Here is a 144179-nt window from a genome sequence, read left to right on the forward strand (position 1 = left end):
AATAAGAGGTTTGCAATATGACATGCATCATCTGTTGGGTTTAATAGTGCCAAAGTTCAAGAGGGGGGTGAATTGACCTTTTAAAACTTTCTCGCAGAAACAGTGTTTAACACAGTTTTACAAAAAATAAATCGATTTATGTGAAAATGAACAGATTTATTTCAGCACTGTTTTTGTTTGAAAAGCTTTTAATTCAGCAAGGTTAATCACAAGATTATGCAGATAGAATTTCCAGATGCACACACACAGATATCAGATTGAAAAACAGTGTAACACAAAAACAGCAAACCTTAATTCCAATTCGTGTGATTTAGGTTCAGTTAAGGGCTTGACACTTAGTGAGACAATCTATTACACACAACCTGTTTTATTAGCCTTTAACAGATTATCAGTGTTCTTATTGAAACCAAACAGTTTTTCAGAAGTCAAGAACAATGAATCACAGAACAGCAAGCTTCAACTTTAAGCAATTGTTTAAGGTCCAATTGATAGCTTTAACAACTTCTTGAGCAACCTATCACAGCCAATCTGTTTCAGTGGCTTTTAGCAGTTTTTATATGTTCTTATCAGATTAAAACAACTTTTTCAGAAATCAAGAACAGTATGCACAGTGCCCAGAAAGAACAGATTTATTTTCAATTGAACAGATTTATTTCTTTGCTGTTTTATCAATTATGCAGAAACGAAATTGCAGAGAGTGAGAGAGAATGAACACAAGCAATTATACTGGTTCACTCAACTGAGCTACATCCAGTCTTCACCAACAACAGGTGGAAATCACTAACACACAGTACAACCAAGTACAATTCCCACTGTTCTTGAAACCTACAAGAACTTAGGTACTCTTGCTGAAAAAACCTATTTCAGCATACACACACACCCACTCTTCAAGAACACCTATCAAGAAGAGTGTTCAACCAAACTATTACAAGAAATGAGATGTGAAACGACTACACCTGATTGAGGATACACAGATCTGCCTTAAACCAGTAGGCAAGATTGCTAGAACAGTAGCAGCACCTCACACCAAGCTTTTGTAACCAAACCAAGAACAAGCACTTTGTGATTTTTGAAATTTTTTAAGAACAAATGCTAATCCTTTGAAAACACTTAACTCTCTGCTGTCAAAACTTGTTTTTGCAAATGTATGAATTGTTTGAATTGTTATTAAACTCAGAAACAAGTTTGCATTTTATAGAAAGCCAGCTTATAACAGAATTTTGAAAAACAGTTAAAGCTGTTATAAAATGAACAGATTGAAAATAAAATGAACTGATTTATTTTCAAAAGCAGTTATAGAATTTGTTAAGTGAGGAGACTTAGTCAACCATTCTGGTGCAGAGATAAAACTGAAAACGTTTAAGCTTGACATGACACCAGAGACAAAAAGAATCTATTCATTTACAGATGAACAGATTTATTTTTCAAAATGAAAACAGAGAAAGTTTAACAATTTAAGACTCAGTCGTTTTGAAAAGAAGAAGACTTAGTCAAAATACCTGATGCACAAAATCTAATTTTTACAAGACTTTAGCCAAGGCATCAGTGAAGAAAATGAATCTGTTTATTTAGAAAAGAACAGATTTATTTTTATGCAGTAAACGTGTTTTTGTGAAAAACATGTGAAAAACAGTTTAAGAAAACTTATGCTTGTTCTTATCACATGGCCAGTGGTTATGAGGTGAGTTACTCAGCAAAAAGCCCACTCTTAGACAACCTCTAAGCACTAACTAAGACATACTTAAAGCAAAGCAAAAATACACATGAAATGTACATAAAAGTCTTCATCAAACACTACATATAAGTCTTCGTCAAACACAATCTTGAAGGGGCAGCAACCATCTTCAACATCATCCACTTTGTGGCAAGGAATAAAGTGAGCCATCTTTGAAAAACGATCCACTACCACAAAAATGGAATCCTTTCCCTTTGATGTCTTGGGTAATCCTAAGATGAAATCCATAGAAATGTCAACCCAAGGCATTGAAGGGATAGGAAGAGGAGTATATAAACCATGGGGTTGCAATCTAGATTTAGTTTTACGGCAAGCTATGCATTTTTCACACAAACTATGAACATGTTTATGCTTATGAGGCCAAAAGAAATGTTCATGCAACACATCCAAAGTTTTTGCAACCCCAAAGTGACCCATTAATCCTCCCTCATGTGCTTCTCTAACAAGAAATAATCTAATGGAGCATTGAGGAACACAAAGACGTTTTCCTTTAAAAAGAAAGCCATCTTGAATAAAAATATCTCTGTGTCCTCCTTTGATACACTCTTGATAGATAAGAGAAAAATCAAAGTCATCATGATAAAGATCCTTAATGTGATCAAAGCCAAGAAATTGAGAACCCAAAAGATACAACAAAGCATAGCGTCTAGAAAGTGCATCGGCCACAACATTATTTTTGCCTTGCTTATGCTTGATCACATAAGAAAATTGCTCAAGGAATTCCACCCACTTAGAATGCCTCTTGTTAAGTTTGTTTTGGCTTTTCAAATATTTAAGAGATTCATGATCACTATGAATCACAAACTCTTTTGGAAAAAGATAATTGTTCCTGCCGGTTGACCAGGGTACGTCTTTCTGTGCGACCTTGCCCGTCTGCTATGGACACCCTATTTTGGTAATCTGCGAACACCTGCAAAGAAGTGAACAAATGGGCGCCCTAGCGGCCGTTTGCACTCCGACGCTCAAGTCAGCTAACAAGAAACACAAAAACTCTGCACCTTCGTATCGGAGCACCGTGAAAGACGCTCTGAAGGTGGTAATGAACTATATATTGTGTACTGTTTCTGGTTTAGGCAAACAATCCTTCTCTAGTCCCTTGTGCGTAACCTCAGGGCTCGAGCAAGCAACTAGAGTGGGTTCTGGGGAAGATTTGCCAAAAGTTCGATCCTTGCTTCGAACGTTCAAAAACCCTTTTAACGCCACCCTGCATTAAACACGTCTTAAAGTGCATTTAAGGCGCTTTAAGGGCATTTAACACGTTTCCTTAAAACCTTTAATGGAGGCATTTAAAGCTCTTTAAAGCGTTTAAAGCGTTAACTGGAATAAAAACATACCTGATGAGGAAACATAATGTTTCCTCATTTACTATCTCTGCTAACTTCTCGTTGACTCACTATCTTTTCTCTGACTTGATTACTATCACACGTGGAGGGCCTCATGGCGCCGTATCCCAATCTTAAGGACATTCTGTCGCGTGAGTTTCCTCCTTCTCGAAGTGCCGCTGGCACAGGGGGTGACATTCTGGGTGCCAACTCATGCTCCCCAGATTTCAGCCACTCACACTGGGAGTGTATCTACCTTCCTCTCGCTCCACGCACCTGGTTCATCCCTGGGCATGACCCTCTCTTGGGTCGTAACTATCCCAGGGATCACCCTGAAGTGGCGTGGACTTCACGAGCCAAGATACTCCCCACTGGTATTGGAACTATGGCCCTGAAGCCACCTCTATTGGTATTATAATTAGGCCTATAAATAGGGCTATAAATAACATCACAATTAAGTATAGGCATCCCATACCTAGGCTTGATGATTTGTTAGATGAATTGCATGGTTCAAATTTTTTTACAAAGATTGATCTTAACAGTGGCTACAATCAAATCCGTATAAAACCGGGTGATGAATGGAAGACGGCTTTTAAGACCAACTTTGGTTTATATGAGTGGTTGGTTATGCCCTTTGGCTTAACTAATGCTCCTAGTACTTTCATGTGCCTCATGCATCATGTTTTAAGACCATTCATTGGCAAGTTTGTTGTTGTTTATTTTGATGATATACTCATTTATAGCATGTCTTTGTATGACCATAGGATGCATGTTAGACAAGTCTTGGAAACCCTTAAGAAGGAACATTTGTATGCTAACCTTGCTAAATGTATGTTTGCACTTGATCATATAGAATTCCTAGGGTTTGTTGTGAGTATCAAAGGGGTCCATGTGGATCAAGCTAAGGTTGTGGCCATTCAAAATTGGCCTACGCCTACAAATGTGAATGAGGTTCGAAGTTTTCATGGTCTTGCTTCTTTTTATAGAAGATTTGTACCCAACTTCGGTACCATAGCTGCACCTCTCAATGATATAGTGAAAAAGGATGTGGTTTTTAAATGGGGAGAAGCACAACAAAATGCTTTTAATGTTTTGAAAGAAAAATTGACTAATGCTCCCATCTTAGCCCTTCCTAATTTGAGATTGAGTGTGATGCTTCAAATATAGGCATTGGGGTTGTTCTCCTTCAAGAAGGCCACCCCATAGCTTATTTTAGTGAAAAATTGAAAGGAAGTCATCTCAACTATTCCACTTATGATAAGGAATTGTATGCACTTGTTAGAGCTTTGTTTACTTGGCAACATTATTGTACCGTCCCGTCCCCGGGCGTTGACTAAAGTCAAAGTCAAAGATACGGTGGGACCCATTGAGGGGCCCGAGGAAGGAGGATGAGGCGTCGCCAAGAAGAAGAGGCGTCGCCAAGATGAGGCGTCGCCAGTAGAGGGAGTCGCCGGTATAAGGCGCTGATGGCGTCGCCAACATAAGGCGCTGATGGCGTCGCCCCCTGATACCCACGGGTAGGAAAGACTATGGAGGGGACGAAATCGCCAGAGGCCAAGTTAGAGAGAGGAGAAAGATGGCTTTAAGATCGCAGTTATAATACCAATAGAGGTGGCTTCAGGGCCATAGTTCCAATACCAGTGGGGAGTATCCTGGCTCGTGAAGTCCACGCCACTTCAGGGTGATCCCTGGGATAGTTACGACCCAAGAGAGGGTCATGCCCAGGGATGAACCAGGTGCGTGGTGCGAGAGGAAGGTAGATACACTCCTAGGGTGAGTGGCTGAAACCTGGGGAGCATGAGTTGGCACCCAGAATGTCACCCCCTACGCCAGCGGCACTTCGAGAAGGAGGAAACTCACGCGACAGAATGTCCTTAAGATTGGGATACGGCGCCATGAGGCCCTCCACGTGTGATAGTAATCAAGTCAGAGAAAAGATAGTGAGTCAACGAGAAGTTAGCAGAGATAGTAAATGAGGAAACATTAAATGTTTCCTCATCAGGTATGTTTTTATTCCAGTTAACGCTTTAAAGCGCTTTAAACGCCTCCATTAAAGGTTTTAAGGAAACGTGTTAAATGCGCCTTAAAGCGCCTTAAATGCACTTTAAGACGTGTTTAATGCAGGGTGGCGTTAAAAGGGTTTTTGAACGTTCGAAGCAAGGATCGGACTTTTGGCAAATCTTCCCCAGAACCCACTCTAGTTGCTTGCTCGAGCCCTGAGGTTACGCACAAGGGACTAGAGAAGGATTGTTTGCCAGAACTAGAAACAATACACAATATACAATTCATTACCACCTTCAGAGCGTCTTTCACGGTGCTCTGATACGAAGGTGCAGAGTTTTGGTGTTTCTTGTTAGCAGACTTGAGCATCGGAGTGCAAACGGCCGCTAGGGCGCCCATTTGTTCACTTCTTTGCAGGTGTTCGCAGATTACCAAAAAAGGGTGTCCATAGCAGACGGGCAAGGTCGCACAGAAAGACGTACCCAGGTCAACCGACAGGAACATTTGGCGCCCACCGTGGGGCCGATTTAAAACATCAGTCCCATCACAGGTTTCAGACCGACAGTTCCAGAGAGTTTGTCAAAGCCACCGTAACAACAAGCATGAGGGCCACGAGACAAGGTTCCGCGCGCGCTACAAGTGAGGAAATGACCATGCAGCAGGTCATGGACATGATGCAGGGGCTGCAGGAGGAAATGGCGGAATCAAGGGCGGAGCAAGAACGTATGCAGGCGGATCTCGCGGCCTCCCAGGCGAGAAACGAAGAGCTCCATCGTACGAATGAGGAGTTGCGCCGTGGTTTGGGCAATAACCACGGGCGACGTGACCCGGATGAGACCGCCCATTTCATATGATCTGTTCGACGTGAAACAGTATCAGGGTGAGACTTTGAACGAGTACATCAACCGTTTCGGGGCCCAAGTAGTAAAGGTTGGTACTACGGAAGAGCCCATGATCGTGTACGCGTTCAGGAAAGGCGTGTGTCCTGGCTCCTTTTGCGAATCCATCATTCGCAATCTTCCCAGGACCTTCGCTGAAATAAGGTGTCGCGCGGTGGAGCATATTGCCTCTGAGGGAGAGGTGTGTGAGAAGCGCACGAGCGTCGCACCCTCACGCCCGAGGGCACAGACACGGGCTCAACCCGTCAGGGTCAACGAGACCACGACGGGAAGGAAGTAGCAGGAAGGGAGACGCCCCTACGAGGCAAGAAAACCCCAACCCAGGGGTCAAGCGGGAGGAAATCGTCCGGTCAAAGAAAGGGCCAGACCAGCGAGGTACGACTTTGTGGTGGAATTGAAGGACCTAATCGCCGTGCCTAATATAGCTGAAAGGTTGAGGCGACCGGTGAAGACTGACAAGGTGCTAGGGCCTCGCAAGGACTCTTGGTGTGAGTTCCACGAAGCTTTCGGTCACCACATCAACAACTGCATGTCGCTGGGGTACCAGTTGGACGAGTTACTAAAAAGCGGGTTCTTAAAGGATTATCTCGCTGAACCCACCACGACTGTGGCCCTTCCAGAACCAGCGGAGGATCAAGCGCATGAGATGCCGGTCCATGGCGAAGTCCACACCATTTCTGGTGGTTTTTCGGGAGGGGGACCCACAGCATCCCAACGCAAGAAATATGCGAGGGGAGTAAATTCGATTGACGAAAAGATCTCAGGCGACCCGTGGGAGTCAGACCTCGTGTTCACGAGGGCGGACCTGCGAGATGTCGTTCCACACGACAATGACCCCGTGGTCATTTCGGTTGTCACAGCAGGAAGAAAGGTGCACAGGGTGCTAGTCGACCAGGGAAGTTCTGCAGATGTTATGTTCTGGTCGACCTTCAACAAGCTACGGTTGTCTCTCGACCTTTTGAGGCCCTACATCGGGTGCTTGTACAGGTTTGCTGACAATCAGGTAGAAGTACGTGGCTACTTGGAGTTGAGGACGACATTCACAGATGGGGCGGCCTCCCGTACTGAAAGCATTCGGTACTTAGTTGTAAACGCCAATTCAGCTTACAACATCCTGTTGGGGAGACCGGCATTAAATAGGCTGAGAGCAGTAGCCTCCACGTGCCACATGAAGATGAAGCTGCCAGATCTCAGTGGCAGGGTGATTGTCATCAAGTCAGATCAGGAAGAAGCGCGAAAATGCTACGAAAACAGTTTAAAGACAAAGAGAGGTGTGTTCATGGTGTTCGAACGTCCACCGAGTTCAAACACTGTGATCGAAGTAGAGCCCTTGAATGAGGCGACGCCTACGGAGTCAACGCCTGGCGAGGCCGCACCCGTAAGGGCGACGCCTAAAGCAGACGCGCGCACAGAGGAGAGGCATGACGACGCTTCGCCCGTGGAAGAGGTGTCGCCTAGAGAGCACTATAATTGATGGAAGAGGCCCAAGCCCATGATAGAAAAAGCCCAAGCCCAAGCCCAAATACAAGTTCAATCTTCAACTTAAGCCCAATAAATAGAAGATATGGGCAAACTAAGCATCATTGGGTGTCTTTCTTTTGTAATTACTTTTGAGTATTTTTAGTAGAACATAAAGGGAGGTGTAGATATAAATATAAGAGGTGCAAATGTATAAAGCTAAGTCACACCTTCCATGTGACACAAAAGAAGGTGTAGGTATAGATTTAGGAGGTGCCAAAAACAGAAACCAAGTCACACTTCCCTTGTGACTAGGAATTGGCTCCAAATTCAAATGCTTCTCATTTGAATTTCCCTCCACTTTCTTTTTAATTTCCAGCCCCCTAAACACTATAAATAAGAGGGTTTGGCTCATGTATTTGCAAGATTAATGAGAGTAAAGTTATGCAGCCAACATTGTGCCATACTTTGCTTTTCCCTAGTTTCTAGGATCTAATCTTCACCTTCATCACCTACCATAGGGCTGGCCGAACCTCCCTCTTTCCATACACATCATGCACCTTCAAGATCACCATAGCTCCTAGGAGGATCTTGCACATTTACATCCATAGCTTCCGCGCCATTTTTCACATGATTCCGAGAAGAGCTCCATGAATTTGCCATCATTTGGTATCATGAGCATAGGTTCTTTAAAGATGAGTAGTTCTTGGTTATTTTCATTTTGAGTTCTTCTTTATTTCATGTTGTTCATCTTGTTTCCATAATTGTCTTGCTGTTTTTTTAATTTTGCTTTGATTTGGTGTGCTATTTGGAGATTCCAATCGGTGCACTTTGTTCAATTGATCTTGAACAATCCTTGTGCAATTTGTGATAGGATTCCATACACCTTTGAGTTGCTGTTTTTCTGTTAGGTATTTGAGTCTTTATTGCAATTTTATTTGGTTCATTTTATGCTCTTTGAGTCTTTTAATTTCTGAATCCATATATGTTTTGTCAAGTCATGTTCATCCACAATGTCATCAAATCATAGTAGTCCTTTGTTTGGCTTGATTGTTTCTTGATTTTGGGTATTTTTGCTTGTTTTGAAACTGCTGTGATTTTGATCTTTTGGTGCCTTTTATTTTTAGCTTGAGTTCATATTTGTGTTTAGATCTTACACAAATTCCTTTTCATCAATTCCATTGTGTTTATCTTTTGGTCTCTTGCTGTTTTTTTTTCAGTTTTTACAGAATCCCCTGTTTTACATACTCTGTGCTGGCTGTTTTGTTTCAGAAAATTATTTCCCTACATAGGAAATTTTTGATTCTCTGGATTATGCAAGATTGAGGTGTTATACAAAAGACAAAAAAAGAATCAGTTCAAAAGAGTCAATAGAAAAAAATGATAAATATTTTAAAAACAGTGTGCAAATCTGGGCGCGACAGTTGGCGTAACTGAACACTGAATTTGAAAACTTTATTAAAACAAATGGCTCATGCGTTTGGAGTGAAACCAACGCCAGATTTTAGTTAAGATCTTGAATATTTTGCATATAAATTTTCAGAGGCAAATCTTAAAAGGGCAGCTCAGCATAAATTTGGGAAAATCACGTTCTCTGCCCACAACAATTTTCCAGTGGTGCTGTTTTTTTATTTTGAAATCTATTCTAGTGTTATTCTTAGGATTCATTTTGTGTGCCTACCTTTATTTGCTTGTCTAATATTTCTTGGAACTCTTTCTAGTTGTCACAATCTAACTCCATTTGTGTGGTACTGTTTTTCCAATTAAATTGTTTCTTGCTTTAATTCTTTGGCCTCTAAATTTGGTGCTGGATTCATTCTCAATTGGTGCTTATTTGAGTGGAAATTTGACTTGAGTGAGGTCTAGTTTGCTTGATAGGTGCTGGATTGGAGAATTAAGTCCCTAATTCTAAGAGGAACAAAGGCAAGGGCAGAAACAATTACTTACCAAAAAACACCACAAACACTTGGAGGGCCCAACAAAGAAAAGACAACCAAGGAAGTGCCAATAGCAAAAAAAAAAGATCAACAAAGGGAGTTTTCTTTATTCTTTGCAACTTAACTTTTGTTAATTACTTCTTTAATTACGTGATTAGACGGTGAGTGTGTCTTCAAGGGCTCCAAGTGTCCAAGAAGCCTCACCTAGGGCCGACTAGTGTAGAATTATCTAGTTTAGCAATTGTTAATTGTTTTGTTAATTGCCTTTGTTTAGTCTTGTTTAAAGCTTTGATTATTTGTTTTGTTTGTTAAATAGTTTGCATTGTTTTCTTGCATTCAAAATTTGATTTCTACATCCGCATTGTGTTTCAAGTGATTTACCTAAAGAAAGATTTGTGTGAAGGTCTTGAGGGATAGTTTTTGGCTAAGGCAAAGACTTGGTATTTAAGTAGTCCATTGTAACTCACCTCTCTTACCTGGAAAACTACCTTCATTAGCTTCCCTCCTCTTTCTTAAAAGTAAAACATTTCTAAACACAAAGCTTTAGTCATGTCTTCTCACTCCTCTAAATCTCTTAAAAGTGAGGTGAAATCCTTGAAATCTCTTTTGAAACAACTTTCCAAGGATATGCAATCAATTTCATCTAAACAATTGGAGAATGAGGCTAAAACTAATGAATTGACTAAAGCAAAGGATGAGAAGTCTCACATTTTAAAAAAATTACCTTCTCATGCATATATCTCTAAAGATCATGATTCTTTTGGGGAGGGAAGCCTTAGAATAAATGATTATTATCAAGCACCCCCTAGAAGACATAGAAGAGATAGAAAAGAACAAGAAAACCCAAGAGAGGTTAGGGTAGACCAACCCCATTTCCATGGAAAAGAAAATATAAAAGCTCGCCTAGATTGGGAAATGAGGGTAAAAAAATTGTTTGCTTCCCATAAGGAAAGAAAGGAAAGAAAAATACAAAAGAAAAGAGAGGAAGTCGAAAGGGAAGCTAAACAAAAAAGAAAAAGAAAAAGAAAAGCATGAGAAGACCCTTGAGAAACAAAAGGCGTGGGAGAAAAGTGTTCCTTCCCACAAGGTCATTCAACAAGACAAAAGATTTAAAAATACCTTTGAAAATATGTGTCTTGTTGAACAACCTCAAAGCCTTACCTTTTGTAAAGGAACACTTGCAAGCATAAGCAAAAAAGAAGAGTCTTTAAAAGAAGCTTGCATAGATAAAGATAAAGTAGATTATTTCTCATATGTGCTAGGATATCACCAATTGAATGTCAAGTTATCTATAAGCATCTACAAAAACAAATTTTTATGTAAGGTAGTGCCTAAAGAAACTTGTCATGTCTTATTGAGACAACCATTGCCAAGTGTACAAATTCTCATAAACAATGGTTGTAACAACGAGACTATCTTTACACATAAGAGAGAAAGTCTTCATGAAGGAGAACTCATGGGTCAAATTAGAGTTGATAAAACTCTAGCACTTTTAAAAGGAAAACTTTTGTCCCCAATGAGAAAAGAGGTTCAAAGACATTACCTTAGGTACAATTCTTGTTTTCAAACTACACCTAAGGCAATGTCTCAAGAACTCTATATTCCTTCACCTTTTGCAAATGATCCTTGGGAAGACACAAATTTCATATTAGAGCTTCCTAGGACAACAAAAGGTTTTGATTCCATTTTCATGGATATGGATAAACTCTTCTCTAGAGAAGTGATACATCCTCATGGTTTATCCTTAAGCATAGTGTTGGATAGAGCTCCAAATTTCGCAAACCATGATTTGAGGATTCTCTTGGGAAAACTTGCAACTAAGTTGTACACTTTAAATTCTTATCATCCTCAAAAGCATGGTCAAAATACATTTGAAAATCTAGCTCTTTCTACTATGCCTAGAATAATCATAAAGGACAAACACAACTCTAGAGATGAGCATACATACCATAGTGTAGTTCACAAAACTACCAATATTTTCCCATTTGAAGTTGTATATGGACTTAATCCTCTTTCTCCTTTTGATTTATTACCCCTTCCTAATCCACATACCTTTGTGCATAAGGAAGGAGTTACAAAAGATGATTTTGTTAAGAAAATGCATGAGAGGATTCAAGAACAAATACAACAACAAATAGAGAAATATTATGAGAAGTTGCCAAAAACAATAGAAAAACAAAAGGAATGACAACTTCCTAAAATTAATGTTTACACAACTGCTCAAACTAACACATTTGATTTGTTTGATGAGTCACATAGATGGACATTTGATCCTGGAGGACGAGCCTAGTTTTCAAAATAGGAATAAGGTTGTTGTTCAAGATCAAACCTGTAGATCTGAGGACAGATCCTCTTAAGAAGGAGGGGATGATGGAAACCATCCAGCCACATACATCCACATAATGATGATGAAGAAGAAGCATTGGATTTGAGGACAAATCCTTTTCAAGAGGGAGGGGATGATGGAAGAGGCCCAAGCCCATGATAGAAAAAGCCCAAGCCCAAGCCCAAATACAAGTTTAAGCTTCAACTTAAGCCCAACAAATAGAAGATATGGGCAAACTAAGCATCATTGGATGTCTTTCTTTTGTAATTACTTTTGAGTATTTTTAGTAGAACATAAAGGGAGGTGTAGATATAAATATAAGAGGTGCAAATGTATAAAGCTAAGTCACACCTTCCATGTGACACAAAAGAAGGTGTAGGTATAGATTTAGGAGGTGCCAAAAATAGAAACCAAGTCACACTTCCCTTGTGACTAGGAATTGGCTCCAAATTCAAATGCTTCTCATTTGAATTTCCCTCCACTTTCTTTTTAATTTCCAGCCCCCTAAACACTATAAATAAGAGGGCTTGGCTCATGTATTTGCAAGATTAATGAGAGTAAAGTTATGCTGCCAACATTGTGCCATACTTTGTTTTCCCTAGTTTCTAGGATCTAATCTTCACCTTCATCACCTACCATAGGGCTGGCCGAACCTCCCTCTTTCCATACACATCATGCACCTTCAAGATCACCATAGCTCCTAGGAGGATCTTGCACATTTACATCCATAGCTTCCCAAATGCCTATATTTGAAGCATCACACTCAATCTCAAATTAGGAAGGGCTAAGATGGGAGCATTAGTCAATTTTTCTTTCAAAACATTAAAAGCATTTTGTTGTGCTTCTCCCCATTTAAAAACCACATCCTTTTTCACTATATCATTGAGAGGTGCAGCTATGGTACCGAAGTTGGGTACAAATCTTCTATAAAAAGAAGCAAGACCATGAAAACTTCGGACCTCATTCACATTTGTAGGCGTAGGCCAATTTTGAATGGCCACAACCTTAGCTTGATCCACATGGACCCCTTTGATACTCACAACAAACCCTAGGAATTCTATATGATCAAGTGCAAACATACATTTAGCAAGGTTAGCATACAAATGTTCCTTCTTAAGGGTTTCCAAGACTTGTCTAACATGCATCCTATGGTCATACAAAGACATGCTATAAATGAGTATATCATCAAAATAAACAACAACAAACTTGCCAATGAATGGTCTTAAAACATGATGCATGAGGCACATGAAAGTACTAGGAGCATTAGTTAAGCCAAAGGGCATAACCAACCACTCATATAAACCAAAGTTGGTCTTAAAAGCCGTCTTCCATTCATCACCCGGTTTTATACGGATTTGATTGTAGCCACTTTTAAGATCAATCTTTGTAAAAAAATTTGAACCATGCAATTCATCTAACAAATCATCAAGCCTAGGTATGGGATGCCTATACTTAATTGTGATGTTATTTATAGCCCTACAATCCGAACACATCCTCCATGTGCCATCTTTTTTAGGGACAAGGATGATAGGCATAGCACAAGGGCTCATGCTATCTTGAACCCAACCTTTAGCAATTAAATCCTCAACTTGCTGGCGAATTTCCTTAGTCTCACTTGGATTGGTCCTATAGGCCGAACAATTAGGTAAAGAAGATCCCGGAATTAAATCAATTTGGTGCTCAATCCCTCTCAAAGGTGGAAGGCCTTTTGGAGGATCTTGAAACACATCTTGAAACTCCTTTACCAAATTATCCAAACAATGAGGACTATCAACAAGTGGTTCTATCTTAAGAGGTCTAGGAATAGCTAAAAAGATAGGATTGTGAGCTACTATTTCCCTTTGGACCTCATGCCTAGAAATGAAGAGCGAATGCTTATGACTCTTTTCTTTTTCACTTTCCCTCTTTTTCTTCATAAGAATTTGGTCCTCATGAACTTCTCTTGGAGAGAGAGATTTCAAAATGACCTTGTGACCATGGAAATCAAAAGAGAGTTTATTGGTAAAGCCATCATGAAAAACTTTTCTATCATATTGCCAAGGCCTTCCCAAGAGAACATGTGTTGCTTCCATGGGCACAACATCACATAATACCTCATCCTTGTATTTTCCAATAGAGAAATGAATGACGACTTGCTTATTCACAATGATTTCGCCTACTTCACTAAGCCATTGCAATTTGTAGGGCTTTGTATGAGAGATAGTAGGCAATCCAAGCTTATCTACTACTCTTGTACTAGCCACATTAGCAAACTACCCCCATCCACTATTAAAGAACAAATGTTGTTTTGAATAAGACATCTTGTATGAAAAATATTTTCCCTTTGACTTTCATCAAAAGGTTGTAAAACTTGTCCAAGAAGTCTTCTCACAACCAACAAATCTCCTTCAAGTTGACTCTCACTCTCATGCTCACTAGATGATCTAGAATGTGAAGAATGCCTAGGTGAATCCAAATCATGCTCACTCATCACAATGCCATTATGCACAAACATATTCCTTTTAGAAGGACAATTAGCCACAATGTGACCATAACCCATACACTTAAAGCATTTCTTACTAGACGATTTAATTGGAGATTTAGGAATAGAAGTAGAAGGCTTAGATTCCTTAGGTTTGAAAGAAGAATATTTAGAAGGAAATTTTGAAAAAGACTTTTTATTTTTCCAAGAATTGTTGTAGTAACCATCATTGGGAGCATTTTTAAAAGCATTTTTCTTAGCAAGTTGGGCTTCCACCTTCATTGTAGGATGAACCAAAGAACCCAATGATGAATACTCTTGAAGTTCAACAATATCTTGAATATCCTTCCTTAGACCACTCACAAACCTAGCTATCATAGCTTCCTTACTCTCATGCATATCTACCTTAAGCAAAAGCGTTTCTAACTCTTTGAAATAAGCATCCACACTTAGCGTGCCTTGTTGAAACCGTTGGAGCTTCAACATTAGGTCTTTCCTAAAGTGTGGTGGCACAAATCTAAGGTGCATGCGTTCCTTTAGAGTGTCCCAAGAGTCCACAGGAGGACCCTTGTTATAGATAATGTCCTTTACAACACTATGCCACCATTTCATGGCATAATCAATGAATTCTTTGACATTTTATGAGAATTTGTACATTTTGCAATGGTTGTCTCAATAAGACATGACAAGTTTCTTTAGGCACTAGCTCACATAAAAATTTGTCTTTGTAGATGCCTATAGATAACTTGACCTTCACTTGGTGATATCTTAGCACATATGAGAAATAATCTACTTCATCTTTATCTATGCAAGCCTCTTTCAAGGATTCTTCTTTTGTGACTATGCTTGCAAGTGTTCCTTCACAAAAGGTAAGGCTAGGTTTTTCAACAAGAAGCATATTTTCAAAGGTATTTTCAAATTTTCTTTCTTGTTGAAGGACCTTGTGGGAAGGAACACTCTTTTCCCACGCCTTATGTTTCTCAAGGGTTTTATCATGATTTTATATTTTTAATATGCTTGTAAGGGGTGTTATAAGATATTCCTCATTCTTTCTAGATTCACACCACCCCCTCACTTGGCTTTTCTTTTTCTTTTTCTTTAGCTTCCCTTTCGTCTTCCTCTCTTTTCTTTTGTATCTTTCTTTCCTTCTTTACTTTATGGGAAGCAAACAATTTTTCTACCATCATTTCCCAATCTAAGCAAGCTTCTACATTTTCTTTTCCATGGAAATGGGGTAGGTCTACCCTAACCTCTCTTGGGCTTTCTTGTTCTCTTCTATGTCTTCTAGGGGGTGCTTGATAATAATCATTTATTCTAAGGCTTTCCTCCCCAAAAGAATCATGATTTTTAGAGATAGATGCATGAGAAGGTAATTTTTTTTAAATGTGAGACTTCTCATCCTTTGCTTTAGTCAATTCATTAGTTTTGCTCTCATTCTCCAATTGTTTAGATGAAATTGATTGAATATCCTTGGAAAGTTGTTTTAAAAGAGATTTCAAGGATTTCACATCACTTTTAAGAGATTTTGAGGAGTGAGAAGACATGACTAAAGCTTTGTGTATAGAAATGTTTTACTTTAAGAAAGATGAATAAAGTAAATGAAGGTAGTTTTCCAGGTAAGAGAGGTGAGTCACAATGGCCTACTTAAATACCAAGTCTTTGCCTTAGCCAAAAACTATCCCTCAAGATCTTCACACAAATCTTTCTTTAGGTAAATCACTTAACACACAATGAGGACGTAGAAATCAAATTTTATGCAACAAAAACAATGCAAACTATCTAGCAACTAAAGCAAATTATCAAAGCTTAAACAAGACAAAAGAAAAAGCAATTAAGCGTAGCTAACTAAATGCAAATGACGTAATTAAAGCAATTAACAAATGCTAAGCTAGATAGTTTAAGCTAGTCGGCCCTAGGTGAGGCTTCTTGGACACTTGAAGCCCTTGAAGACACACTCACCGTCTAATTGCGTGATTAACAAGTAATTAACAAGAGTTAAATTGCAAAGAAATTAAATGACACTCCCTTTGTTTTTTTTCCAATTGCACTCCCTTTGTTGTTTCTTCTTTGTTGGGCCTTCCAAGGTGTGTGGTGTATTTAGTATGTGTTTGTTGCTGCCCCTTGCCTTTGATCCTCTTGGGATTAGGTAATTAAATTCTTCAATCCAGCACCTATTAAGCAAAACTAGACTCCCCTCAAGTCAATTCCCACTCAACAAGTACCAATTGATATTTAATCCACCACAAAGCTTAGAGGTCAAAGAAATAAAGCAAGAAACAAATTAATTTGAAAATACAGTACCACACAAATGGAATTAAATGTGACACAACTTAGAAAGAGTTCAAATGAAATTAGACAAGAAAATAAAAAGGCACTCAAATAAATGGATGGCACACAAAAAGGAACCTATGGAATAGCACTAGATTTGATTTAAAAACCAAAAACAACACCACTGAAACAAAATGTTGTGGTCCAGAATGCGTGACTTTTACAGATTTATGTTGAGCTGACTCTTTGATATTTGCTTCTGAAAATTGATACTCAAACAAATTAAGATCTTATCAAATTTTTGGCATTGGTTTCACTCCAAACGCATGCACCAATTAATTTTAATAACTTTTTTAAAATTAGTGCTCAGAACCGCCAGATGTAGCGTCAGGATTGCACACTTTTTTTGTCAGATTTATCTTTTTTTTCTATTTCTTTTTTTCAAGTGATTCTCTTTTTGTTCTTTTGCTAACACCTCAATCTAGTGAAATCCAGAGGCTCGGAATTTTCTTATGATGTATTTAATTTTCATAAAGCAAAACAGCCAAAACAGAGAAATTACCATTTGGTCCCACATCTTCGTATGTCGTGTAAAGCCAGGGGAACCCGTTTGCGTAGACGAAAGGGCCACTAGGGGAAGTCCTTTCTTCTTCATCTACCAAATGGTATTCAAACAAGTGGGCATGCGCCTTCCCTTTACTCCTTTCGAAAGGGAGTTACTCCACATGCCCAACTTCACCCCAACAGCTGGGCGTTCGTAAGGGGCTTCCAAATTCTCTGTGGGTATTTGGGCATTCCCCCTTCCGTGGACGTCTTCCTTCACTTCTTCGAGGTGAAGAAGCAGGGCAAGAGTCTATGGATGAACTTCTCTAGATACCAAATGATAGCATTCCTTTGAGCTCTTCTTTGCGTTTTGGTGATGAACTTGCGGAAGCTTGTGGAGGAGATGAAGCAAGGCCTTCCTAGGAAGTATGGGTGCCTTGAAGGTGCATGAGAGTGGGGAATTGGGGAGTTTCGGCCAGCCCCTTTGAAGGTGATGAAGTGAAGATTAAAACCTAGATGCTAGGCAAAGAGTAGTGTATGACACAAATTTGGCAGCATAACAATACTCTATTCAATCTTACAAAATGTGAGTCAAGCACCTCCTTATATAGGATTGGAGGGCTGGAATTTGAAGAGCCAAATACAAATGAAATGTAATCTAAATGACATGCAAATGAAGGAGCTCATGGAGGCACATGGAGCACATGGCTCAGGGGTGCACATGGCATATGCTATTTACACCACAAATAAAACTAAGCTACACTTTGTTTGGCCTTCTTGGACGTCACCCTTCTTGGACGTCACCCTTCTTGGATGTCAACTCTTTTAGACGCTCCTTGTGCAGCCTAGACGCTTCTTGTGGGTGCCCTCTATGCAAGGTTGGTCCTAGACGCTCTCTTGGTTGCCTTTCATGCAAGGTTGGTGCTAGACGCTCTTTTGGGTGCTAGGGCCTCTTCCATCACAAAGACCCGGGGAAGAAGTTGTGGGTTAGCCTCAATGGCGTGGCTGGGAGAGTACTCTTGACACTCTTTCAGCAATCGTACAAGGGGTTTAAAAAGAACTTTTTTAAAGTTCGCTGCAACTGGAGGGACCCCTCTCTTTTAGATGGGTTCCCCTTGTACTGGACAAAGAAGCTAAACCTACGGAGGGTCCGGGGTCCTGAGGATCTTTATACTCAGGACCGAGGTGTATGTGAGCTTTTGTCAGAGTTCTCTGCCCCTCTGAGCACTTTGGAGCTGCTCAAGCGTGAGTATAGCCCCGAGGATCTCGAAAGCTACATTGGTACTCTTTTGTTCCTGTGCTTTTCATTTTGTTTCAGTCTTGCTTGTATTCTAGTCTTGTTCGCTTGTTCCATATTGACCTGTTTCTTTTACACATATATGCTTCTCAGCAAAGAAAAGAAGAAGAAATTGGCATATCTCTTGGCCAAGCAAAGGGTGGCTGCCACTGGGGCGAGCCTTTCGATACCCTTGGCCCCTTCGACATCTATTGCCCCTGCTTCACAACCTACTAATCCACCCCTACCGTCGTTGAACTCAGAGGGGTATTGGCGGTAGAGTCGGACGACGAAGATACTTGTACTGGTCTGGTCTTCAAGCGACCGAGGGTGGGCGTGACTGCGGCGCCCTCTGCTTCTGTCTCGGCTGGCGCCCTGACCTTCCTAGACCATCCTCCCAGCGCCTCCTCCCCCCTTCCAGTTGTTGCTCTCGAGGGTGGGGGAGAGAGTGCCCCCGAAGGCCAAGAGACGGATTCCTTCCCGCCCCTCCCTTCGCTGCTAAAAAAGGCGCTTAGTCGTTTCCAAAGCCGCGAGGTGGAGGGTTTAGACGACAATATTCTTCGGGAGCGTGTGGCTGAGGTTCTGGAGGATCTCTTGTTTGCCTCCAACCTGGAACTTAGCAAGACCCAAGAGTTCAAGGACCTCGAGGTCAAGAAGGCGAAGCTCGAGGAGGATTTTGCCGCCAGCGCCAAAGTCTTTGCCAATCGTGAAACCGCCCTGTTCCAGGAGATGACAAGCCTTCGTCAGTCCGAGAAACACGCCAAAAAGGCCCTTCAAGACAAGAGCCTGGAGGCGGTCGAACTAGAAGCAAAGATCCTGCATCTACGTACTCGCACAGTTGAGCTAGACGACATCGTGGCCGAACTGAAGGAAAAGGTGGCTAATATGGAGAGCAGGAGCACGCAGCGTGAGATCCTCTTGGGACAGGTTGAAGGCAAATTGGTCGAGAAAACCGAGTCCTTGGCCCGGGCAATTGAATCCCTCAGAAGGACGGAGGAGGAACTCACTAATGATGGTGTCGCGGCCTATGGTGAGGGGTTTCAAGATGCCATAACTCAGTTTGCTTGAGCATATCCTGAGGTAGACCCCTCCCTTTTCGACGAGTCCAAATGTGTTGTTGATGGAGATCAAGTAAGAGAGGATTTCACTAATAGAGGAAGAGGCCATCCACCCAAGCATTTAAAGTTCTTCCTTCTTTTCTTCTAAAAAATTAAAGAAGAATTAAATTAAGAGAGGACCAAGCCTAAAGCCAACAAGAAAACTACAAGCATTCAAGAATGGGCTCCAATTAATATCTCTCTTTATAGTTTCTTTTGTATAAATTTGTAAATAATATAGAATAGCTTTAGGATGTGCTAAAGAGGGAAACCTTCAAGACACCTCCATTGTATAGCACTTTAGGTGTTAGTTTTAGGAAAAATCTAGAAAGGTGTCTCTTCACACTCCTTTAGGCGCTAGAATAGAAGGAGTTAAAAGGCAACCTTTCAAGCTTCTCTTGTAAGCTTCTCTTGTACATTTGTGACCAACCCTCTCTATTATAAAAGGGGTGCTTAGGTCTTTGAAATAATAAGATTGATTTTGTGAGTATAGAACATCTACCAAATTGGTGAGTGATTGAGAAAGACTTGTGTCTTCTTCTCTTCTAGTCTTATCTTGAGTGAATTCTTGGGCTCTCAAGTGGCGGCAACAACACTCATCTTGAAGCCAACCATCCTTCAAGTGGCGTGCACATTCCAAGAGCTTCATCCACATAAGTCCATTTTCCCTTCATTCCAAATTACCCATTTTTGTTCTACTTGTTTGTTTTCACTTTCAATCGGTGCAATCTCTTCCTTATGATGTCCTCTTTCATTTGTTGCACTTATATTCAATTTAATCGATGCAAATTGGTTGTTCTTGCTGTTTTGGTCACGTCCTCCATGGGTATAAATGCTATATGTTGTGTTCTTGAGTTTCTATCCATGGGTTTGTTGTTCAAAATGGATTTCTATGTGAGTTTGGCTTGATTTTTGTGTTTTTGTGAGTTCTTGAATGATAAGAACATTGATCCAATTCTTAAAAAGTGCCTAATCATATTCCAACTCTTGTTGAATCCATAACATGTTCATATCATATCTCTATCATGTTATTGGAATCACATCAGTTGTGGACGACCAGATCGTGCCGCGGGAATGACTCTCTTTGTAATCTTATTTCGTTGTCAACCAAACCTCTTTGTATGCACACTTTATAACTATTTGTTCTTTCTAGTTGTTACCTCTATTCGTCTTGCGTGTTTGTCCTTGGAGTTTAATACATGAGAGGGGGCGTACGCCTTCCTTTTTTTCGATGTTGGCTACCCCAAGTGGGCAATTACTTTCTCAATTTCACCCTTGTTGTATAGAGTCTGGGTATAGCTGAGAATCTGATACTCGTACTACACTTTCTTTCGCCTTGGTGTATTTACGCAAGAGGGGTTTACCTAGGGAGGCCAAACTTCCTCTGTTTTCTGCATAATATCTCAGGGAAAGAGGTTCCTTTAGTTTTATCGAACCATATTCTTTTTCGCCTAGGTGAACTTGCACCAGAAGGGCTTATTGGGAAAACCAAACGACCTCTACTTCTCTAGGCATCACTTTGAGGGAAGAGGTTCTTTTATCTTAGTGAATCATACCATTCTCGAACTGGGTGAACTTTCGCAAGAGGGAGGTCCCCTTGGGGAACCATACTACTTTCGCTCTTGACTAATCACCACAAGGGAGAGGTTCGTTTATTTCTATGAACCGTACTATTCTCGTGGTTGGTGAACTTACGCAAGAGGGTTGCCCACTTGGGGAACCATACTACTTCTGCTCTTGACTTTATCACCAAAAGGGAGAGATTCGTTTATTTGCAATGTACTTTTAACTGAATAACTTTTATTCGGGTGACCTCGTTAAAAAACCCTTTTAAGGGAAAAAGAGTGTCCCCATAAACGTGTACAAGTGCAAGATTTAACTAAAATAAAACTTCAGGTTGGTCGCATTCCAAGTATGAGGAATCGCGCCACCTTCTAATGTCTCGAGTCTACATGCTCCATTCCCAAGGGCCTCCGTTATTCTGAAAGGACCAGTGCACTTGGGAGATAGCTTATTTTGTAACTGGTACGGGTGGGCCTTCATCATCACCAGATCGGTGACCTGGAAATGTCGAGGTCTTAGCTTGGAGTTGTACTTGTACTCTACCCTCCTTTTCAAGGCTTCTGCTTTAATCCTTGCTTCTTCCCTCACTTCATCCAGTAGGTCCAAGTTCACCTTTTTTTCCTCGTTTGACTCTTCAACCACGAAGTTCTGAAAATGTGGTGAGTTCTCCTGGATTTCTACCGGGATCATAGCGTCCGAACCATATACCAAGCAAAATGACGTTTCCTTGGTTGTGGACTGAGGGGTGGTGTGGTAGGCCCACACGATCCTAGGAACTTCTTCTACCCAGGTCCCTTTGGCTTTGTCCAAGCTTCTTTTCAGGCCTCTAAGCAGAACTCGGTTGGCCGACTCGACTTTTCCGTTTGTTTGGGGGTGTTCCACTGACGCACATACTTGCTTTATCCCCAATTCTGCACATAGCTTGCCTAATTGCTAGCTTGCAAACTGGGTACCATTATCGGATACTAGCCTCTTCGGGATTCCGAAGCGGCATACTATGTTTCTCCACACGAAGTGCTGGACCTTGTGGGCCGTGACTACTTGCCTCGTATTTCTCATATTGCGGGTAAAGACTCCTTATGTAACTGTGAGTGGGACCTTGTTTTAACGGACCCCACGGTGGGCGTCAAATGTTCTTGCTGGTTCACTCGCCTCGCCGGTTGAGAAACGTGCTATCCTTGCTTGAGAAACGTGCCTTCTTCGTCAAGAAACTTCTCACCTGCAAACACAAAAGAGGCGCCCTAGCGACTGTTTGTACTCCGACGCTGAAGTCAGTATTAGGCAAAGAACACCAAATGTATAGAATAGCTTCAGTCTTAAAAAATGCGTACCTTACTAAGGTTTTGGGCACCCTTTATATAGGTTGAAACTAGGGTTTACCTTTGTGTTACCTTTGATTAGGGTTCCTTGGAGAATGTCTTTGTACCGCTATTCATAGGATCTTAGCGTATCTGGCACATGAACTTCCCTTAACTGGAGTACAAAAAATAACAGAGTGGCCGCCTGGGTACCAACTTGTGCACCTAATCTCCCGCGCCATCTGTTTGTGGGTGCCCTAAGTGTCCACGTGCCATGCATGAAACTTCCCTGGAAACCCTAATTCTAATGGGCCTTAACGCCTCCCAGGATTATCCATACGTGTTGCGCCTCTATGCGTCATACACACCAAGTGCATGGATCTCTCATGACTTAGGCTTCCCACAAATCTCTTGTCTTTAACTGTTATCTTAACAAAACTCTAGGGTCCACCTTACGTGGCCTTCTACTACATCTTGACGGCCGATGTTCGATCTTCTCCCTCTACTGACGAGGTCTGATGTCGATCTCCAACATCGGGCTTAGAATAGCAATACCAAAGACTAACCAATCCCCTGGTAGGTGCGTTTGGGGCCCACTTCACGTGACCCCCTTCCATTACCAAGCATCGATGCGCGATGTCTAAGGTTAGCCTCTGAGTCGATGACCGAGGACTGGTCGGGATAGTACCAACAAAACATAAAATAAAATGTAAGATTTATAGAGAAAGGAAAAAATTTCAAATAAAATAGTGTACATTTATTGTTATGATATGCATAATAATTTTATTTTTATTAGTCTTATTATACTTTAAAAGTAAAAAAAAAAACTATAACACTAAAATTAACTTTGAATACATCTTTAAAATATAATACATTATAAATAATATATATATATATATGAGATTAGTTATAAGATCTAAAAAATTTAAATTAAATACTTATTTTGACAATCGTATAATCAAAATATTTAATAAAGATATATTTTGGAATAAAAAGTTGTGAAGATAAATAAAGATTGTAAGAAATTTGATAACATTAGTGAATGTGATGTATTGTTTTGATGATAATTAACTAATGTAAAATTTTGTAATGATTTTGTGGAAAACTGATATTAAAAAAATATATATATATAATAAAAAAATATGAAAAAAAGAGAATAAATTGATAGTATATTTTTCATATTTTATTAATAGTTATAAATTTTCAATTTTTATTGTGTTGTAATGTGAGTTTTTTTATAGACAAAAACAGTCTTATGAAATCCGTTAAAGAGAGTCTTCTAAAATGTTATCATTTACATTTAAAATTAATCCATTTCATATTTCGGGTGTTTTCTCTCTTTTTCTTAAATTTTATGATAAAGAAATATCACATAAGTTCCTTGTACATAAAATTAATATTGTTAACAAATATGAAATTTACTTGAAATTAATATATCAATACCCTTCTTTGTTTATTTTATTATTTACTAACCTAGTTTTCTTTACTGTAATTTTATCACAAAATAGTATTAAAAAATTATACCATCTTATTTTAAACAAATGATTTAGTACTTTAAAATTTTCTAATTATAAGTAACTATAAATATGTAATTTTTATAATTTTTTAATGTTTATTATTTTTCCACATTTTAATAGATTACATAACAAAATGGAAAATATAAGTAATAAAAGATCGACATAAGAACAACAAACACAAACTTGAAGACTAAATGTTAGAAATAGAAAATGAAAAATGACCATTGAACAAAGGACAAATGAATACATGAAGAAAAACTTATAGAGAAAGGAGAAACAACACTATTTATATCACAAATATTGTTTCAGAAATGAGATTGACGTCTATTTGTTATGTTTGACTTGATCAATAAAAAAATGCAGGTAACAAAAATGTTATAATTTTACTTAACATTTGTTAACTTACCATATATAATTACTCTATTTATTATGTTTCGATAACAATTCATTATCATGTGTATTATCCATATTTATTAGAATCAATTATAAATTTATACGGATAATACAAATGTACAAAAAATAACATCATTTATTTAAATTTTAATATTAAACATAATTATATGTAAATGATAAAAATAAAAAATGCGGATAAACAAGCGCGAGAGTATTTGTGTTTCCACTAGTTACTAATAACAAGAAAACGTAAAATTATATATAATAAAGTATATGAAAGTACTTTGAAGACAAAATAAAGTTATAAATATAAATAAAAAAATTATGTGTTACCACCAAAATTCTCAATACATTTTGTATATGACAAAATGGGAGAGAAAGATACATTTTTTTTTTAGTAAAAGGACAAACATATAGCAATGGTTTGTATACAACACTTTTTTTTGAGTAATATCTTATGTAGATAGATTTTCTTTAGACACATACTTATTTGCATTAGATTCAAGAAGAGTATTACATGTTTTAATTTTCATATATTATAAATAAACATCTATACACATTATCTACATGCTTGTTTTGATTCATTTCTTTGATATTGTTTCTTCTTCATCTTTTTGTTAAGATATATTGCTTTGATGTTATTTGATGACTTTCTCCTTGGCTTCAATGCTTGAAATCGTGGAGGAAAAGGTCCTTTGATGGAGGCAGAAGGGTGTGAAGATGTTAGGAGTTAGAGGAAGTAATTTGTTGTGGAAATTCTATCTGAATTCAAAAGGGGTTAGGCCAACTCTTGAAGAGGTTCTAGGCTAACTTCTATAAGAAGAGATAACCTAAAGAAAGCTAAGAATAAGTGAGTTATGCATAAATATTGGCAGTAATTCTTTATTCAATTTAAAGCTAAAAATTCATGTACATGAGTGCCTTATTTATATGAGAATGAAGCTTGCAGCCCAAGCTTCTCAAACCCTAAACCTAACCCTAACTTAGAGAGTAAGCTTCTTAAAGAAATAGTTTGCAACCCAAGCTTCAAGGCAAACAAAAACTTGACACCCAATCTAGGTTATTTACCCCAGTTTGGCACCATTTTTTCTCCTAGGGTTGGGTTTATTTACCCTAAACTATTTATGGTCTAAATACAAGACCCAAATAATATTTTACTCTACTTGGTCTAAATACAAGGCCCAAATAATATTTTACTCTACTTGGTCCAAATACAAGGTCCAAAATAAATCCTACACTATGTTGACCTAGAATACAAGGCCCAATAAACTCCTACACTAATCTGTACATTTATTTTCAAGGTTAAGAAGAAGAAAAAGAATATTCAATCTCTTCATTAGACCTCATCCTCTTCAATTATCTTAGCCAATGGTTTTGAGTCTGGATGGGTTGTCATCATTCCTTCCTGCTTGAAAAGGATTTGTTTTCAGATCTGAACGATGCCTAATGACAACAACCTTTGTTATTTGATTTTGTACTGCCCAGACCTCGGACATCAGTTGAAGAAGAGGCCGACATCGGACATTGACATCGGACCTCGGTGGTCTGACAGTAATAATGGGCCATGTAAGTTGGGCCCCACGAACAGTATGAGTTAATGTGAGTCAACACCCAGATACTAGAAAGACCTAAATCACGAGAGGATCATGCATGGGGTGTGTATAGTACATTCGGGTACGACACAAACAAGTGTTCTTTGGAGGTGCTAAGGCCCATAAGGGTTACGGTTTCCAGTGAAAGACTGCATGCATGACACGTGAATAATTAAGGCACCACAGAACAGATGGCGCAGCAGTGCTAGTACATGAGTTGGTACCCTGGCGACCATGTTGTTAGAAAGATTGCACTCTAGAAGAGGCAAGTCTTGTGTCGCGGTTGTGCTAAGCTTGTGCAGCGCGTCACAAGATGCCTCACCATTAAACCCTAATTCCACTTAAGGAAAGATCCTTGAGGGATAGGGAAGTTGACCTAATTACAGCCTATATAAAGGGTGGTAAGAACCCTAGAGAGGTATGTCGTTTTTAAGACTGAAACTGCTTTGCACACTTATTGTTTCTTAGCTCAGTACTAACTTGATCGTCGGAGTGCAATCAACAGGTAGGGCCCCATCCATTTCAACGGAGCCACTCTCAACTACCCGAGGAGAGAGCGTAAACCACCAGGAGATAGGAGGAGCCACCATCTACCTTTGAAGTCAACGACGACTGAGTCAACCGGCATGACCAAATTTATTATTTTCCTCTAGTGTCAAATATCAACCTACAGTAAACATCAAACAATAAAACAAATTATATATATACATAGAAAATAAGAATAAAAATATGGTAAAAGACCTTTCTTCTGAATCCAAGAAAGTTTAGGAAATTGGGAATGGGCATTTATGTTGAGTTTCAACATTTTAACCAAATACTATTAAAGTTATAACATGATCTACTATCCATAATGAGAGAATTTTTAAAGGTTTGACACTTTGTTTGAAAAATAATTTCTCTATGGATAGTGCTAGAGCAAGAGTAAGTGAAAACAACATGTGAAGTTAGGGTCTAGATTCTTTTTTTCTATCTCCAAAACATCATCTTTAATGGATGAGGATGTAGTTTAAAAATTTCACTTTTAAATTCCTTTAAAAGCAAACTACAAGTTCAGGGGAACTTGGGAGAGTAATGCCTTTGATACTTTATTATGGGTTCTTTTTCATATTTTTCAATATCTTTTTCTTTTTTTCTTTGAATCCTATTTTATGGATTTGGAGGGGTAACCCTCCCCCTTAGACTCTTTCCTGGAATCAACTAAACTATGGTAGTGTTCCTTCTTTTGGAGAATACGATTTTCTATAAGAATCTTCTTTCCTACCATACCATTCCCAATGTTTTCTCCTATATTTATCTGGAATATCCAAATATCTAGAAAACATATCTTTGAGTTGAGATAATTCATTTTTTTTTTGTGATGGAAGAGGCCCAAACACCAACTCAAATGCAAGCCCACCAAAGTGTAGAATTGGGCCAACCACTAAAGTCATGGCAAAGAAGCTTCAAGAAGATTGGAATACTGCTACTGATGGCAGAGAAACCTTTTTATACATGTTCAAGATGCCATGAATTCTAGTGTAGAGTAGAATTTAAATTCTTGTCAAATTAGCATAGAAAATTTCATTTGTAATTTTTGTTAAAATGAAAATTGGTACCTAAATACCAACCTAGGTTAAAATTAGGGTTTCTTAAAAATCCTAATTTAACCTAGGTCGGTCCTAGGCAAGCCTATTAGGAGTGCGTTCCAAGTCATTGAACATGTTTTCCATGTGTTTGAGTTAGGCGCCACTAAACCCTAAACCCTCAATCTAATAGTGAATTGCTGCCAATTTTGTGCCAATCTTCTCCTACCTCTTTAGGATAGACAATTGATCTTTAAACTTTCATTCTACCAAAGTGAGATGGCCTCACCACTCACATTTCATACCTAACCTGCACCTCCAAGGCAGCCACATCTCCTAGGAGAGCCTTGACCGTGAGCATCCATTAAGCTTCCGCAAATTCCACCAACAATTCTCCAAAGGATTATGACACTCTTGCATCATTTGGTATCAGAGTTATGGTTTTCAAGAGATAAGTGCCTTATCTTGATTTTCATTTTGTGATCTTCTTAATTCCTTGTTGTTCCTCACTTCCATATTGTCTAGCTGTTTTTTAATTTTCGTTTTGAATTGGTGTGCTGTTTGGAAATTCCAATCGGTGCATCTTGTTCAATTGTTCTAGAGCAATCCTTGTGCAATTTTGTGTAGGATTCCATATAGTTTTGTGTTGCTGTTATGTTTTTGGTTTATTTGAATCTTTATTGCAATTTTAATCAGTTCATATTGTGTTGATTTGAGTCATTTTGATTTTTGAATCCAATTATGTTTTTTCAAGTCATGTTTCTCCTAAATTGTCATCAATTCCATGTAGTGCTGTTTTTTATAATTTTGGTTGCTTGATTTTAAATTTGAGTCCAAATTTATAATTCTGGGTTTGATACTTTGGTGCATTTTAATTTTTAAATTTGAGTTCATGCTTGAGTTCTAGATCCATACAAGTTCTTATACATCTCTTCTATTGTGTTTTTGAAGTTTCTTAAAACTGTTTTTAATTCCAGAATTAAGATTCCTCTATTTTAATTCTGTGCTGACTGTTTTTTTTCTTATAAAATTAAAATTCGTTGGATAAATATTATAAAATTATGGATCTAAACAGTTTGATGTGTTATAAAAAAATAATAAAAAAGTGAGTCAAAATTCAAAATAGAAAAAAAAATGATAAATCAAATACAAAACTTGTGCATTCTGGCGTGAACAGAAACGGTGATTTGGCAACAGATTTGAAAAAATTATCACAATTAATTGGTGTATTTTTTTGGTGTGATTCCAGCGCCAAATTTTTGCTAAGATATTTCACTGCTTGTGATTTAATGTTCAAATTCAAATTCAAAATATAAACCTCAGCATAAATTTTGTAAGTCATGCATTTTGTATTTCAAATTCCAATAGTATTGTTTTGGTTTTCTTAATCCAATTCTAGTGCCAATCTTTAGGATTCAATTTGTGTCACCTTTGGTTGAGTTACCTTATTTTCTTGCTTGTCAAATTACTCAATTACTCTTTCAAGTTGTCATAATATTACTCCATTTGTTGTTATCCAAATTTCAAATTGAATTGTTTCTTTACTTTAAATTTGTTGACTTCTATTGTTGGTGAAAGTTTTCAAAAGTGGTGCTTGGTTAAGTTTGGAGTTAACCTTTGTGGTGAGTCCATTTTTACTTAGTAGGTGCTGTTTTGAAGACTTAATTTGAATATCCTTGAGAGGTTGAACAAGAGTGATGCAGCAAGTGAGAGTACAAAAAATACACAAAGAGTGGGTGCCAATAGCAAGGGCCACACTAAGAAGGAGTACCAAAAAGCAAAAGAAGTGCATAGAATAGGAATTCTAAAAAAAAAAATTTGTAATTCAATTTCCATTGTATTTCTTTTGAATTGTAATTGCATTAAACCTTGATTAATTAGTGGATTAATTACGCATTAGACGGTGAGTGTGTCTTCAATGGCTCTAAGTGTCTAGATGCCTCACCTTAGGATACGTCTAGCTTTAAAGCTTTCTAGTTAGTAAACTTTAATTGTGTTTTAGTTAATTGCTTTGCATTGTTTACTTGCTTTGTTTTGTTTAATTGCTTTGCATTCTTCTTGAATAAAATTGTGTTTTCATTCTTGATTGTGATATAAGTGAATTACTTAGAGAAAGTTTTGTGAAAGTCTTGAAGGATAGATTTTAGCTAGGAAAGGTTTGGTACTTAAGTGATCATAGTGATTCACCTCCCTTTACTGGGAATCTACCTTGATTACTACACCTATCTTTCTTGAGGTAAATTACATTTAACACAAAACTTTAATCATGTCAGCTCATTCTTCTAAATCTAGTGAAAGTGATCTAAAGTCCATTAAAACTCTTTTAAATCAATTATCAAAGGACTTTCAATCACTCTCATATAGATATTTGGAACATGAGGAATAAATTAAAGAGCTGAAAATGGCTAAAGAAAGGGATGAAAACTCTTATAAATCTAAAAAAAGTTCACATGCATCTAGTTCTAAATATCATGAATCTTTTGGGGAAGAAAGTCCTAGGATAAATGAACATTATCAACCACCCCCTAGGCGAACTAGAAGAGAAAGACAAGAAAAAGAAAGCCTAAAAGAGGTTAGGGTAGATCTACCTCATTTCCATGGAAAAGAAAATGTAGAAGTTTATCTAGATTGGGAGATGAAGGTAGAACAATTGTTTGCTTGCCATAGAGTGAGTGAAGAAAGAAAAGTACCCTTAGCCACTTTAAGTTTTCAAGGCAATGTTATGTATTGGTGGAAGACCCTTGAGAGAGATAGGTGTCTTCATAAGGATCCTCCCATAGATTATTGGAATGATCTTAGGGAAGCCTTAAGACGCCGCCATATTCCCTCCTACTATAATAGGGAGTTAATGGACAAGCTCCAAAGACTCCAACAAAAGACCATGAGTGTAGAGGAATATAGGCAGAAAATGGAATTATACATGATGAGAGCCTCAATTAAGGAGTCTGAACTCATCACCATAGCAAGATTCTTAAATGGGCTTAACCTTGAGATTAGAGATAAAGTTGAACTCTTACCCTACCAAGACTTGAATAATTTAATTCAATTGTGTATCAAGTTTGAACAACAAAATTTGAGGAAAACCTCAAGTCGTAGGGAAGTGATGGAGATCAAGTAGAAGAAGAAAGTGAGGCCCAAGCTTAAGAACCTCAAGGAAGGATTACAAGGAGCAAGGCTAAAGTTTTGGGTAAAGAGCATCAAATGCTTTGTCTTTTTGTAATTACCCTTGTATAAATTTGTAAATAATATAGGAGTAGCCTTTAGGAGAATGCCAAAAGAGGAAAACCAAAAGACACCTCTCATGTAAGGCATCTTAGGCGCTAGTTTTAGGAAAAGGCTAGAAGCAGTGTCTCTTTCTATTCCTTTCCCTCTTAGGCGCTAGATTAGAGAATGAACTAGAAGAGTGACTCTTCCAACTCCCTTGTCTTGTATAAATAGAGGTACATGGTGCCTTGTATCATAAGTTGAAATTGAATTTTTGAGTAAAGAAACTATACCAAATTGGTGAGAGAGTTGTGTGAGACTTGTTCTCTACTCTTCTTCCTAGTCTTATCTTGGGAGGTTCTTGGGACTCTCAAGTGGCGGCATCCACTCATCTTGAAGCTTCTCCACCCTTCAAGTGGCGTGAAACACTTCGAGGATCATCAACCACATAAGTCCATCTCCTTTCATCTTCCATAATTACCCATTGTTATTTTCTTGTAGTTTTCCAATTTCAATCGGTTCAATTCTTTCCTTTCATTTGTTGCACTTGTTCTTCACTTTGTAAGGTTCCTTTCCTTTGTATATGCTGTTCTTGTTTCGTTTTCCATAGAAACCCATTTCTATATTGAATTCTTTAGTTTCAATTTGTGGGTTTTGTTCTTTATTGTGTTTCAACCGGTAGTTTTAATTCTTGTTGTGTTCTTGTTTCAAATCTTGTGTTCTTTTGTGTTCTTGATGAGTTCTTGAAGGGTTTAGAATCTTAATCCAATTCTTGAAAGTGTCTTTTCATATACCAACTCATATCTAGAAGGTTCATACTCTAACTCTTATCCAAAAAGAGAGTATAAAAGGGAGGAAAGTGTACCTAAAGAAAAACAAAGAGAAACTCCCAAGAGTGTAGGAAAAGATGTGCTCACTCCACCCATCCGCACTAGGGATGTCAAATGCTTTAAATGTTATGGTAGAGGTCATGTTCAAGCTCAATGTCCAAACCAAAGAACGTTGTTTTTAAAAGGGGTATATGAGTATAATAGCTATGATGATGAACCTAGAGGGAAAGAGGAGGAGAACAATGAGAGAGTATATCCATGTGAGGGGGAATTAATGATGATTAGAAGAACCCTCAACAACCAATCTAGCGTGAACCTAGAGACACAAAGAGAGAACATTTTTCACACAAGATGCAAAGTTTTAGAAAACGTTTGTTCTCTCATTGTGGATTGTGGCTCTTGCTGCAATTGTTGTAGCGATAGAATGGTTGAAAAGCTAAATCTACAATTAGTCTCTCATCCTAAACCTTACAAACTTCAATGGATCAATGAAGATGGGGAACTAACTGTAGATAAGCAAGTGAAAGTCGAGATTTCTGTGGGCAACTACAAAGATAACGTTTTGTGTGATGTAGTTCCCATGGAAGCTTGTCACATCTTGTTGGGTAGACCTTAGCAATTTGACAAGAAAACTAAGGTGATGAAGTGAAGATTAAAACCTAGATGCTAGGCAAGGAGTAGTGTATGGCACAAAATTGGCAGCATAACAATACTCTATTCAATCTTGAAAATACATGATGTTGGCTCCCCCTTTTATAGGCTAAGGAGGACCATAAAGGTTAACCTAATGATAAGCAAATGCAATCTAAATGAAATGTAAATGACATCACAAGGAACTCATGGCACATGGCCGATCCTAATGAAAGAATCCTTCTCGAAACGTAGCAAATCTAGGTCAAATTCTCATGGAATCAAGTTTGTGCTATTTACACTACAACTAATACTAAGCTACTCTTAATGGGCCTTCATGTAGCATATACAAATAGCTCTCTCTTCCATCCGTAGCTTGGTCCAAGTCTTCATGGATTCGCTTGGCCATGGACCTAGTAATTGGTCCTAGACGCTCTTCCCTTTGAATTAGACGCTCTTGACTTGGCTCTAGACGCTCTTGGCTTGGCTCTTGTCTTTCATGGGAGGTTGAGCTTGGCCCTCTTCCATCATAGTCACACTTACCATGTGAGCTACAATTAGGCGCCAATATTCAAACCTTTAGGTTTTGAATTTCCCACCATTTGCCTTGGCCATTTCCGGTCCTCCTTGACTATAAAAGGAGGAGCCTACCTCATGTATTTTCAAGATTAATTCATTAGTGAAATGCTACCAATTTTGTGTCATTCTCACTCTTTGCTTAAAACCTCTTAGGATTAAGCTCCTAATCTTCCTAAACCGTCACCTTCCAAGTGAGATGGCCTCACCACTCACTCTTCATACTTAGCATGCACCTTCAAGGAATCCAGCTCTCTACGTGAGATCCTTGTTCCACCTTCAATCCATGGAGCTTCCGCAAATCACCTCAAAAACTTCAAAGAAGACACAAATCCATCATTTGGTATCATGAGCTATGGTTCTACAAGAGCTAAGTGTCTTCTTTCATTTTTATGTTTGTGTTCTTCTTGTTTTCGTGTTGTTCTTCAATTCTTCATGTTTTCTTGCTGTCTTTTTGCATTTTAATTTGATTTAGGTGTTGTTTGAAGAAATTAAATCAGTGCATTGTGTTCAAATTGTTCTTGAGCTTCTAATTTTCACATTTGTGTAGGAATCTATATAAAATTGTGTTGTTGTTTTGTTTTTAGTTTGTTTGAGTCTTGTTACAATTCCATTCGGTTCATTATGTGTCTTGAGTCATTTTAATTTCTGAATCCAATTATGTTTTATAGAAGTTATGTTTCTCCTAATTTATCATGAATTCCATGGAGTACTGACTTTGTTGATAATTTTGGTTCTTGATTTGAGTCCAGATTTATAATTCTGTGTTTGTTGATCATTTGGTGCATTTTTCTTTTAGTTTGAGTTCATATTTGTATGTTAGATCCATACAAATTCATATACATTCACTCCATTGTGTTTTTGAAGTTCTTCATTCTGTTTTTTAAATTCCAGAATTAGAATTACTCTATTTTTCAAATTCTGTGCTGGCTGTTTTTCGTTATGAATTTCAAATACGTTGAAGAAAAATTATGAAAATTTGGATCTATACAGTTTGATGTGTTAGAAAATCAATAAAAAAATCAGAACAAAAGACAAAATAGAGAAAAAATGATAAATAAAACAAAAAAAGTGTGCATCCTAGCGCTAAAATATACGGTAGTTGGACAATACTTTTGAAAGATTTATCACAATTATTTGGTGCATGATTTTGGTGTGATTCCAGCACCAAAAGTTTGCCAAGACCTTGAATCGTTTGTGGTTAAAATTTCAAATTCAATTTCAAAATAGCCAGCTCAGCATAAACATTTTAAGTCACGCTTTGTGGACCTAAATTTTCCACTAGTGCTGTTTTGGTTTTTCTAATCAATTCTAGTGTCTTTCTTTAGGTTCCATTTGTGTGTCATCCTTTATTGAGTGCCTATTTTTATTGCATGTCCAATATTATTCAAAACTCTTTCTAAGTTGTGTCATATAATTCAAATCCATTTGTTGTTGTCCTCTTTTAAAATTTGAATTGTTTCTTGCTTTCATTTCTTGACCTCTAAATTGTTGGTAGATAAAATTCAATTGGTGCTTATTAAGTGGAATTGACATTGTGGTGAGTCTATCCCTACTTAGTAAGTACTGTTTTGAAGATTTTAATTGACTAACCATAAGAGGTTAAGGCAAGGAGCTGCAGGTAATACAAATACAAATACAAACACATACACTTTCTACAACACAACAAGGAAGATCAATCACAAGCTAAGGAGTGCATAGTACAGGAAATTTGAATTTTATTTTGTGTAATTCAATTTCTTTGTATTTCTTTGAGTTGTAATTACATTTAACCTTGATTAATTAGTGGATTAATCACGTGTAGACAGTGAGTGTGTCTTCAATGGCTCTAAGTGTCTAAAAGCCTCACCTTAGGAATCGTCTAGTTTAAAGTTTTGTAGTTAGCAATCTTTAATTTGTGCTTAGCTAATTTCTTTACATTAATTACTTGATTTGCATTGATTAATTGCTTTGCATTATTTTCCTTTGCATAAAAATTGATTTTTCATTCCTAATTGTGATCTAAGTATTTAGAAAAAGAATTGTATGAAGTCTTGAGGGATAGGTTTTGGCAAGGAAAGACTTGGTACTTAAGAAGTCCTAGTGACTCACCTCTCTTTCCTGGAAAGCTACCTTCATTACTTTCCTTTTCTGTCTTGAGGTAAATTACTTTTAAACACAAAGCTTTACTCAACTCACTCTTCTAAATCTAGTGAAAGTGATATAAAGTCCATTCAATCTCTTATAAAACAATTAGCCAAGGACTTTCAATCACTCTCATATAGACAATTATAGCATGAGGCACAAATCAAAGAGTTGAAAATGGCTAAAGAAAAGGATGAAAGCTCTCAAAAATCTAAAAAAAATACGTTTACATGCATCTAGTTCTCAAAATCATGATTCTTTTGGGGAGGAAAGTCTTAAGATAAATGAATTTTATCAACCACCCCCTAGGAGAACTAGAAGAGATAGAAAAGAACAAGAGAACCCAAGAGAGGTTATGGTAGATCTACCTCATTTCCATGGAAAAGAAAACGTAGAAGTCTATTTAGATTGGGAAATAAAGGTAGAATAATTATTTGTTTGCCATAGAGTAAGTGAAGAGAGGAAAGTACCCTTAGCCACTCTTAGTTTCCAATGGAATGTTATGTATTGGTGGACGGCTTTAGAAAGAGATAGGCGTCTTCATAGAGAACCTCCCATAGAATATTGGAATGATCTTAGGGGAGGCCTAAGACGCCGCCATATTCCATCCTATTATAATAGGGACTTAATGGACAAGTTCCAAAGACTCCAACAAAGAACCATGAGTGTAGAGGAGTATAGGCAAAAGATGAAACTATATATGATGAGAGCCTCCATTAGGGAGAATGAGTCCACCACCATAGCTAGATTCTTAAGTGGGCTAAATCTTGAGATAAGAGATAGAGTTGAACTCTTACCTTATCAAGACTTGAATGATTTAGTTCAACTATGTATCAAAGTTGAACAACAAAATTTAAGGAAAACTTTAAGTCGTAAGGAAGGTTCATACTCTAACTCCTATCTAAAAAGAGATTTTAAGAGGGAGAGTACATCCAAAGAAAAACCAAAAAGAGAGTCTCAAACCCATAGGAAAAGATATGCTCACTCCACCCATTCGCACTAGGAATGTTAAATGCTTTAAATGCTTTGGAAGAGGACATGTGCAAGCTCAATGTCCAAACCAAAGAACCTTGTTTTTGAAAGGAATATATGAGTATACTAGTTGTGAAGAACCTAGTGAGAAAGAAGGGAGAGAAGATGAAAGAGTGTATCCTTTAGAGGGGGAATTATTGATGATTAGAAGGACTCTCAACAACCAAACTAGTGTAACCATAGAAACACAAAGAGAAAACATTTTTCACACAAGATGCAAAGTTTTAGAAAACATATGTTCTCTCATTATGGATAGTGATTCATGTTGCAATTGTTGTAGCACTAGGTTGGTTGAAAAGTTAAATCTACAAGTAGTCCCTCATCCTAAACCTTACAAGCTTCAATGGATAAATGAAGATAGGGAACTAACTATAGATAAACAAGTGAAAGTCGAGTTTTCTATAGGTAACTACAAAGACAGTTTTATGTGATGTAGTTCATATGGAAGCTTGTCAGATCTTAATGGGTAGACCTTGGTAATTTGACAAGAAAACCATACACAATGGTCTAACCAACGAGATTATCTTCACCCACAAGGAAAAGAAGTTTATACTTAATCCTTTACCACATTCCCAAGTGGTAAGAGATCAAGTACAAATGAAACAAAAGAGGGATGAAGAGAAAAAAAAAACAAAATTAGAAAAAGAGCAAACCCTTATGGAACAAAAGGCGTGGGAGAAGAGTGTTCCTTCCCACAAGGTCAGTCAACAAGACAAAGTAATTGAAAATACCTTTGAAAATATGCGTCTTGTTGAACAACCTAGCCTTATCTTTTGTAAAGGAACACTTACATGCACTACCACAAATTGAGACTATGACTCTACCTCCTCAAGTCAAAGATCTTTTAAAAGAATTTGATGATATATTCTCTAAAGAGGGACCCATAGGACTTCCTCCTTTTAGAGGTATAGAACATCAAATTGATTTGGTTCTGGGGGTTAGTCTACCAAATAGTTCAGTCTATAGAACTAATCCTAAGGAAACAAAGGAGATAGAATCTCAAGTATAAGATTTGTTGGAGAAGGGTTGGGTGCAAAAGAGCCTAAGCCCTTACCTGTCTTGTTGGTGCCCAAAAAGGATGGCAACTGAAGAATGTGTTGTGATTGTAGAGCCATCAACAACATCACCATCAAGTATAGGCATCAAATCCCAAGACTAGATGATATGCATGATGAACTACATTGGTCAATCATATTTTCCAAAATTGATCTTAAAAGTGGGTATCACCAAATTAGAATCAAGGAGGGTGATGAGTGGAAAACCACTTTTAAAACCAAATTTGGACTATATGAATGGTTGGTGATGCCCTTTGGTCTCACTAATGCACCTAGTACTTTCATAAGGCTCGTGAATCATGTCTTGAGAGATTGCATAGATAAATATGTAGTAATTTATTTTGATGATATCTTAGTTTATAGTCAAAGCCTAGATGATCACCTAAGACACCTTAGGGAAGTTTTCCTAGTGCTTAGAAATAATAGTTTGTTTGCTAATAGTGATAAGTGTACTTTTTGTGTTGATAGCATAGTTTTTCTAGGGTTTGTAGTGAAAAAAAAGGGATACATGTTGACCCCAAAAAAATCAAAGTCATCCAAGAATGGCCAACTCCACAAAATGTAAGAGATGTTAGGAGTTTTCATGGTTTGGCTAGTTTTTATAAACGCTTTGTGCCTAACTTCTCAAGTCTAGCTTCACCACTCAATGAGTTAGTGAAGAAAGACACTACATTTTGTTGGAATGAAAAGCATGAACAAGTCTTCAAGAGGCTAAAAGCTCAACTAACTAATGCACCCATTCTAGCTTTACCAAATTTTGCTAAAACTTTTGAGCTAGAGTGTGGTATCGGGGGTTGGCATAGGTGCGGTTTTGTTACAAGAAGGGCATCTAATTGCTTATTTTAGTGAAAAACTTCAAGGAGTCACCCTTAACTACCCCACCTATGACAAAGAGCTCTATGCACTTGTGAGGGCCTTAAAGACTTGGAAATACTATCTTGTTTCTAAAGAATTTGTTATACATAGTGACCATGTCTTTGAAATATTTGAAAGGTCAACACAAGCTCAATAAATGTCATGCAAAATGGATAGAATTTCTTGAACAATTTCCTTATGTCATCAAATACAAGAAGGGAAGCACAAATATAGTAGCGGATGCTCTTTCAAGGAGACATGGGCTCTTTTCAAAACTTGGTGCTCAAATTCTTGGATTTGACAACATAAGAGAACTTTATCAAGAAGACCAAGACTTTGCATTCATCTTTGCTAAATGTGAACGTAGAGCACAAGAAGGTTACTATGTATCTGAGGGGTATCTTTTTAAAGAAAGCAAACTTTGTATACCCCAAGACACACATAGAAAACTTCTTGTAAAGGAATCACATGAAGGGGGTCTCATGGGCCATTTTGGAGTTGACAAAACTCTTGATCTTTTAAAAGAAAAATTCTTTTGGTCACACATGAGAAGAGATGTCCAAAGACATTGTTTTAGGTGTATTTCATGTTTAAAAGCTAAAGCTAAAACAATGTCTCATGGACTCTATACCCCTCTACCGATTGCAAATGCTCCATGGAAAGATATTAGCATGGATTTCATCTTAGAACTTCCTAGTACTGCAAGAGGTTATGACTTCATCTTTGTGGTTGTGGATCGTTTTAGTAAAATGACACATTTTATTCTTTGCCACAAAGTGGATGATGCTCAAAATATTTCTAAACTCTTCTTTAGAGAAGTGGTAAGACTTCATGGTTTACCAAGGAGTATAGTATCGGATAGAGATACAAAGTTTATAAGCCATTTTTGAAAAACTCTTTGGGAAAAACTTGGCACTAGACTACAATTTTCCACATCATGTCATCCTCAAACGGATGGACAAACCGAGGTAGTCAATAGATCTCTTGGTACTATGCTTAGGGCAATCATGAAGGGTAGCCACAAATCTTGGGATGCGTACCTTCCCCATATTGAATTTGCCTACAATATAGTTCACAAAACTACTAATGCTTCTCATTTTGAAGTTGTATATGGTTTTAACCCTCTTACTCCTTTAGATTTGCTACCCCTTCCTAATCCACGAGATTTTGTGCATAAGGAAGGAGCTATCAAAACTGAATTTGTTAAAAAAATGTATGAGAAGGTTAAAACTCAAATACAACAACGAACTGAGAAATAGGTCAAATACAACAATAAGAGGAAGAGAGAAATCATTTTTTAGGAAGGGGACTTAGTTTGGCTTCATCTTAGGAAGGATAGATTTTCAACTAAGAGAAAGTCCAAACTTAGTCCCCGTGGTGATGGACCCTTCCAAATCCTCAAGAAAGTCAATAATAATGCTTACAAATTAGATTTACCTGTCGAATATGGAGTACATGATACTTTTAATGTCATTGACTTGTCTCTTTTCGTAGGTACCAATGAAGAAAATGACGCCTTGGATTTAAGGACAAATTATTTCCAAGGGGAGGGGATGATGGAAGAGGGCCAAGCACCAACCCAAAGGAGAGTCAAACATCAAGACATATTGGGCCAACTACAAGGGTCATGGCTAAGAGGCTTGAAGAGGATTGGAACACTGCTACTGATGGCAGAGAAATTTACCTCTACATGTTCCAAGATATCCAAATTCAAACGTAGTATAGTCTTTAAATTCTTGTCAAAAGTAGCATAAGAATTTTCTTTTGTAAATTTGTTTAATTGTAATTAGGTTGAATGTAGGCATCTAAAAATCAACCTAAGTTAGATTAGGGTTTTTAGAAACACCTAATCTAACTAAGGTCGGTCATTTAGACCTAATTGAAGCACATGGAGCACACCTAGTCACACTTATCATGTGAGCTACAATTAGGCGCCAATACTCAAACCTTTAGGTTTTGAATTTCCCACCATTTGCCTTGGCCATTTCCGATCCTCCTTGGCTATAAAAGGAGGAGTCTACCTCATGTATTTTCAAGATTAATTCATTAGTGAAATGCTGTCAATTGTGTCATTCTCACTCTTTGCATAAAACCTCTTAGGATTAGGCTCTTAATCTTCCTAAACCGTCACCTTCCAAGTGAGATGGCCTCACCACTCACTCTTCATACTTAGCATGCACCTTCAAGGAATCTAGCTCTTTACGTGAGATCCTTGTTCCACCTTCAATCCATGGAGCATCCGCAAATCATCTCAAAAACCGCAAAGAAGAAGACACAAATCCATCATTAGCAAATTATGAAACTTTAAAAGTCTATTCATAAAGATAAAATTTCCAAACCAAAAAAAAAGAACATATGATAAACTCTTAACCCCTCACAATTTTGAATGCATCTAATGCAGCTCCTGTGTTTGAAAGAATTAATAATCCTCCCAACTCAAGAAATGTCTGCAAAACAATGAATCTTTTTCAAGGACAAACCAAAAGCTAGATCAAGAATGTTAGTCTGATTATCAATTTCACTTTTAGCAACACTAAAGGAATCAATTCAGAATCTATTGAATTTTAATTAATGAAATCATATACCAAGAAATGAAGAATCACATCAGAAAAAGGAAGAGCTAACAACAATATTAATTGAAAAAAAAACAAAGGAGACAGAGCAAATGAAAATTTTTATTCAAATATATCTAGTCTCATATTTAGAAAAAAAATACTAAATACCTACAATCAAAATAAACAATATAACTAGTTCAACAACCAAATAATTTTAATCCTTAATTTAATAGAGTTAAATATTAACAAATCCAAAAATATATCTTAAATTAACTTTAATTACATCATAGAGTCTTTTTCAAAGGGATTATCTTTTAAGAAAAAAGTTTAAAACAAAGACACCTAGATATAAAAAAAAATTAAACCATTTGAAAACAAACAAAGAAAAGAGGACTTAGATTTTAAATAAAACATAAAACGTATTGATAAAAGAACTTGTTTAATTATTATAATTCTCCTTTTCATGACTTCAAAAAAGAAGCAAATCGTGCATGGACCTCAAACCAGCCCATTTTGAAACCTTCAAGCAATTTCTGTTAACCAAAATGTGATTGTTAGCCGGATAATAGACATGCCTTACAAAAAAAAAAACACACAAACAACCTGTCCGCGTGCATAATAAGCTAAGCTACTTCAATTCCATCCAACAGTCCATTTTCCTCAAAAACTAACTTATGCAATCACTAATCCCTTGAGAATAATACGTTGGATTAACAAAATGATTATCATCAGCAACGAGTGATATAACAATACAATCTGATAAATACATATAAATGAAAGGGTGTAGGTATTAACATTAACTCTTACTAGATTTCGAATTTGATGCTTTCTGGGGGAGTTCAACTTTACTTACAGTGTGACCTAGTAATAACAGTTTATTAGAATTAAGCCGGAAAAAAAAATATTTAGTTCAAAACAGTTCACCCACAACCATATTATCCTAACTACATCAAGAGTGACAAATGATAAAGGTAGAGATACAAACTTCTTTTTCATCTTCAACAAATTTTTCTTCTCGGGTAGAACAGCCACAAAAGCATTCTTATAAGTATTTGAACGGCTCATCCTTTTTGACGACCTTAATAACATAGTTGGAGGCATATGAGTTTAGAGAGAGAGAGATAGAAGAACACATAACAATTATCAAAGAAACTATCAATTCATGGAATCTATGAGTTTGAGACCATAACTACATAAACCACCGGCTAGATGAAAAATATCAGCAATTTTTTTGCAAGATATATAGGACAAATTTAATAGATATGAATACCAACTTTGTTCTCTTCTTCCTGTGTTTCTTAATTTGTGAAGAGACAGACAAATCGAAAGTACTGGATGGGTTGGAGAGCAACACTGGTCTAGGGGACCTGAAACATTGTTATAAAATGGTAAAACTAAAATTAGAGAGGGAGCAGGAGAAGGGATAGAAGACAAGTTGTTGAACCTTCCAGATGGCTTCCATTTTCAACATTTTGAACCTAACCCGGACTTCCATTCAACTGTCACATTATGTCATTTCATATGATTAAATTACTAGCCGTAGCTTAGTAAAATAAATGGCAAAATTAAGTTATTACAGTTGTCTTCAAACTTTAAGTTGAAAATTTCTCTTGTACAAAAGCAATTAGTTTATGTTCCCAAGTCATGCCCATTTTGTGTTCAGTGGCCTACACTAACATGAGAAAAAATCAAATACTGAATGCAGGAATGATATATGCACTGATTCCTGGTGAAGTAATTCAATTTAGAAGTAGTTCCTTTTTTGTTCTTCTTTTTAAATTAAAATTTTCTTCTTCTTTTATATGTAGTTTCTTTTTTGTGATTTTGAGTTATAATCTATTTATGTTGAATTAGGAAAAAGAATGCAAGGTAAATTATTCATGTCCAATAATCAATATAAAAAGTTGGGGTAAGATATATGGGTGAACTCGAACCATGTGTTATAAGTATGTATAAGATGTATGAGGCATTTAATCTCATTAGCTTGCAGAAGTCCACCTCATCTGGCGATCTGTATTAATTCCAAACCCAACTATGATGATAACATAGTTTCTCTCAATATAGGTATTGCATAAACCCATAGGTCATAAGCATGAAACTACATGTTATGTTAGAGCCAAGATGGCTTAGCTTCCTCCTATTGTGTTTTTCTATTATTTTTTCTCACTGCAGCATCAAAAGGCCTAATGTAGATGAGGCTATAGTATGCTTACATAGAAATTGGCAATAGAGGAGTGCAGAGATATAAATAGGTCACGCAATCCAACCAAAAATATATGGGAAGAAGGGCTTATCTTATCTATCGAATCAGACACTTATGATTCACTCACCACCATCATAGCGCATATGCATAATTGAAATTAGAGCACTAAACATGCGCAATCTCACAAACCCAATACAAATCCAGATCTTATAAAGAAAACTCCAAAATGAAAATAAAAACTCAAAATTGAGACAAATAAAATACTGTCCAAGTGAAAAGTTTCCATTTGATAAAAGGGAAATTGAAATAAGTAAAAAAGAATAACTTTTGCAAGGATGGGTAGGTGAAATTGGAGTACCTTGTTCATTGCGAGTGATAGTAGCTCTGATGTTATGGGCATAGGAAGATCGCGGTTTGCCACGACGGTGTCGGAGGACAAGACCTTAGCCACCAACGTGTGACGGTTGGTTCCAGGTTTGAGCTGATCCACTTTGGTGTAGACGGGTTTTCTCTTGACAGGTTTGTTGACATCTTACTGAGTGGAATTGGATGATGGCATTGGAATAGAATACTCACTCACTCTACTCTGTGAGACTCTTGTACCAAACACAAGCCCTACAATAATACCAACCAGTTTTAGGAATTTCTTTTGCACCTTCCATTGCACTTCCCTTCTAAATCAAGGGAAACGTCGTTTCCACTCCAATCTTCCAAACCTCACGTGACTTCTGTTTCCCATTCTTTTATATAATATACTTTTATTTACTTTCTATACATTACAATTATAATCTTGCTTTTCACATTTTTTATAATTCTCAATTTCGCTCATTTTATCGAACTTGGAAGATTAAAACACGGGAAAAATTCACAAATTATAAAATTATAAGATCCAAAATCATCATTTTTAAATATAAAGATTAATATTAATTACGACTTGAAATAGAAAAGTATCTGTTTGAAATTACAACTTGACACAGTATTCAATTGAGTTTCTGATATTTCCTACACTATCCAACAGAGGTCTAAGCAAATCAGCGGAAATTTGTTCATTTTCTTGTAAGATCAAGGTCAGGAAGAAACAGGCAAAGACATATTGTCAAGCTCTAACCCTAAAAATCTCAAGAAATGCTGAAACATTTCAATAACCAGATCATTACATTCAAGGTTCAGCATGACCAAGCATATAATATGGACCTTATTGACATTATCAAGTATGGTAACTTGGTAAGCGCTTTTTCATAGCCACGGCCAGATAAGTGAGACAACTTCAACAACCATTTATAATATAAATTACATTATCTTCCAAAATCCATTATTACACACACAAAAAAAAAATCCCCTAACATAACCCATTATTAAGAAGTCCAGACACGGATACGGGTACGGATACAACACGGACACGGACACGAAAATACGGTTAAACTGAAAATTATAGGACACGAGACACGGCTATATATAAATTAAAATGTAGTAATATATTTTGTTATATGAAAAAAAATTAAAAAAAACATAATGTTTAACTTTTACTTTTTGGAAATTTTAATATTTTGTTTAGATTTTATCTGAGATTTAGTGTGAAAGAGAAGAGGTCTTTAAAATATTGAATGGAGTTTTTTTTTCTAGCTTTTTTGGCGTGTCCAAGGAGGGAAACGTGCCTCCTCCGACGTATCCAGAAAGAGGCCCGTTTCCAGCCCAATAAAAAGCGTCTGACACCGTGTCGGGCACGCTTCCGCCGTGTGTCCGTGTCCGCGGTGTATGGGAAACACCGACGACGCTTTTTTGGCCGTATTCGAACTTCACACACTGGTTCTTCATTAATGGAGAATGTGAACCTTCAAGCACATAATAACTATTCTAATTAACTCATAAAAAATAATAACAATCTTTGTTTCGTACCGTAAAACAAACACAAACCAATTTTCCTCAAATAAAACCCTCATGAACCTGAACAGACACAAGTCAAGCAAACACGTACTTATAGAAAACTCATTAAATTGACAACTTCAAAAAATTTAATCTTGTGAAACATACGGACAATGGGGGAGAGATGTGAGCTTGGTTTTTTAACGGGAATCGTCGAGGGATTTTGGGAGCTCGACGAACCAACATCGTAGCTAACCAAATTCACCAGCAACATCATCACAAGACTCTTATCAAAAACCCTCAGATTCTCCTTGTGTCCCTTCACACTCTTCCTGGCATGCAACACTGCCACTCTCTTCTTCCCGAGATCAATGCAACAACAATTTCCTGCAATGGAAGCCAAACCTGAAGGATTGCAGTAGTGAAATTCGTGAACGCCTCCTCCCCTTAACCCTCTGAGTCTTCTCCTTGGGTGACACCTTCCCCATTCTCTTGCTCCCACACTCAACCGAACCTAAACATAAAGGAAAGAAAAGTAAAAAACAAAGATTAAGAAGAAGAAGAGGAAGAGGAGAAAGAGATGGTTTCTATATGATGATAGTGAAAATAGAAGGTGAAACAGAGAAGGAGAGAAGAGAATGGGGTTGCAGGAGACGAAAATAATGCTTACAGTTGGATTAAAATGAACACCTAGATTGACAATAGAGCATCGTTGCATATTAGGTTAAAAATAAGGAGACCCAAGAGGAAGGTGAAAGAAAGGAGATTAATATTTTACTTTGGCTCATTACCAGAGGTTTGAAAAATAACCTCTACTAAGTGTGTGTGCCTTAACAGAGGTCTTGATAACCTCTACTATCATTATTCTTTACTATAGGTTACACTAACCTCCACTATTAAACCTCTACTAAAATAATAAATTTGTGTAGTGCTACAACTAGCCAATGTTGTTTGAGTATAGAAGTTCACATTCAACTTTCAATTTCAGTTTCCTAAGGTGGTCAAATACTGCATGGATTTCATTTTGTTTATCATGTCTTTACTGGTTTTTTTTTCAGGGTATCTAGTTTCTGTCAATTCATATATAAACTTGCACGTACTCAAGTTAAATTCTACAGTATTTATTCCGGTATAATAATTATATTTTCAATCTCTTGACTTAGTTGATATATTATTTTAAATTTTTTATTATTTGTGAATTTCAATTTTAATTTTATTTTCTCGTATATTTTTAGTTGGTATTATTTGGTGTTGCTCTGATTTTGTAATATAACTAAAGTAAAATAAATAAATAAATGCAATAAATTCACAATAGGAAAACATGATAATGAATCAATAGCTTCAATCTTCCGTGGGATATATATATATATATATATATATATATATATATATATATATATATATATTCCTACATGGGGGCCTTAAATTGGACTAAATTGAATTTATTTTTTTTAAACCAAAACATTAGGATGAATTTGAACCAATCTAAATTTTGGTTGGTCTATCCAATTCAAAATTCTGAACACCTAGTATCACAAATTTTGTCAATGACAATAGTTTTGGGATTGTATGCTCTTATAAATAATAAGGAATGACATTGAAGATAGTTGAAGCTTTATTTGATGTTTAGTTTTCTTAATAATAATGAATTTTTTTTATAGACATTGGTGTGTTAGCTTTAATTATATTCTTTGCTTCTGATTCCATTCACATTATTTAGTCTATGACTATTAAAAACTATATTGAATATGAACATTGCTGCCAAGTGACATTTTCTCTACTTACACCTTTCAATTGTATCATTTGGGTTTTCTTACCAACTATTTCCCATTATAGCTTCATAGGTTAAGCCTAATACAATTACTCTCATACTTTCCTGATTCACTTCAATTTTGCTACCTCGGTTCACTTGTTTTTATTTCTTTGTTGTAGTTGACTGTAGATTTAGACCTTTGGCAATATTAAATTATTCTTCCAATAGAGAGAACTAAAGGTAAAGGTAACTTCCATGTAATGGTTATTTTCAACAATAATGCTTTATTTTTCTAGATGTAGTTTTGATTATTCTCATTGCATTTTGAAGCATGTAGGTTTTGCATCCATGTTCACCATGTCCCTCATTCAATTAGTTTATATCCTGCTTTAAGATTGGCTTGGTAGGTGCTTCAAACACATTTCCCCTTCCATCCTACAACCCATGTTTCATATTATATGATCTGCAAACCTTATTTTTGTAGTTCCAAATCTCAAACCTGCTAGTCCATGTCATGGGAAAGCAGTAGTATCCCTTTAGGTTGGTTTCATCCTCCCAGCTACTATAACTATGTTCATGTATATAATTCTGCAGGCACCAAGTTCAATAATATGGAGTATTGTGCTTAAATTGCTATCATTTGGTTCATGCACCTCCAATGTTCTAGATGAATCCACACCTATTCAACTGAGCTTTAGTTGGTTTTTGGTAAATTAATATAACATGTTTCCCTACACAAGTCAAAAGACCACACTTGATTGCTCTCACATTTGAGGTATCTGTTAGCTTTCAATTATAATTATAGTTTGAGTGTGTTTTTGATCTAGAAGAAAGAGAGCCATTATTAGTTATAGGTCCATTGAGAAGTAAATTAGCATAAATATTTAGAGTTAGTGCTACTACATTGTTGTTCTCATTAGCCCTATTACAATGTCTACACATGCAATGATTATATTATTGATCTTCATATTCAAATATTAACCATCCACCCAGGTACACGACATTGTATATTTTCAAATTTTAAATATAGTTTTCTTTTGTTTTTGTTATATGGAGTGTAGTAATGTGAAAAGATGTTATTGTGATCGTTTGTTTTTCTTAATTCTTTTGCTTCGGTGAATATATTGAACCGTACTTAGTGGTTGTTTTGCAACGTGTTGTCTTGATTGATGTTTGGTTGTTACTTGTTTAAGCAGACAATCTTAGCTTTTTGTATATTGTATGTAGTCCTAGAAGTGCAAGTAGATTTTGCCTTCAATCATGGAATCACAAATTTGCATTTCTCATAAATACAATCTCTATGTATGAACAAGTTTTTTATTTGCCATTAAAGTTAATTGGGTGAGTATTAATAAAATTGATTTTGAATGAAAATAATTTTGTAAACTTAATTTTAAATATAATTGATGTTGAAATATATATTTAAAATGACTTAGTTAATATTTTTAACAGAATGCCATGTGTTTGATTCTAAGTTGGATGTGCATGTTTTATGTTGTGTAAGTAAATTAAAGTGAGTAAATGAAGAAGACAAATGATATAATGTACTTACAACACATAATGTTCAAACTACAAATCAGGATGAATGACTTTATCGAATCATGTTTTAGATGTTTTACAAGCATAATGTTTGGTTAACTATAGCTTCGTATCAAACATTTGCCTTTATTTCAACAAGTAAAAGTAATAAATATTAATTTTATTAATGGTAGGATTAAAACAATTTTTTTATGAGAAAACCCACATTTTCTCATTGATGGTCTCTCCATCATGAAGTAAATTTTTAAAAAGAAATTGTTGAAAGTAACAGAGGTTTGAAAACCGTTGGGAATACCAAAGGTTTGGAAACCGCCAGGAATACTAGGGGTTTGGAAACTGCCGGAAATACCAGAGGTTCCAAGAACCACTAGAAAGTAATTGTCCTTCTAGGGTTTAATAAAAATCGTTAGTAATCTGTTAGCGACGCTGGATCTACTAGGGGAAAAACAAACCGTAGATAACGCACTTAGCTGAGGTTAAAATCGTCAGAAACACTAAATATAACCTTATGAGAATAAAAAATACATGAAGATGACCAAGGATGTTATACTTGAAGGGTCATCTCAACAAGCATTTAAATATGCCATCAATAGGAGGAATGGTCAAGGACCATAACACTTGAAGTTCTTCCTATTAGTATTCTTAATATGGAGGCCCAAGCCCAAAGCCCAAGCCCACACTGAGGCCCAAGGCAACACATGAACATCCATCATGCCTCAGAAGATAATAAGAGCAAGGGCACAAGCATTAAATAAATGAGCATCATTTGATGACTCTTTTTGTAATTACTTTTGTGTAGATTTAGTAGAACTTTAAAAGGGAGGTGTAGATATTAAATAAGGGGTACTAATGTACAAAACAAGTCACACCTTCCATGTGATATAAAGAGTAGGTGTAGATATGATTTTAGGAGGTGCCAAAGTAGGAAAGCAAGTCACACTTCTCATGTGACTTGATTTTTGGCGCCAAATTTGAACTCTTGTATTTGAATTGTGCCTTTTCATTTTTCAGCCCTCTTTTATTATAAATAGAGAGGCATTGCTCATGTAATTCAGAATTTAGAAATTAAAGAAAGGAAACTCTACTCAAATTGAGAGAGAATTGTGAGAGATTTGATCTCCTTCACTAAATCTTATCTTGTGAGCTTTGGAGGGCTTCAAGTGGCGGCAACTAGCACTCATCTTGGAGCTTTCATCATCCAAGTGGCGTGTCCATCTCCTTCAAGTCTTCATCCAATTAAGTTCCTTCTTCCTTCCATCTCCATTTCCATGTTTCTAGTAATTTCAATCGGTAGTTTGTCTTTTTAGGTGTTGTTCTTTAATTTCCACCATTTGTTCTTGTTTCTCTTGTGTTTCCTTTTATTTCCAACACTTAATTCTCCTTTCAATCGGTTCATATGTGTTAGTTTCTGTTTTTAATCGGTTTAATTGTTCTATATTGTGTTTCTACTTGTGTTTATGTGTTGATTTTGCTTTCCTTTCCATTTCCGCCTTATATTTGTGTATAAGGATATGACACTCATGATTCTTATGAGTTTGGCTCTTTATTTGGAAGGCAATGTCCTCCATTGAAATGTCCTTAAGCCTCCTTATTGTGTTCCTAAAGTGTATATGCTTGATTCAACTCACATCATGTGGTATCTAGAGCTAAGGTTGTGTGCAAATTTTTTTTTGAGTTGATTGACACTTTAATTCTGTTTTTATGTTAGTTGATTATGTTTTTGCTTTATCTTGAGTCTTTCTTTCTGTTTTAATTTATACAAATTCATTGTGTTTGTATCATTTTAATTTTTGAATCCATACATGTTTTGTCTAGTCATATTTTTTTCCTACAATGTCATCAATTCCTTGTAGTACTTTTATTGCTAATTTTGGTTTATTGATTTTATTTGAGTACATTTTTGTGATTATGTTTTTTTTATCCTTTGGTGCATTTTCTTTTTAGTTTTGAGTTGATGCTTGTGTATTAGATCTATACAAGTTCATATACATCACTTCTACTTAGCTAGGGTTAAAACTGTTGGAAACGCTAAATATAACCCCTGTTAAAAATGTTTTCTCTTGTAGTGCTCCCATAGGGAAGATAAAGGTCACTACAAGAAATACTAGTTTTACCGATGATTAAAATCCATCGATAGTGACAAAATGTTGTTAGTATGTAGAAATTTTTTATCGCAAAGTGATGATCATAGTATTAATATTAATAATAATTAATAATATTAATTATTAATCTAATAGATAACCATTTGTTGTTAGTTATCAATGGACATTGGCGATAGATAAGGCCATAAAACTAATATTTTATCTTGCTCTCAATTTTTCGACGAATTTTACCGATGGATTTTACATTCGTTGTCATATAGATAATGTTATAACACCCACAATATTGATTTTTGAACTTGGCGCTCAATTTATTGATGAATTTTATCGAAAAATATATTCACTATCATTTATCAATGAATATTATTGATGGATAAAACTATCACACCCATAACACTTATTTCTAATCTTGATGTTATATTTATCGATGAATATACACAAGTATTATAAAAATTATTGTTGTTGCTATTTGTTTGTAAAATCCTTCAATAATCATATTTTACTGATGAATACGAATTCGTTGGTACTTATTCGTTTGTAAATATGTTATTTCTCATAGTGAACTATTCCTACCCCCATAAAAAGTTATGAGGAACTAGCGACACATGGTCCAACCAAGGGAAAGGGGAGAGGATCGTAACTTATAGCAAATGTTCGATACAATACATGAGTTGCGATAGGAGAATGAAGAAAATAGAGAAGATCAAAGGAGACTCAAATAGAGCAAATTAATATCATTACTTGTACCAACAACTCAAGAGGTATGCTCAAGAATGGTGTAAAACTATTTAATCCCAGTTGAAATAGAAGAGGAACTATAAGCCAATCTAAGCTCATATTTAGACTTAAGAACTCTAAGCTTATATTACTATAAGCAAAACTGCAGTTAAGCTTGAGAAGATATGCATTATTTTCATGTTGCAAGTTATTAATCTTCAACCCTTCATTCTCAATAGGAGAGCAAATCTTAAACCAATTAGCAGTAGAGGTTCCTTTATTCATAATGTCCCTCGTCCAAATGAATTTTCTCCTCCATTGCTCAACTTGCTTTAGAAGATGAGTAGGTCATTTATACACATTAAGCCTATAAGCAAGGAAACCAGTAACCACAATGTTAACCAACTAGATTCTACCCATCATGTTAAGAGATTTCTGTTTCCAAGAAGCAAACTTCAATTTGACTTTATCAACAAAAGGTTGGAGAAATGTAAGCTTAGGAACACCAACAAAAATAAACACCCCTAAATAGTTAAAGGGTAAGGATAGTCATGGCTGCAAGAAATGTGTCTTTGAACTTTCGCAATGAATCTTGTAGAGTTATCCACAGAGAATAAGTTGCTTTTAGAATTATTCCATATTGATCATAAAAGGCACCATAGTTTTGAAGAAAAATATTCAAATTTCTAAGAGATTTATTATCAGCTCTACAAAAACACAAAAATATCATCAACATATAAAATATGAGAAGGACTGATATAACCATTAGGACTAGTCATGTGCAAAATCTTCTTATCATTCACAAGCTTAGAAAGGTCTTTGCTTAGAACCTCCTCCGCAAGGAAGATAAATTATCACTGTCTCACACATTTATTACAAGGAAAAAAATCTCACACATTTTGCTTGCCCTTCACAAACTCATATTGATTGAGAGAAATGTTTTGAAAATCACCACAACAAGCCTATCCAATAAAATTTTGGAAATAATCTTGAACTTGAAATTAGTCACAACAATGGATTGAAGTATATTTTATGTTAAAAATGTCAAAGTAAATAATATGTTAAAGGCAAATAATAAAATATGTTTATAATACTCACCTAATCTATAATAAAATTATCATAAGATGAATCTCAATAAAAACTTGAAAGGAAAAAAGGAAACACTTATCACAAATTTAAAAGAAAAAGAAAAACGTGAATCTCTCTCACATTAGGAATTATTTTTAGTTTGATAGGAGTTTTAAGTTATATTTTGTTTTGTTAGAACATTATCAATAATTAAGTTTGGATCTGTGGCGCAATGGTAGCGCGTCTGACTCCAGATCAGAAGGTTGCGTGTTCGATTCACGTCAGGTTCAGTAATCTCATCAATCCTTTTTAAAATAAAAATAATTCTTTTTTCAACGGATTAAATACGAATTTATTTCAACATTAATAACATTAATATTATATTATAATATAATATTCATCAAAATATTACATACATATACTATCCGTTAGTAACACATTACTTACTTAAAGAATGTTACATTGTTTAAACACAAATGAAGTTCAAAACTAATTCAAAAGTTTATATAAATTATTTAAACACAATCCCAATAAAATGTAATGTCATATATAAAATTTAACGTAATCTTATTTTAAAATTATAAAAGAATCATTTAGTAATTTTTATTGAGTATATTTAATTTACCCATTATTATGATTCTCCATTACCCATAAAATAGATACCCTATTTTTCACTTTCTTTCTCTTTCCTTTTCATGTGCCCCTATTTTCCAGATTCTTTTTTTTTTACCTTACTTCCCACTTTCTTTCTCTTTCCTTCGGGTACTTTTCATTTTTTTTTCTTTTTCCTTTCCTCTTTTATGTAAAAGCATACTTTCATTCTCAATTCTCTTTCTCTTTCTATATTTTGATTAATCTTTGCGAAATCCTAATTTGACATTTGTTTTATGAAATTGTAATTTAAGTTTTTGACTAGAGCGCCATTAATAATAGTGATACACACATAAAAGAGTTGTACAATCCAATATTTTTCTCGCCGGTTGACTGCCTTCCTGGTAATCAGAATCCTATTATTTCATTGCCTAATAATAAGGTTATCAAATGAATTGAAAATAAAAGAGATACGACCGAAAACGATTTGAGTTATTATATGCTCTAAAGTGGAAAATACCATAACCATATTGAATGAAAAAATAAAAATACTAGGAGAAGAAATAAGAATTCATTACAAGACATGTTTTTTAGAAGATAAGATGTCATGTCGCTACTCAGACTCGAATCGAGATGCTCTAGCACTGCTTCCTAAGAACATCGTGTCTACCAATTTCACTATAACATCTTACTTAAAAACATAATAACAAAAGTGGAGTCAATTGCCGAGATTCAAAGAATCAATTCAAATACAATATTTGTTTACTAAGCATTTAATAAAATAATTTTAAAGAATTATATTAGAATCTATTATATATATAATGTAAATATCCTAAATTTTTAAATGAATATCTATTAGATATTCATTTTATATGAATATTTTTGTATTTCAAAAAGATTCGTTGAATAAGTTAATTGAAATTATTCTAACGTTTGTATTTGTTAAGAAAAAACATTTAAAATTCTCCGTAAAAATATATTGCGCTAATGAAAAAACTTATAATGTTGTAAAATATCCCTTCTTTTCTATAAAGTGTTCCAAAGAGTTTTTTTTTTTATAAATAGACGTGCTGCTTTGGAACTGCCATATAATTAGTCTAATTTTTTATTATTATATAATTTTATGTGAAATAGATTTTCCTGTAAATAAAATCATACAAAGCATTAACTAAAATATATTCTCATTTCCTCATATTTTACCGAAAAGTTAGATCCAATTTGATTTTCTAATTTCCTGTCATCACCGTTTATGATTCTAAAAGCCACATTCAAAATAGAAACAGTGGGTTTGGTCACCAGATAGCATTATGTAGAGAAGGTATGCTATCATGTTCTTAACTTTACTTTTTACATGCTATATTGATGTTTTATTTGTTCTTTATTTGTTAATTGTAGAAATTTAATATTCAGAGCAAAATAGAGGAACAAGAGAAGGAAAAACTTCAGAAGCAGTAACAATAGTTCATCTTCTCCCCATTTTTTACTTATTCATAACTTTCAAACAAGGTTAAGCTTTAGTTAGAAAAGCGTGGAAAGAGAAAGACATTAAACCCCATGGTATTGTTTTGCTATCACACCTACTCCTCCAATCGCAAGGTTCTAACGCGAAGGAACATTGTTCAGAGCGGTGTGTAACCTAGATTCGGGTGCAAAAGATAGGAATGATTTGAATGAATCTCTACACGGGTCCAAGGTAAATTTCATTGCATTTTCTTCTTTTGTACATAATACTTTTTATGATTAAAGTTTATTGAACAATTGAGAATGAATATTTGGTTTATTGTTTAACGGTGTCACAAGTATTGCAATGATTGTCATATATTATTGGTTGTGTGTAGACCTAATGAAAAAATATTTGTTTAATTCCGATAATTGATAAAATATTAAAAATTATTAAAAAAATATGAAACTCAAATTCTATTTAATTATTTTCTCGGTTGAATTTGTAGCTTTAAATAAATTTCAACTATTACCAAATATATATCTTTTATCCATAATTAATAAAATATTAAAAATTATAAAAAAAATATAAAACTCAAATTCTATTTAATTATTTTCTATCTTGAGTTTGTAGTTTTAAATAAATTTAAACCATTAAAAAAATGTTTATCAACATTTTTCAAATTTCATTCTTATTTAAAATTTAATCACAGTGATTTTATTTTAAGTAACAACGAAACATAAAATAAATTGTAAGTTTATCTTTACGTAAGAAAATATTTTAGAAGTTTCTTCATACGATATGATTTTAACCATAACTATTGGAATAAACAATTTTTTTGAAAAAAAACGTAATTACGTTGTTATATGGATGTACAGGGATTTAAAGAGGAAGGAAAAAATTTCAAATAAAATAGTGTACATTTATTGTTATGATATGCATAATACTTTTATTTTTATTAGTCTTATTATACTTTAAAAGTAAAAAAAAAAACTATAACAGTAAAATTAACTTTGAATACATCTTTAAAAATATAATACATTATAAATTATATATTTATATATGTGAGATTAGTTATAAGATTTAAAAAAATTAAATTAAATACTTATGTTGACAATCGTATAGTCAAAATTAAAAAAATATATTTTGAAATAAAAAACTGTTGTGAAGATAAATAAAGATTGTAAGGCAATTAATAACATCAGGGAATGTGGTGTATTATTTTGATGATAATTAACTAATGTAAAATTTTCTAACAACATCTTGATTTTGTGGAAAAATGATATATTAAAAAAAAAATATATATAATAAAATTAATGTGAAAAAAAAAATAAATTGATAATATATTTTTCGTATTTTATTAATAGTTATAAATTTTCAATTCTTATTGTGTTGAAATGTGTGAGTTTTTTTATAGACAAAATCAGTCTTATGAAATTAGTTAAAGAGAGTCTTTTACAATGTTATCATTTGTATTTAAAATTAATCCATTTCATATTTCAGGTGTTTTTTCTTTTTTTTCTTAAATTTTATGATAAAGAAATATCACATAAGTGTTGGGAAAAACGGGTAATTTTTCCACTAAAACAGAACCCTAACAGAGCTACCCGACAAATAATATTGAATAAACATAGTGGAATAATAAAAGAGATAAAGAGGAAAAAACACACCAGAAAATTGTTAACAGAGTTCGGCCAATTTAGCCTAATCTCCGAGCAGAGCAAAAACACCTCACTTTTATTATTATGGGAGAAGATATTACAAATTGAGATATTTAACAGTGAAGGAGGAGAGTTTAATTTATAACCCTCAAACCTCCTTCCCAAACAATGAACCACTGATGTGGGACTTGGATTAAGCCAAAATCAACAAATCTCCACCTTGGCTTAATTTCAAGTCCCACCTAAAACAAATCTTCTCAAAACATAACAAAAACAAACTTACAAACTTTGCAGTGCTTCAAATTTGCGCCTCTGGGCGCCAACTTCAAATGTGCAAGATATTAACCAAGTCTAAACAGTGTTCAAATTTGGTCCTTGTAACCACCTTGGTGAGCATATCTGCAGGATTCTCCGTAGTGTGAATCTTCTGGAGAACAATCTCCTCTTCTTCGAGAATCTCACGCACAAAGTGATAACGAACATCAATGTGTTTTGTCCGTGCATGAAAGACTTGATTCTTTGCTAAATGAATAGCACTCTGACTGTCAGAATATAACTCAAGTTATTTCTGACCAACTCCCAAGTCTTTAAGCAACTCATGATGCCAAATTGCTTCCTTCACAGCCTCTGTAATCGTCATATACTCTGCCTCTGTCGTAGACAAAGCCACTGTAGACTGCAAGGTACACTTCCAACTAGCTGGCGCTTTTGCTAAAGTGAACAAATAGCAAGTTGTAGACCGTCGCTTATCCAAATCACCTGCATAATCAGAATCACAATATCCAACTATGCATTGACCAAGTTATTCATCTTGCTCAAATGTCAATCCAACATCTAAGGTATTTTGGAGGTACCGTAGAATCCATCTCACAGCTTGCCAATGTCCCTTGCCCGAATTATGCATGTACCTGCTAACAACACTCACAGCCTGTGAAATATCTGGTCTTGTACACACCATTGCATACATCAAGCTTCCAACTGCATTTGCATATGGGACTTCCGCCATGTATTCTCGTTCTTCATCAGTCATCGGAGATAAACGGCTACTCAATTTCAAATGAGGAGCAAGTGGGGTACTTACAGGTTTTGTATCTTCGTGTATACCAAAACATTGTAGTACCTTCTGTAAATACTGCTTCTGTGACAACCAAAGTTTTCCCCTCTCCCTGTCCCTGTTTATCTCCATGCCGAGAATCTTCTTGACTTCCCCCAAATCCTTCATCTCGAACTCTTTACTCAACTGAACCTTTAACCTGTCAATCTCAACTTGGCTCTTTGCTGCAATCAGCATATCATCAACATATAAGAGTAAGTAAATGTAGGAACCATCTTCAAGTCTGTGCAAATACACACAGTGATCATATCTGCTTCTCTTGTACTTCTGATCCTTCATGAACTTATCAAATCGTTTGTACCACTGTCTTAGAGATTGTTTCAGTCCATACAACGATTTGCTAAGTTTACAAACCCAATCTTCTTTACCATCAACCTTGTATCCTTCTGGTTGAGTCATATAGATTTCCTCCTTCAAATCACCGTGTAGGAACGCGGTCTTTACATCAAGTTGAGCAAGCTCCAAATTCAACTGTGCTACCAAGGCCAACAAAATTCGAATGGAGGAATGTTTAACAACTGGAGAAAATACCTCATTATAATCAATTCCCTCCCTCTGAGCAAAGCCTTTAGCAACCAACCTTGCCTTGTAGCGAACATCTTTATTAGGAAAACCTTCTTTCTTTGCAAATACCCATTTGCACCCAATTGCCTTCTTACATTTTGGTAATTGTGCCAGCTTCCATGTCTTGTTCTTCTTCAAAGACTGCATCTCCTGTTCCATCGCACCTGCCCAATTACCACTCTATGAACTCAGAATGGCTTATGGGTAAGTGGATGGAATGTCATCAACAACTGGAAGTGCATAGGCAACCATATCCATGAAACGAGCAGGCTTCTGAATATCTCGTCTCTGTCTTCTAACTACAATTGGCGCTGATTGTTGTTGAGATTCTTGGGTAAGAACCTCTTCCTCATCTGACTCTTCTTCTGCCATAGAAGAGTCACTTGTAGTATTTTCGTGTTGGGATCACCACTGCTGCTCAAACTCCACCTGCTTCCGGGCACACTCCATCTGTTGCGGAGTACTGTCAGCTCCTTCTGGATTTACCTTCTTTAACATGGCAGATTCATCAAAGGTAACATCCCTGCTGATAATTGTTTTCTTTGCCTCTAGACACCACAAACGGTATCCCTTCACTCCAGGACTAAAACCCATGAAAAGAGCCTTCTTTGCCCGTGGATCCAACTTTGATTCAATCACATGATAATATGCAATAGAACCAAAAACATGCAAAGAATCATAATCAGTTGCAGGTTTTCCAGACCATACCTCTAACGGGGTTTTGCCATCTATAGCAGATGATGGCAAACTATTGACGAGATGTTGAGCGTATGTCACAACCTCAGCCCAAAACTCTCTGCCTAACTCAGCATTAGACAACATACAACGAACTTTCTCCACAAGTGTCTTGTTCATACGCTCCGACACCCCATTCTGTTGTGGTGTTTTTCTAACAGTGAAGTGTCGAACTATGCCACAATCTTGGCATACCTTCAGGAACAGATCACTCTTGTATTCTCCTCCATTGTCTGTTCGGAGAACCTTAATCTTGCTTCTTGTCTGGTTTTCAACTTGAGCTTTCCACTTAAGGAAAATTTCAAGCACATCATTTTTGTTCTTCATAGTAAACACCCAAACTCTCCTGGAAAAATCATCCACAAAAGTGACAAAATAATGCCTACCTCCGATTGACGAAGTCTTGGCAGGTCCCCACACATCTGAATGCACATAATCCAGAATACCCTTGGTATTGTGAATTGCAGTGCCAAACTTCACTCTTCTTTGTTTTCCCAGAACACAATGCTCACAAAATTCAAGTTTGCAAGCCTTCGTACCTTTCAACAATACCTGCCTGGTAAGAATTTGCAAGGATTTCTCTCCAGCATGTCCCAACCTCATATGCCACAACTTTGTTGCCTCGACATCCTTCTCAGTGCTAGAAGTTGTTACCGCTACTGTCCCCACCACTGTACTACCTTGATAGTAATACAAATTGTTCTTCCTCACGCCTTTCAACATCACAAGTGCTCCTGAAGTTGCTTTAAGAATTCCATCTCGCATCGTCACAACTAGGCATTTAGATTCTAAAGCCCCCAATGAGATGAGATTCTTCTTCAACTTTGGCACGTACCGTACATCCCGCAAAATTCTGGTGGATCCATCATGATTTCGCAGCTTGATTGAACCTATCCCAGTTGTCTTACATGGATTATCATTACCCATGTAAACAACCCCACCATCAAGTTCTTGAAATTCAAAGAACCATTCCTGAATGGGACACATATGATAGGTACAACCTGAATCCAATATCCACTCATCTGGATACGATGATGCTGAAAGCGAGACAATTAAAGAGATATCTGATTCCACATCACTTTTGCATTCTGCAACATTTGCATCTTGTGGAGCCTTCCCTTTCTTCTGCAGTTTTGGACAATCTTTCTTCTAGTGTCCTTTCTCATGACAGAATGCACACTCATCTTTGGCAACGACTCGACCTTTAGACTTAGACCTCCCTCTTCTCCCCTTTGTTTGGCTTTGCTGATGACCTCTTGCCACCAATGCTTCTTTTGATGTCGTTGATTTAGTTTTCATCTTATCCTGCTTTCTCAATTCATGACTATATAAAGCAGAACAAACAACATCTAACGACACATTCTCCTTCCCGTGAAGGAGCGTAGTCTCCAAATGTTCAAATTCATCAGGAAGAGATGATAACAACATCAAAGCCAAATCCTCATCCTCAAACTTCACATCTAAATTCAACAGGCCTGCTACTAATTGATTAAACATAGTGATATGTGCATTCATAGTAGTACCTTATTGGTAGTCAAATCGGAACAACCTTTTCTTCATCAGGAGCTTGTTCTGACCGCTCTTCTTCAGAAACTTGTCCTCCAATGCCTTCCACAGTTTGTGTGCAGAACACTAGTACAAAAAGCTTCATTAACGACTCCAAACAAAGACGGTTTAGAAATAACCATCATTATAAAAAACACGGTGGCAATTTTGTAAATAAGTTAGATATATCACGACGGTTCCTACTGGAACCGTCTTTATAAGTTGGACATACCACGACGGTTCCAAGGGAACCGTCTTTATAACCCCCAGCCATGACTTATCACGATGGTTCCTTAGGGAACCGTCTTTGTTTCTCTTCAGATTTCAAATTTCTGGCCAGCGCATTCTCTATTCTTCACTTCTTCTTTTCATTGCTTTTCACTTTTCCAAAGGGTTTTGCGCCACGCCGTCCTTGAGTGTGCCCAGCCCCACGCCGTTTCGTGCCGTCGTTCACTATTAATGTTCATGCCGCCGTCCTTGAGCCCGCCACACCGGTCGTCGCCGCTAACACTTATCGCCGCTTGGACGATGCCCTCTCTCCGCTTGGTCTGCACTTGTCGTGGCTCGTCACCGCCGCGCAACCTCACCTCGCGTCGCAGCTCTCGTTGCTCGTCACCGCCGCCCAGCCCCACGTCGTGGGTCGTCTTGGCGCCGCACCTGCGGAGCTTCTTCATCGCGGCTTCGCCGCCCATGGGTCCTCCGTGAGCTGCCAGTCTGGACGTCGCGTGGGTCCTCCGGTCGTGACCACCGCACGCGTGTTCTTCGTCACAGCAAGACTTCGTCGCTGCCTTATAATCCATTGCACCAACATTTCTGCACTCCTGCAGAAAGGCGCCAACTTTTCTACTACTCTTGTTTCGTTCCATTTCCAAGTTAGTATTTATTTATTTAATTAATAATATATTAATTTTTATTTATATATTTTATTAATTAATAATTGTTAGATATTGTTATTATATATTGTTTAAATGTGTTGAACTTTGTGATTCTGAGTCCGAAGGTGTCCGAACTTCGACAATTTTGATTTATATATATTAGATATTGTTTTTACCTGATGAACGTATTGATTCTGAGTCCAGAGGTGTCTGACCTTTGGCAATTTTGATTTAGTTTTATAATGAATTAGATAGTACACTTGATTATATGGAATAGTGTGTGACTTTTAGATTTTCTTAGTTTACCAATTCTATGGATCGGAGTTGGATTAATACACCACGGATAAGTGATGCTTACGAAAAAGGGGTGGAAGAATTCATACAGTTCGCAGAACATAATGTCGTTAGTTGTAATAATGGAGTAAGAATAAGGTGTCCTTGTGTCAATTGTTTGAATGGAAGGATTTTGAGTGTTTCTGAAATTAGAGAACATCTTTTGTGTGATGGATTTTTGAAAAGTTATACAACATGGACGTGGCATGGTGAATTGTTAGACTTGCCAAGTGTGTGCGAAGCTTCCGAGGAAGTTCATTTCTCAATGGACGATAGATTAGAAGACATGATTCGTGATGTTGGTGCAAAATGTTTTGCTAATGCAGTTTTCGAAAATATGTCTAATGATGGAGAGACTCCTTTGTATCCTAGTTCAACTAACTTCACACGATTATCAGCAGTGTTAAGGTTGATGAATTTGAAGGCAATGAATGGATGGACTGAAAAAGTTTTACAGAATTGCTTCAATTGCTTAAGGACATGCTTCCAGAAGGAAATACCTTGCCTAATCAAAATTATGAGGCAAAAAAAATACTTTGTCCAATGGGTATGGAGTATAGAAAAATACATTCATATTCTAACGATTGTATTTTATACAGAAATGAGTATGAAGATTTAAGAAGATGTCCCAGGTGTGGTTTGTCACATTATAAGGTTAAAGTTGGTCAGAATGATGAAATTGATAAATTCACAAAGGAAGGTCCTCCTGCTAAGGTTGTTTGGTATCTTCCAATAATTCCAAGGCTTAAGCGTTTGTTTGCAAATACAGATGATGCTAAAAACCTTAGGTGGCATGCAGATAATAGAAAAAGTGATGGACTACTTCGTCATCCTGCTGATTCTTTGCAGTGGAAGAATATTGATAAAGAATTTCCTGAATTTGGAAAAGAATCAAGAAACTTAAGACTTAGATTGGCAACTGATGGAATGAATCCCTTTGGAAATTTAAGTAGTAATCATAGTTCATGGCCCGTTTTGTTAGTGATTTACAACTTACCTCCTGCTTTGTGTATGAAGCGCAAATACATGATGTTATCTATGATGATCTCTGGTCCAAAACAACCTGGAAATGACATAGATGTTTATCTTAATCCATTGATTGAAGATTTGAAATTATTGTGGAATGAAGGGGTAGATGTGTTTGACGCGTTGAAAAATGAATCTTTCTGATTGCATGCGATGTTGTTTTGTAATATCAATGACTTCCCTGCATATGGGAACTTGTCAGGTTATAGTGTGAAAGGCCATATAGCATGTCCAATATGTCAAGACAAGACATCTTATGAGCAGTTGAAACATGGAAGAAAAACCGTGTATCTTGGGCATCGTAGATTTCTAAAGAAATATCATTCGTATCGTCGATTGAAAAAAGCTTTTAACGGATACCAAGAACATGACATTTGTCCCACTCCCTTAAGTGGTGTTGAAATTTATGAAAAAATAAAAAATGTTAATGTGACTTTTGGAAAAATGAAGAAGAAGGAAACTGTGAGTGAAATATGGAAGAAGAGATCAATCTTTTTTTTATCTTCCGTATTGGTGTAAGTTAGATGTTAGACACTGTCTAGATGTAATGCACGTAGAGAAGAATGTGTGTGACAGTCTAATAGGAACACTTCTGAACATTAAAGGCAAAATAAAGGATGGTGTGAATGCACGTCTGGATTAGATTGAAATGAATATACGAGAGGAATTGGCACCGAGAGAAGTTGGTAAACGTACATACTTGCCTGCAGCGTGTTACACTTTGTTAAAGAAAGAGAAAACAAGTTTTTGTGAATGTCTTAAAGGTACCACAAGGCTACTCTTCAAATGTGAAGAGTCTTGTATCTATGAATGATTTGAAACTAATTGGCTTAAAATCCACATGATTGTCACGTTCTAATGCAACAATTACTACCGGTGGCTTTTCGTGGAATCTTGCCCAAAAATGTTAGGCATACAATCACTCGACTATGTTCATTTTTCAATTCCATATGTAGTAAAGAGATTGACTCTCAGAAGTTGGATGAACTTGAAGAAGAAATAATTGTTATCTTGTGTCAACTCGAGATGTTTTTTCCTCCATCTTTTTTTGATATTATGGTACACTTGGTTGTTCATCTTGTTAGAGAAATCAGATTGTGTGGGCCAGTTTATATGCGATGGATGTATCCAGTTGAACGATACATGAAGATTTTGAAGGGATATGTGAAGAATCAATGTCGTCTAGAAGCTTCCATTATTGAAAGATACATTTCAGAAGAATCTATTGAGTTTTGTTCCGAGTACATGTCAAAAGCCAAATGTATAGGAGTTCCTGAAAAAGGTTGGCACTCTTGTAGATTCATAAGTAAATCTTCAAGAGGTGTACATGTCATAAGCAAATCTAGAGAAGAGGTTCTGCAAGCACACTTGTATATCTTGAATAACACTGATGAGGTGTTACCATACTTAGATACACACAAAGACATTGTCAAATATAAAAATCCAAGACAATCAGAAAAATGGGTGTTAATTGAGCATAACAAAACTTTCATGTCATGGTTTAAGCAACAAATAATGAATGATCCATCAGCATCTGAAACATTAACATGGCTTGCAAACGGTCTCAAATTTGATGTTTTATGTTGTTTTGGCTATGAAGTAAATGGTTGTTTGTTTTACACAAAGTCTCGAGATGATAGGAGTATAGTGCAAAATAGCGGAGTCACCTTGGAGGCAGAGTCTATGTAGTTTTCAACTGCAAAGGATCAAAATCCTGTTGTGGGATCAATGCCTTATTATGGTGTCATAGTAGAGATTTGGGAAGTTAATTATACCAAGTTTACTGTACCTGTTTTCAAATGCAAGTGGGTTGACAATAAGACTGGTGTCAAAGTTGATGAATCAGGAATGACTTTGGTTGACTTTCGAAAGATAGGTTATCAAGACGAACCATTTATAATGGCACATAAAACTTCCCAAGTTTTCTATATCCAAGATCCTACGTCTGACCACTGGTCTGTTGTGCTACATGGAAAAAAACAACATAATGACCCAGAAGATACAAACAATGACATTTGTGAGATTGAATCACTTACAAGAACGACCATCAATAAAGAAAAGGCATTTGTGAGATTGAAAACTTTATGCAGGTTTGAGATTTTTTAAAAAATAAATAAATTTTTTTTAAGCAATATATAACGACGGTTCCACTTGGAACCGTCTTTAAAAGGCATATTTACAACGACGGTTCCTCTGGGAACCGTCTTTAAAAGTCCCTTAAATTTTTCAAAAAAAAATCACAAGCCACCTTTAACGACGGTTTCCACACGTCGTTATAAGTAGGAGTTTTAACGACGGTTCTGGGAACCGTCGTGAAAAACCCATACCTTTTAACGACTCCTGTAATAACGACGGTTCTGGAACCGTATTTAAATGTTGATTTTAACCGTCGTTAATCTACCTTTTTGTACTGGTGGAAGTCTCATTTTTTACAACATACTTCTGCTCTCTAGACAGGCAGGATCGAATAGTTCCGCATGCCAACCGGTTGATGATGCTCCATTCTTTCTCCTCTACCTCTTCTGGTTTCTCTCCTTCAATAGCAATATCAAGACCCTGCTGAAAAGAGAGTCCAAGACCTCTCCTTCCACATACCAAAATGTCCAGTGCCATCAAATATTTCCACCGCCAATTTCAAAGTGGACACCGGGAACCTCGACCATGATGACGAGGAGCCCGACACTCTGGATACATCCTTCGCTTGTTCTTCTTGATTTGCCATTACAAACTCAAAATATAGTATTCAATATTACAAATAATTTCAAACAACCCAAGGCGAACCTTTGGCTTTTGATACCACTTGTTGGGAAAAACGGGTAATTTCCGCACTAAAACAGAACCCTAACAAAGCTACTCGACAAATAATATTGAATAAACAGAGCGGAATAATAAAAGAGATAAAGAGGAAAAAACACACCAGAAAATTGTTAACGGAGTTCGGCCAATTTAGCCTAATCTCCGAGCACAACAAAAACAACTCACTTTTATTATTATGGAAGAAGATATTACAAATTGAGATATTTAACAATGAAGGAGGAGAGTTTAATTTATAACCCTCAAACTTCCTTCCCAAACAATGAACCCACCGATGTGGGACTTGGGATTAAGCCAAAATCAACAATAAGTTCATTGCAGATAAAATTAATATTGTTAACAAATATGAAATTTACTTGAAATTAATATATCAATACCCTTATATGTTTACCTTATTATTTACTAACTTAGTTTTCTTTACTGTAATTTTATCAAAAAATAGTATTAAAAATTTAGATAATCTTATTTTAAACAAATTATTTAGTACTTTAAAATTTTCTAATTAAAAGTAAATATAAATATTTAGTTTTTATAATTTTTTAATGTTTATTATTTTTCCACATTTTAATAGATTACATAACAAAATGGAAAATATAAGTAATAAAAGATCAACGCAAGAATGACAAACACAAACTTGAAGACTAAATGTTTGAAATAGAAGACGAAAAATGACCATTGAACAAATGACAAATGAATACACGGAGAAAAACTTATAAAGAAAGAAGAAACAACATTATTTATATCACAAATATTGTTTCAGAAATGGGATTGACATTGATGAGCATATATTTATTCACATTTAATAGCTTTAATCATAGATTATTGGACTATAATAATGAATAAATCCATTGTTTTAATTAATATTCATATAATTGGGTGTATTTGGGCCTTAACTATTATCTTTGGTAATTTTGTGTTTTTAGGGTAAATTATCTGAAGCATCTCCCTTTTAATAGCTTCTTTGAATCAAAACAGAAAACAAATTTTGAGGAGAAGAAAGAGAAAATAAAAGCTACAAGATTCTAGAAACAGAATTGGAAGCAAATATTCTGCAAAATAAAAAGAATTATGGAATGTGGAAACTGTTTACAAAATCTAAACTGCAATATTTTTCCAAGATCCTTGGAGCAGAAAAGCCTATAAAAGGACACAAGCATCAAGTAGAAAGAGAGAGAGTTTCATAGGGTTTTCTTAGTTTATTTTCTTCTTAGTAACTCTTTTGTTTTGCTTCCGCATGGAAGGCTAAACCTTTTTGGTTGATTCTTTTGTAATTTCCCATTGAGTTATGAGGTTTTGTTCAATAAAAGTTTCATTTTTCAATTCTTTATAACAGTTGTTTTTATTGTCTAATCTCCTGGAAAACTGATTTTTGTGAGAGGTTGTACTTGAACGCATATAGCTTTCGTTTTGCTGTCAAATTAATATGATTCTAGCGTAGACTTGTCTAACACTAGAGAGATGATAGTATAATTTTGGACAAATGTCCCCAAGTCGTCTCCCAACAAATCCAATAGTAAAATCAATTGATCAGGGTTTAAAATCTATCTGCAAGGAATAAAAGTTAACAATAACAATAAAAATAAAAAAGGGGTTTGAGATAGTTGTGCAGAAAATATAAAAGAGATTAAAATAGCAAATAAAAAGCGGTTGATCCCAAGTTCTTCCACCATTGAATTCTTCATAGGTTCTCTAAAGATTAATCTTTTCTCAATCCTCCAATAGAGTTAAACCAGATTGAACATGCGCCAATCTAATTCAACTGAAACTCACCAGTAAAACATGCGTCTACTAGTTTAATCAATACCCACTTTGTTCCATGCGTATACTCCATGGGAATGCTTACCTCCTCTCTCTTGAATCATGCGCCCAAGAAATTAATTAGAACAATGTGAACTAACTAAGAAACCAAAGTTTAAGATAAGGAAGACTCTCAATCATGCGTTCAAGTACAACCTCTCACAAAAACTAGTTTTCCAGGAGATTAGACAATAAAAACAACTGCTATAAAGAATTGAAAAATGAAACTTTTATTGAACAAAACCTCATAACTCAATGGGAAATTACAAAAGAATCAACCAAAAAGGTTTAGCCTTCCATGCGGAGGCAAAACAAAAGAATTACTAAGAAGAAAATAAACTAAGAAAACCCTATGAAACTCTCCCTCTTTCTACTTGATGTTTGTGTCCTTTTATAGGCTTTTCTGCTCCAAGGATCTTGGGAAAATATTGCAGTTTAGATTTTGTAAACAGTTTCCACTTTCCATAATTCTTTTTATTTTGCAGAAGATTTGCTTCTAATTCTGTTTCTGGAATCTTGTAGCTTTTATTTTCTCTTTCTTCTCCTCAAAATTTGTTTTCTGTTTTGATTCAAAGAAGCAACTTGGACTTTTGCATGTTTGGCCCATTCACAAAGGTAGATGCTTCAGATAATTTACCCTAAAAACACAAAATTACCAAAGATAATAGTTAAGGCCCAAATAAACCCAATTATATGAATATTAATTAAAACAATGGATTTATTTATTATTATAGTCCAATAATCTATGATTAAAGATATTAAATGTGAATAAATATATGCTCATCAAATATCCCCACACTTATCATTTTGCACTCCTGGGCAAAACACTCTAAGGTTTAAAAAGAAAAGAAAAAGCAGTGCAAATAACAAATAACAAATTCTAAGAATTCATAATGAAAAACATGATATAATTTCAAGAAATCGAGGAATCAAGAAAAATGTGAATGGAAATTCCTTTATTTTAATATACAAGCAGGTAATTGAAATCAAAGGTTGAATCAAAATTGACAAAACTTCACTAGACACTCTCCTACTCTCAAGTGTTTAGGATTTGTATTTACACTCAGCACCCATGCAGACAAACACTACCATATGCTTAGCATGACTCTAATATTTCCAACCATCGAAAAATATGCAATCAAAGATCAATAGGGCTTTATAAGGGATGTAGTGAGGTTAAGGTAAAGGTAGGTAAAAGGGGGAAAAGAGGCTTAAAAACCATAGAAAAACAAAGGAGCAATGGTGGGTAGGTCTAAAAACAAGTGGAAGTATTATGACAATTCAACTCCTCTTTTATTTCAAGATATAATTTTTTTCATATAGTAGACAGTCAATCCAATATATTAGAGGATCCACTCTTATTTTATTTATTTTGCTTTGCTTTTTTTTTTTCTTGTTGTATTCCCTTTTTTTCTATCCCTTTTTTTTTTCTTTAAAACTGAAGTGGTAAACTTTGAAAATGACATACACCCCATACTTATTCAAAAACCTATTCCCAAATGATTTCAAAGCTCCTTTATCTTCTAAGGTAGGGACAAACATGGTTTTTTTGTTTTGTTTTGAGACTTGTAATGAGGGTTAAAAATAAGAAAAAGGCTATAGGCTCAAGGGGCTAACAAATGGATTATTATCATAAAGGTAGGCTAGTATGGCTAGTGGGTTAATTTAAACAAAGAATGCCTCTATCATATCAGTTCATGCACATAAAACACAATTGTAAAACAAAGAATCAAGCTAAGTTCTAGAGTATAAGCAAACATGAGTGAAAACACACTAAAAAGAGTATTAAATGATATATCAATTAAGGCTCAAAACTCACTAGGGACATTTTATCAAAAGATTCAACCCAAAATTTCTCATAACCAACTTATTTATCAATTTTTAAGAAAATCCAAACGAAAAATATCAAGAAACCAAGATTTTCAAGAATTATAAAACATGTCAGCCATTAGACAATCCTAAAAAACTTATTTATTTTAACAGAAGCAAAAAGAAATTCAAATAAATAAAAGAAAAGCACAAAAACAAATCAACAAAAGATAAATCCTAAACTATGATTCTCCTCCCCCACACTTAAATCATACATTGTCCTCAATGGAAAATCAACAAATAAATGTGTATAATAAAAGTGAGAGAAGAAGTACTCCCTCATTCAGCTTGAGGGAAGTGGCAGTTGCAGTTGTTTCAACCATCCCCTCTACAATATAAGCCAAGACTCTTCATCCATAGTGGTGTAGAAACACTATCAGCTGGAGTGTCTAACCAAAGCATGCAGTACCTTGGTAAACTATGTAACAAAAATATTATGATGAAGAAGCCTTGAAATAGTTGATGGAACTGGGGTAGGTCTGGAGGACGTGTGAAATGGTACAGTTTCTTCCATGGATGGATGATGGTATTTTCCAGAGTATATATGGAAGATGTAAATTTATTCAACACAAGAATGACAAACACAAACTTGAAGACTAAATGTTTGAAATAGAAGACGAAAAATGGCCATTGAATAAAGGACAAATGAATACACGAAGAAAAACTTATAGAGAAAGAAGAAACAACATTATTTATATCACAAATATTGTTTCAGAAATGGGATTGATATCTATTTGACATTTGGCTTGATCAATAAAAAATGCAGGTAACAAAAATATTATAATTTTACTTGACAATTGTAAACTTACCATATATAACTACTCTATTTGTTATGTTTCGATAACAATTCATTAGTAGGTACACTTAGAAAATTTATGTATCTTTATCATGTGTATTATCCATATTTATTAGAATCAATTATAAATTTATACTGATGATACAAATGTACAAATAATATCATTTATTCAAATTTTAATATTAAACATAATTATATGTAAATGATAAAAATAAAAAATGCAGATACACAAACGCGAGAGTGTTTGTGTTTCCACTAGTTATTAATAACCAGAAAAGGTAAAAATATATATAATAAAGTATATGAAAGTACTTTGAAGATAAAATAAAGTTATAAATATAAATAAAAAAATATTAGTTACCACTAAAATTCTCTATACATTTTGTATATGACAAAATGGGAGAGAAAGATACACTTTTTTACAGTAAAAGGACAAACATATAGCAATGGTTTGTATACAACACTTTTTCAAGTAATCATAGCTTATGTAGATAGATTTTCTTTAGACACATATACTTATTTGCATTAGATTCAAGAAGTGTACTATATGTTTTAATTTTCATATGTTATAAATAAACATCTATACACATTATCTACATGCTTGTTCTGATTCATTTCTTTGATATTGTTTCTTCTTCATCTTTTTGTTAAGATATATTGCTTTGATGTTATTTGATGACTTTCTCCTTCGCTTCAATGCTTGAAACCGTGGAGGAGAAGGTCCTTTTATGGAGGCAGAAGCATGTGAAGATGTTAGGAGTTAGAGAAAGTAATTTATTGTGGAAATTGGATCTGAATTTGAAAGGGGTTAGGCTAACTCTTGAAAAGGTTCTAGGCTAACTTCTATAAAAAGAGATAACCTAAAGAAAGCTAAGAACAAGTGAGAGTATAAATTTTGGCTATTCAATTTAAAGCTGAAAATTCATGTACATGGGTGCCTTATTTATACGAGAAGGAAGCTTGCAACCCAAGCTTCTCAAACCCTAAACATAACCCTAACATAGGGAGTAAGCTTCTCAAAGAAGTAGTTTGCAACCGAAGCTTCAAGGCAAACACAAACTTGGCACCCAAGCTGGGTTATTTACCCTAGTTTGGCACCATTTTTTCCTCCTAGGGTTGGGTTTATTTATGGTCTAAATACAAGGCCCAAATAATATTTTACTCTACTTGATCCAAATACAAGGTCCAAAATAAATCCTACACTATGTTGACCTAGAATACAAGACCCAATAAAATCCAACACTACTATGTACCTTTATTTTCAAGGTTAAGAAGAAGAAAAAGAATCCTCAATCTCTTCATCAGGCCCCATCCTCTTCAATCCTCTTAGCCAATGGTGTTGAGGCTGAATGGTTTTGTTAGAAAGGATGGCTTTAAACTAGAGGGGGGGTGAATTGTTTAAAGAGGGTTTTCGCAAACTTTTAAGTTAAGAATGAAATTATCTCAAGAAACAAATGATAAAGAATTCAGTTTGCCAAAAACTCAAAGCAAAAACAATAGCACCAGAAAAACAATCGGTTGTTTCACAGAAACAATCGGTTGTTTATACGAGTTTGCAAATATTAAAACTGAATTTAAAGAGATTAAGGATAGAGAGAATGCACACAAATGTTTATACTGGTTCACTCTAAACCCAGAGCTACATCCAGTCTTCTCAGAAACCACTGAGGAATTCCACTAAGCAAACAAACCTAGATCACTTACAACACAACCAAGAAAGTGACCTTGATCCCCTCAAGAAACACACTTCTCTTGGCCAACACACCAACACTAAGAATGCTGATCTTGATCCCCTCAAGAACACACAACACTTCTCAGCAAACACACAAAGATTCTTGTTCAACAGATACAAGGAATACACTTGTTACAAAAGCAATTTTGAAATCAATACAAGCAGAAATCCTATCTCACACTCTTTGATCAATCTCAATCTCTAAGCAATCTCAACTCTTTGAAAATCTCAAAATCTTGTGTAAGTTCTTAAAACTCAAATTTGTTTTTCTGAATATATTCAAAGATGTTGTTTGTTATCAAATCTTAACAAACTATTCATTGCATTTAAAGATTGGTCAAAGCATTAAAAACTGGAGCGTAAACAGTTAGAAAATCATTTAATGCTCAGTCAAAGCACAAAACAGTTTTTTGTTATGGTACCAAAACAAACAATCGGTTGTTTCCACGAATCAATCGGTTGTTTTGGTTTTGACAGCAAGTCAACCATAAAAACAGTTTTCAATCTTTTCTATAAACACGTAAGTATAAAACAATCAGTTGTTTCGACAAAACAATCGGTTGTTTTTCACTTAGTTTGAAAAACACTTTTCTTTTAAAAAGATTGAGAATGCCTATGTTTTGGATTCAATCAAGAGTGGATTACATAAACAATCTACCCAGATCCTATCTAAGACAGCTCAGCAACAACAAGCACAACCTAACCTTCAACATCCTTCAAAGGGTTTGGATTCTTCAAAGCTTGAACACCACTTGGTTCAACAATCTCCCCCTATTTGATGAAGACAAATCCCTGATGCTTGTGTTGTACCTGATTGAATCTGAAGCAGTTCCTGCAAAGCACAGTTTTAAGCAAAACACAGAACTTCTGATATTTGGTTAGCACATAAATAAATATAGAGGTTTAGAACATAATATCAGAGCAAAGAGCAAACAACAAACAAATATAGGAGCAAAAACCTATAAGGTTTCACTCATCCAAACTGTTTTGCAGAATATAAAAACTGAAATCAAACACAACATATATCTCCCCCTATTTGTCTTCACAAATAGACAAAAAGAAGAGATGAACAAGATAATTGTTCTTAATACATCAGATTTAAAACAACAACAAAAAAAAAACAGAAAATAGAAAAACTGATATAACCACAAAAAACAATCGGTTGTTTCGATACATCAACTGGTTGTTTTTCTTCATTCATCTTCATCAGCATATTGAAGATCAAAGATTTGGTTTTGTATTGCCTCAATCTGTTCATCTAGGGTCATGAAACGTGCATCCATGCTGTCAAACCTGTTATCAATCCTCTGGAAATTGCTGACACATAGATCATGGAGATTCCTTTGATTCTCCGCAAAGCTATCAAGCCTATTAACCATGAGTTCCTCAAAAGAAGACATGAATTGCATTCTTTCTTCTTGATTTCCAACACCAGCACTAGGTCCAACATCTTTATGTGCTTCAGGTAGATCTTCATGTTGAAAATCCATATCTGCAGCATGTTCATCTTGTTCACGATCAGCAGCAGCACTAAATGGGGCTCCAAAGTCACCATCTTTGCTAATCCATTTGCCACCTACTTTGGTAAAACCCATTTTGCTGAGAGATCCATTGTTCAACTCTTGAGTTGACTTGACCAACTCAGATGTTTCATCCTCTAGGTTCACTTCAAAATAGAGCAGAAATTTAGAAATCAAAAAAGCATATGGATAATGATAGTCACTTAACCTCATTGCCTTTTGCATGAGCTCTTTGATGATGTGTATCCAATTAATTCTGATCTTCTTCATAATGCAGAAGATGTACATCAGATCCTCTTCAGTAAGGACTAAATGATTGCTCCCCCTTGGAGTTAGAATCCAAGTCACAATGAGGGCTAGCAATCTTTCATCAAGCCTTAAGCCACTAACCGAACAAGTCTTAACTTGTGCATTTTGGTTCTTCAAGCAGCTCTTGTAGTATTGAACTTTGTTGAAGTCCTCCACTACTCCAAGGTCCCCCTTGTTAATTCAGAGGCCTGAGTACTTTAGACCAGCTACAGCAGTCCACACTTCATGTGTAATATCCATATCTACACCTTTTACATGAGAAACAAGGTTGTTTCCCTCAAACTTGAGATTTGTGTAGAAAACTCTTATCAAATCTGGATAGATATTCCCTTTCATCTCCAAGAACTTTCTAAGGGACTGATCTTTGAGAAGCCTTCTGACATTGTCCAGCTTTTGGCTTTTCATCCAATCAAAGCAAACAACTTTAGGGTTGTTTATCACTTTGGTGCTAGTTTCAAATCTATATATCTCAATAAGATCATTATCACCAGAAAACCATCCTTCAAGCTTTCCTTCAGACCTTACTGCTCTGGATTTGACTCTTCTTGAGGTGGGAGGAGTTGAGTCCATGATGGCAGAGATGAAAAGCAGAGAAAAGCTCACTCACAGATTTTTCAAGAGATGTTGCAATTGGTTGTTCTTGTGGAAGATCAACCGCAATAAGTTTTATAGCACAAACAGAATCATAAAGCATTTAATGACATGACTGGGTACCAGATTTTCAGAGAGAAAGGACTTGACCATGCCCTGCACAGAAAAGGTCAGTAAAAGCAGAAAATCACATGGTCTTCACATGTGATCTTTGACTAGTCATTAAGGTTCTTGAATTTCCAAGATTTTGGAATATATTCATTTATGATTGTTGTAACTTCTTTCTGAGCGTGATCAGCTTTCAACACAGGTTCATTGACCAAGGATTCTCTCTTTAATTTGATCTGCAACAGACAGAAATTCAAAATAGAAATTAAATTGATTTCTTCACAGTGTTGTCAGACTCAAAACAATCGATTGTTTCGAGAAAACAATCGGTTGTTTTTCTGCAGCAGTAAAATCATTTTGAATTTTTAAGCACGAGAAGAATTAAATCAAAGCAGATGAAATTGAACACTTTAAGGAGGTTATACAAAAAAAAAAACTTAAAAACAGAGATTAATAACAGAGATAAGGTATGTCTTATCCTTTGTGTTGTTCTTTCAATGAGCCATGTGCTTTTAGATCAAGAAGCCTTGATTTAACTGTTGAGGTCTTTTGGACATATACATAACATTGATTCAGCTTCAATGTTGGTCGTTTCTTTCCAAAAACTTGATCAGATGACTCAGTCTTTCACACTTCTTTAGATTTCCTACACAAGTATGAGTTCAAGCAACAAAATTTGGTCCCTTTACAAATGTGGGTCCAATTGATTTCATTTTCTCATTTGGAACCTCACATACTTTAGGAATCCATTTCATGTAGCCTCTAGGAATAGAAAACTTTCTTATTTTGCAGAATCTAACCGAATGGCCCTTCTTCATGCAATAAAAGCATGTAACAACCGGTTGTTTCGATTTAACAATCGGTTGTTTTACTGGCTTTCTTAAATTTTTTTTTTGAAAACTTATCTTGTTGGTTTTGTGGATTAAAACCTAAACCAGCCTTTCCAAAAACACATCTTTGAGATGCCAAGACATTTTCAAAGTTAGATTTCCCTTTTGAAAGCTTGTCCACAGTGTCAACAAGATAATGCACCTTTTTCTCAAGATTTTCACAATTTTCACAAATGAGAGTGTCACACTTGCAAGAAGAATTTTTGAAATGATTTTCCAGGTTTTTGAAATCATTTTTTGATTTTTCAATCTCATCTTCAAGTGATTTCACTCTCTTTTCCAGCCAGCTGTTAAGTTCTTTCAATCGGTTGTTTAAAGGCACCAATCGATTAGCTTCATCGTGAGTTTCTTGAAAAGCTTCAAGTAATTCACTATAATTTTGTTCATTTAAAGAAGCACATGAACTTACCTCACTTGAGCTACATGATTCATCATCTTCTTCAGCAATCAAGCAGATGTTTGCTTTCTCATCTTCACTTGATGAAGAACTTGATGACGATACCTCATTTTCATCCCAAGCTATGTAGGCTCTCTTTGTTTTGCCCTTCTTGTCCTTGTAGCTAGGCTTTTTCTCTTTGCTTTTGTTTGGAAAATTTGCCTTTACGTGACCTTGCTCACCACATCCAAAACAGGTATAGTTATTGGAATTAAAATCATTAGATTTCTTGTTTCCATACATATCTTTGTTGTTGTCCTTGTTGCGGTTCCTTTTCAAGAATTTGCTAAACTTTCTTGACAGCAAGCTAATGTTTTCATCGTCACTATCATCGTTGGATTCTTGTTTGCCTTTATGCTTGGAAGCTTTTAAGGCTATGCTCCTTACGTGCTTGTCTTCGCTTTCTTGAACATTGAGTCGATTCATCTCTAACTCATGTTCCCTAAGCTTGCTAAACAAAGAAGCCATACTCAAGGATGTTAGATCTTTAGATTCGGAAATAACAGTTACCTTGGGTTGCCATGCTCTATCAAGACATTTCAAGATCTTGATGTTTAGCTCTTCCTTTTCAAAGGTCTTGTCAAGGCTCATGAGATGATTTGTGATGTGCGTGAATCTTTTCTGCACCTCAACAATTGTTTCACCTTTGAGCATTCTGAACATCTCATACTCTTGGATTAGAGTATGCTTCCTAGCTCTCTTCACCTCATTTGTACCTTCATGAGTTACCTCCAAGGTGTCCCACATTTCTTTTGATGATTTGCATTGAGAGACCCTGAAAAACTCATCTGAATTTAAAGCAGAGGTTATTATATTTTTGGCAATGCAATCGAATTTGGCCTTCTTGCTTTCTGAATCAGTCCATTGAGACCAAGGCTTTTCAATGAAAGATCCATCTTTTTCAAACTTTGGGATAAAAGGACCATTTTCAATTGCATCCCAAATTCCTTTGTCAAGTGATTCCATAAAGATTTTCATTCTCACTTTTCAAAATTGGTAGTTCAAACTACAAAACATAGGTGGTCTATTGATTGAAGCACCTTCCCCAAAAGGTAGTCAATCAGCCATCAAAAACAATTTTAGGATCACACTTGAATAAATTTCAAGAACCAAGCTTTCGATGCCAATTGTTAGAAAGGATGGCTTTAAACTAGAGGGGGGGGGGGTGAATTGTTTAAAGAGGGTTTTCGTAAACTTTTAAGTTAAGAATGAAATTATCTCAAGAAACAAATGATAAAGAATTCAGTTTGCCAAAAACTCAAAGCAAAAACAACAGCACCAGAAAACAATCGGTTGTTTATACGAGTTTGCAAATATTAAAACTGAATTTAAAGAGATTAAGGATAGAGAGAATGCACACAAATGTTTATACTGGTTCACTCTAAACCCAGAGCTACATCCAGTCTTCTCAGAAACCACTGAGGAATTTCACTAAGCAATCAAACCTAGATCACTTACAACACAACCAAGAAAGTGACCTTGATCCCCTCAAGAAACACACTTCTCTTGGCCAACACACCAACACTAAGAATGTTGATCTTGATCCCCTCAAGAACACACAACACTTCTCAGCAAACACACAAAGATTCTTGTTCAACAGATACAAGGATTACACTTGTTACAAAAGCAATTCTGAAATCAATACAAGCAGAAATCCTATCTCACACTCTTTGATCAATCTCAATCTCTAAGCAATCTCAACTCTTTGAAAATCTCAAAATCTTGTGTAAGTTCTTAAAACTCAAATTTGTTTTTCTGAATATATTCAAAGATGTTGTTTGTTATCAAATCTTAACAAACTATTCATTGCATTTAAAGATTGGTCAAAGCATTAAAAACTGGAGCGTAAATAGTTAGAAAATCATTTAATGCTCAGTCAAAGCACAAAACAGTTTTCTGTTATGGTACCAAAACAAACAATCGATTTTTTCCACGAATCAATCGGTTGTTTTGGTTTTGACAGCAAGTCAACCATAAAAACAGTTTTCAATCTTTTCTAAAAACACGTAAGTATAAAACAATCGGTTGTTTCGACAAAACAATCGGTTATTTTTCACTTTGTTTGAAAAACACTTTTCTTTTAAAAAGATTGAGAATGCTTATGCTTTAGATTCAATCAAGAGTGGATTACATAAACATTCTACCCCAGATCCTATCTAAGACAGCTCAGCAACAACAAGCACAACCTAACCTTCAACATCCTTCAAAGGGTTTGGATTCTTCAAAGCTTGAACACCACTTGGTTCAACAGCTCGGACACTCCTCTTAAATGGCGTGTCGGTGTCCGATACGAGTATCAGACACCGACACTTGTATGACACCTGTATGACACGTATCCGTGAAGTGTCAAATTCAAAAAGTATTTGTTAGATTTCTGACAATTTCTAATGCATTCTAACACAATTTTAAAAAGAAAAAATACATTAATTTTCTTAAAAATCAAATTTTATTGTATAAATTGTTATTATGATTATAAAAAAAGAAATAAATTCTTGGGAACCAGTCATGAAAAACATCTTTCTGCTCCAAAAAATAATTTGGAACATACCTATACACATAAATCTTTATTGTCAACTTATATAATTCATAATTATATAATATATAGATCTGTGTCCCTGTGTCCTACATTTTAAAGATTTTACGTATCTCTGTGTCCGTGTCCGTGTCGTATCAGTATCAATATCTGTGCTACATAGGTTGGTACCCTAGCAACCATGCTGTTAAGATTTGCACTCCAAAGAGGAAGATTTTGTGCGGTTGTTGCGCTAAAATTGTGTAGCAACGTAACATAATGTCCTCCAACAAACCTAATTTTACTAGAGATAAGGCTCTGGTGAGAGGGGTTGTTACAATGAGGTAGCCTAAAAGCAGTCTATAAAAGGGAGTTGAGATCCCTGATAAAGGTACACTGTTTCTAAGACTGAAACTGCTTACTTACTTATTGTTTCTATAAGCCTTGAACTGACTTGATCGTCAGAGTGCAATCAACAGGTAAGGCCCCCTCTGTTTCAACGGAGTCGCTTTCTAACATAAAAAAGGAAGCATAGAATCCATCAGAAATAGGAGGAGCCACCGCTTGCCTTTGAAGTCAATCGACGACCAGGTCAACCGGCGAGAACAAATCCAAATAAGGGATACACTCTCACATCTTTACTTGTAAATAGTATATCCATAGAAATAAACAACCTTTGATTATGAAGATGAACGAATACCTGAAGATAAAATAAGAAAAATCAAAAACATGAAATGAGAGATGAGAAAACAAAATAAAAAAAACATAAAAATAATATCTATTTTCAACTTATAGATTAAGTTAAACAGAAGAGAAATTATCAACTAAAATAAACAAGGATGACATTAACAAAAATAACATATTATTATTTGATAAACAAATATTCACTTTCACTAAAGTTACTAATTAATGCTAATAGAAGGACGACTGAAAATTATAAGAACTGAAGTACCATCAAAATTCTTTTATGAACCCACCAACCACCATTTATATATTTCAGAAATGCAAATTTACATACTTAAAACTCAATTTTTTAATAAAATTTAAAATCTCAACAAAAGAAATTAATTTACCAAATAATAATTTAATAAGAACAATTATAAATTTTATTTAATAAAAACAATTCTCGATTAATTAAGATTTTGAAAAGAAAAGTAAACAAATTAAAACATAAGATTAAAATGTTTATGTTGGTCCTTTTACTTTTTTTCCAAAACTTGAGTCTTTTATTTTAGTTTTCTTATTTTTAACAAAATGTAATTTTGTTCAAATCTACAGTACTTTTATATATGTTTAATTTTATTATTTTTCATATTTATAATTAAATTCGTAATAACTTACATGAATACGTTAAATTTCAATTTCAATTTGACCAAATAAACAAAATAAAATATAAGTAAAATTAATAATTAAATCAAGAAACGATTTTAAAAAAATATGAAAACTAAAATGGAAGAAAAAATAAGAGAGAGAAGGAACCAAGTTTGTAAATTAGGAATTAAAATAACCCATATAAATTTAGCAAAAATATATTTTAGTTTCCTTATTTTTTTCACTAACTTTCAATTACTATTACTATTTTCCCACAAATTACAACACTAATAAGGTTTGCATTATTAACAGTAATCAGCACCTTCTCGCTTCAACTTCAAGTATTGATCCTTTGCTAGCAGCAAAAGAAATTAGAAGAAATAAAAACGTACCTAACATCGTTAACAATCATATAAAAGGACACAAAACCTTCAACTTGTTGTTTTAGCCTAACAAATAAAGAAGAAAAATGTTAATACACGAAAAATTGGAAGCAACAGGGGGGAGATGGAAATGAATCCCGACCATATGTAGATTTGGGTAACCATTATGTGATGATTCTTTTTCTGTGATCCAAACTGCTTCATTCATATTCCTCTGGTTTTTTCAGACTTGAAATTTTTCAACGGTGACAGAGAAGTCACATTCAGCTTGTTCCCTCTTCGACAAAGTTAACTTTTTTTTACCGTTTTGAAGTTGGAGAAACCAACAAAAAGGTGTTCAGGAAGATCCACTTGTTTCTGTGGTCATTATTAGGGGCGTAATAAAGGGCAAGTTTGAGTTTGGTACTAGTTTATTACTGTAGAAAAAACGGGTTTTTGGTTTCTGGTGTTTATTTGAAACCTTTCTTATGTGCTGATCGAAGGTTAACTGGGTCAAAGATTGGATCTTTTCTAACTTGAGCGTGGTGAGTGGGGAACCAAAAGTGTGATGAGTTTGTAGTGTTCTTTTTCAGAGATCCGAGTGAATGGAGCCTCCTACGGGGTTTTGTGCTTCTTTGTGGAGTTTCGTCCGATTTCTTCCTTATTTCATTGGGCTTCTGCTTCTAGGCAACATCAAAGGTAAGGCAATGAATCTGTGCTACGTTCTTTTAGATTGTAGTGAGTTTCATGTTTTTAAATTAGTTGAACTTTAGTTGAAAATTTACTAATGAACTTTAGCATATTAGAGACGATTTTTATGTTGTTACCGGAAATGAAATACTAATGGATCATCAGTGCATATATATTTTTTTTCTATTTATAGTTTGTTAAATTATTCAGTGATTGTGCTGTAACGATCAAAAATAAAATTCAGTGATTCTGATGTGAAATTTATTCAGCTTTCTTTTCCTAAACCAATGGCGGGGAGGTTATGTGGAGCCTGGTGTGGGGTTTTTCACGGGTTGCCTTGTGACCAATGTTTGTTGACAAATTATTAATTTTTATTAAATTAATTGCTGTCAACCACACCTTGAATCTTGTATTTTTATTAAATAGAAATAATTGAATTTTGTATTTTTGTTACTGATTAAGCTTATGAGTTTGTATATAAGCACAGCAGCACAAGTTGTAATATCCAAGGAGCACAGAATGTGAAAGTTGAAAATACAAAGGAATAAATTTAATGACAAAACCAAGGAATTTAAATAATTTCTCTACTTGCTTCTTTTTCTAGTTTCATAATAGAATATGTAATAGCTTCTTGTATGTCATGCTTCACTAGACTAGAGAAGATTAAGGGTAGGGTTCTGTCAGAAGTGTGATTGTAAACCTTACTTATCATTGCTCAAACTGGCAATCACTTCAGGTATCCTTTTCTGCCCTTTGATATGCGTAATAATTGCAACTGGGAACACTGCTATCATACTTGCACTTTGGACAGTGCATGCTGTTTGGACATATTATTGTGTTCTGAGGTGCTTTCTTTGACTGCCACTCTTTCAAATTTTTGCTCATTGTTCTATCAATGTATAATGAAATTGTGATTACTTTCTCATGGTGATTTCCCTAACGGACAGAGCTAAACAATTAGGGCCACTTCTGAAGCTTGTTATCTGCCTATGTGTACTACCAGCGCTGTTGGTTTTGTGGCCGGTGTTTGGTATTCTTGGAAGTATTCTAGGTGGAGCAGCCTATGGATTTCTTTCACCCATATTTGCTACCTTTGAAGCTGTAGAGGAAGGAAAAGATGACAAGCTTTACCACTGTTTCATTGTATGTTCACTATGGTTTATTTCTTGTTTAAATGGTTGTTAGATATGTTTTACGGTTATTAATTTTAGAAACTGTACTAAATTGTCAGGATGGTACATGGAGCACTGTTAAAAAGAGCTGCATGGTTGTAAGGGATGTAAAAGACGTTGCTTTGCATTCATACCTCTCAGTTATGGATGACCTGAAACAGAAAGGACCTCCAAATGCAAAATACTATGAGATCAGGTTTATATGCCTCTCTATTTTGTTTATTTTGATGTCATTGTGCTTTCTGACCTGTAGGCCACTGGTTGAAAACCCGGAAACAATCTCTACACTTTCAGGGGTAAGGCTGCATACAGCTACCCTCCCTTGATCCTACTCAGTTGGAAACAATCTCTACACATTAGTTAAAGCTCCATTTTTTCTTGTTTAACTGAGTTTGTAGGTCACGCTTATACTTTAAAGCTTTCAAGTTTTAAATCTTAGTGGTGTACATAGTATATTATCAACTTGAATATTAGTTATTTTACTTTGAAACTAAAGGAGCTGGGTTGAAACAAATGAAAAATAATATCAATATTTCCTCAATTATAAGATGGCCGAATGGTTTCACAAACTAAAGGTCAGTTGGATTTCCTGCAGATTGCTATCTTTCAAAAACTTAACTCTTGAAATCATAGAGGGCACAGCTCTTCTGTATGCCACACCAAACAGTGTTGGTTAGGTTATTTTAATCTTTAATCATTTGCATACCGAACTTATTAGCAAGCTTGAGCATATTATTGAAAATATTGACAAAAGGCATTCATCTTGGATAAAATCTTAAAGAATGGTAATTATTTTTGCTAATATCTTCTGGTATCGGTGACATTTCAGTAAAAAAATAGAAATCAAAGTACAGAAATATCTCAGTTAATTGTTTTTCCAAAATTTTCTATTTTTCGTTCAAACAATACTTGCTGAACCAGATTCAACAATAATTGTTAAATGTTTTCCTTTCTTAAGTATTCTATGTGCTGGTTGTATCTTTAGTTTCTGATAGATTTATCATGAGAATATTCATCTGTAAATTGAAAAACAAAAGTGATTGAATTGGTGTTTTATAAAACATAAAAGCAATACACAATGGGACCATGAAAAGGAATTCTAGATAAACTCCGGTCATAATATGCCAAATATGATGTTGTCGGACACAGGACTTCTGCTATATGATCTATTTTTAATTTTTTTCTGCTTTAATGCAGGCTGCTTTATATTCCTGGTGCTTTAATAGCTGCAGTTATTGGAATTGTGGTTGATGTGCCAATTATATCATTTGTTGCCGTATGCAAAGGTCCATACATGCTTTTTAAAGGGTGGCATCGATTGTTTCATGATCTCATTGGCCGTGAAGGCCCTTTCCTGGAGACCATATGTGTCCCTCTTGCTGGTCTTGCTATCCTTCTCTGGCCATTGGCTGTTGGTGGGGCAGTTCTGGCATCCATGTTAGCAAGTTTCTTTCTAGGTGCATATGCAGGGATTATTGCTTATCAGGTCAGTACTCGTATTCTTTCACTACCAACTTGTACTGTAGTACTATTGTTATTATAGCTGTTAGAATCTTTTTAGTAATGGTGGTTTTAAGGATTAATTAGATAGTATTAGAGTCATTTATAGTTTATCCTAGAGAGAGTTTGTCGGGCTTATCAGTTCACCCGCTATCGGACCACCCACGAGGTCTTGGTGAGGGTGTGTTAGAGATCCCACATCGACTAGAGATAAATAGATTTCATAGTATATAATTGGGTGCAAACCTGATCTTATGAGTCAGTTCTATAAGGTTGAATTAGACTTAAAGTTCACTTCTTAAGAAGACTGATTCTATATTTATATTATTAGTCTAAAATAGGGTAAGTGATTTTATTATAATTATCTCCTCAATCTTAGAAAGTGGATTTAGATCTAACTTCAATTTTACAAAATCAATTTGTAAGGTGGGTTTACACGCACTTTTATACTATAGTTTGGTTATATCTCTAGTTAATGTGAGATTTCCAACACACCCTCTACAAATTTTGCTAGAATAGATTATGATAGCAACTTAGAAAATGGGTTTTTTGACTTAATCCTTCAAAACAGACTTGTAAGGTGAGGTTTGCGCCCACTTTTAATAAATTATAATTTTGTCCTATCTCTGATGTGGGATTCTTAACACTGCACATTGGGAAGGATGATTTTGGGCCCTTTCAAAATATATACCAAGTGAATGGGGGAGTAAAAGAGTAAAGAGGGTGAGAGAAAGGATTAGGAAGAAGAGAGAGAGAGATTGAGAGAACTTTAGTATTTGAGATTCAGTTTTACATGTAGAGCAGCTTGGGTATTAATAGTACCCAGTGCAGTATGGAATACAAGTGAACAGTTAGGACTGTTATAAACAGTTATTACTGTTATACCTAATATCCCCCCTTAAATTGATGGTTTAGGATACACCATTAATTTATGTGAGAAGGCTGAAAAAGGGCCAGCACTTAAAGGTTTCGTGAAAACATCCGCGATCTGTAAAGTGGCAGGGACATGTAGAAGGTGCAGTTGCTTTTGTTGAATAGCATCACGAACAAAATGGAGGTCAAGCTCAAAATGCTTGGTCTTGGAGTGCATAATAGGATTGGATGCAAGAAGAACAACGCCAAGGTTATCCGAGCGAATGGTGGGTAGCGTAGGAGGAAGACGAAGTTCAGTGAGCAGATTCTGGATCCATTTGAGTTCAGCAAGCGTAGCGGCAATGCTGCGATATTCTGCTTCAGTGGAGCTGCGAGAAACAACCTTTTGTTTCTTTGAAAGCCAAGCAATAGGATTCGAGCCGAGAAAGACAACAAGGCCGGAGGTGGATTTCCTGTCATCAGGATCAGAACCCCAATCAGCATCAGCAAAGGCATTGAGAGTGAGTTGAGAAGGGCGCCGAAGATGAAGACCATGAGTGGTAGTGCCAGCTAGGTAACGAAGAATACGTTTAACAGCATTCCAGTGGTGATGTTGAGGGTTGTTCATGAACTGGCATGCTTTGTTGACGCTATAGGCGAGTTCAGGACGGGTGATGAGGATATATTGAAGAGAGCCTACCACTGAGCGATAGAATGAAGGATCATCTACAGCAGTGGTAGCGTCTATTGTTAGACGAGTAGTGGAGAGCATAGGTGTTGGTTGAGGCTTGGAAGAGAGCATGTTGGTTTTACGAAGGAGATCCTAAATGTATTTAGTTTGAGATAGATGTAAGCCGCCATCCAACGTCCAAGTGGCTTCAATCCCGAGAAAGTAATGAAGAGTCCCAAGGTCCTTTAGGGCAAAGTGCTGACTGAGAGAATGAATAAGACGCTGAATGGCACTGTTAGAGTTCCCTGTGATTAGTATGTCATCAACATAGATTAGGACAAAGAGAGTAATATTGTTGTGGAAGTGAAGGAAAAGAGAGGTGTCACTTTTAGTAGGATGAAAACCAAGAGAAAGCAAAGTGGTACTTAACTTGTGAAACCAGGATCTAGGTGCTTGCTTCAACCCATAGAGAGCTTTGGTAAGTTTACAGACAGTGTTGGAGTCACCAGTTTCAAAACCAGAAGGTTGACTCATGTAGACAGATTCCTCAAGGTCACCATACAAAAAGGCGTTATTAATATCAATTTGATTGACAGACCAGTTTAGTTGAAGGGCTAGAGTAAGTATAATACGAATGGTGACAGGCTTTATCACAGGACTGAATGTTTCAAAATAGTCAAAACCATATTGCTGATGAAAACCTTTGGCGACGAGGCGAGCTTTATTGCGTTGAAATGAGCCATCAACATTGTATTTTATTTTGAAAATCCATTTGCAGCCAATGGGTTGAACTCCAGGAGGAAGGGTAGTGAGAATCCAAGTGTTGTTTGTGTTTAGAGCAGCAAGTTCTTCTTGCATGGCAGCAAGCCATTGGGGAAGCTGTAAGGCCTCTTTGGTGGATTTTGGGAGAGGCAACACAGGGACAGCAGTGAAAGCACTTGGACCAAGTAAGGCAGCCTTCGCACGTGTAAGCATAGGGTGAGTGTTGTGAGGAGCAGAATGTTGTGGGGGTGAAACCGTGGAAGACAAATCAGAGTGAGAAGATGTGGATGCAGAGGAAGCAGGTTGGTCATGTGAAGAGGCAGGGGCGATGGGTTGTGAGGCAGGAAGAGCTGATTGTGACACAGAGAAATTTGGTTGCTGAAAAACAGTTAAACTAGGTGAAGCATCGGAGGGGCTATTTGTGGGTGGAGAGACAGAAGAAAAAGGGTTAGAAGAATCAGCATAAGGAAAAACAGATTCATTAAAGGTAACATGGCGAGTAATATACTTACGCCCAGAGGGAGAGAGACACATGTAGCCTTTGTGATTGGATGCATAGCCAAGAAACACACACAAAGATGAACGAAAACTCATTTTATGTTTATTATATGGGCGAAGCAAAGGATAACAAGCACATCCAAAGGTTTTATAAAAATCATAATCAGGGTGTGTGTTAAACAACAAATAGTATGGGCTTTGATTATTTAAAACAGGTGTGGGTAAAACATTGATAATGGATACAGCAGTAGTGAAAGCATAGCCCCAGAAATGCATGGGTAATTTAGAGCAAGCAAGTAAAGTCAAACCAATATCAACAATATGTTTATGCTTGCGTTCCACAGAACCATTCTGTTCATGAGTGTGAGGGCAAGTTAGACGGTGAGATATGCCATTGGATAGCAAAAAGGATTTAAAACAGAGAAATTCTTTTGCATTATCAGTCTAAATGCTTAACAAAGGAAAACCAGTCTGTTTTTCAACATATATTTTGAAAGATTTAAAAACAGTGAGAGCTTGTGATTTAGCATGAATTAAATAGAACCAAACATATCTAGTGTAAGCATCCACAAAAGAGATATAATAAGGAGCACCATTAGTGGCAAGGGTAGTTGATGGCCCCCAAATGTCAATGAAAACAAGTTGTAAAGGTTTAGAGTATATAGTTTGAGAGGCTTTAAAAGGAAGCTGATGGGACTTGCCAACAACACAGGATTCACAAAATTCATGTTTAGCAGTAAAGGGTATATTACACATCTTCATTATTTGATGAATCACTCTTGGTTGGGCATGACCAAACCGGGAGTGCCACAAATGATAAGCAGAAGAGCCAGCAGAGAGTGCAGTATTGTAAGCAGAGTATGATGCAGTTTGAACTAGATTGGGAAACACATAAAGACCATCTTTAAGCTTGCCTTGGAGCAGGATTTTGTTGGTTCCCTGACGTTTAACAAGGCAAACATCAGCATGAAACTCAAAGAAAACATTATTATCACGGGCGAACCTGGAAACACTTAATAGATTTTTAGAGATAGTAGGAACATGCAGAAGGTGGTGTAAAGAGAAGGTATGATGAGTATTAATATCTGTAAAAGTTGCAGAACCAATAGAAGTAATAGGAAGCTGGAAACCATTACCTACAACCACCTTTTCCGAACCTGTGTAGGGAGTTGTTGTGGAAAGATTGGTGCCATGAGCAGTGAGATGATGGGAAGCACCGCTATCAGGGTACCAAAGGGGATCATGGAGATTTTTGGGAGTCCCGAGGATCGAAGGTTCATCATCACAAAAAGATGAAGGAAAATGAGCAGTATTAGCAGTAACTTGAGATGGAGTGGAAGAATCAAACCTATGCCAACAGTGAAGGGCAGTATGCCCATATTTTCCACAGATTTGACATTGAACCCGAGAAGAGGAAGCAGTAGAAGATATCTTGGGGAAGTTCTTGGATGACTGAAAGCGGGGTTTAGAGTAGAACCGTTGTTTGGCGTGACCAGAGGGGTGGAAAAAGGAGGAAGAATGTGTAGAACTGGAGTTGTAGGGAGAGAAGGAGGATGGGACAGAAGCAACATTTGCCTGCAAAATGTGATCAACAGATTGTTTGTTTCGTTCAATACGATTTTCTTGAGCAAGAAGCAGTGCTTCAATGTCTGCAACCGTGTAAGGGTCAAGATGGGATGTGATAGAGGTTATAAAGGAGTCGTATTCTTCAGACAACCCATCAAGAACAGCTTCAATGTGATCTTCGGTAGAGATGGGACAACCCACAGCAGCCAATTGATCTACAGTTTTCTTGATGTCAAGAAGGTAGGTAGAGATGGAGCGGTCCTTCTTGGGTGTACGCAGCTGCTGCTTGTGCTTCTTGATTTGAGCACGGGTTTGGGACACATAATGGGTCTGGAGCTTATCCCAGACTTGGGCGGACGTGTCCATGCCAACCATCTGGGTGAGGACACCTGCGGTCATTGATGCCAGTAACCAGGCCAAGATTGCTTGATCTTGACGATCATACTGGATGTATTTGGAATTCACAATTGGAGAAGCGTCTTCTTCGATAGAAATGAGACGTGGAGGAATGCAAGACCCATCCAGAAAATAAAGAAGATCTAAACTGCGAAGAGTGGCATTAACTTGCTGCCGCCAGACAAGGAAGTTTTCTGAGTCCAGTTTTAGAGGAATTGGCGTATGAAAGATATGAGGGGGAAGGGCTTCGGGCTTGGCAGAAAAAGTTTCAGAATTGGGTTCAGTGGTAGATGATGAGGCCATTTTTGGCTCTGGATACCATAAAAGAGTAAAGAGGGTGAGAGAAAGGATTAGGAAGAAGAGAGAGAGAGATTGAGAGAACTTTAGTATTTGAGATTCAGTTTTACATGTAGAGCAGCCTGGGTATTAATAGTACCCAGTGCAGTATGGAATAAAGTGAATAGTTAGGACTGTTATAAACAGTTATTACTGTTATACCTAATAGGGAGAGGGTGTGTTAGAGAGAGTAATGCAAAATCAATTCAGTAATACAAAAAGGGAATGTATAAAACGGGAAACAACTTAAGGAAGTATGCACGCCTATGCACTTGAAAGACAATTTTGCTAAACATAAGTGGATTGTTGGCAAGCTGTTGGGAGGGAATGAAGGATAATATTTAAAAACTGTTACTTTCCTGTGACACTTGCCTACGGAATGTGTACCAAGCTTTATATACTGCTAATCTTTAGAATTAAGCTCTATATCGTGTTGGTCTTTTGCAACATTTGCCAATACTACACAGGTATGAAATAACATTTACATTGGATTTTATTGGAGAACTTTCTAAAGTCCTAAGTATGGATACTATGTTGGTGGTACTGGATCAGCTTTACAAAGTAGGTCATTTTTTTTGCCCCATCACCACCCACTTACTTTTAAAGAGGTTGGAGTTATTTTTATTGAAGTTGCATGGCTTCATGGATTTTCTTTTCTCTAGTCTCAGAAGGAGATCACAGTTTTACGAAACAATTTTGGATTAATCTCTTTAAACAGTTAGAAACCAATCTAAAACTCAGCTTTGCCTATCATTCACGGTTGGATGTTCAATTGGGCACACTGAAACTGTCACTTTAGGAAACTCTTTGCAGGTTCTAAACCTAGTGGCCCATAGGGTTTAGTTAGTTGGGTTGAGTTCTCTTACATTGCTAACTACCACATTTTCGTGAAATGTGTAGGACCACATGGAAGACACCCTCCAATATTGCTCAAATGTACAAAAAATTTATCAACAGTAGAAGTTTACCAGTTGATGGCTAAAGAACTGTAGTGTTAGATGAACTCAGATCATGCTGGCTCATAACAAAATGAAGCAGTACTGTGATAAGAACAGAAGGGATGTGAAGGAACTTGAATGATGAGAGGGAGAAAAGAAATATTTTATTAATTATTATACTTGAGATGAATATAAAAGAATAGAGAATGAATTGGAGAGCTTGATTTTCCTCTCTTAGGATCTCATATTTATAATGACATTGGAGATTCAAATACAATGAGTGAGAGGGAAGAGAAAAAAATAAGAAATGTTATATCCAGAAACTAGGTACAACAATAAGTATGTAGCAACTTTTCAATAAATTTTATTTAAGATGACCTATTCTAACTCAAGTTGGAGCATACAAATTGTATGCACCATGCTTGGAACAAATAAGTTCAATCCAAGGTTCTCTCAAAGATTTTGTTAACTCATCTACGAGTTGCTTATTTGATCCGACAAACTTAGTGCAAATTGCTTTGGACAACAACTTTTCCCAAATAATCTGATAGGCAATTTTTGTGTTTAGTCCTCTCATCATGTAACACTAGATTGGACGTAAAGTGGAGAGCAACTTGGTCATCACAATACATCTTCATTTTGCAGAATCTAACATAATTTTAATTCTTGGAGGAATTGTTTTACTCATATAAGCTCACAAGTGAGGGATGTCATTGCCCTATACTCAACTTCAGCAGTTGATAGGGCAATTACATTCTGCTTCTTGCTTTTCCAAGAGATAATATTTGCTCCAATGAAAACACAATATCCTGTAGTAGGGCGTTTGTCCATAGGAGAACCTGCCAATCAACATCACAATATCCAAATATTTGGGTATTCCCTTTATCTTAATAAAGTAGATCTACATGACCAACTTGCAAAAGACAAATCTGATCTAGTAATTGTGAGATAAATAATTTTTCCAACCAGACAACACCTTTCATTGGGCTACTTGTATTGTAAAAAAATGAGACTTCCAAGATTCTTTGTTTGAAAATGATTGCATAGATGTTCCTTTTAACTAAGATATTCTAGCAACATCATTTCATGTAAGGACTATATCATCAACATACATTGTTAAGTACACACTTTCTAGTGAAGGTGTGACAATAGAAAACAAGATGATTTGATGACTCACTGCATTTCAGCCCAAAGGTTTGAACAATGTGGTTGAATTTTTCAAACCAAGCACATGGGATAGCTTAAGACCTTAGAGAGAGTGACACTAAACCCTAAACCCTAAACTCTAAACCAGACTCCTCCTGAGCTACAAATCCAAGAGGTTGCTCCGTGTAGACCTCTTCTTGATCGTCATGCAAAAAAACATTTTTAATATTAAGTGATGAAGAGGCCAATGACGAATGGCTAGCATGGCAACGAAAAGTTTGACAATAATAATTTTGGCCATCGGATAGAAAGTATCACTCTATTCAAGCCCATAGAGCTGAGTATATCATTTAACCACCAATCGAGCTTTGAGGCTATCAACTTCACCATTATGTTCAACTTTAATAACAGACCTAACGACAACCAATTGTCTTCTTCCTAGATGGAAGAGAAAGTAACTCCCATGTTTTGTTATGTTCAAAAGCTTGCATTCCAGTACTCTTGGGTTGTCACATCCCAGATGATTAAGTGATTCTGTCACATTTTTAGGAACAGTAATAGAAGAGACATAAGAAATAAAGGAAAAATAGGAAGGAGACTATGTGGTAATTGACAAAATTTTAATTAGGATGAGTATTATGAGTAAAGCTGGTACCTTTGCGAATGACAATGGGCCAACTCGAGTCATCATTATCGGGAGTCGTGGTATCAAGTGATGATTGAGAAGGACCTGCTGAAGAGGAATCACCTTGGGGCATTGGACTAGTCATTTGGTTCCTGTGTTGATAAGTAATAAGAGGTGGTAACGATGGTTCAAGAGGATTCTGTATGGAATTTTGGGTGTCAAGAGCAGGAGGAACAAAACACTCAACTAAGGGTACATGCAGGACTTGTTGGACAAAATTAACATCCTATGCAGAAGAAGGAAAGAAAATAATTGATACAAAAAAGGTGACATTAGTAGACATATAATTACATTTTCAACTCTTCTATTTTTAACAATCACAACTCTTAATAAAGGAAATAAAATCTGCTGGAATAAATGCGTTCTAAGGATATTTTTCCTAATTACTATGGAGATATTAGGATATTTTAATCCTAATAATCTCCTGTTTACAACAAAGTGCCTTGAGATTCAGTCTAGATTTTTCCTAAGACAAATCAGAAGCTAAATCCAAAGATTTTACAGGACTTAACTTAAGAGGTGGATTATTAAGATAGGCCAGATTGCTTAAAATTCTAGAATGCAGACTTGCTAGTAGCTACAATTGTCAGCAGTCAACCATTACAACTGGGAGCGTAGAATACACCTTACTGTGGTGCTGCAATTGCAAGCAGGACATGGTGGTAAAAAACAGGAGGAGTCCTTTCAGTGCAAGAGCTATCAGGCTACGGGATAATTTATTGGAATTTCAAATTGATGCTACGGTGAAAGTACTGACATAGATTGTTTTGTTGACACTCATTATTTTATTATGGCAGTAGCAAGGAGGGCTAGACTGGGAAAGTAGTGGTCAGTTTATTTTATAGTAACGAAATGTTTTTAAGGAAGAGGGAGAAGGATGAGGGGGTTGAGTGTAGTGAGAAGGCTAAGAGGTCTGTATCAGTAAGCTTCTACTAACTTAGTCCTCTTAATTGGGATGGTTCAGAAATTGCATACCTTGATTTATGAGGCTTTTCCATTTTCTGATTGTTATTTCCTTTTTGTACTGACATTCCTCTGTTGTTTCCATGTGATGCATGAATAAAATAAAATCTGTTTCCTATCCTCCCAACCTGGCTGCTGGTTTCCTAGCTGTCTCACTGTGTTTCTGTGTTCTCTGAAATGCAGGAGTCTTCTTTCAAGTTCGGTCTTTCGTACGTTGTTGCAGCTTTGGCCATTTATGATGAATACAGCAATGATATTCTTGACATGCCAGAAGGAACCTGCTTCCCTAGGTTTTTCTCTGCTCCCACACATTTATCGCTGTGACTTACAGTTAATTCTTTTATATTCTGTTCTTATGCAATTGATTTCTGATGATAGGCCTCAGTTTCGCAGAGAAGTTGATTTGTCACAAAGAACATCTAATTCATATTCCATCTCAAGACCTAGCTCCTTCCAAAAGGCTCCTTCTCGCACTACTTCAATCAAGAACAACATTGCTGAGTTGAAATCATTTGAGGTATTCTTTGTAATATCTTGTGTCGAATGGTGTGACTCAAAATATCATCTTTATCATCCTTGAACTGATGGTCTGTACTAAATAATATTGTTCATGAATTGCGTAGCTGTTGGATGCCTTATTCAAGGAATGTTACCGAGTTGGAGAAAAAATGGTTTCTGAAGGTTTAATTACAAGACAAGACATAGAAGAAGCAAGATCTGGAAAAGGGAGTAGAGTTATTAGTATTGGTTTGCCAGCGTATTGCTTAGTTCAAGGACTCTTGCGCTCTGCAAAATTCAATTCCATGGGTATATTGATTAGTAAGTGGAACCCTTCAAGCAGTTTTTGTTACTTTACCCCAACTTCTTTCCTTTTTTTTTTCTTTTTTACCTTCTAAGACTTGTACACTTTTCTCTTTTTGAGATTATTTTCTTTTAACCATTTTGTTTACTGGCCCAATGTAGGTGATGATACTGAACTAACTACCACAAACAGACCAAGAGAGAAATTTTTTGACTGGTTCCTTAACCCCCTCTTGATCATTAAAGAGCAAATCAGAGCTGAAAATCTTTCTGCCCCAGAAGAGGACTACCTCTGCAAGTTAGTTCTCTTGAGTGGTGATTCAGAGAGACTGAAAAAATCTATCATTACTCCAGCCCCTGAATCTGAAGTCAAACGTGCAGAACTCGAGGCATTGGCTAGAAGGTACTCAATATACCAAACAAATTTGGCTAGTGTGAATTTGGGCAAGCACTTACAAACTTACCATGCATGCATATTGAAAAACTGTTTTATTCTGTTAATGTAGTATATTTTCTCTTACAATAAATCAAACTTTTTGGATATTTTAAAATCAATGTATGAATGTTAACATCTTCAAATGCTACCGCATCTAACTTCTCCATAAACACTTCACAAACTTGTTAAGGGCTTTATTGTAAAGCAGTAATGAAGTACTTATCTTGTGAAAAACTTTCATATGTTAGAAGCTAATCTGAATTGGTTTAGTATATAATTCTCAACCCCATTCAAAGGTTACATTCTTTTTAGTAATGGACCCTGCCATTTTTCTGCTCTTACTTCATATAGGTTTGGTTCCAATGATCCATGCCAATATTTTGTCTCATTTTTGTTTCCATTCTGAAACACAGATTGCAAGGGATCACCAAATCCATGTCAAGGTTCCCAACCTTCATGCGACGCTTTGATGATCTCGTAAAATCGTTGTCTGATGATCAGAAACTTGGACGTCCAATAATGACCAGATCAAAGAGTGCCTTTGCTCGGTTGGTTAGTTTAAGATCTTTCAAGGGGACAAAAAACGGGTCTGCTCACGGATCAAATGTTGTACGAGACATAGAAAATTCATGATAAGAATCCCATGTAATTAACAAATTTAATCTCATAGGTGTAACCTTCTGTTCATCTTTAGATAGACATATGAAGCGTAATTCACCATAATTCTGAGTTAATTCTTGTGTATGGGTAACTCTAACATTTATATTCTTAACCAAAAAAATCATAGTAGATATGATTTTTCCAAAGTTATTGTAAAAAAAAGCACGATGACAGTATAAAATTTGTAAAATTTTCAATGTATAGAATTTATTTCTAATTAGAATTTCTGACCTTGTTTATGAGCAAAAAGCATCCTCAAAGGATTCTGTTGTAGACCTGCGTTACATTGTCATCGTGTCTTGTTACACTTCTCGCCAGATCAAATGATTCTAATATGAATAGTGTTTAGGTCCTCTCGTACAAAAAACAATGATAGAGAACATGTTTGAGAATTAAGAGAAGGAAACAAGGTGTAGATATTTATTCATATCTCATAATAGTTCAATACTATTTATAGAGTACTAAAGATTACAAATGATAGAGATAAGTGATAGAAACTGCTAATTAAATCTCAACTAATGATAAATGATAAAAACTACTAATTAAATCCTAACTAATTAAATTTCAACTAATTAAATTTCAATATCTACTAATTAAATCTTAATAACCCAACAATAATATTAATCAAATCCTAAAACTTTAGAATATAACAATGCCCTTCCCACAACAACATTCTTGCCCTCAAGAATGGAACAATGGGTACTTCAAATCATAGTAGAACTCCCAAGTTGCATCTTCAAGAAGTTGGTGCTTCCATTTCACTAAAACCTTTGTGACTGCCCTTCCTCTCCTCTTTACTGTCATGCGGTCAATGATAGCTTTAGGCTCTTTCTGTTCTAGTGGTTCTTCAGATTGATAAGGCAGCATAGTGGAGACCACTATTTCGCCCACATGTTTCTATAGCCGTGAGACATGGAAGACATTGTAAATCTTAGAATTCACTGGAAGTTCTAGCTTATAAGCTACCTCCCTCACCTTGTCCAAAACCTTGCAGGGACCAAAATACTCGGGGCTCAACTTACCATTTGGTTTGAAGCTTATGAAAACCTGCATGTAAGCTTGCAAAATTAACGTAAACCATGTCACCAATCTCAAAACTTCTCTCGGATCTGTGTCTATCCGCTAGTTGTTTCATTCTCTCTTGTGCTCGTTTTAAATGAAATTTTATCACTTTCAACATTTCTTTTCTCTTCATAAGGCTTTTATCTACCAATTCAATGTTGGATTCCCCTGGTAAATACGATAAATGGATAGGAGATGGTTGGCCATACAAAATTTCATAAGAGGTAGCTTTTATGGTTGTATGGAATGTGGTATTATACCACCATTCTGCAAGAGGAAGCCACTGCACCCATTTGTGTGGTGAGTCAGCACACATACATCTCAAATAAGTTTCTAAGCATCTAATCATCACTTTTGTCTGTCCATCTGTTTGGGGGATGATAACTTGTGGAAAGTTGAACTTGCACTCCTTGTACTGCCATAAACTCTTGCCAAAATTGGCTCACAAAAATCGGATCTCTATCACTGGTAAAGGTTTTCGGACATTCGTGTAACTTGAACACGTTGTCCAAAAATGCTTGAGCTACATTCCTCGCTGTATATGGGTGAGTTAGGGCCATAAAATGGGTAGCTTTGCTCAGCCTGTCTACCACCACAAAATTACTTGTTTACCTTCTAAATGCGATAAACCTTCTATGAAATCCATGGTGATGTGCTGCCAAATGGTTTGTGGAATAGGTAGAGGTTGTAGAAGGCCAGAATTAGCAGTGATGTCATATTTATTTTGCTGACACACAGAATACCTTTGGATAAAATGTTTGATATCTTTATTCAGGCCTTTCCAATAAACCACTACCTTGACCCTTTTCACTGTTGCATTCATACCCGAATGACCTCCCTCCTCTGAGGCATGTAGCCACTGCAAAATCTTCTTTCTCAATGTCAAATCTATCCCTACCACCAACCTGCCTTTTCTTCTAAGCTCATTGTTTTCACATGTATAATGTTTATGGGAACTTGTATTCGCCTTTAACTCTGTTATGAGTTTCTGTAAGTGAATATCTGTAATCCATGATTGTTGTATCTCCCGTAGTAACTCAGATTGTAGTTGTAAGGTAATAAAACCTTTGCATTCCACCACGTCCCTTCGAGATAGTGCGTCAACCACAACATTTTCTTTTCCTTTTCGATATTCTATTGTGAAATCAAATTCCATCAGCTTGACTACACTTTTGTTGAAATTCAGTGGTCCACCTTTGATCTAAGATATATTTAAGGTTGTAATGATCAGTCTTGATAGTAAAATGACGATTCAACAGGTAATGTCGCCATTTTTGCACTGCAAAGACTAGACCCACCAACTCATTTTCATATGTTGAATAAGTTTGTTGTTGAAGGTCAAAATTTCTACTAATAAAAGCTATGGGATAGTGGTCCTGCATCAATATTGCTCCCACGCCTTATCTTGAAGCATCTACCTCCACAACAAAGACTTTTGAGAAATCAGGTAGTGCTAAAACGGGAGTGTTGATCAAGGATGATCTTGAAGCTTTGACGTCTCCAAATCCATGGTGTTTGATGGAAGGCTGAAATTGCTGCTTGAGTGGGTGGGATTTGGTAGATTTATGTGTAATCCGCTCTTTGTTTGAATCTAAAATTGTTTGGAATCAAAACCTTTTGGAAAAATATTGTTTTATAAAGAAGTGAAAAAACAATCAGTTGTTTTATCGTTTCAATCGGTTGTTTGACACTTAGTGGTTTTTGAAAAGGGTTTGAAGCTGTTTGACTTGGTTGACTTTGTTGTCAAACCAATTATATTGTTTGTTTCGAAAATTCAACTGATTGTTTTTTTAAAAACTCATAACAAATTTTTTGTTAAGTTTGCAAATCATCTTTAAATGTTTTCTAACTGAACATGCTCCTACTTTAAATGTTTTTAACATCGTTTGACGTATTTAAAAAGGTTTTTATACGCTTCTCAAGAGAGAGAAAAAATTTTAGACATTTGTGAAAGTGTGAAAACATATTTGAGTTTTCAAGATTTGCATTCAAGCTTTTGGGTTTTCTCAAAGAAGTGGAATAGGATTGTTGTAATCTTTTGATTTGATCTTCATCAGGTGTAATCCTTTCTGTATCTCTTGTATTTCTGAATACTGTTGTGTAAGTGCAGGATTAGAGGGTGTTCTGATTTCTGTGGTGATTGTGTGCCAAAGGAAGTGTGTGACTTGAGGTGTTTAAGGTCACTTCTTTGGTGGTGTGTTTGTAATATGGATTTTGATTGCATAGTAGATACCTAGTGGTTTCTGGGGACTGGATGTAGCTCTTGGGATAAGAGTGAACCAGTATAAATTGCTTGTGTGTTTTTCTCTTGCCCTAAACTCATTTAAATTATGCTTTTAAGTTATTTTTAACTCTGCTAATAAAAACAACCGGTTGATTTTCTGATAATCAACTTAAACAGTTTTGTTTGATTGCTTTCTGGATTTTTGTATTTGTGATTCTGCATTGAACTTCATTATACCTTATAAGTTTGCGAAAATCTTTCATAAACAATTTGATGGAGAAGCGCCTTCATGATTTGTAGAATTTGTTGGTGATGGGCGGAAGCTCTATGGAGTGTAAGCAAACAAGGTCCTCCTAGGAGGTATGGTGACCTTGAAGGTGCATGCTAGGTAGGGATTGAGAGTGGTGAGGCCATCTCTCTTTGGTAAGGGGGAGAATTGAAGATCAATAGCCTAACCTAAGAGGTTTTGGGCAAGAAGTGAAATTGGCTTAAATTTGGCAGCAATTCACTATGTATATTAATCTTGCAAATACATGAGCCAAGCCCTCTTATTTATAGTGTTTAGAGGGCTGGAAATTCAAAAGAAAGTGGAGGAAAATTCAAATGAGAAGCATTTGAATTTGGAGTCAATTCCTAGTCACGAGGGAAGTGTGACTTGGTTTCTTTTTTTGGCACCTCCTAAATCTACACCTACACCTTCTTTTTATGTCACATGGAAAGTGTGACTTAGCTTTATACATTTGCACCTCTTATATCTATATCTACACCTCCCTTTATGTTCTACAAAAAATACTGAAAAGTAATTACAAAAAAAAGACATCCAATGATGCTTAGTTGGCCCAGATCTTCTATTTGTTGGGCTTGAGCTGAAGCTTGAACTTGTATTTGGGCTTGGGCTTGGGCTTTTTCTATCATGGGCTTGGGCCTCTTCCATCATCCCCTTCCTCTTGAAAAGGATTTTTCCTCAAATCCAATGCTTCTTCTTCATCATCATTATGTGGATGTATGTGGTTAGATGGTTTCCATCATCCCCTCCTTCTTGAGATAATCTGTCCTCATATCTACAGGTTTGATCTCGAACAACAGCCTTATTCCTATTTTGAAAGCTAGGCTCGTCCTCCAGGATCAAATTTCCATTTCTGGGAGGCATCAAACAAAACAAATGAATTAGTTTGAGCAGTTGTATAAAAATCAGTCTTATTAAGTTGTCATTCTTCTTGTTTTTCTATTATTTTTGGCAACTTCTTATGATATTTCTTTGTTTGTTGTTGTATTTGTTCTTTAATCCTCTCATGCATTTTTTTAACAAATTCAGTTTTTGTTACTCCTTCCTTAGGCACAAATTCTTGTGGATTAGGAAGTGGTAACAAGTCTAAAGGAGAATTATACAACTTTAAATGGAGAAATATTAGTAGTCTTGTAAACTACTCTATTGTACGCATACTCATCCCTAGAGTTGTGTTTGTCTCTCATGATTACTCTAGGCATAGTAGAAAGAGCTATATTTTCAACTTCATTTTGACCATTCGTTTGAGGATGATAAGAATTTGAAGAGTTCAACTTAGTTCCAAGTTTTTCCAAAAGAATCCTAAAAAAATGGTCTTCAAATTTTGGATCTCTATCTAACACTATGCTTGGAGATAAACCATGAAGTCTTACCACTTCTCTAAAGAAGAGCCTATCCACTACCATAAAAATGAAATCAAAACCTTTTGTTGTCCTAGGAAGTTCTAATATAAAATCTATGTTTATGTCTTCCCATGAGCACTTGCAAAAGGTGAATGAGCATAGAGTTCATGAGACATTTCCTTAGAGTTAGTTTTAAAATAAGAAATGCATCTAGGGTAATGTCTTTAAACATCTTTCCTCATGGGTGACCAAAAGAATTTTCCTTTTAAAAGCTCTAGAGTTTTATCAACTCTAAATTGGCCCACGAGTTCTCCTTCATGAAGAATTTCTTTTTTATGTGTGAAGGTAGTCTCGTTGGTACGCCCATTGAGCATGGACATTTTAACACTTTGCAATGGTCATCTCTGTTAGAATGTATGACTTTAAACTAGAGGGGGGGGTGAATGGTTTATAGAGGGTTTTTGAAAACTTTTCAGCCTTGAATGAAATTACTTCAAGAATATCTTGATTAAGAAATCAGTTTTTCAAAACACAAAGCAAAAAGCACAGCACCAGAAAAACAATCGGTTGTTTCGCAGAAACAATCGGTTGTTTATACCAATTTACAAATATAAAAACTGAATTTAAAGAGTTAAGAGATAGAGAAAATGCACACAGAGATTTATATTGGTTCACTCTAAACCCAGAGCTACATCCAGTCTTCTCAGAAACCACTGAGGAATTCCACTAAGCAATCAAACCTAGATCACTTACACCACAACCAAGGAAGTGACTTTGATCCCCTCAAGACACACACTTCTCTTGGCACCAACACTAAGAATGCTAATCTTGATCCCCTCAAGAACACACAACACTTCTCAGAAAACACACAAGGTTTCTTTCAACAGATACAAGGATTACACTTGTTACAGAACAAATATGAAATGAATACAAGAGAAAATCCTATCTCACACTCTTTGATCAATCTCAATCTCTAAGCAATCTCAACTTTTCAAAAACTCAAAATCTGTAAGTTCTGAAAAACCCAAATCTAATTTTTTTCTATATATATCAAAGTTGTTGTTTGTTATCAAATCTTAACAAACTATTAATTGCCTTTAAAGATTGGTCAAAGCATTAAAAATTGGAGTGTAAACAGTTGGAAAATCATTTAATGCTCAGTCAAAGCACAAACCATTTTTCTGTTATGGTACCAAAACAAACAATCGGTTGTTTCCACGAATCAATCGGTTGTTTTGGTTTTGACAGCAAGTCAACCATAAAAACAGTTTTCAACCTTTTCTAAAAACACCTAAGTATAAAACAATCGGTTGTTTCGACAAAACAACAGGTTGTTTTTCACTTAGCTTGAAAAAGCACTTTTCTTTTAAAAGGATTGAGAGTGCTTATGCTTTGGATTCAATCAAGAGTGGATTACATATTAAATCTACCTCACATCCTATCTAAGACAACTTAGCAACAAGAAGCACAACCAGCCTTCATCATCCTTCAAAGGGTTTGGATTCTTCAAAGCTTGAACACCACTTGGTTCAATAGTCTCAATAAGACATGACAAGTTTCTTTAGGCACTACCTCACATAAAAATTTATCTTTGTAGATGCCTATAGATAACTTGACCTTCACATGTTGGTGATATCTTAGCACATGCTCAAAATAATCTACTACATATTTATCTATGCAATGCCCCTTTAAGAATTCTTTTTTTACTATGCTTGTAAGGGGTGTTGTAGGATATTCCTTTTCTTCTTTTTCAAACAACCCCTCACTTGGATTTTCTATTTCTTTCTTCTTTTTTCTCTCATTTTCTTCACTCTCACTAGTTTCTTTTTCTTGGCTACTATATTCATCTTTGTTCCTTAAGATCATAAATCTTTCATTGGAACAATTATATGCTAAATGACCCTTATCGAGACATTTTAAACATTGAATTTCTCTAGCTTGAGTGTGTGAGATATGCTCGGCTAGGTTTTGGGAAAGTTTTAGAGATGTTTTTTTTTTATATGTTCTTCCTCTCTTTGGAACTCATCCTTGCCATAAGATACAGAGTATGAACTTTGTTTTTCAACTTTAATGCTAAGTTGAATCAAGTCATTTAAATCTCTATAAGGTAAAAGTTCAACTTTGTTTCTTATCTCAAGTTTGAGACCACTTAAAAATCTAGATATGGTGGTATGGTTTTCTTCATTAATCTCTGCCTTTTTCATATATAACATCATTTGTTGCCAATATTCTTCTACACTCAGATTTCTTTGATGAAGTCTTTGGAGCTTGTCCATCAACTTCCTATTGTAATGTAAGGGAATATGGTGACATCTCAAGGCTCCCCTAAGGTCATTCCAATATGCAATGGGAGGGTCCTTGTGGAGATGTCTCTCTCTTTTTAGGGCAGTCCACCAATACATAGCATTACTTTGAAAACTTAAGGTGGTTAAGGGTACTTTCTTTTCTTCACTCACATGGTTGCAAGCAAACAATTGTTCGACCTTCATCTCTCAATCTAGATATGTTTCTACATCTTCTTTTCTATAGAAATGAGGTAGCTCTACCCTAACCTCCTTTGGGTTTTCTTTTCTTTCCTTTCTAGCTTTCCTAGGGGATGGTTGATAGTATTCATTAATTCTAAGGCTCTGTTCCCCAAAAGAATTATCTACCCTAGAGCTAGATGCATGAGAACTTCTTTTTGATTTGTTGTATTCATCTCTTTCTTAAACCATTTTCCACTCATCTTGTTCAAAGCAAATTGAGCATCCCCTTCTTTGAGTTGGACCTCATGTTGCAATTGTCTATATGAAAGTGCTTGAACATCTTGTGCTATTTTTTCCAAAAGAGATTTGATAGATGTTCCCTCACATTCATTAGAATTACGAGAATGAGAAGACATGGTTAAAGTTTTGTGTTATAAGTATTTTACCTAAAAAAAGATAAGGAGAGTAATGAAGGTAGCTTTCCAGGAAAGAGAGGTGGATCACTAGGATCTCTTAAGTACCAAGTCTTTCCTTGCCAAAATTTATCCCTCAAGACTTTTCACATATATTTTTCTAAATAATTTACTTAGATCACAAGTAGGAATGAAAACACAATTTTATGCAAACAAATCAATGTAAAGCAATTAAACAAACAAGATAAGTAAACAAAGCAAAGCAATTAGCTAAACACAATTAAAATTACAAGCTAGAAAGCTTTTAAACTAAGCGTATCCTAAGGTGAGACTTCTAGACATTTAGAGCCATTGAAGACACACTCATCGTCTAATGCGTAATTATTCTACTAATTAATCAAAGTTGAATGTAGTTACAATTCAAAGCAAATGCAATAGAACTTGAATTACAAAAGTAAAATTCAGATTTCCTATACTATGCACTCCTTTACTTTTGGTACTCTTTCTTGTTGTGTTCCACACTTTGTATGTTTTGTAATCTTATTAGCTGCAGCCCCTTGCTTAACCTCTTAAGGTTAGTCAATTTAAATCTTCAAAACAGTACCTACTAAGTAGAGATGGACTCACCACAAGGTTAATTCCAACTTAACAAGCACCACTTTGAAATTCTTTCACCAACTATTAGAGGTCAACAAATTAAAGCAAAGAACAATTCAAATTTAGAATAGGACAACAACAAATGGAGTAATTTGTATGACACAACTTGAAAGAATGTTGAATAAATTTGACAAGCAATCAAATAAGCACTCAATAAATGGTGGCACACAAAATAAACCTAAGGAATGACACTAGAATTGATTAAAACAAGCCAAAACAGTACTACTGAAAATTTTAAGCACAGAAAGCATGACTTAGAAAATTTATGCTGAGCTGGCTATTTGAAGTTTGAATGTCAAATTTTAACCACAAACAATTCAAGGTCTTAGCAAAATTTTGGCGCTGGAATCACACCAAAACAATGCACCAAATAATTTTGATAAATTTTTCAAATATATTGTCAAATTACCGTCTCTGTTGGCGCCAGGATGTACACTTTTTTTGTTTGATTTATCATTTTTTTTCTATTTTGTCTTTTGGTTTGATTCTTTTTTTTCTTGTTTTTCTAACACATCAATCTGTGTAAATCCAGAATTTCACAATTTTTCTTCAATGGATTTTAATTTGATAAGTAAAAACAGCCAACACAGAATTAAAACAAAGTGATCCTAATCCTGGAATTAAAAATAGTTTGAAGAAACTTCAAGAACACAATGGAATTAATGTATAAGAATTTTTATGGATTTAACACACAAATATGAACTCAAATCTAAAAGAAAAAAGCACCAAAGGATTAAAACTGGACTCAAAGCAAATCAAGCAACCAAAATTATCAAAAACAAAACTACATGAAATTGATGACAATTTAGGAGAAACATTGATATGATTCCACTAGCACACTTTGAATGATTCTTGACATTCTTAGGAATCATCTTGAGTTGGATATGAGATAGGCACTTTATCATAGAATTGGATCAAGGTTCTATGAACAAGAACTCACCAAAACTAAAACCCAAACTCATATGGAAGTTCCACATATTGTCAAATTGAACCGATTAAATTGGAAGAAAAGGCAAATGCACAAAACAAAATGTGTAAAAACTGAATTGCACCGAACAAATAGCTAGAAAAGGAAGAAGAACCAAAGATGAACAGCAAAGAAGCAATTGAACCGAAGCAAAACTAATAAGAACAGAAAATGCCGAACAGAAATTCAAAGGAAGCAAGCTAAGACATGAACAAACAAAAGAGAAGGAAGGAAGGAGAAGAGAAAACTCATGAAGATGGAGGAATTGTTGGATGATCACGCCACTTAGAGGATGATGACTCCAAGATGAGTGTGCAAGCCGCCACTTGAGGTAACCATGGAACTCTCAAGATAAGACTGGTGAAGAAGGCACAAAGCTCTCCAATGCTCTCTCAAAAATTGAGTATAGTTTCTCTAATCAAAATTCAAATCTGAATTGTACAAGCTAAGCACCTTTATTTATAGCCTAGAGGTGCTGAAAAATAGGTGGGAAAATTCAAATAAACTCATTTGAAATTCCCACCAAAAACAAGTCACATGGGAGGTGTGACCTTTTTCTACTATGACACCTCCTAGAAACTACACCTACACCTACTCTCCTAAGTCACATGGATAATGTGACTTTATTTTACATTTTCACACTTCTTTATTTAATATCCACACCTCCTACAAGAGTAAATCAAATGATGCTCTTTTATTTAATGCTTGGCCTTGCCCCTCATGGGATGGACTTGGGCTTTTTGGGCTTTGGCCTTCTTGGGCTTGGGCTTGGGCTTTGGGCTTGGGCCTCATCTTTATTTTATGTCTTCTTTTAATTTTGAGAAGACTAGAAGGAAGAACTTCAAATGTGAGGGTGGATGTCCTCTTCCTTCATTAATAAAAGCCTCCTTTATTTGATTCTCATCATACTCCTCGAGTTGGAGAGAATTCGACCACGAATTCTGAATCCCTGCATATAACAAAGTCAGTTTATTCTTACAATTAAAAGTGGAAGAAAAAGGAAAACATGACTTAGCATTTGGAAACAATGGGATTTCAGAAAAGGAGGTTCTATAAAACGACCAAGTTGGAAAAATTTGTTTAGGAATGATGATATCTTTTGGAAAAAGTCCTCTTAAATGGTGACAACCATTAGGAGGTATGAAAAAATCATCCCTAACATTTTTTAACCAAGATGGTGGTGAAGTAAGAACCTTTGGTAATGAAAAAGATAAGGAAGGAAAACACCTTGGATGTGAAAGTATAAGACCCATGTCAACTTGGCCTTCTTTGTCTTTTTCATTTTTACTTGTGGTAGGTGGGTGGGTGAGGTCTTGTTTTACCTTGTTGATCTTTAATATTTGCTTTTGTGGACAATGAAGAGCTATGTGCCCAAAACCTAAACATTTAAAACATTTGATATTTGAAGTTTTGGTAGGTGACTTAGGAGTAGAAGGATTTGTAGTAGAAACTTTTTTTGGAAACAAGGTTTGTTTGGAAAAATTGGAAGGAGAATTTTGAGTAGAAATTTTGTTGGCATCCTTCCTAGAAGAGTTGTAGAAATCATCATCATGAGTATTTTTGAAAGTTGTTTTCAAAAGATAGGATTCCACCTTGATGGCTTTGCGAAACACTTTCTTTAAAGAAGAGTACTCATTTAATTCTACAAATTCTTTAATATCTCTTCTCAAACCACGTACAAACCATTTTATCTTTGACTCTTCATTAGCATGTATATTCATTTTAGTCAAAGTTGTTTCAAAATCTTTAAAGTATTCATCTACCATCTATGTCCTTGAGGAAGCCTTTGGAACTTCAACAAGTGTTCCTTCCTAGAAGGAGGAACAAACCTCGCGCGCATACGCTCTTTCAAAGCATTCCAAGAAACCACGAGAGGTTTCTTGCGATATATAATGTCCATTACAATTTTATGCCACCATTCTTTGGCATAGCCCAAAAAGGATGAAGAAAATACCCTAAGTTTATCGTCATCTTGGACCTTATACACATGAAAATAATGGTCAACCTTATCCTCCCAATCTAAATACACATTAGGATCACTATCACCATTAAAACTAGGGACTTTGGCACAAGAAATGTTGAACACTTGGTGATATCTTTGGTCACGGTTATAGCTCTCTTCATGAGAAAGATGGTGAGGCTTCCTTCTTCTATGTTCCTCTTCACGGCCAAAGTCATTTGAAGAACCTCTTGTTGAAGGTCTATGTGAACGATGCTCATCATGGATAGAGTGAGATGGCCTAGCTTGTTGCACCTCCATCTTTTGCAATTTCTCTTCCAAACGCCTAATGGTGCGTTAAGCTTCATGCAATTCTCCAAGGACCGAAGCTTTGGAAGGAGAATGTTGTTTGTAAGATGCACCACTTGAATAGCCAGCCATTTGCAAATGAAAACAGCAAACACACAAAAACAGCAAACAAGTCAAGAAACAAAGTTAGCAAAAAAAATGAATTTGGCACCCAAATTGCCGAAGTAAATTTGGCCAGAAAAAGAGGTCACTCTCAAAGAAATAATGTCCCTGCACCAATCTGATCTTGAGGTCTTGGAATCCTCAAATGAAATATGTCAAAGCAAGGCACACCAATCTCGAAGCCAACCACAACAAAACCAATGAAGCAATAAAGACAAACAAGAAAAAGTATAAGCAATGAAAGGCTAGAACAAAAGGAATACTAGATGTTTGACAAACTCAAAGATTAAGGAACAAAAGACAAGCAAGAAAATAAGGAACTCAATGAGAAAGTAGGCACACAAAAGAATACTTAAAGAAAAGCACTAGAGTAGATGAAGAAAACAAAAAATTAGCTACTGGAAAATATTTTGATGCAAACTGTGCTTGATGTTCACTGATTTAACTGGAACGATATAAAGCGAACTGGATTACGAAATTTTAACCACACAAACTTCAAGATCTTAGCTCAAAAATGGCACTGGAATCACTTAAAAACAGTAAGCCAATTAATTGAGATAAATTTTTCAAAATCGCTGCCAGATTACCGTATTTTTTCGGCAGAATTGTACACTTTTTGTATTTTATTTATCATTTTTTGTGTACTTTGAATTTTTGAGTACTTCTTTTTTCTACTCTTTTCTAACACTTTGAAGAACACCAATCCATAATTTCAGAATTTTCCATTGAGTAAATCAATTGCAATAAGGAAAAACACTAAGCACGTTTTCAGAAAATAGAGGAAACAGGAATGAAAAACAGAATTAAGAACTAGCAAAGACATAATGGAAAATGATGTATAGGAACTTGTATAGGTCTAAAATACAAGTATAAACTCAATTCCAAAACAGAAAATGCACAAAGGATCAAATATCAAACTCATAAAAATTGTATGACACCAAAGCAAGAAACAAAAAAATTCAATAAAAGTACTACAAGAAGTGATGACATGCTTGGAAAAACATGACTATGACAAAACTTGTATGGATTCAAAAAGGAAAATACACAAACACATGATAGGCACAATTAAGAAAACAGCAATAAAACTAAAAATAAGCCTAAAAACATAAATGAAACAGCAAGAATATAGAGCTCTTGAATTAAAAGTGCAACACAACTCAAAAATTAAACAAGAACACACCTAAACTCTAGATACCACATGATATGATTCCACTAGCACACTTTGAATGATTCTTGACATTCTTAGGAATCATCTTGAGTTGGATATGAGATAGGCACTTTATCATAGAATTGGATCAAGGTTCTATGAACAAGAACTCACCAAAACTAAAACCCAAACTCATATGGAAGTTCCACATATTGTCAAATTGAACCGATTAAATTAGAAGAAAAGGCAAATGCACAAAACAAAATGTGTAAAAACTGAATTGCACCGAACAAATAGCTAGAAAAGGAAGAAGAACCAAAGATGAACAGCAAAGAAGCAATTGAACCGAAGCAAAACTAATAAGAACAGAAAATTCCGAACAGAAATTCAAAGGAAGCAAGCTAAGACATGAACAAACAAAAGAGAAGGAAGGAAGGAGAAGAGAAAGCTCATGAAGATGGAGGAATGGTTGGATGATCACGCCACTTAGAGGATGGTGACTCCAAGATGAGTGTGCAAGCCGCCACTTGAGGTAACCATGGAACTCTCAAGATAAGACTGGTGAAGAAGGCACAAAGCTCTCCAATGCTCTCTCAAAAATTGAGTATAGTTTCTCTAATCAAAATTCAAATCTGAATTATACAAGCTAAGCACCTTTATTTATAGCCTAGAGGTGCTGAAAAATAGGTGGGAAAATTCAAATAAACTCATTTGAAATTCCCACCAAAAACAAGTCACATGGGAGGTGTGACCTTTTTCTACTATGACACCTCCTAGAAACTACACCTACACCTAATCTCCTAAGTCACATGGATAATGTGACTTTATTTTACATTTTCACACTTCTTTATTTAATATCCACACCTCCTACAAGAGTAAATCAAATGATGCTCTTTTATTTAATGCTTGGCCTTGCCCCTCATGAGATGGACCTGGGCTTGTTGGGCTTTGGCCTTCTTGGGCTTGGGCTTGGGCTTTGGGCTTGGGCCTCATCTTTATTTTATGTCTTCTTTTAATTTTGAGAAGACTAGAAGGAAGAACTTCAAATGTGAGGGTGGATGTCCTCTTCCTTCATTAATAAAAGCCTCCTTTATTTGATTCTCATCAAACATGACTAGACAAAACACAATTGGATAAAAAACAAAATGACTCAAAGCAACACAATATAAATCGATTGAAATTGCAATAAAGACTCAAAGAAACCAAAAACAGAACAACAACACAAATCTATATGGAATCCTACATAAAATTTGCGAAATAGAAGCTCAAGATCAAATTGAACATGAATGCACCGATTGGATTAACCAAAACAGCACCTAACACAAAAACAAACTCAAAAACAGCAAGACAATCAAGGATTCATGAAGAACAACACGAAATTGAATGAACACAAAAAAAAAACGAAATAAGGCACTTATCTCTTGAAGACCATGGCTCTAGATACCAAATGATGGAGAAGTGCCTTCATGATTTGTAGAATTTGTTGGTTCTCGGCGGAAGCTCTATGGAGTGTAAGCGTACAAGGTCCTCCTAGGAGGTATGGTGACCTTGAAGGTGCATGCTAGGTAGGGATTGAGAGTGGTGAGGCCATCTCTCTTTGGTAAGGGGGAGAATTGAAGATCAATAGCCTAACCTAAGAAGTTTTGGGCAAGAAGTGAAATTGGCTCAAATTTGACAGCAATTCACTACGTATATTAATCTTGCAAATACATGAGTCAAGCCCTCTTATTTATAGTGTTTAGAGGGCTGGAAATTCAAAAGAAAGTGGAGGGAAATTCAAATGAGAAGCATTTGAATTTAGAGCCAATTCCTAGTCACGAGGGAAGTGTGACTTGGTTTCTTTTTTTGGCACCTCCTAAATCTACACCTACACCTTCTTTTTATGTCACATGGAAGGTGTGACTTAGTTTTATACATTTGCACCTCTTATCTATATCTACACCTACCTTTATGTTCTACTAAAAAATACTCAAAAGTAATTACAAAAAAAAGACATTCAATGATGTTTAGTTGGCCTAGATCTTCTATTTGTTGGGCTTGAGCTGAAGCTTGAATTTATATTTGGGTTTGGGCTTGGGCTTTTTCTATCATGGGCTTGGGCCTCTTCCATCATCCCCTCCCTCTTGAAAATGATTTGTCCTCAAATCCAATGCTTCTTCTTCATCATCATTATGTGGATGTATGTGGTTGGATGGTTCCCATCACAATTCACCCCCCCTCTTGTTTAAGGCCATATATTCTAACAGGGAGTACTACTCATCATCTTCTTAAGTTCGTGAAAAGCTTATTCAGCCCTCTCACACCAAATGAAATTGTCCTTCTTAAGGATATTAGTTAAGGGTTTAGGAATGACGCCATACCCTCAAACAAATCTTCTAAAATATCCAGCTAAGTCCAAAAGCCCTCTTAATTGTTTTAAGGTTCATGGTAGAGGCCAACTTACCATGGCAGCAACTATGTTGGAGTCTGTGGAAACTCCCTGTGCATTAATAATATGGCCTAAGTACTCCACTTCTGGAACCGCAAAATAGCATTTAGATCTCTTGGCAAAGAGAATGGTTACGTAGAGTTTGCAAAACTTCTATTAGATCTTGTATATGTTCTGTTATGTGTTTGTTATAGACTAGAATAACATAAAAAAAACACTAGCAAAAATATCTTAAAAACTTCTGAAAAATGGAGTTCATTAATCCTTGGAATGTAGTCAGGGCATTGGCGAATCCAAATGGCATCACCAGGCATTCATAATGGTCCAAGTGTGCTCTAAAAGTTGTCTTCCACACATCTTCGGGATTCATTTGAACTTGATTATATCTTGCACGTAAATCAATTTTCGAAAAAAATAGTAGATCCTGTTAATTCGTCCAGTAAATCATCGACTAAGGGAATGGGAAATTTTTTCTTGACTATGCCCTTATTCAAATCTCTATAATCAACACAAAGTCTCCATGAACCATCTTTTATTCCCACTAGAACCACGGGGGTAGCATAAGGGCTACAACTTTCCTGATTCCTAATTGCAAATATTCATGTATAAGTTGGTCAATAATATCTTTTTGTTTTTTTTTTTCATACCTGTAAGGCCTTTTGTTGATGGGATTAACTCTCTAAATCAATGGAATATGATGATCATGGCCTGGTCAAAAGGGTGGTAATTGTTGTGGTTCTTGAAAAATGTCTACAAATTCTTGTAATAGATTCGTGATCTCAATTGGAATCTCCTTTTGTGCGACATGTGTAGTCAAGGAATGCAACAACATCTCCTCCTCTGCAGCAATGTGCATCATAGATAAATGCACACCTTTAATAAAAGTTTTACGCAACTGTTTCTTGTGTGCAGGTTTGATCTTAGGGGCTATAGAGCCACGTAGAACATGTTGCCTTCATTGTACATTGAACTCCATAATGAGTTGAGGAGCATATTAGCAATAAAAGTTGTGTGTTGAATTGTCAAACTAAAATTTTTGAACACTGAAAATATCTTTTATCTTTGACCCATCTGCTACCACGACATTCAAAAGGGCAATCGTATCAATTATGCACCCATATTTTTGAGCTATTTGGGTATCTAAGAAACTATGAGTGTTGCCACTACAATGAGAATATGTAAAGGTCATTTTTTATGATAGCTAATTATTCTCATAGTTCTGAACCCAACCACTCCGGTTAATGCGTTGAGTAAGATGTGTGGCTCCTTCCTTTGCAATAATTTAGTCGCGTCACAGGGAGGACTATCATGTGAGTCATCTTCTTCCTCCATCTCAATGACTTGAAGTTGTAATTTCTTGTGGACCCTATTGTGCTCCATTGAGTAGGGTTCATCACAAAAATAACAAAGGCCTTTGGCTTTGCGTTCTGCTATGAACTCTGACGTTAAGTGGTGTGTTGGTTTGGGTTTAGGGGCTGCATTGATTGGAGTAGACGATGATATAGGCACTGGTGTTGGACCCAAGACTCCCCGGTGGAATTTGGCCATCGAATTGCTTGAATTGGCTACTTCATACGTCCTGGCCAAAGTAAACGCATATTGTAGAGACGTAGGTTGGAACATGCTTACCATCGTCTGGATTTCTTTCTTTAATCCACCAAGGAAGCATCTTAGAATATGATCATCAAATAACTTCGATCTTGTAATGATTGAATCGAACTCTTCATGATAGTGATGCAATCCTAGCTTGCATTACTATGAGTCTTTTGTTTTGTATTTTTGGGTGTGGAATTTTGAGGGATTGGCTGGCTAAAATGAATCTTAAGAGAGGTTAGGCTAACTTCTAAGAAGATTCAAGGAAAACACTAATAGAAATGCAAACTTGAGAGTGAGAATTTGAAGACAAATGAGCTAGCAACTTGGGGAGATTTTCATTATCAATTCAAATATGATTTACAAAGGGGTTAACACTTGTATTTATAGTGCTTATGGGCAGGCAAGGTGCAAGCTTTAATCCTAAAAACACTTCAGATGGTCTAAAGTTGCATTGGGTCCAAGGAGGCCCAATTGTAACTCTTGTTAGACTCTTTCTTTTTTTATTTACATCCTACTCTAATTGGCCCATGAAAATTGGCCTAAAACATGGCCCAATATAATGGCCGAAATACAAGTAAAAAATATAGCCTACACTACTTTGTAATTTATAAGACTAGGAAATTTGGAAGAAAAGTCAAAAATTAATTCTTCATAAAAATAGAGTTTTCTGAACTCCTTCTTCTTCTTCTTCCATTTTTCTATACATGGCCCTAGTTAAAGGCCCAATATGTGTCCTTCCGAATGGTCCTCCATCAGATAGGCATCAACTGAAGTCTTTTGTCGTAGACGCATCAAATCAACCATGGGATCATCGCCAATTGCACCAAACCGATCGATTAGACTTTTCGTGAATGTTGTCCACAAAGGTGCACCCATATCTAAACCTGATTTCATAAGTGTGGCATGTCATTGCAAGGCCTTGCCTTTTAAATGCACAATTTCCAACTTCACCTTAAATTCTTCTGGGGTGTTGTCAATGAGAAAATAATTTTCGCATTGATAAATCCACTAGTTAACATTTTCTCCATTGAATTTGGGGAAGTCAATGCGTGCCAACCTTATGCCACAGACATAAGAATATCTTGTTCGAGGTCCACGCAACATGTTGTCATTTGAGAGGCCATGGGGTCTTCTTCTCGAGATTGAGTAAGTAATTCATGCATGGTGTCTTTCATAGAAAGAGTCAAGGTTTCCTACAATGTAGTCGTGAGTTCCATCAACCTATTATCCATCCTTTGGGAGATTCGATCTTCCATCTCCTTAGCAGCTTGAGCGGAGCATGTTGATTCGACCATTGAAAGTATTGGAAGGTCCAAGCTGATACCAATTTATATGAATGATTGTGTGCACAAACATCTAGGTCCTCTCGTAAGAGATTTAGAAGAACAATTAGGCTTTGGAAAAGAAAAACCCTAGGTGGGCTTCCGATTATACCAAGAACAAGAACAATGATAAGGAATATGGTAGAGAATTAAGAGAAGGAAACAAGGTGCATATATTTATTCATATCTTAGAGATAATAGTTCAATACTCTATTTATAGAGTACTAAAGATTACAAATGATAAAGATAAATGATAAAAACTGCTAATTAAATTCCAACTAAAAATAAATGACAAATAATAGAAACTACTAATTAAATCCTAACTAATTAAATCTCAACTAATTAAATCTCAATACCTACTAATTAAATCTTAATAACCCAACAATAATATTAATCAAATCCCAAAACTTTAGGATATAACTGATTCAATCCCTAGCTTGTTCAAGTTTTGGCAATTACTTTGTGAACCTAATTTGAACCTGCACCCAATTTACATGTAAAATGACAAAAATGCTCCTCTTAAATAAAAGAGGGGGGTGTGGATCAAAAATCTTTTCGGAACAAGTTTCCAGATTTGGATTTCTGGATCTCTTTTCTAAATTCTGGAAATCTTTCTCCGAAATGTACTTTTCATATTTTGTTTCCTGAATTTTTGTTTCCATAACGTTTTTCTTGAATTTCAGATTTGTTTTCTAGAACAAATTTTGATTTCCAAATTCTATTTTAAAATTTCATTTTTAAAACATAATAATCAATTCTAGATTTATTTTGCCTCAAGTTTTTCACACATCTAGATTAAGTATATCTCAATGAGATTTGCTGTTGCTTGAATTACAGTTTAACGTGATTTTTTAATACCACGATATGTAGGCAAAAAGTAATTAATTAAAAAACATGTCAATTATTTTTTAACAAAATTGTTATTAATTGGAAAACATTTATCAATTGTTGGGAATCTTATTTTAATAATGGGAATCATCATCAATGAATCTTGATAATTGATCTATTGAATATATTCAATGATGACCATTTCAAAGTCTTAGAATTATTTTTCTTTTGAAGAATATGAAGTCCAACCTTAAAAGTTGAAGATAATATTTTCAAGATATATTGAAAATGTGATAAACATTAATTATCCATTATTTCTTTATGAAGGAACATTCCTCTCATCCTCTATATAAAGGAAACTTGCGAGGAAGAGGAAGGCAAGTAAGGAAGAAACATAGAGAAAATAGACACCATAGCGTGAGATTAGAAATCTTAGTGAGAGGCCAGAGACACATTGTATTTCATCCTGGTTGGATGAGATTGACTGTTATTTAGAAACAAATATTGTAATCCTACTTTCATAGTGGAGACATTTTCTAGAATAAGTCCCGTGGGTTTTTATTTCTCAATTGAGGACGTTTTCCACAGTAAAAAATTTTGTGCTCTATTTTCTTTTTTCTGTTTGGCTATTATTTCCGCAAGTACCCATTTTATATATACACTTAAGAGAGAGAGTTAGTTCGGATTTTTCCAACAAAATTTTGGTGAGAGATTAAAACAAATATTTTTTTTTAAATTATACAACCTAATCATATCCATTATAAATTTAAAAGATAAAAAAATTCCCTCAAATTTGAGAAAATAAAAACATTCAATTTATTATTTGGTTGGATTGAGCTCTTAAATTAATTAGCAAAACCCATTTTCAATTCAAAATTACAATAATTATGAGACTTTATTAGTGTAATTTGACACGATTAAATCATTAAAACAAAAATTATAATATTTGAATGACCAAAAAGTAAATATTAGATTCTTTTAAAAGGAAAGGGACATGGCACGTAAAAATTCTATAAACTAAAGTTATTCTTAATATTCCTTAAAGATTACCTATAGAGTAATTAAGCGTCATTTTGTTTAAATTTAAAATAAGTTGTTCTAATCTTAAACTTATTGAGATAATATGTGAATTATTAAAAATAAAGTATTATACGTTTTGAAATTTAGAGTTCTCTCATAATTTTATCTTAGACATATCAAAAAAAATTGAGGAAAATATTCTTTAACATACATATAAGATTAGCTTCTTAAAATATAGAAATATTTTCAAAATAAGTTAAATAAGTAAATAAAAAACACAAGCATGCTAATTTTATTAAAAAGATTTTTTTAGAAAATAAGCACAACAAAATTGGTCCAATATTTGGCTTTAATTTTTCTGCAACAACTTCTGGTTGTCTCAAAGCAGTACAACCAAAGAAGAAATAACAATGAAATAAAATTGAAGATACCAATAACATTCAAGATTGATGTATATGATGAGTCAAGTAATAAGATCACTTGAAACAGAGAAAGTTGGTGTTATTTCTGACTGTTGAAGTGAAAAATCAAAACATTGAGTAAAACACGTGTATGGGCATGATAATTTTTTCTTGTTGTACACTGATATGGGCATGGGAACTGCAATTTATTGATTATCCTTTATAGTTTGGACTCAATACTTTAGGTCATGTCTAACTTTGAATGAGCTCATGAAAGAAAAATATAATTGTACCAAGTGGAAAAACTAGCAAAAGATTAATATGATACTATATCCAATAGTTTACCTAATTGAAAAAAAAAATATTAGCTATAATCGTCTTTTTGTCTTTACATTTATTGTCAATATTTAATTTATTATAATGATTTTTAAAAAAATCAATTTGTTTTCAAAGTTTCTTAAAAAATATGCAATTTGGTTTGATAAATTTTGATAGTTAATTTTTTATGATGTGACATATAACGTGGAACAATTGTGTATAGGTTAAGTCCAAGTGTTATCCATATAAGAATCCTAAGTTTACATTTATATTTAATTAGCTATCAATGTTTTAGCTACCAACTATTTTAGATTTTAAAGTTGGTAGCTAATTAGATATAAATTTAGAAATTAGTTCATAAATTTTATTAATAATAGAAACTACTTTAAAAACAAATAATTTTGTTATAGTCTTAAAAATATTATCAAATTTAGTTAATATAGTAACTAATTACTTTTTCTTTAAAATTAGTTTTTATTTAATGATTTTATTATAGTGTATGACTTTTAAAGTTTAAATAGTGATGCTTTTAACATAAAAATATTTTTACTATGTTTGTAAGGAATGTTGATTTGTTTCACTACAAACACAATCTCACAAAGAATGTCAACATTAGAAAATCACTTAAGATTTGAGTCAAAATTGTCTCACATCAACCGTTTCGCCAAAATGATAGTTTATCATCGCTGCATATGTTAGAATTAATGGCTTAAACAAAAGGAAGGGTGAATTGTTTATCAAAATATTTTCGCAAAGATTGAATAAGAATGAAGTTTTATCAACAATCACAGAAGAAGCAATCAAGGAAGTCAATCAAACAATGTAAAAGAAACTGTTTGCAGAATTTCAATCGGTTGAAACTTCATTTTAACCGGTTGTTTATGGCAGCAACAAAAACAAAACTAAATCAAACAGTTTATAAGGAGTAAGAGAGAGAGAAATTACTCAACCAATTTATACTGGTTCACTCAAACTTGAGCTACATCCAGTTCCCAGAACAACCACTGGGTTCCACTAGTAACCAATCACAAATTACTATACACACAATCACAAAGAGGTGATCTTGATACCACAAGAACCACTCACCCTCTTTGCTAAACACACAACCTTAGTCAGAACACCCTCTGACCTTACAGGTTTTCACACACTTCGCAAGTTTATAAAAGGACAAATACAAGAATCAGAAAGGAACATATTACACCTGAATTTACAGGAATCACAGGGCTCATAAGATCAGACCTTGAACCAGTGCATAACTATATAATAATCTAGCAAAACTTGATTTGAATCTCTTCTCAAAAACAATTTCAATCTCACTGTAAATGTGTTTACTTGTTGTTTTTTAAATACAAAAAGAAGCCATACTTATATCTCTTAAAACTAGTCGTTCTAGGCAGTCAATCATGAGCCAAAACAGTTTTGATCCAATTGAAAAACATATCCAACAGGTTTTTGAAAAGCTATTATGAAATGTGACAATCAACCAGTTGAAAATTCATTTTAACCGGTTGAATTGGTTAGGCAGATATTTAACCAAGTCAAAAATAGTTTTAAAACCTTCAATCAAGCGAAGTGACAAACAACCAATTATTTCGTGATTTCAACCGGTTGCTTTTCTCTTTGCTTAGGAAAACACTTTTCTCTTTTAAAAAGAATTGAACTAGCTTGTGTTATACTATTATGATCTTTACAAGAAATCTAAACAACCTAGACTAAGCTCAAACCAAAAGTAGCACAACTTCAACCTTTATCACATATTTAAATCATCAAAGCTCCCATGATCTACAACATAGTCCATCTGTATGGTCTTGAATTTTAATCTAGTTGAGCTGAAATTAATCTGAAATAGGCCTAATAAGTTATGTTGCATATTAAAACGTTCCTTCAAATAGAAGTATGCATTCAATGTTGCATGGAGAACATTTAATGCAACCCTTAAATCTATAAGAACAAGCGCACTTGAAAAACGAAGGACTTCTCTTTGGTTCACAACGACTAACTAAGGATTTACAATAAATCTTTCAAAACTCTATATATACAAAGCATACCTTTGAAAAAAAAAATTACAATAGCTCATTCAGAAATCTTTATATACAAAACATACCTTTGAAAAAAAAAACGTTTACGACAATTGATACAAACTTAGCTTTTTGAAACAATTTGTGTATAGATAAAATCTTAAGTGTGCAAAACTTGGATTTTTGAAGAAAAATGTTTACAACAATTGATACAAACTTGTGATTTGTGTATAAATATAAAATCTTAAGTGTGAAAAACTTGGCTTGTTGATAGAACACTCTTATGTTCTTTAGTTGACAACAAAAGTGAATCAAATCTTGTATATGTTGTAAGGCGCCAGTTAATACTCAATTTTAACTAGGAGTAATGTTAATGATTATTAACCAGGGCGATGCCATGACGAAAAACAGTGTTTGATTTGTGGACTACTACCACAACAAGGCGGTGACAAATTGGTTTTTGTGTGGAAATTCTTAGCGATTGCTTTGGTCGTTGTATTATAAAACGATTATCTCAAGAATCATGTCTCATGAAAGAAGAAGTGTCAGGTTTGTTTGACCCAACCAAACTCTAGGCAAAACCCTAATTTATGTGTGGCAATTGCTTCCTGCACCCAATCAATTTTGACTGGCACCCAATGAAAATTTTAAAACCCCATTATGCCTTTTTCACACATTTGCTTATGGATGCCAATATCCGGAAATGATTTTATACATTCTGGATTTCGAAATCCGGAAGGTCATTTTTATATATCATTTAAGCTTCCGGATGGTCATATCCAGAAGTGAGTTATGAGTTCTGGATTTTCATATCCGGAATGGTGTGCTGTAAATGGTGGTGAAGATTGATATATGGAACTCATTTATGTTTGCTTATGGATCTTGACATCCAGAAGGTCATTTATGTTGTCCAAATAAGCTTCCAGGTGGTAAAATCTGGAAGTGACATATTAGTTTCGGATTTGTATATCCAGAACTTTGTAATTTGACTTACGGATATGAATATCCAGAAGGCAAAAATTTTAACTCATTAAGGACAAATGGACATTTCGCGTAAGTGTGTTAGGTACAAATCTGAATTGATATGGTGGGGGAAAGGGTTATACGAAACCCAATTCAGCAGCCCAAACCCTAATGATCCAAATCCTTTATTCTTCTTCTTTTTCTTTCCAATTTTCTCTTTTTATTATTCTATTCTCTCTTTTCTATTTAATTTTCTTTTTCTCTCTTTTTTTCTTTTCTTATTTTCTTTTCTTTTTTCTTCAATTATTTTTCAATTAACTTTCTGTTTTTTATTTATTTATTCTGTTTTTATGTTTTCTTAATTTTTTTTTATTTCTTCTTCTTTTTTCTGTTTTTCTGTTTTTCTATTTTTCATTTTTCATTTTCTTTATTCTTTTATACTTTTATACTTTTTCCTAATTTTTTTTTATATAAAGCTTTCATGTTCGGTATCACTATACAACTTGACATCTCAATTATGCTGACACCTCAAGTAAAACAAATCATCGACCATTACATGAAAAAAGTATTATTAAAAATAAAAGAAAAAAGAAAGAAAATACAAAAAAAAATATATGGAAGGACTAGACCAAAACCCATATGTTAACAAAAATGGTACATAGATAAACTATACCTATTTATAAAGAATTCTAAGAACATACTAGATGGAAGCCTATTATATCAATGAAATGATTCTATATGAATAAATCCTAAATTAGTCAACTTACTAGTACTTGCATTCCCTTCACGAAAAATATAAGTAATCCTAAACCTGATTTTCCCATAGTAATTAAGACAAGTATTACATTGATTACGAAGCATTCACGGAACATTAGTCCTAACAACAAATATAACACAAATCAAGGCAGAATCACATTCAAGCCATACACTAGTAAGCCGTATCCTTTGAGTTTCCTCCATAACATATATAACGCCAGGAAACTCACCAACCAAAGTTGTCTGAACGCCAAGAAACGCAGAGAACCCACCAATAAACTCCTCCATACTCCCACAGAAAATACTTCCATAAATAGCAAAACCAGGATATCTCTGAGCAGTCCCATGAGTGTTAATTTTAACCCAGCCTGGTGAAAGGAAACTCTCATCTAACGGGATGAGGACGAAGAACTTTATCAGTACGAGTATTAATATCAAAAAAATTTAATGACATTGAAATCCAACATATCATTCTTCATTGAAGCTTTAGATGAATTTCCCACCAGACAAATTAAATATTTAATTCCCGAAATAACCCTAGAAACATCAATTTAATTTTCTCTATTTTTCCTTCTTCTATTTTTCTTTTCTTTTATTTATTTACTATTTTCTGTTTTTTTATATAGTAATTAACCATTGTTTTTTCTTTTCTTTTAGTTCAACAACTCCCAATCCCAATGACAACCATGGACAAACCAAATCAAGATTATCTAATAGAAATTGCTTGAGATAGAAATATAGTCATCCTTTAGATGAACTCTGAAGTTTGTAACTATTATGAAAAAATTGTGATATATTTTCAATAAAGGATTTTTAATTTACCAATATTTTTGGTCATTACAGAGATAAAAAAAATATTCTTCTTCTATTTTTAGTGGTAGTCAACCGAGTAAAACTTAATTTAGTTGATAAGAATTAGAGATAACCTTGTTTAAAAGACAAACCAAATAGAGATAGCCTTGTTTAAAAGACAAACCAAATAGAGATAGCCTTGTTTAAAAGACAAACCAACGTAAAGGCATTAAACATAAATCTCTTTTTGAACTAGATTTACGATAGTATCTATTCACTCATAAGTGTGTCTAACTGCTTCAATCAAAAGCTGATCTTGCAAAATAAAAAATCTATAAAATGTTTGGATACACAATCCAACTATGCTATTTTTATTTTGTATATTTAAAAAAAAAATCACAGTTAATTTTTAAGTCACAAATTAAAATAAATTTGTGGTAGTGTTTCAATTATTATCTTCTGATTGCAGAAGTTAAAAGATGCAAGACAAGATGCTATCTTCACTTTTAGGCAATTGTTTTGACTCAAATGCCCAAGTAAGAAAAAACACAGGGAAAACACAAATTTCTTAAAAGGAACAAAGTTATGTAGTTCCAAATATTTGAGCAGAAGTTGAGACAAAATTCTAACGATAATTCCACAAAAAAAAGTTACATCTATTCGGCTAGAAACAGTGGAAGAAAACATAACTGTGATTCTTTAACCTTCTTGACCTACAGACACAAAAATCTTAAGCTATGACAGAGCAGAATGTACATAGATTACATAATATTTGAATATGCTAATTTGGATGTATTAGATTATTTATGGAGTTTCTTGTGTATGTGAGCGATAAATTTCACTTGTATCAAACTGGTTACTTCTCCTGGGAACTCCAGCCAAATTGTAGAATTCAGTCAATGTTTTTCTAATTTGCACTTTCTTCTTTTTATCAGCAGGCCGAGGTCCTAAAAGACCTAATTCGGTGGTTGCACCATTAGCCTGGGAGGAATGGACAACTACATCATAAGCTTTAGAAGAGAGGGTAAGTCCTTCATTCTTGGCTCTCGTATATAACTGATATGCCAGCCTTGGTTTTCCATCATTTGCAAGGGCCTCAATCAGCATTTCATAAGTTATCTCATTGGGTGTGATGTTCTGAACTTTCATTCGATGAAACCATTCATATGCTGCACTGCTCATTCCATTACGAGCACAACCACTAATTATGGCATTGTATGTCACCACTGTTACCTCAATTCCTATTGTTACCATCTCCTGAACGATGGCATCGACTCTATTAAAATTTCCCTGTGCAGTATAAATAGAAGCCATAATTGTGTATGCATATGCATTTGGCTCAACCCCAACCTTCACCATATGGTTCCACACACGGAGGGCATCATCATAGAGTTTTCCCTTTTCAAGAGCACTCAATAAAGCCCCATATGATATCACTGTGGGCTTTTCACCGTTTTCCACCATTCTCTTGAATATTTGCACTGCTGCAGTAGTTTCCGAAGCCTTAGAACAGGCAACAAGAACTGCATTCCATTCTCTACTTCCAGGTTTTAGGCCTTTTTCCTCCATCTTGTTTAACAACCTAACACCCCATCTCCAAATTCCTTTTCTCTTGGCAGCATTCAGAAGAAAATTGAAGTGAGAGACTATGAGTTCGTACGACAAGTTATTTGGTTTTGGCCCTTTGTCCAATAAATCTTCATATATCTCCAAAGCAGCCCACCATTTCTTTGCTTTCCCCATCAACCAAATTGCATGGTTGCAGACAGACAAGCTGATTTTATCATACCTTTCTCTAATCCGGGTGTACAGCTCTTTCACAACAATGTAGTGATCTTCACGAGTGCAAGCCCACACAAGGCGCTCAAGATCAGCCCGCGTGAGTGGAATCCCAGCATTATCCATATCAACAAGAAACTTCAACACATTTTTACTCAAGTTATCACAACTCACAAGCCAACAGCGCATTACTTGATAGCATATACGGATAGTGAACTTCTCAAGCTTCATCAATTCTTCCTCCCAATCTTCTCCGTCATCATCCTCTCCTATTTCACCTCGATGGTAATTTTCTCTTAACTCAACAAAGAAATTCAGAGCTCCATTGCAATCTTCCATCCTCCGGTATGCCAACAAGGCTTGAGAATAGGATACCGGAGACGGGGTAAAGCCATTTCCATGGATCTCCTCAAGCACGTTGAGAGCTCTGTCAAATTCTCCTTTCTCAATGTAAATTGCCATCAAGGTGTTATAAGTCACAACATTATAGGAGATTCCATCTTTAGCCATTTCATTCAGAATGGTTTCCATTTGTGCGAATTGTCCAGATTGTTTGACGACACCTAATAGACCGTTATATATAAAAAGGTTAGGCCCAAAAGAGCCATTAGTTTCTATCTTCCTCTTCTTCATCCATTCAAAAAGAATCAAAGCAGAATCCATTCTCTTTTCTTTACCAAAACTGCTAATTATCGTTGAAAACACCTGGAGGGGCAAGTCCCTCTTGTCTACAAGAATCTCCCTCACATCATCCACTGTCAACGCGGTCTGCAGTCTCAAGGCTAGTGCTCTAACATCAACCTTACCAAAACTCTCTTCTTTGCCACCTTCCTTGCTATTCTCACCAACACCCATTTTTGGTTCACAGTCACTGTCCTGAACTTGACCCAAATTCAAAGACTTTATAACCTCCGACTCACCGTTAGAATCAATATTTTCCTCAACCAATTCACTCACAACACCTTCGTCCTCCAATGCCCACCCCAAGGGTGGAGCCAAGTCCCCAATATGACTCTTGTTTTGCTTCAAAATAATACCAAATTTGGGTTGAGGGCTTCCTAACAAAAACCCACATCTCAAATCCAATTTTGAGTGTCCAGAAAAGACCACAGTCCCATACCCTCTTGAACATTGAAAAACACTAATTTGTGCACAATGAGAAACTTTAAAAACACAACCCAGTTTCACCCTTCTTCTCCTGTTCAGATCAGAACTACCGGAATGGTCTATTTGAAAGTGAGAGACCACCCAGTTATTAAGTTTGAAGGGCCAAGTGCTAATCATTTCTTAGAAATTTAGAACCCAAAGAGGAAACCCTAATTGAAGCTATAATAAGTTACAGTAATAAGTGAGGAAGCAGCATAAGATGGGTTTCTAGCTCTTACCTTCTGCCATTGATTGAAGAATGGTGACTAAGTTCTAGCTTGCGTTGTCACAGCCATTCGTTTCCAACGAATCAAATAGATAAAACAGAGTATAAAAAATTAAAATTATTAAATTATGTAAATAGAGCACACCCACTCTAAACCGGAGAAAGTGGGGGCTTTTAAACAAACATCATTAAACAACTTTCCAAAACAATTATTGTTCACTTTTGATGAAAACGTTGGAAGTTTTCTCTTTAAAAAATTAATAAGTATCACTATGTTTATTTCCAAAAATACTAAAATGTAGCATGAAATATAAAATTTAGGTTAACGGCACATTTTCTCTCTTATTTAAAAAAATTATAAATCTTATTTTTCAACTTGCTTTTTATATATTTTATCCTATACTCAATTTTAAACATATTTATCTAGTATTATTTTGTCTTATAATTATTAATTTATTGTTTCCATGAAAATGCTTATTCTTGAAAATGAAAATTAAACTATTAGTGTTACAATAAAGTGAATTGATTATTGCGTTAAAATTTAAGTTTCGAAAATTCTGACTAAATTTGTCGATCGAACTTAAAATTAAAAACCCATTTAAATAAATTAAAAAATTGAGAACCGATTAAAAATAATTAAAATATCAGCAAAAGGTCGGCTCATTACAAAAATTACTAAATCATAAATTTTTTCTACAAAAATTAACCTAAGCATTTAATACATTCTTTTTTTATTACACAAAAAATTGGTATTATTAATAAATATTGATATATATTATTGACATTCCAATTTATGTATCATAACATATATTATTTAAACTTTTACATATATTTTAAAGTTAAGAAACTATAAATTTATGTTTTATTTAAGTTTTTTATTATCATTAAATTATGTTAATATATTTTTAATATCATTATTTTGGTGACATGGTTAGAGTTATGTATTGTTTACTTGAAGTTTGGTAATTTTGTCATACTTTTGTTTTTAAAAAATATTAAGTTTTTTTTTTTTTATAAAAACTTTTATGTTAGGCATCATTATGCAACTTGACATCTCAACAAGGTTGACATCTCAAGTAACAATAATCATTTATCATCACATGAAAAAATATTATTAAAATAAAATAAAAAATAAATAAAATACAAACAAAAATATGGAAAGACTATACCAAAATTCATATGTTAACAAAAACGATACTTATGTAAACTATACCTATTCATAAAGAATTCTAAAAACATACTAGATGGAAGCCTATTATACCAATGAAATGATTCTATATGAATAAATCCTAAATTAGCCAACTTATCAGTACACACATTCCCTTCACGAAAAATATAAGTAACCCTAAACTTGATTTTCCCATAGTAATTAAGACAGATATTTCATCGATTACGAAACATTAGTCCTAGCAGTCAGCATAAACCAAGTCAGAATCACATTCAAGTCAAACATTAGTAAGCCTCATCTTTTGAACTTCCTCCATAGCATGTATAACTTCATAAAACTCAACAATCATAGCATTCTGAACTTCAAAAAACGCAGAGAAGTCACCAATAAACTTCCCCATACTCCTACGAAAAATACCTTCACAAGTAGTAAGACCAGGATATCCCCGAGCAACCCCATATGAGTAAAAAATGAGTAAAAGAATGTTAGTTGATTAGGGAAGAGTGTTTATAAATAATTGTTGGTGTCAATTTGAAGCTAACACACTAATTATGAGTATTCCAAAAATAAATTTCCAATTAAATTAAGGTTAAGGGACAAATAGTAATCTTGATTTCACTACATATGATAGTCTCATTTGGTGCATCTTGATTTCATCACAATTTTATCTTCAAAAAACACATCAATATATTAAGATATAAATTTTTTATATATATGTTACATTTTACCTTCATTCCTAAAAAAAAAACATGGCACTTTTAGATGCATTATGATGATTTGTGTAATTTTAAATATTAAAATAATTTTATTAATATTAATTTGACCATAATTAACTAATTGAACCTTGAATCAATATCCTATTTAACTTATTTACTCATTCAATTTTAAATGCATAAATTAAAATAACATTATGATAGTCACATCAACTATGATATAAATTAGTGTTGTAGCCTAATGACATAAGAGAAATTACATAATTTATCTTTCATTTAAAAAAATGATATAGTTTATCATTATACTTTTTAAGATTTTTTTGTTCATTATATATATATATATATATATATATATATGATTTTAAAAGACTTTTTAACATAAAGAAAATCTTGTAAATTTTTAAAAGATTCGGTAAGAATGTAATTTTTTTAAAATAATTTTATGATTAGGTTTTGTACATAATGTATTTTGCACAAATCAATTATGGGATAATGGATAAAATATTTTTTAAATATACGTATAATAAAAAATAATGGCGATACTTTTTTTTTCTGAGATACAATATAATTTCTACAAAAGAAATATAAGTGAATTATTATATCAAATGGTTTTTTGACTTCTATGTTTTAAAGAAGTTCAGTGAGTGTGGTATAGTATGTTCATGCTAAGTTAAGGTTAATTTTAAATTTGCATAAGTTTTACCTTCTGTTCTTATAACGAGAGATTGAATATTCCCTAACGAATATCTTTGTTAGAATATATGGTCTTAAACGAGAGGGGGTGAATTGTTTAAGAGGGGTTTTTGAAAACTTTTTCAGCTAGAACAAAATCCTTTTTGTGAAACTAAATCAGAAATTTAGTCAGCCAAGAATTTAAGCACAAAACAGTAAAGCACTAGAAAAACAATCAGTTGTTTCTGCGAAACAATCGGTTGTTTATACCAGTAAAGCAATAACAATTGAATTTAAAGGAGTTTAAGGGAAGAAAGAGATACACAAATAGTTTATATTGGTTCACTCTTAAATCAAGAGCTACATCCAGTCCCCAGAAGCCACTGAAAATCCACTAAGCAGTCAAAATAGATTACACACAAAACCACCAAAGTAGTGACCTTGAACCCTTCAAGAAACACACTCACTTTGGCACAACACACACCAAGAATGTTGATCTTGACCACCTCAAGAGCACACAACACTCCTTGGCAACAACACCAGAAAATACAGAAGATTCAGAACGAATTACACTTGTTTACAGAACAATCTGAAATCAAATACAAATGCAATCCTATTCCATTCTTTCTTGAGAAAACCCAAAGCTTGATGTGAATGTTCAAAACTTGAAATCAATCTTTCACACAACTGGAAAACTCAAAAATGTTTCTCTTATTTGTTTTAAAACATAAACAAACCATTTATACTTTTCAAAGATTGGTCAAAGCATTTAATAGAGGAGTGTATTCAATTGGAAATCATTTAAAGTACACCCAACCACCAAAACAAAATTCTGTTAGGATTTTCAAAGAAACAATCGATTGAAACCACGAAACAATCGATTGTTTTAGTGTCACAGCAAGTCAACCAACCAAAACAGTTTTCAACCTTTTCAAAAACACCTAAAAGTAAAACAATCGGTTGTTTCGAAAAAACAACAGGTTGTTTTTTTCACTTAGTTTGAAAAACACTTTAAACTCAAAAAGGTTTTAAAACACATTAGCTTTAGATTCAACAAAGAGTGGATTACACTTTTAAACTACCCCAAATCCTATCCTAAACACAACAACAACTTCAACCTTGGATCAAACACTTGGATTTGGATTCTTCAAAGCCTTTGATCACTCTAGATCAACAATCTGTTGAAGATGGTTGCTGCCCTTTCAAGACATGTGTTTGATGAAGACTTTTATGTACAATTCTTGTATATTTCCTTTTGCTTTAAGAATGTCTTAGGTAGTGTTTAGAGGTTGTTTAAGAGTAGGCTTTTTGCTGAGCAACTCACCTCTTACCCACTGACCATGTGATAAGAGCAAGCACAAAATTTCTTAAACTGTTTTTCACATGTTTTACAAAAAACACGTTTACTGCATAAAAATAAATCTGTTCTTTTCCAAATAAACAGATTCATTTTTAAACTGATGCCTTGGCTAAGGCTTGTGAAAATTAGATTTTGTGCATCAAGTATTTCGACTAAGTCTTCTACCTTTCAAAACGACTGTGTTTTAAATAGTTAAGCTTTTTCTGTTTTCGTTTTGAAAAATAAATCCGTTCATCTGTAAATGAATAAATTCTTTTTTGACTCTGGTGCCATGTCTAGCTTAAACGGTTTTAAGTTTTGTCCATGCACTAGAATGGCTGACTAAGTCTCCTCACATAACAAATTCTCTAACTGCTTTTGAAAATAAATCTGTTCATTTTATTTTCAATCTGTTCATTTTACAACAGCTTTAACTGTTTTTCAAAAATCTGTTGTAAGTTGGTTTTCTATAAAATGAAAACTTGTTTCTAAGTTTAAACTGTTAGAAAAGATGGCTTTAAACTATAGGGGGGGAGGTGAATTGTTTAAAAGAGTTTTCGCAAACTTTTCAAAGCTAGAATGAATTTATCTTAGAAACCAATTGATTTAGCAATTCAGTTAGCCAAAACAGCAAGCAAAAGCTGTAATACCAGAAAAACAATCGGTTGTTTCGTAGAAACAATCGGTTGTTTATACCAGCAAACAACAAATAAACTGAATTTAAAGAGTTAGAGATAGAGAGATTGTACACAGTTGTTTATACTGGTTCACTCTAAACCAGAGCTACATCCAGTCTTCTCAAAAACCCTGAGGATATCCACTAAGCAACCACACCTTGATCACTTACACAACAACCAAGAGAATGACCTTGAACACCTCAAGAAACACACTCTCCTTGGCCAACACTAAGATTGCTGATCTTGAACACCTCAAGAACACACAGCCAATCTCAGCAAAACACAGAAACGAATTGTTCAACAGATTACAAAGATTACACTTGTTACAGATGAATATCTGAAATCAATACAAGTAGAATCCTATTCCAGCACCTTGATCAATCACAAACTCTTAAGCAATCTCAGCACTTTGAAAAACTCTGTAGAAAAACTTTGTCAAAAGATTCTTAATTCTCAAATCTGTTTTTCTTAATATATTCAAAGATGTAGTTTGTTATCAAATCTTAACAAACTCTTAAATTGCATTAAAAGATTGGTCAAAGCATTCAATGACTGGAGCGTATTCAGTTGAATCATTTAAAGCTCAGTCAAACACAAAACAGTTTTTCTGTTATGGTTCCAAAACAAACAATCGGTTGTTTCCTCGAATCAATCGGTTGTTTTGGTACTTAACAGTTTCAACCATTCAAAAACAGTTTTCAATCTTTCTCAAAACACCTAAGTATAAACAATCGGTTGTTTCGACAAAACAATCGGTTGTTTCAACTTAGTTTGAAAAACATTTTACTTTCATAAAGATTGAGATGCTAATTGCTTGAGATTTAATCAAAGGGTGGATTATAACATATAAACTACCCCAGAACAAAGCTTAAACCAGCACAGCAACAACAAGCAAAGCAGAGGCTTCAACATCCTTCAAAGGATTTGGATTCTTCAAAACATTGAACATCATAAGGTTCAACAATCTCCCCCTATTTGATGAAGACAAATCCCTGATGCTTGTGTTGTACCTGATTAAATCTGAAGCAGTTTCTGCAATAGAACTTTGAGCAATACATTGAACTTCTTATATTCTGTTAGCATACAGATAAACAGTTTAAATCTGAAAACATATCTAATATCAGAAACATATTACATATGCCAAACAGTTTTATCAACTTTAAAACAGAAACTTAAAACAAACTAGAAACACAGCATATATCTCCCCCTATTTGTCTTCACAAATAGACAAAGATAATAGATAAAACAAGATATTGTTTTCATTACATCAGAATAAAACAGCAACAGCAGAAGGAAAGAAATTTTAATACCAGAAAAGAACAGCCAAAAACAATCGATTGTTTCGATGACCAATCGGTTGTTTTTCCTTCATTCTTCTTCATCAGCAAACTGAAGATCAAAGATTTGATTCTGGACAGCTTCAATTTGTTCATCCAGAGTCATAAACCTTGCATCCATGTTGTCAAACCTGGTGTCAATCCTTTGGAAATTACTAACACAGAGATCATGGAGGCTCATTTGATTTTCAGCAAAGCTATCAAGCCTATTCATCATGAGTCTTTCAAAAGACGACGTGGTTGGCATTCTTTCTCCTTGATGTCCATCAGCAGCACTAGGTCCTGCATCTTGAAAATTTTCAGTTGGATCTTCATGTTGAACATCCATATCAGCAGGTTCATCTTGTTCAAGATTTGCAGCACCACTAGATGAGGCACCATGATCACCATCCTTACTTATCCATTTCCACCTACTTTTGTAAAGCCCATCTTGCTGAGTGATCCATTGTTCAACTCTTGAGTTGACTTGACCAGCTCAGAAGTTTCATCTTCAAGATTAACTTCAAAAGAGAGTAGAAAATATTAAAACAGCATAGGGATAATGATAATCACCTAACCTCATGGCTTTTTGCATGTGTTCTTTGATTATATGAATCCAATTGATCTTGATTTTCTTGGTGATGCAGAAGATATAAACCAGATCTTCTTCAGTTAGCACAGAGTGGTTACTCCCCCTTGGAGTTAGAATCCAAGTTACAATGAGAGCAAGCAACCTCTCATCTAGCTTCAAACCTCCAATCGAGCATGTACTAACTTGAGATTGATTATTCTTCAAGCAACTTTTGTAGAACCGGATTTTGTTAAAATCCTCCACCACACCAAGGTTTCCCTTGTTGATTCTCAGACCTGAGAACTTAAGCCCAGCAACAGCAGCCCATACTTCATGAGTTATCTCCATTTCCACACCTTTCACATGAGAAACAAGATTGTTTCCCTCAAACTTCAAGTTTGTGTAGAATACCCTCACCAAATCTGGATAAATGTTTCCCTTCATCTCTAGGAACTTTCTGAGAGATTGATCCTTGAGCAGCCTTCTCACATTATCAAGCTTTTGACTTTTCAGCCAATCAAAGCATACAACCTTGGGGTTGTTTATCTTCTTAATACTTGTCTCATATCTATACTTCTCAATGAGATCATTGTCTCCAGAAAACCAGCCTTCCAGCCTTCCTCCAGATCTTACAGCCCTGGTTTTGACTCTCTTGGAGGTGGGAGGGGTTGATTCCATGACAGCAGAGACGAACACAGAGGAGAGCACACTTCACAAATTTTTGCAAGAGATGGTGCAAGAGATATTGCAAGAGATGTTGCAATTGGTTGTTCTTGTGGAAGAGATCTGCACCTGATTTTATAGCAGTAAGAGAATCAATTTGAATTTAATTTCATTCAATGGTTACCTGATTTTCAGAGAGAGAGGACTTGACTCTGTTCTGCACAGAAAATGTCAGAAAAAGCTGAAAATCACATGGTCTTCACATGTGATCTTTGACTAGTCATTAAGGCTCTTGAATTTCCAAGATTTTGGAATATATTCCTTTTTGACTGTTGTAACTTCTTTCTGAACATGATCAACTTTCAACACAGATCTTTTGACCAAGATTCTCTCTTTTAAATTGATCTGCAACGGATAGAAATTAAAAAAAAAAAGCAATTAAATCAATTTCTTCATAGTGCTGTCAGACTCAAAACAATCGGTTGTTTCGAAGAAACAATCGGTTGTTTTTCTGCAGCAGTTAAAAACTTGATTTTGAAATTTTAACCATGAGCAGAAGCAGTTTAAATCAGATGACATTGATTAAAACAAAATTTATCACAAGAAAGAACTTTGAAACAGAAATTGAGAACAAATAAAGGAAAGTCTTATTCTTATGTTGATTCTTCAATGAGCCAATTGCTTGTTGATCAAGAAAACTCCTTTTCACTGTTTAGATCTTTTGGATAGCATTGATTCAGCTTCAATGACTGCCTTTTTCTTCAACAGCTTGATCAGATGGCTCAGTTCTTCTTTTTCTCTTTATTTTTCCTGCATAAACAATTTCAAGTAGCAAGATTTGGTCCCCTTACAAATTTGGGTCCGTTTGACTTTTCTTTGCAGTTAGAAACATCACATCCCTTAGGAATCCATTTCATAAAACCTTTAGGAACATAATATTTTCTAATTTTACAGAATCTAACAGAGTGGCCTTTCTTCATGCAGTAAAAGCATGTAACAACCGGTTGTTTCGTCTTAACAATCGGTTGTTTTTCAGATTTTCTTAAAAAACTTTTTGAAAACCTATCTTGGTTGTTCTGTGGGTTGAAGCCTAAACCAGCCTTTCCAAAAACACAGCTTTGTGATGCCAAGACATTCTCAAAGTTTGATTTCCCCTTTGAAAGCTTGTCCACAGTTTCAACAAGATAGTGAACCTTTTTCTCAAGATATTCACAATTTGTGCAAATGAGAGTATCACACTTGCAAGAGGAATTTTTGAAATGATTTTCCAATTTTTCAAAATCACTTTTTGCTTTTCTCAGATCCTCTTCAAGTGATTTAACTTTCTTTTCAAGCCCACTGTTAAGATCTTTCAATCGGTTGTTTGAAAGAACCAATCTATTAGCTTCATCATGTGTTTCTTGAAAAGCTTCAAGTAATTCACTATAATTTTGTTCATTTAAGGAAGCACATGAACATACCTCACTTGAACTGCAAGAATCATCATCATTCTTAGCTACCAAACATATGTTTGCTTTTTCATCTTCACTTGATGAAGAACTTGATGATGACACCTCATTTTCATCCCAAGCTATGTAGGGTCTTTTTGTCTTGCCTTTCTTCTCCTTGTAGCTTGTTTTTTTCTCTTTGCTCTTGTTAGGACAATCCGCCTTTATGTGACCTTGCTCACCACAACCAAAAAAAGTATAGTTATTTGAATTAAATTCATTGGGTTTCTTGTTTCCATACCTATCCTTGTTGTTGTCTTTGTTGCGGTTTCTCTTTAGGAATTTGCTGAACTTTCTTGACAGCAAACTAAGATTTTCCTCATCACTATCATCACTTGAATCTTGCTTTCCCTTATGCTTGGATGCTTTCAAGGCTATGCTCCTTGTGTGCTTATCTTCACTCTCTTGAACATTGAGTTTATTCATCTCTAGCTCATGTTCCCTAAGCTTTCCAAACAAAGAAGCAACACTTAATGATGTTAGATCTTTAGATTCGGAAATAGCAGTTACCTTTGGTTGCCATGCTCTATCAAGACATTTCAAGATCTTGATGTTCAGCTCTTCTTTGTCAAAGGTCTTGTCTAGGCTCATAAGGTGATTGATGATGTGTGTAAACCTTTTCTGCACCTCATTTATTGTTTCTCCTTTAAGCATTCTAAACATCTCATACTCTTGGATGAGAGCATGCTTTCTAGCTCTTTTCACCTCATTTGTTCCTTCATGAGTAACTTCCAAAGTGTCCCACATTTCTTTTGATGATTTGCATTGTGAGACCCTGAAAAACTCATCAGAATTTAAAGCAGAGGTTATAATATTTTTGGCAATGCAATCGAATTTGGCCTTTTTGCTTTCTGCATCAGTCCATTGAGACCATGGCTTCTCAATGACAGAACCATCTTTTTCAAACTTTGGGATAAAAGGACCATTTTCAATTGCATCCCGAATTCCTTTGTCAAGAGATTCCATAAATATTTTCATTCTAACTTTCCAAAACTGGTAATTCAAACCACAAAACAAGGGTGGTCTGTTAATTGAGGCACCTTCCCCAAACGGTAGTCTTTAAAAAGATTTTTAGGATCAACTTGAATAACTTTCAAGAACCAAGCTCTTGATGCCAATTGTTAGAAAAGATGGCTTTAAACTAGAGGGGGGGTGAATTGTTTAAAAGAGTTTTCGCAAACTTTTCAAAGCTAGAATGAATTTATCTTAGAAACCAATTGATTCAGCAATTCAGTTAGCCAAAACAGTAAGCAAAAGCTGTAATACGAGAAAAACAATCGGTTGTTTTGTAGAAACAATCGGTTGTTTATACTAGCAAACAACAAATAAACTGAATTTAAAGAGTTAGAGATAGAGAGATTGTACACAGTTTTTTATACTGGTTCACTCCAAACCAGAGCTACATACAGTCTTCTCAGAAACCCTGAGGATATCCTGATGGAAGAAGGCCAAGCACAACCTTCCATGAAAGGCAAAAGCCAAGTCAAGAGCGTCTAAGATCAAGCTAGGAGCGTCTAAGACCAAGCTAGGAGCGTCTAAGACAAGCTAAGAGCGTCTAAGACAAGCTAGGAGCGTCTAGGACAAGCTAGGAGCGTCTAGGACAAGAAGACTTGGATCAAAGCTATGAATGGGAGAGTGGCATACTGGCACATATTCCGTGAAGGCCCATCAAGTGTAGTTTAGCTTTAATTGGGGTGTAAATAGCATAGCCATGTGGACAAATGTTTATTTTTCTGCACATTAGAATTAAGGAGGAGTTAACCTTGATTAGCTAAAGGTTTCTAGAAGCCTTCACTAATCAAGGGACGGTTTTGTGAAGCCATGTGCACCCATGTGCTCCATGTGCCCATGTGCCTCACATTTCCATTTCATTTGGCTTACATTTCATCTTCTCTTAGCTTAACATTTACGGCCTCCTTAGCCTATAAAAGGAGAAGCCTATCACTTGTATTTGGAAGATTAATGAGAGTAATGTTATGCTGCCCATATTGTGCCATACATTGCCTTTGCCTAGTTTCTAGGTCCTAATCTTCTCTTCACCATTTACCAAGAGGGCTGGCCGAACCTCCCTTTTTCCATACATTTCATGCACCTTCAAGATCACTACAACTCCTAGGAGGATCTTGCCCACTTTCACCATAGCTTCTGCACCATATTCACATACATCCAAGAAGAGCTCCATGAGAATGCCATCATTTGGTATCATGAGCATAGGTTCTTCAAAGATGAGTATTTCTTGGTCATTTTCTTTTTGAGTTCTTCTTTAAACCGTGTTGTTCTTTACATCCCATATTGTCTTGCTGTTTTTTAATTTTTGCTTTGAATTGGTGTGCTGTTTGGAAATTCCAATCGGTGCATCTTGTTCAATTGTTCTTGAGCAATCTTTGTGCAATTTTTGGTAGGATTCCATACACTTTGTGTTGCTGTTTTTATTTTAGGTATTTGAGTCCTTATTGCAATTTTATTTGGTTCATTTTATGCTCTTTGAGTCTTTTAAATTTCTGAATCTATATGTGTTTTGTCTAGTCATGTTTTTCCAAAATGTCATCAAATCATAGTAGTACTTTGTTTGGCTTATTTGTTTCTTGATTTTGGTCTAAATGTTTGTTTTGAATCTGTTGTGTTTTTGATCCTTTGGTGCCTTTTATTTTTAGCTTGAGTTCATATTTGTGTTTAGATCTACACAAATTCCTTTTCACCAATTCCATTGTGTTTTTCTTTTGGTATCTTGCTGTTTTTTTTTCCAGATTTTACAGAATCCCCTGTTTTGCATAACTCTGTGCTGGTTGTTTTGCTTAAGAAAATTATTTTCCCACATAGGAAATTTTTGATTCTCTGGATTATGCAAGATTGAGGTTTTACATAAAAGACAAAAAAAGAATCAGCTCAAAAGAGTCAATAGAAAAAAAAATGATAAATATTATAAAAACAGTGTGCAAAGCTGGCGCTACAATTGGCGTAACTGAACACTGATTTTAGAAAATTTATTAAACAAAAATGGTTGATGCGTTTTGAGTGAAACCAACGCCATAATTTATTTAAGATCTTGAATTATTGGCATATAAATTTACAGAAGTAAATCTTAAAAGGAAAGCTCAGCATAAATCGGGGAAAATCACGCTCTCTGGCCCACAACAATTTTTCAGTGGTGCTGTTTTTGATTTTGAAATCAATTCTAGTGCTATTCTTAGGATCCATTTTGTGTGCCTACCTTTCTTTGAGTACCTTTATTGCTTATCTAATATTTCTTTGGAACTCTTTCTAGTTGTCACAATTTAATTCCATTTGTGTGGTACTGTTTTTCCAATTAATTTGTTTCTTGCTTTAATTCTTTGGCCTCTAAATTTGGTGCTGGATTGTTTCTCAATTGGTGCTTATTTGAGTGGAAATTTGACTTGAGTGAGATCTAGTTTGCTTGATAGGTGTTGGATTGGAGAATTAATTCCCTAATTCTAAGAGGAACAAAGGCAAGGGCAGAAAACAAATACCTACCAAAAACACCACAAACATTGGAAGGCCCAACAAAGAAAAGACAATCAAGGAAGTGCCAATAGCAAAAAAAAAAAAAAAAAAGATCAACAAAGGGAGTTTTCTTTATTTCTTTGCAACTTAACTTTTGTTAATTACTTCTTTAATTACGTGATTAGACGGTGAGTGTGTCTTCAAGGGCTCCAAGTGTCCAAGAAGCCTCACCTAGGGCCGACTAGTGTAGAACTATCTAGCTTAGCAATTGTTAATTGTTTTAATTGCAACTCTTTGCTTTAGATAGTTACGTTTTTAATTGTCTTGTTTTGCTTAAAGCTTTGTTAATTGTTGCTTGGTTAATTAGCTATTTTGCATTGCTTTCTTGCATTAAAATTTTGATTTCTCCAACTTAATTGTGTTTTAAGTGATTTACTAAGAGAAAACTTTGTGTGAAGACATTAAGGGATAGTCTTTGGCTAAGGCAAGACTTGGTATTTAAGTAGTCCACTGTGACTCACCTCCCTTACCTGGAAGACTACCTTCTTTGACTTCCCTAAATTTTCTCAAGGAAAAATACTTCTACACACAAAACTCTAGTCATGTCTTCTTCTTCTCATTCTGCAAAGTCTATTGAAAGTGAAGTAAAATCTTTGAAAACTCTTTTGAAAGAAGTTTCACAATTTGTGCAAATGATTTCATTTAGACAATTGGAGAATGAGACTAAAATCAATGAGTTGACTAAAGCCAAGGAAGAGAAGTCTCAAAAATAAAAAAAAATCTCTTACTCATACATCCCATTCTAAAATAAATGAGTCTCTAGGGGAGGGTAGCCTTAGAATCAATGACTATTACCAACCACCCCCTAGAAAAAATAGGCAAAGGGAGGAAGAGAGCCCAAGGGAAGTAAGGGTAGACCTACCCCATTTCTATGGTAAGGAAGATGTAGAGGTATACCTAGATTGGGAGATGAAAGTAGAGCAACTCTTTGCTTGCCATAGGGTGAGTGAAGAAAGGAAGGTACCCTTAGCAACCCTTAGTTTCCAAAGCAATGCCATGTATTGGTGGACCTCTCTAGAGAGAGACCGACGTCTTCATAGGGAGCCTCCCATAGAATATTGGAATGACCTTAGGGGAGCCCTAAGACGTCGCCACATACCTTCCTACTACCATAGGGAGTTAATGGACAAGCTCCAAAGACTCCAAAAAAAGAACATGAGTGTGGAAGAGTATAGCCAGAAAATGGAGCTCTACATGATGAGAGCATCCATTAGAGAGGAAGAAACCACCACCATATCTAGGTTTCTAAGTGGGCTCAACCTTGAGATAAGGGATAGAGTAGAACTTCTACCCTACCAAGACTTGAATGACTTGGTTCAACTTCGCATTAAAGTTGAACAACAAAATTTGCGCAAAACTTCAAGTCAAATGGTGGGTTCTTACTCCAACTTTTATCCCAAGAAAGACTTTAAAAGGGAGGGTAGCACATCTAGAGACGAACCCAAAGAAACTACCAAACCTTTAGTGAAAGATGCCTCCACCCCATCCATCTATGCTAGGGACACCAAGTGTTTTAAGTGTTTTGGAAGAGGGCATGTGCAAGCGCAATGTCCAAACCAAAGGGCTTTGTTCTTAAAAGGAAAAGATGAGTACACTAGTGGTGAGGATGAACCTAATACACAAGAAAAGGGGGAAGGAGAGAGGAAAAATCCTTTGGAGGGGGACTTATTGATGATTCAAAGAATCCTCCTCAATCAACCTAGTGCATCCATCGAGACATAACAAGAGAACATATTTCATACTAGATGCAATGTTTTAGAAAATATATGCTCTCTTATTGTGGATGGTGGATCATGCTGCAATTGCTGTAGCACTAGATTGATTGAGAAACTAAATCTACAAGTAGTTCCTCATCCAAAACCTTACAATTTAGAATGGATCAATGAGAATCGAGAACTACGTGTAGACAAACAAGTGGAAATCAAGTTTTCTATAGGTAACTACAAAGACAAAGTTTTATGTGACGTAGTACCTATGGAAGCTTGCCACATCTTATTAGGTAGACCATGGCAATTTGATAAGAAAACCTTGCATGATGGTCTAACTAACGAGATTTCCTTCATCCACAAGCACAAAAAGTTTGTACTTAGCCCTTTACCACATTCCCAAGTGGTAAAAGACCAAATACAAATGAAACATAAGAGGGATGATGAGAAAATAGAAAAAGAGAAAACTTTTGGGAAACAAAAGGCGTGGGAGAAGAGTGTTCCTTCCCACAAGGTCATTCAACAAGACAAGCACATTGAAAATACCCTTGGAAACATGCTTCTTGTTGAACAACCTAGCCTTACCTCTTGTAAAGGAACACTTGCAAGCATAAGCAAAAAAGAAGAGTCTTTAAAAGAAGCTTGCAAGACTATTTCTCAAATGTGCTAGGATATCACCAAGAGAATGTCAAGTTATCTATAAGCATCTACAAAAACAAAGTTTTGTGTGAAGTAGTGCCTAGAGCAACTTGTCATGTCTTATTGAGACAACCATTGTAAAGTGTACAAATTTTCATAAACAATGGTTGTACCAACGAGACTATCTTTACACATGAGAGAAAAAGTCTACATGAAGGAGAACTCATGAGCCAAATTAGAGTTGATAAAACTCTAGAGCTTTTAAAAGGAAAACTTTTGTCACCCATGAGAAAAGAGGTTCAAAGACATTACTTTAGGTACAATTCTTGTTTTCAAACTACACCTAAGGCAAAGTCTCAAGAACTCTTTACTCCTTCACCTTTTGTAAATGATCCTTGGGAAGACACACAATTCATATTAGAGCTTCCTAGGACAACAAAAGGTTTTGATTCCTTCTTCATGGATGTGGATAAACTCTTCCTAAGAAAAGTGACAAGCCTCCATGATTTATCTTCAAAAATAGTGATGGATAGAGCTCCAAAATTTGAAAACATAGCTCTTCCTTCTATGCTTCACGAAATCATGAGGGACACCCACAATTCTTGGGATAAGAATCCTTTTCCTTTTGAGCATGCATACAATGGAGTAGTCCACAAGATTACTCATATTTCTCCATTTGAAGTTGTATGTGAACATAGTCCTCTTGCCCTTTTAAAGTTGTTACCATCTCCTAAAGGAATTATGCCTAAGGGAAAAGTAACTACTATTGGAAATTTTAGGAAACATAAAAAGATTAGAGGACACATACAACCATCAAAAGGGAAACATTGTGAGAAGTTTCCAAAAACAAAAGAAAAACAAAAATGGCAACTTCACACAATTAAATTTTCTCCAAATGCTCACACTAACTTCTTCGCTTTGTTTCAAGATTCCCATAGATTGACATTTGATCCGAGAGGACATACCTTGACGAAGCAAGAGGCTGCTATCCGAGATCAAGTCTGAAGATCTGAGGATAGATCTTCTCAAGAAGGAGGAGATGATGGCCACCATCCAGCCACAACCATCCCCTAGGAAGCAAAAGCATTGGATTTGAGGACAAATCCTTTTCAAGAGGGAGGGGATGATGGAAGAGGGCCAAGCACAACCTTCCATGAAAGGCAAGAGCCAAGTCAAGAGCGTCTAAGATCAAGCTAGGAGCGTTTAAGACCAAGCTAGGAGCATCTAAGACAAGCTAGGAGCGTCTAGTACAAGCTAGGAGCGTCTAGGACAAGAAGACTTGGATCAAAGCTATGAATGGGAGAGTGGCATACTAGCACATATTCCGTGAAGGCCCATCAAGTGTAGTTTAGCTTTAATTGGGGTGTAAATAACATAGCCATGTGGACAAATGTTTATTTTTCTGCACATTAGAATTAAGGAGGAGTTAACCTTGATTAGCTAAAGGTTTCTAGAAGCCTTCACTAATCAAGGGACGGTTTTGTGAAGCCATGTGCACCCATGTGCTCCATGTGCCCATGTGCCTCACATTTCCATTTCATTTGGCTTACATTTCATCTTCTCTTAGCTTAACATTTACGGCCTCCTTAGCCTATAAAAGGAGAAGCCTATCACTTGTATTTGGAAGATTAATGAGAGTAATGTTATGCTGCCCATATTGTGCCATACATTGCCTTTGCCTAGTTTCTAGGTCCTAATCTTCTCTTCACCATTTACCAAGAGGGCTGGCCGAACCTCCCTTTTTCCATACATTTCATGCACCTTCAAGATCACCACAACTCCTAGGAGGATCTTGCCCACTTTCACCATAGCTTCCGCACCATATTCACATACATCCAAGAAGAGCTCCATGAGAATGCCATCATATCCACTAAGCAACCACACCTTGATCACTTACACAACAACCAAGAGAATGACCTTGAACACCTCAAGAAACACACTCTCCTTGGCCAACACTAAGATTGCTGATCTTGAACACCTCAAGAACACACAGCCAATCTCAGCAAAACACAGAAACGAATTGTTCAACAGATTACAAAGATTACACTTGTTACAGATGAATATCTGAAATCAATACAAGTAGAATCCTATTCCAGCACCTTGATCAATCACAAACTCTTAAGCAATCTCAGCACTTTGAAAAACTCTGTAGAAAAACTTTGTCAAAAGATTCTTAATTCTCAAATCTGTTTTTCTTAATATATTCAAAGATGTAGTTTGTTATCAAATCTTAACAAACTCTTAAATTGCATTAAAAGATTGGTCAAAGCATTCAATGACTGGAGCGTATTCAGTTGAATCATTTAAAGCTCAGTCAAACACAAAACAGTTTTTTTGTTATGGTTCCAAAACAAACAATCGGTTGTTTCCTCGAATCAATCGGTTGTTTTGGTACTTAACAGTTTCAACCATTCAAAAACAGTTTTCAATCTTTCTCAAAACACCTAAGTATAAACAATCGGTTGTTTCGACAAAACAATCGGTTGTTTCAACTTAGTTTGAAAAACATTTTACTTTCATAAAGATTGAGATGCTAATTGCTTGAGATTTAATCAAAGGGTGGATTACAACATATAAACTACCCCAGAACAAAGCTTAAACCAGCACAGCAACAACAAGCAAAGCAGAGGCTTCAACATCCTTCAAAGGATTTGGATTCTTCAAAACATTGAACATCACAAGGTTCAACATAAACATCGATCATACAATTGTGAAAACAAGTTTTTGCATCAGAGAATTGAGGATTTACAAAGAATTAGCATCTGTTCTTAAAAGATTTCGAAAATCACAAAGTGCTTCTTCTTGTTCGGTTCCAAAAGCTTGGTGAGAGGTGCTGCTACTGTTCTAGCAATCTGTTCTACTGGTTTAAGGCATATTTCTGCATCCTCTATCAGGTGTAGTCGTTTCACATTTCTTTTCTTGTAAAAGTTTGGTTGTACACTCTTCTTGATAGGGTTTCTTGAAGAGTGTGTGTGCTGAAATAGGGTTTTTCAGCAAGTGTACCTAAGTTCTTGTAGGGTTCAAGAACAGTGGGATTTGTGTTTGTTTGAATTGTGATTTAGTGAATTTCACCTTGGTTTAGGTGAAGACTGGATGTAGCTCAGTTGAGTGAACCAGTATAATTGCCTTGTGTTCATTCTCCCTTAATCTCTGCACTTAAATTTTGGCTTATCTGTTAAACTATCAAGAAATAAATCTATTCAATTAATAATAAATCTGTTCTTTCTGGGCTTGTTTCATATTGTTCTTAATTTCTGGAAAAGCTGTTTGATTATGATAAGAACATATAAAATCTGTTAAAAGCCACTGGAACAAATTGATTGTGATAGGTTACTCAAGTAATTGTCAAGCTATTAATTGAACCTTATTCACTTGCTTAAAAATTGAAGCTTGCTGTTTTTTTATTCACTGTTTTTTTTCATTATACTAGTGTGTGTATCTGGAAAATCAATCTGCATAATCTTGTGATTAACTTGATTGTATAAACGTTTTTCAAACACAAACAGTGCCAAAATAAATCTGTTCAATTTCAAATAAATCGATTTATTTTCTGTACACTGTGATAAATACTGATTCTGCGAGAAAGTTTTAAAAGATCAATTCACCCCCCCCCCCCCCTCTTGACTTTGGCACTATTAAACCCAACACTTGGTATCAAGAGCTAGGACTTATATTTTAATCAAGTTTGTTTGTAATAATGTCTGAGTTTAAAGTGCTTTTTGCTGAGGGATCTGCTGTTAATAGACCACCTATGTTCAATGGAATGAATTATGCTTTTTGGAAAATTAGAATGCAAATTTTCATGGAATCTATTGATGCATTAATTTGGGAAGCTGTGGTCCATGGACCCTATGTGCCAATGCAGATTGTCAAGGATGAAGAAGTGGTGAAGCCAAGATCTGAATGGAATGAGACCGAAAGGAGGAAGGCTTAACATGATCTTGTGGCCAAGAACATCATAACCTCTGCATTAACAATGGATGAGTTCTTCAGGATATCCCAATGTAAGTCAGCTAAGGAGATGCGGGAAGTCTTAGAAGTCACTCATGAGGGTACTGAAGATGTGAAAAGGTCAAGAAAACATTCTCTCATCCAAGAATATGAATTGTTTAAAATGCAACCCGATGAGAGCATTGCTGATGTGCAGAAAAGGTTCACTCATATTGTGAATCACCTTACTGGTTTGGGAAAAGAATTTGACAGAGAGGAACTCAACATAAAGATATTTAAGTGCCTCGACAGAAGCTGGCAACCAAAGGTGACTGCCATATCTGAAAACCGTGATCTGTCAAAGCTAGGAACTGCTGCACTCCTTGGAAAGCTAATGAAGCACGAGCTAGAGCTCAAGAGACTCAAAGAGCAAGAAACAACAGAGAGAAAACCCAAAGGTCTTGCACTGAAAGCAAGTGAACTGAATGAGATCAAGGAGGAAAAAGAAGATGCTGATGATGATGAAACAATCTATCTTCTTACAAAAAGATTCAACAAATTCCTGAAGAAGAAAAGCAGAGATAGGAACCAGCAGAAAAGAAGGTATCCTAAACCCAATGATTCAAATTCCTCTAACTATACTTGCTTTGGCTATGGCAAAACAGGGCACATCAAAACGGATTGTCCAAACAATCAATCAAAGGATAAATCTGCCAGCAAAAGAGTTGAAAGGAGCAAGGGAAGAAGAGCTTACATCTCATGGGAAGAAAATGAAGTATCTTCAACCAGCAGCTCTTCAACTGAGAATGAGGAAAACAATATGTGCTTCATAATGAAGGATGAGGAGTCAATCTCTGATTCAGTAAGTGAATTTTCTGTGGATTCTGATAACTATGATCAATTGCTTGCTGCTTTCATGGAAACACATGATGAAGCAAATAGGCTAGCTGTAATATGCAATAAGCTGCAAAAGGTAAATAATGTGCTTGCACCTAAAGTAAAAACACTTGAGGAAGAATTGCATAAGGAAAAAACAGATTTGGTAAGCCTTGAACTAACATGCTTGCATGCCTCTATTAAAACCTGTGAAAACTGCAAAAAATTGGAAAAACAAGTGGAGTATTTGCTAAAAATCCTTTCCAATTTCACCAAGGGAAGAGAGAACCTTGAGTCTCTTCTTGGCTCACAGAATGTTGTTTTCAATAAAAATGGACTTGGTTATACCCCTAGAAATGTAACCAATGTCAAAAAGCTTTCAAGTTTTTTTGTTCCAGCAAAATCAGGTTTTTCAGCTTTTAACAGTGGCAAAAAGGCATCTCATGTAACCTGTTTTTACTGCATGAAATCTGGTCATATCTCTAGGTCTTGCATTGCTAGAAAACATCTTGTTCCTAAGAATTTAGCAAAATGGCTACCAAAGAGAAGGTTTTAATCTATGCTGGACCCTATACTAAAAAGGGTACCATTTGTATCATTTTTATTCTGTTTTGTAGATGAGCAACAAGAAAAATCAGTGGTACTTGGATAGTGGCTGCTCCAAGCATATGACTGGAGATCTTACAAAATTCACTAGCTTGAAGCTCAAAGCAGAAGGACATGTAACCTATGGTGATAATAACCGAGGAAGGATTTTGGGCAGAGGCACTGTTGGAACAGGGAACTCAACCACTATTGAGAATGTGCTTTACGTAGAAGGACTCAAGCATAGCCTTCTCAGCATAAGTCAGCTTTGTGACAAAGGATACAAGGTGAATTTTAAGTCAAATGGCTGCACAATCTCAAGTAATTCATCTGGTAAGGTACTGTTTACTGGTAAGAGAGTGAATAACATATATCTGTTGAATATCATGGAAACTAACTCTTCAAATGAGTGTTTGCTGTCTAGAAGTGATGAGTCTTGGCTGTGGCACAGGAGGTTAGCTCACATACACACTAATCACTTAAATAAACTGAAATCCAAAGATTTAGTTTCTGGTTTACCTAACATTAAATTTCAGGATAACAGGCTTTGTGATGCTTGTGTGAAAGGTAAACAAATCAAATCCTCTTTCAAGTTAAAAGATATTGTCTCTACAAAAAAATCCATTGGATGTGTTACATATGGACTTATTTGGACCATCTAGAGTTGCTAGCTTGGCTGGAAATTTGTATGCTTTAGTTGTTGTGGATGATTACTCTAGATTTACATGGACTTTATTTCTTGCACATAAACATGATGCTTACATTGCTTTTAAGAAATTGGCAAAGGTTCTGCAAAATGAAAATGGTTGTTGCATTAAATCAATTCGAAGTGATCATGGGGGAGAGTTTCAGAATGCTAGATTTGAGAGGTTCTGTGAGAAGCATGGGATATCACACACCTTTTCAGCCCCTAGGACACCCCAACAAAATGGTGTAGTTGAAAGGAAAAACAGATCATTAGAGGAACTAGCTAGAACCATGTTAAATGAATCTAAGCTCCCTAAGTACTTTTGGGAAGATGCAGTCTATACTGCAGCTTATGTGTTAAATAGAACCTTAATTAGACCCATTCTTAAGAAAACTCCATATGAATTGTATAATGGCAGAAAACCTAGTGTGAGCCACCTTAGAGTTTTTGGGTGTAAATGCTTTGTATTGAATAATGGCAAAGAAAATCTTAGTAAGTTTGATGCTAAATCTGATGAAGGTGTACACATTGGTTATGCTTTGAATGGTCATGCATATAGAGTCTTCAATAAAAGGTTGCTCATAGTAGAAGAATCAATGCATGTTGTTTTTTATGAAACTGATCATAGCATATCTAAAACTGATGTTGATGATCTTGACAGTAATGAATTTAAATCTGTTTTAAATCAAAATGAATCGATTCATTTTGATACTGCTGATACACATGCTATGCAAGAATCTAATGTGCTTGCAGGTTTGCCAAAAGAGTAGAAAACCCCTAGAGACCTAACCCTTGATAATGTCATTGGGAACATTGAGAAAGGAGTATCAACTAGGAAATCCTTGAACAACTTCTGTGAAGCAATGGCCTTTGTATCTCAAGTGGAACCCAAGAATCTGAATGAAGCTCTCAAGGACAGCAACCGAATTTTAGCCATGCAAGAGGAACTGAATCAATTTGCTCTTAATGAGGTCTGGACTCTTGTTCCTAAAATACCTGAGATGAATATAATTAGAACAAAATGGGTATTCAGAAACAAAATGGATGAACACGGGGTGATTACCAGAAATAAGGCTAGGCTAGTAGCTAAAGGGTACAATCAAGAAGAAGGAATAGACTATGATGAGACATATGCACTAGTGGCTCGGTTAGAAGTTGTTAGATTGCTACTTGCCTTCTCCTGCATCAAAGGGTTCAAGCTATTTCAAATGGATGTGAAGAGTGCCTTCTTGAATGGTTATATAAATGAAGAGGTATTTGTTTCACAGCCACCAGGTTTTGAAGACCATCAACATCCAGAATACGTGTTCAAACTCAAAAAGGCTCTCTATGGGCTCAAGCAAGCTCCTAGGCAATGGTATGAGAGGCTAAGTGATTTCCTCACCTCACAAGGCTATGATAGAGGCACATCTGATAAGACCTTGTTCATTAAGAAGAAAGGAGATGACACAATTCTAGTACAAGTTTATGTGGATGACATCATTTTTGGATCAAACAATGGATAATTGTGTGAAACTTTTGTGAAAGTCATGAAGAGTGAGTTTGAAATGCCAATGATGGGTGAGTTGAACTATTTTCTAGGCTTGCAGGTCAAACAACTCAAGGATGGCATTTTCTTGAATCAAGCTAAGTACTGCAAGGATCTTCTGAAGAAATTTGAAATGGACAAATGCAAACCAATCAGCACACCCTTCTCAACAAGTTGTCACTTGGATCATGATGAAGCTGGAATTGCTGTTGATGAAACCAAATACAGAGGACTAATAGGATCACTACTGTATCTCACTGCCAGCAGGCCTGACATAATGTTTGCAGTGTGCATGTGTGCTCAGTTTCAATCTGCTCCTAAAGAATCACACTGCAATGCTGTCAAAAGGATTTTGAAGTATTTGCAAGGAACTAAAGAAGTTGGCTTGTGGTATCCAGGTAACATTTCATTAAGCTTAACTGGATATTCTGATTCAGACTTTGCAGGTTGCAAAATTGATAGGAAGAGCACCAGTGGAACCTGTCACTTGCTTGGATCAAGCTTGATCTCATGGCAATGCAAAAAGCAGGCTTGTAGCTCTCTCCACGGCTGAAGCAGAGTACATTGCAGTAGGGAGTTGCTGTGCTCAAACCGCTAAGACAGCAATTGAATGATTTTGGTATCTTACTTAACCATATACCTCTGCTGTGTGATAACACAAGTGCAGTCAACTTAACCAAAAATCCTGTCATGCATTCTAGAACCAAACACATTGAAATTTGATGGCAAATTTCATGAAGGTCTTCTTGAATCATGTAAGAAAATGGTGCGGAAGCTATGAAGGTGTGTGTGCAAGATCCTCCTAAGAGTGATGTTGATCTTGAAGGTGCATGGTAAGTATGGTATTTGGGAGGTTCGGCCAGCCCAAGGAATGGTGAAGGATGTGAAGTTTAGAGCCTAGAATTCTAGGGAGAAGCAAAGCTTGGCACAAAATGGCAGCATAACTTTACTCACAATAAACTTGAAAATACAAGGTGTAGGCTCCTCTTTTTATATGCTAAAGAGGACCATAATGCAACCCTAATGCTAATCAAAATGAAATGCAAATTTACATCACATGGAGCACATGGCCATGTGGAGAATCCTTCTAGAAAGTGACCAAATCTTTAGCAAAACTAGGTCAAGTCTCATGGAATCAAGTTTATGCTATTTACACCACAACTAATACTAAGCTACCC

The 144179-nt window shown here is 35.4% G+C and overlaps 2 protein-coding genes, 1 long non-coding RNA gene, 1 other non-coding gene and 1 pseudogene across 13 annotated transcripts; 3 read left to right on the plus strand and 2 right to left on the minus strand.

Annotated features, from left to right (window-relative positions):
• Positions 1 to 24477: 24477 nt before the first annotated feature.
• Positions 24478 to 43026, minus strand: LOC137826248 (uncharacterized). Of its 5 annotated transcripts, none has more exons than XR_016515064.1 (5): positions 42671 to 43026; positions 41384 to 41476; positions 41095 to 41187; positions 40917 to 40970; positions 24478 to 40001 (listed from the first exon to the last, which is right to left on the minus strand). It is a non-coding gene; the product is annotated as an uncharacterized LOC137826248 (long non-coding RNA). The 5 variants fall into 5 exon arrangements; XR_011083464.2 differs by having other exon boundaries at positions 24479 to 39804; positions 39933 to 40001; positions 40917 to 41187; XR_016515065.1 differs by lacking the exon at positions 40917 to 40970.
• An 8543-nt stretch (positions 43027 to 51569) lies between these two features.
• Positions 51570 to 51641, plus strand: TRNAW-CCA (transfer RNA tryptophan (anticodon CCA)). The gene has a single exon. It is a non-coding gene; the product is annotated as a tRNA-Trp (tRNA).
• An 8549-nt stretch (positions 51642 to 60190) lies between these two features.
• Positions 60191 to 61755, plus strand: LOC150025560 (uncharacterized; annotated as a pseudogene).
• Positions 61756 to 78207: 16452 nt separating this feature from the next.
• Positions 78208 to 92576, plus strand: LOC137823962 (putative membrane protein At3g27390). Of its 6 annotated transcripts, none has more exons than XM_068629362.2 (12): positions 78350 to 78461; positions 78532 to 78691; positions 78877 to 78982; positions 79710 to 79818; positions 79921 to 80116; positions 80205 to 80341; positions 81343 to 81631; positions 90641 to 90747; positions 90836 to 90974; positions 91081 to 91276; positions 91421 to 91661; positions 92108 to 92576. In XM_068629362.2, exons 3-12 carry the CDS (start codon positions 78889 to 78891, stop codon positions 92325 to 92327), a joined length of 1728 nt encoding a protein of 575 aa, XP_068485463.1. In that variant the 5' UTR covers positions 78350 to 78461; positions 78532 to 78691; positions 78877 to 78888; the 3' UTR covers positions 92328 to 92576. The 6 variants fall into 6 exon arrangements, with proteins under 6 accessions (XP_068485462.1, XP_068485463.1, XP_068485464.1 ...); XM_068629363.2 differs by having other exon boundaries at positions 78532 to 78637; XM_068629361.2 differs by lacking the exon at positions 78532 to 78691 and having other exon boundaries at positions 78208 to 78461.
• Positions 92577 to 118382: 25806 nt separating this feature from the next.
• LOC137824160 (uncharacterized) lies at positions 118383 to 121110 on the minus strand. The gene has a single exon (XM_068629639.2). The coding sequence runs from the start codon at positions 120831 to 120833 to the stop codon at positions 118575 to 118577; it is 2259 nt and encodes a 752-aa protein (XP_068485740.2). The 5' UTR covers positions 120834 to 121110; the 3' UTR covers positions 118383 to 118574.
• Positions 121111 to 144179: the final 23069 nt, after the last annotated feature.

This window comes from Phaseolus vulgaris, chromosome 8 (genome assembly GCF_051622355.1).
Source record: "Phaseolus vulgaris cultivar YP4 chromosome 8, ASM5162235v1, whole genome shotgun sequence".
In the NCBI taxonomy this organism is placed as follows: domain Eukaryota; kingdom Viridiplantae; phylum Streptophyta; class Magnoliopsida; order Fabales; family Fabaceae; genus Phaseolus; species Phaseolus vulgaris.

Bases quoted from the DNA above. Each gene is read 5' to 3' on its own strand.
- LOC137823962 (XM_068629361.2), top strand. From the start codon at position 78,889: ATGGAGCCTCCTACGGGGTTTTGTGCTTCTTTGTGGAGTTTCGTCCGA. The intron at 78,983-79,709 runs GTAAGGCAATGA...CAATCACTTCAG, and splicing joins GCTTCTAGGCAACATCAAAG to GTATCCTTTTCTGCCCTTTG. The intron at 91,277-91,420 runs GTAAGTGGAACC...GGCCCAATGTAG, and splicing joins TTCCATGGGTATATTGATTA to GTGATGATACTGAACTAACT.
- LOC137824160 (XM_068629639.2), bottom strand. From the start codon at position 120,833: ATGATTAGCACTTGGCCCTTCAAACTTAATAACTGGGTGGTCTCTCAC.